Source organism: Pinus tabuliformis, chromosome 2_1, assembly GCF_031772625.1.
Source record: "Pinus tabuliformis cultivar Carrire ecotype Pingquan chromosome 2_1, CPIR1, whole genome shotgun sequence".
Classification (NCBI taxonomy): Eukaryota; Viridiplantae; Streptophyta; class Pinopsida; order Pinales; family Pinaceae; genus Pinus; species Pinus tabuliformis.
Window position 1 is genome coordinate 711,179,486 of NC_142299.1, and position 144,179 is coordinate 711,323,664.

General features: G+C 37.3%; 3 protein-coding genes across 4 annotated transcripts; 1 reads left to right on the forward strand and 2 right to left on the reverse strand.

Annotated features, from left to right (window-relative positions):
• Nucleotides 1–41,795: 41,795 nt before the first annotated feature.
• LOC149202571 (putative aldo-keto reductase 2) lies at nucleotides 41,796–115,910 on the reverse strand. Of its 2 annotated transcripts, none has more exons than XM_089403191.1 (5): nucleotides 115,648–115,910; nucleotides 115,326–115,523; nucleotides 43,013–43,185; nucleotides 42,821–42,923; nucleotides 41,796–42,527 (listed from the first exon to the last, which is right to left on the reverse strand). In XM_089403191.1, the coding sequence occupies exons 1-5, from the start codon at nucleotides 115,864–115,866 to the stop codon at nucleotides 42,186–42,188; spliced, it is 1,035 nt and encodes a 344-aa protein (XP_089259317.1). In that variant the 5' UTR covers nucleotides 115,867–115,910; the 3' UTR covers nucleotides 41,796–42,185. The 2 variants fall into 2 exon arrangements, with proteins under 2 accessions (XP_089259317.1, XP_089259316.1); XM_089403190.1 differs by lacking the exons at nucleotides 115,326–115,523; nucleotides 115,648–115,910 and adding exons at nucleotides 84,723–84,920; nucleotides 85,038–85,308.
• On the forward strand, nucleotides 85,730–86,998 carry LOC149202572 (uncharacterized). Its single transcript, XM_089403671.1, has 3 exons — nucleotides 85,730–85,912; nucleotides 86,000–86,116; nucleotides 86,189–86,998. Exons 1-3 carry the CDS (start codon nucleotides 85,817–85,819, stop codon nucleotides 86,996–86,998), a joined length of 1,023 nt encoding a protein of 340 aa, XP_089259797.1. The 5' UTR covers nucleotides 85,730–85,816.
• Nucleotides 115,911–118,805: 2,895 nt separating the features above from the next.
• LOC149202573 (putative aldo-keto reductase 2) lies at nucleotides 118,806–119,529 on the reverse strand. The gene is made up of 2 exons (XM_089403192.1): nucleotides 119,114–119,529; nucleotides 118,806–118,989 (listed from the first exon to the last, which is right to left on the reverse strand). Exons 1-2 carry the CDS (start codon nucleotides 119,345–119,347, stop codon nucleotides 118,864–118,866), a joined length of 360 nt encoding a protein of 119 aa, XP_089259318.1. The 5' UTR covers nucleotides 119,348–119,529; the 3' UTR covers nucleotides 118,806–118,863.
• Nucleotides 119,530–144,179: the final 24,650 nt, after the last annotated feature.

The following is a 144,179-nucleotide window of genomic DNA, read 5'->3' on the forward strand; positions in this document are numbered from 1 at the left end:
GATGAATACAAGTCTTAGGGTCGATTCCTTTCATGTCAGTATATTCCCATGCAAAGGCAGTGGAATGTTTTTGCAACAGTTTAGTTAATTCCTCTTGTTGTAGTCTTTCCAAGTTCTTGTTGATGTTTAATGTTTTTCCTGGAAAGATTTCAACTGTAGAACTACCAAACTCTTCCATTGAGAAGAGAGACATCTGTCTAGAGGAGAGATATTCAATATCTGCATCTAACTGGAATTGTGAAGAGTCATATTCTAAAGGTGCCTCAAAATTTTCTAATGTATTTAGAATTTGACTGTCCTCACTGATTTCAGAGATGGTTAGAACAGGTTGAAGAGTATCCTCATCATCAATCCACTCATCTTCTCCTATTTCTGTTATTGCCTTTGCGGGAGGATACAAGTTGGATTTCTTGGTAGAATTACCATCTGATATATACATGTCTCCCGACCTACAACTTATGAAAGCATCAGCTGTGGCCAGCCAAGGTCTTCCTAGAATAAGAGGATGTCCTCCTAGATTGTTCTTGGGAGTTAAAATCATAAAATCAACTGGATATTCCCAAGATTCTAGTGAGACTGGAATGTCTTCCAATACACCATCAGGTTTAATGATTGATCTGTCTGCAAGTTGCAGCAAAGTAGGTGTAAAGAGAAGGTTAGGAAGTTTTAACTGATCCATGGTCTGTCTACTCATAATGTTGATAGCGGCTCCTAAGTCAATCAAGGTATTTGGGATTTCAACCCCATTAATATGAGTTTTAACAATAGGGCTACCGGGATCTACATATTTTTGCATGGTAATTTTACCCATCATAATGTCTGCAATTTTTCCAACTAGATGTATCCTTTTGGTGTCTCTGGTTCTTTTTATTGTTTTTTTCAAACTCATCTCCTTTATTGTCTTTGCTAGAATGGGAATCTCCTTAATGGCTGTTAACAAGGGAATCTTGATACAGACATTTTTCAATTCATCTAGAAAGCTATAGTCAGGCAACCAAATCTGCTTCTCCACTCCTTTATCAATTTGCAATCTTTCAGGAAAAGGAGGAATAGTTGAAGATGTGGGTTGCTCTACTAAGGGAGTTGATTCTTTTTCTTTTTCTTTAATGCTTGGGTTTTGAAGGGATACTTCAGAACCCTTATTGGCTTTGAGAGATTCTTCCTCAGAAATGCTTGGTTGTTGAGCACTTGTAGAAGGTTGGTCTAAGATTCTACCTGATCTGAGTTGGACCTCATTGAGAGGGACAACCATATAGGTAGGGAATGGTTGACCTTCCATAAGTGGTTGACCTTCCATCACATAAGCACTTTGAGGATTCCTATTATTGGGGTTTGGTTGAGGTTGAGAGGGAAGTTGATTTGGCCTCTGCTGAGATTGTAACAAGAGTTGAGAATTTTGATTTTGTGGAGGAGTTTGTTGTTGTTGAGGGAATGGTAATGACAATTGTTGACCTTGATTTGGAAGTTGGGGAGCTTGCTGATTCTGAAAGGATTGAGGATATTGATAGAATTGGGCAAATCTCCCATAAGGATTTTGCATTTGCATGCTTTGCAACCATGCTTGGAAAGGATTTTGTGGTTGTGACCAAGGTTGTTGCCAAGGATTCCAATTTGGTGGGGGCTGGAAATTCATAGAGTTGGTAAACCCTTGATTTTGCTGCCCCTGCCAAGGTCTTCTTGCAACAAAACAAAGAGATTCAAGCGTACTTGGATCTTCTTGAAAGACTGCTTTGAGGCCAGGGATTGAAGGACATTCCTTGGTCTCATGAGTTTCTGAGCAAATTACACAGGTTTCCACAACTTGTGCTTCCAAGGGACATTCCCTTAAAGCATGCTTCTTTCTACACTTCGGGCAAAAGATGGTCATAGCCTCGGCTTCTGCTTTTTGTTTATTCTGAATCTTAAGGGTATCAATTTGTTCACTAAGACTCCCTAAGATGTCAGTTTTAAATTCATCTAGCATATTACCGATTTCAGCCCTACTCACTGATCCTGTTGCAGATTTATTTGCCCTAAGGAGAGAAGGATCTCTAGGCCCTTTTTGAGTTTTTGATTTGCCCCTTGAGAGATGGGTACAAAGTTCTGCTATATCACTGAGAGGAAGTTGAGAAATATCCCCTTTCCCCATCATGTTTAAGATATCTATCCATTCATCCCTAATGGCTTTTAATAAGAGGGCTTTTAAGGTCTCTTCATCCAAGGTGCTCATTTTTGCTCTTTTTAAATTATATTGAAATCTCTCAAGTAAATCTTCTAAGCTCTCATCTTCTTTTTGCATCATTTTAAAAACCTCATCCTTATGATTAGTAGGCATACAATAGTCCAAATACCTATCCAAAAAGGTTTGTTTCATTTCATCCCAGGTCCTAATGGACTGAGTAAGTAACCCCATGAACCATTTCAAAGCTTGATCTTTTAACGTTGATGGGAACAGTTTGAGTTTCTGAGTATCATCCAGATAGTCATAAGTTCGACACACAACTTCAAATTCAAACAAGAATGTTTCAGGGTCCTCAGTTCTTAATCCATGAAAATTTGGGAGGACGGATGGTGATATGTTTTTCATGGTGGCTCGGGAGTCCTCATCAACAATGGGAAACCCAAATGTGTTATCCCCATCTCTATTTCCTCCAATGGGACCTCTACCTCCTCCATTGTTATTGTTATTTCCTCCTCCTCCTCTACCTCTACCTCCTCCTTCTTCTTCTGCCATGATGATTCTCCTAGGGATTTCAAAATCTTCTGGTTCTTCTACAAAGGGTGAATGAGAAGAGATTTATCCTTCCTCTTCAGGTGAGTCTATTTCTTCAATTACAATTGGTTTTCTGATAGGAGAAAGAGAAGAGTCTCTTCCTAGTTCAAACTCAATAGAAGGTATAGGAGAGTCAACTCTTGGCTCTTGAATTTCAGGACTAGGAGTTTCGGTTGGAGATAAGGGAGGTGTCTCTTGTCTATTTCTTGAAGCAGATGGACTTGTAAAAATTGAACTTCGAGCTCTAGCTAAAAACCTTCCCCTAGAATCTCTAGCTCTATGCATGTCATTTTTATTTTATCTTCAAGTCAAGTTAAATAGTTCTTTTTCTGATCTTCCAGTTCACTCTAGGTGCAAGAAGAGAGCATACTCAAGGAACTATTAAATCAATAACTTTCTCCTTTCTGATCCTCCAGATCACTTCAAAGTGCAAGAGGAGAGCATACTTAGATAGGTTATTAACTTCTTTTCTTGAAGTTTTTTTTTTTATATTTTTTTTCTTCTAAGAATATGGCTACTTAATTTCACTTCCCCGGCAACGGCGCCAAAATGTTTAGTCAATTTAGTGTTATCTAAATTGCTAGTATTTATTGTCAACCCGGGGCTCGTAAGCTGATGAAGTGAGGGTGTACTATATGTACTTAAGTAACCTCTTGGAGTTTTTCTTATCGTTGGGGGTGTTGTTGTGGTTAATTATGTTCCTAAGATGGAGTGAGAATTTATAAACAAGTGAGTGATGGTGTGTGTGTAGAGTGAATTCTAAATGAGTGGAAGTGTGTCTTGAGTGATCTCTAACTATTTGCTTGAAAGGAAATGCTTGAAAAGAATAAGTGAACTGAAATGACTTTGAAATAAACTTGAAAGCAAATGACCACTACCAATGGCACTAGACACCGTTCAAGTTGCTGCTAATAAAAGAAAAGAGAGTCACTTTTAAAACCCAAGAATAAAGATTATCTCTTTCTAACTCGATGCTTCAAAGCACATGTACTGTGTAAAGCACGGAAAGAAAGTAGCTTAAGTGGAATTAGAAAAGTGAGAAAAATATGCTTGAAAGACTAATGATAATGATTTGCTATTTCTAATTCTCTACTTCAGCCATATGTACTATGGAAAGCATGATTAGAAAGTAGTGAGGAAATAGTCTAGGAAGCACTTTTAAAATCAAAACTTCTACTTTAAAGACTAGTGGTAATGATTTACTCTTTCTAACTCAATGCCTCAAAGCACATGTACTGTGTAAAGCACGGAAAGAAAGTAGTGAAAGAACAGTCCAAAAAGCACCCAAACTAGCTGCAAATTAGTGATATTTTGATCTTAAAAGATAATAGTTTATGATGAAGATCATTCATATATGTTAACAGCTCTTTGAGAAATAAGATTAAAAATCAACTATAAAGACAAAGGCAGCACTTGAATTGTCAACTTCAAATACCATTAGCTGTAAAGCAAACACACACATATAAAAATAAATCCCGGGCTAAAAGAAACCTGCAAAGAAATAACACTGATCAGCTGAAAAGAAAAGAAAACAAGTAAATGAAACTATACATGCTTAAGGAAATAAATAAGAAAATAATGAAATGCTGCACATGAAATACTTTACAAAGGCTGAGATGAGCAGGGGCCCTCTGTTCATTCAGCCACAAGAGAACTCAAAGATCTGGAAACTTCAAAATGGTGCTATATCTATTCCTCCATTTGCAAAAAGTATACAAAACAGAGTGTTGGAATAGCACTAGAAAACAGAGTTCACAAAGCTTCTAAATTCAACACAAGTGCAGAAAATTACAACTAATCAAAAGTTCCTTGAGCGTACGCAGACGCAGCAATTTATAGGAGTTTCTAAGATAGCCTACTCGTACAGCTAGTTAACAGAAAAACAATAAACAGTCATGCGTATTAATGATCCCTTGACACATCACGGCTGCGTGGACGAGTTTAGTGGTTCTGTCGTTATGGATAATAAATCCCATGTTGGATTGCGTCCCCTGCCACCTGTAGATCATGGACAAATCACCGTTTAAGATGACGTGACCAAGCAGCTCTCAATCACCGTTTAAACCACCTTGAGTTGACCGTAGCTTAACCAGCTTTGACCATGGGTGAAGATGACGTGGATGGCTGGAACAATGGGACAGGAACCTCGAGCACATTGATACCTGAGTACCCATGTGGCTCGTCTAGCAAACCGACACGTGGATCATAGTGTTTAACAAAAAGGCTGCAGGATCTTCAGATAGCTGCGGGATCATCAGATAGCTGCGGGATTCCTGCAAGTGAGTCAAAAACTAAACAAATAGTCATCCATTAGCAAAACTTGCTTGATCATGCTTATTGACACTGAATGTAATGATCTGAGAGGTTTTATGGTGAAAATGAGGCAAAAGTGAAGGAAAGATAAGGAAAAGTTGAGGAAAATGGTAGACAAATAGGTGTAGAATAGAGGTTCTACACCATTCTACTGGTAAGCACTCCATGATGTGAGCTATATATCCTCATCTACCCAAATAGCCCTAAGTGGCCTAACTCCTCACGTTCTAACATGAATAACACTATTGAGTCTATCCTCAGTAGCTCTAGTGTCCAATATCCCAGTGAGAGAGCACCGTCTCCATACAATACCATGTCTAGGTCTGACCAAAGCCACCTCCTCCTACCAACTCCTACCAGAGTAGGCTAACCATCCTAAAATCCCATGTACACCCAACATGCCATGACAACTCATGAAATCTGTCTACCCCTGTAAGCCCAACCTGTCACTGGTGTTATCCACAACTCTGATGGGAATATGAAAATGGGGGTGAATACAATCATCGGATCCACCATCATGTTAACACCATTACTAACCCAACCCATGGAGTGATGGGGAGTCCCACCTGGATCCCAACGATGATCCAACCCTCGAGCCCCTCTTGAAAACCACAACCCATGTTGAATTATGCCCCCGACCATGGATGTATCCAAAAACCTAGTTAGCTCTATCAGGTACCAACTCAATATTGCTTGCCACCCAACCCCATGAGAGGGATCAAATGCAAGAGTCCCCGAGTACGTAGCAAATCCATCATGCAAGTGTTTCTCCCTACGCAACTCATTCCGCCTCCTCGCACTAGTTCAGACAACATATACAATATGTCTAGGTAACTTAGGCACTCTCCCTCCAATGTGCATAGGTAACCTAACAATACTGCAGGCCCCATCTACGTAAGCCTGAAGAAAGCTACTGAATGTAAGTATTGCGTCCCTGCTAGATGTTTGTGCATCTATCTACTCCCCATTGATGGCAAACCCAAAAGATGATTTCCCATCCTCCTCCATCATGGGCTCAACCAGAGTCTCGAGTTGCCCCACCACATGTACCTCCTCAAGCATAACATCCTGATCTAGCTCACGCTTCTCATGGTGCTCTCCATGTTGTTGGATGTAGCTATCATCTAGAAACTCTGTTACAGCTCTCTGTACCTTTGTGCCTATTGGCACCTCATTAATGGATGGTCCTATGGATGTGTGCCCAACTATCTCCACCAATGTGTCAATCAAGTCTACCAAAGGAAACTCCCACAAGGGTGGCTCCTGTGTCACGATATGTGCATCTGTGTGCTCCTCAAAACCCTGTGTGCCCTCAACCTCATGTTCAGCCTGCTCATATGTCTCATGATGTCTAAAACTAGGTCTCCACCAGCAAAATTGCCTTCAGGTCTCATCCTCTAACTTCCCACCTCTACATGATGGTCCAACCCTTGAACTGTACTTCTCCTTCTCCTGTTCATCCAAGGAATGAGGCATGGTAGGATGGTCAGACTGACCATACGTGTGGGTGTTGTACTGCTAGGATGTGCATGTATGTACTTGGCTTCTGTGTTGGTTACGTATCAGTCATTGCATCCCCTCTAAAATCTGTTGGTTATGCCTCACCAATTGTTGGCTCTGCATCAACAACTCCTCCATGATCTTGCTAGCCTCCCCACAGTTGGCCAAGATCAAGCTTTGACACCATTGTAATATTCCTAATGGAATATTTGCAATGATAAGAAAGGCAAGTAATAACATTCACAATAAAATTTTATTTCAGTAGGGAACATATGAAAAGAAATTTCTCATCAACACCCAAATCGACTCATTTTTCATTAATAAATAAACTGGAGTACAATAAAAGTTGAATGAGGTGCATCTGGGCTTACACAAGGCAGGCTACAAGCCTCAGATGATCAATACAAAGTGCCCAGTGGTTGTGAATTTGCTGCTCCTAGGAAACTGTGTTATGATTCCCCTCAAACTACATTGTTGGCTGACTTCAAGCTCTGATTTACCCCCTCAAAACAATCTAGAAATTTCTGCAACTTTGGGGATGTGCCCCTCTCCAAAATTCCAGAAAAACCCAGAAAGGGTTTTCCCTTGTTTTGACTTTCCATATTCGACCCCTTGGGGATTGGCCTAGTTTTTCTACACTGCTCGCTGACTTGGCCCCTTGATTTGGCCCCTCAAAACTGCCCAAAAAATTCTATAAATTTAGGGTTGTGATCCTTATCAAAAACCCAGAAAGAGTTTGCTCTGGTTTTGACCCTCCAAATTCGACCCCTTGGGGATTGGCCCTCCTCCAATACTCTAACTCACTACCTGTAACTGGAATTGTTGTAACTTGCTGCCACAAAATCAATAAACCTCCCCAAATCGGACCCCCAACAATTTCCCCACAACCCAGCTCCCCAATCCTCCTAGTAAGCCTCCTTCCAAGTGACCCCCATTAGTGACTGCGTAGTCCTGAGTGGGGATGACGCAGGCCCTTTGACCAGCAGCTCGACCTAGGTATTTGAATGGACTTCCTACTGTAATCTCTCCTCTCCTACGTGGCAAGCCAATGTGAATACCTCCAGCAACCTTCCCAACTGAATTCCCTGACTCCCCTGCTCCACCAAACACACAGTCTCTCCCACTGCGTACCCAGTTGCTCCCAAACTACATCCTTATTGGCCAAAGCAGTGTACTCCACTGCTGAGTGATATTCTCTTTGTCTCCAACGGGAAATAAATCCCTCTTAGGGTGGCACTTGAAGTCCACCAAAGAGAGGGATGAGCTTCACTCCTTGGGAATCTCCAGTGTTGAATAACACTTGTACCTTAGCTAAATAGCGAAAGCAACAATGAAATTCTGAAATCATCAAAAGGCCCCAAATTCTACTCACTTTCTTCTATTTATTCTTGCTCCCTTGGGCCCCATGTGGGTGTCATCAAATATTTCGATTCCCCACTTAGGAAAATCAAGTTGCCTCTAAGGTGTGCGTATTCTGGGTGGGTGACTGGCCCCCATAATCGACTAAAAGGCACATCGACCCCCTTTCTCCTAAGTTCTTCCATCAAAATTGCATTAAGCCAAAAATAACAAAATTGCCAAAAATGGTTTCTCCTCTACCTTGGGAAAACAATTAGGAAGGGACATTACAGATGGAGGCTACTATGGCTTATCAACTACCCCCTCGAATGACCTCAGAATATCATCCATGTAGTTGGGTTGTGTGTACATATTATCATGAACTTATTCATATAAATGCAATCTAATACGAACTAAATTATTATATTAATGTATAATTTGATGATAAGAGTCAAAATTTTTGTATATATGTATCTAGTTTGTGTCACGCAGGTTGTGCACCCTCCAAGTGTCATGGATGGCATCATAACACATACATGCATATGAAAAAAGTTGGTCAACGGGTAGACTCGCGAGATATGAATCATCATATAATGGAATCAGCGAGTCACGAGGCAATGATGGTGGCTTTCTCATCTCTCCACACAATGTGACATGTGCACTAGCTAATGTCATTTGCATGATATCTGCAATTGTATTCCTGGTCTCAGCGTCGAGCTGTGATGACTCCTCTAGCTCTGTCGACAATACCACACTCCGAGATGGTAGTGACAACAATCTCGGAGGTGGTGGTACATGCCCAGGGTCTCTACGAGCCACATTATGATCATAGGTGTGTCCTAAGTCAGTTCCATAAAAATCAGATCCAGTGTTGGTGTAATCCAACCTCATATCTAGCTTGAACTTTGCATATATATGCTTTGCAAAGTAAAGGGGGGCCTAGTCATGGTGGGGGAATTGGCCCCAAGCTCCAATGAATCAATCATAAACAAAAGGGGCCACATCAAAATTCCTAAAATATCTTAGTGGAATCAGACCTCGATGTCTAGCACGACGCTCTAGAGGAATGTTGAGCAAATCCCCACAAACATCAATGTCCTTGGTGGCATCTTTCACCACCTCCCAAGTATGTGGGATTCTAACCTCCTACCTCTTAATCCTTTGTATGGAATGTAGGAGACGGCTCTGTGGGCCCGCCCTTTGGTATGTCTCGATCAACCTATCGATGTTATCTAGTGTCAAAGACAAACTACACCTAGTAGGTGAGCTAACAGATATTGTACCCAACTCTCATGTGATCCATGTATGTTGGCCGCTAACATATTTGAGTGTGATATTGGTTGTAGCATTGTCCCACGATAGGATCGACATTGCACTATGATCCTCAGCTTTGCCCTGCTGAGGGTCTGCAAATCATAAACATAATTTAACACATATATAACAAACTAGAAGTGTAATAACATATACATTAAATTCAAACACATCAATTGAAGACGATTTAAAGATTAAAGATAATTTCAAGGCATAAACATATAAATTTTAAAGGGGATTTAAAAATCCATGAGGTGTACCTATAACTGGTGAAGAAGGTCCACTATCTATAATATGGTCATCCACAAAGACAAAAACACTACCTCTGACACTTTGATTGGTGTTAAAGTGAGGATCTTTGAGTGGAACATGCACTCTGGTTGGGCTATGTGATCTATCACGAGCCGAACCATGTATATCAGATCCCCCCACACTCCAACGACCTGCAGTTGGGGGGCATATAAGAGATGCCTCTGCATTTTACATATAATACATATAAAGTAATCCAAGAAATAAATGTTGACTAAACTATTACATATATAATACATATTAACTAATCCATGAAAAAAATGTTGACTTAAAAAAAATGTGACAGGAAAATCATTTCTAAACTCAAGTAGAATAATCTAGCATGAACTTTCCGTGCAACGATTCAATTGTTGAATTGAGGCTTCTGTGATCCATATCAGGTTTACGAGAAATTCTTTGGCGTAAATCACAAGATAAATCATTTGTCAACGCGTTTCGAACCAACAAGTGTGGTTCATCATCAGGACAAGTTGAAGAAACAGATCCAACTTAGCATGTTAAAAAGTTTGAGCAGAGACTCCAATGGTTATCTTGACTAACGGCTAATTTTGACTTTAGGTCCAGAGTCAAGATTTAATGGAAATTAGTTAAATTATGTGAATAAATAAAAATATAAAATAATTCAAAAATTGTTAAAGGTTAGTTAGAAAGTTATTAAAAAATTATAATTTGTTTTTAAATGGGACTTAAAGTATAAATAATATGTATATATATACAAAGGTTAGTTAGAAACTTATTGGAATAATATACATAAAAATAATAATGAATAAAGTTTAATTACGAAAGTTATAAAAGGTAAAAAGATTTTATTTCATTTTAAATAAATAAATAAATTCAATATATATATATATATATATAATATAAAAATAAAAATAAATAAATAAAAATAAAAATAAATATGTATATATAATAAAATAATAAAAAAATTAATAATAATAATAATAAAATGAAAATTAAATAAAACAAGAGAGCGACATAAAAAAAAGAAAACAAAACAAAACAAAAACATATATATAAACAGAGTCGAAATGAGAAACCCTGGGAGGAAGGAAAAAAAACAAGGCGCCCAGGAAAAACAACGAAATAAAGGGGAACCAATGAAAGCAAGAAAGGGCAAGACTAGGAATAAAGGGCCGGGATCCAGCAGCTACTGATCTTCTAGCCGTCATTTCTATTGAGATTGCTCGGCCTTCTTTCAATTTCAATAGCTCCTCTGAATTTACGGTGATGGAACAGAGCAACCCTGGCAATAACCTTGGCCTCCTCAATACACACTTGATGCTTGGTCTTTTCTGCATGCTCTACTAACGCTGAAGACTTGGTTCTTCCATGTCTTAGGTCCGCTGCATGTTCGCTAATCCTTTGATGGATGGAGCGTCCTGTTTCCCCAATATAGGGGGTCCCACAAGAACAGGGGATCAAGTAGACACCCTTCATATCTTTAGGATCAATGGGATCTTTCACTGATCTGAGGGATTTGCGAATAGTGTTGAGGGGCCTGAAGGTTGAGGGAATATCATACTTCTTAAGAATCTGAGCAATCTTGTCAGTGGTTCCTTGGACATAGGGAAGATGGACCCCTAGCCGACGCTCTTTAGGTTCTTTTTTGATTAACGAGCTTTTAGAGGCTTTTAAGAACGCCTTCTGACCTAGGCGCCTACTATAGCCATTCTCCATAAAGACATGAAGGAGATGGGATTTCTCTTTATCGAAGCTCTCCCTATCAGAAATCCTCAGGGCTCGAGTAGCGAGTGTGTTAAGAACACCCAACTTTTGAGCAGGGAAATGATGGGAATCGGCATGAAGACACTGCTCAGTATGTGTTTTTTTCCGGAATACTGAGTGTGAGAGAGAACCATCATTATTCTTCGATACAAGGATATCCAAGAAAGCAAGGCAACCATTGACCTCTTTTTCCATAGTGAACTTAATGGCAGAGGACTGACAGTTGAGGTGGTTGAAGAAGAGATCTAACTCCTTCGAGCCATGGGACCAGATGACATTAGTGTCATCTACATACCTTTTCCACAGCTTGGGAAGGAGACGAGCTGAGGCTAAAGCTCTGGCTTCGAAATCTTCCATAAAAATATTCGCAACAATAGGGGATAGGGGTGAGCCCATGGCAACACCACAGGTTTGTTCATAGAACTCACCTTCAAAACAGAAGAAAGTGGAAGTGAGACAGATCTCAACAAGATGCGCTGTATCAGGATCTGTTAGGCGATAGATCACTGCCATGGCTTCCTTTATAGGGATACAAGTATAAAGGGAGACCACATCAAAGCTCACGAGAATGTCTTCTGGGTCAAGCTTTATGTCCTTAAGCTCTTTAACGAAGGAAGCAGAGTCTTTTACGAAGGACTCTGTACGACCAACCAGGGGTTTGAGCTTAAGGGCAAGGAACTTGGCTAGAAGGTAGGTCGAGCCACCAATGGTGTTGACAATAGGCCTCAGGGGGGTCCCTTCTTTATGAATCTTAGGCAGCCCATAAATCCTAGGGGTAATTGGACTGCTTTCAATGAGATTATGGTAGCTCTACGAGTTCTCTTTACCATAAGCTCATTGAAAGCAGTCCAATTACCCCTAGGATTTATGGGCTGCCTAAGATCTGTCTCACTTCCACTTTCTTCTGTTTTGAAGGTGAGTTCTATGAACAAACTTGTGGTGCTGCCATGGGCTCACCCCTATTCCCTATTGTTGCGAATCTTTTTATGGAGGTCGAAGCCAGAGCTTTAGCCTCAGCTCGTCTCCTTCCCAAGCTGTGGAAAAGGTATGTAGATGACACTAATGTCATCTGGTCCCATGGCCTGAAGGAGTTAGATCTCTTCTTCAACCACCTCAACTGTCAGTCCTCTGCCATTAAGTTCACTATGGAAAAAGAGGTCAATGGTGCCTCCCTTTCTTGGATATCCTTATATCGAAGAATAATGATGGTTCTCTCTCACACTCAGTATTCCGGAAAAAAAAAGCATATTGAGCAGTTTCTTCATGCCGATTCCCATCATTTCCCTACTCAAAAGTTGGGTGTTCTTAACACACTCACTACTCGAGCCCTGAGGATTTCTGATAGGGAGAGCTTCGATAAAGAGAAATCCCATCGCCTTCATGTCTTTATGGAGAATGGCTATAGTAGGCGCCTAGGTCAGAAGGCATTCTTAAAAGCCTCTAAAAGCTCGTTAATCAAAAAAGAACCTAAAGAGCGCCCGTTAGGGGTCCATCTTCCCTATGTCAAAGGAACCACTAACAAGATTGCTCGGATTCTTAAGAAGTATGATATTCCCTCAACCTTCAGGCCCCTCAACACTATTCACAAATCCCTCAGATCAGTGAAAGATCCCATTGATCCTAAAGATATGAAGGGTGTCTACTTGATCCCTTGTTCTTGTGGGACCCCCTATATTGGGGAAACAGGACGCTCCATCCATCAAAGGATTAGCGAACATGCAGCTGACCTAAGACATGGAAGAACCAAGTCTTCAGCATTAGCAGAGCATGCGGAAAAGACCAAGCATCAAGTGTGTATTGAGGAGGCCAAGGTTATTGCCAGGGTTGCTCTGTTCCATCACCGTAAATTCAGAGAAGCTATTGAAATTGAAAGAAGGCCGAGCAATCTCAATAGAGATGACGGCTGGAAGATCATTAGCTGCTGGATCTTGGCCCTTTCTTCCTAGCCTTTCCCTTTCTTGCTTTCGTTGGTTCCCCTTTATTTCGCTGTTTTTCCTGGGCGCCTTGTTTTTTTCCTTCCTCCTAGGGTTTCTCATTTCGACTTTATATATATATATATATATATATATATATATATATATATATATATATATATATATATATATATATATTATGTCGCTCACTTGTTTTATTTAATTTTCATTTATTATTATTATTATTATTATTTTTAATTTTTTTATGTCGCTCGCTTGTTTTATTCATTTTAATTAATTTATTCATTTATTTTATTTTTCGCTCACTTGATTTATTTACTTTAATTAATTTATTTAATTTCCATTCTTTATTATTATTATTACGTTTTTTTTTTTTAATAGTTATATTGATTTATTGAGTCATTTATTGATTTAGTGTTTTTTTTTTTGGTTTAACTATTTATTTATCTATCTATTTTTTATTATTATTATTATTTATTTATTTATTTTTATTTTTATTTATTTTTTTATTTTTATTTTTTTATTATTATTTTATTTATTTATTTTTTATTTATTATTATTTTTATTTTATATATATCTATATATATATATATATATATATATATATATATATATATATATATTTGAATTTATTTATTTATTTAAAATGAAATAAAATCTTTTTACCTTGTATAACTTTCGTAATTAAACTTTATTCATTATTATTTTTATGTATATTATTCCAATAAGTTTCTAACTAACCTTTGTATATATATACATATTATTTATACTTTAAGTCGCATTTAAACAAATTATAATTTTTTAATAAGTTTCTAACTAACCTTTAACAATTTTTAAATTATTTTATATTTTTATGTATTCACATAATTTAACTAATTTCCATTAAATCTTTACTCTGGACCTAAAGTCATAATTAGCCGTTAGTCAAGATAGTCGTTGGAGTCTCTGCTCAAACTTTTTAACATGCTAAGCTGGATCTGTTTCTTCAACTTGTCCTGACGATGAACCACACTTGTTGGTTCGAAACGCGTCGACAAATGATTTATCTTGTGATTTATGCCGAAGAATTTCTCGTAAATCTAGCATGAAGTTCTAAACTTTAGAGTCCATTTTTTGATCATTTATCAACCAAGGTATTGAGTTCCATGTAAACACAATTGAAATAGGAGATCAAATTTAACTTCACACTTTTTCTCATTTCTAAATAATGCATTTGATTCATAGAGCATAAATATGTAAATATATGTTAAAAATTAAAATAAACCTATTCGCAAAACTAATAAAATTTCATACCAACCAAATACTCCATAAGACAAGTTCTTATAATGTTTAACTTTGACACAAGACATGTACTAGGTGCAAGCATATGAAGACAATGTTTCTGGTACAACATACTACATAATAAAACAATATGGTACAAATTAAAAAAGAATCAAATTGTTTTTATTCACTTTAAATGCACTTTTCATCAGGGATTTAATATGTATCAATGATGCATTGTTGAAACTTATAGTTATATAATTTTGAAAACACACACACACACACATATATATGGTTATTTAGTTATATAATTTTATACATGTTATAAAGATATGTTATTAGTTATATCTAGTTAACATAACTAAATATAGCTTTATATTACAATTAGTTAGTTATAACTATAACATAATTATGTAAAATTGTAGTTAACATAACATAACCTAACTAGTCACCCAGATGCGGGTGTCAATAAAGTTAATTAAGCTGATAAGACGGACCGCCAGCAGACAGAAGAGCCATATGGCTACCTGCATCGTCCCGCGCGCTTACCTCAGACGAATTCATAACACATTTCAGAAGATAATAAATGACCTCGAAAGCTATGACACATTCACCTCCCTCATAACCATGGCCCCTACAGATCGATTTGCTAATCCTCCTCTTCTCCATGGCATTTGCTCTCCGCAAGCCGCTGAGCCGTGTATTCGCACTGCAACAGGCAGTCGTTGCCTGATTCTCCCTTGCTTGGATCTTGGTAATGGTTTCCATTTCTCACATTCCAGCCTTTGTACTTTAGCCCAAGCCCTGACCTCCCCTGTTCACTCTCCGCGTCGCTATACCTTGAACTCCTCTGCTGTCAACATAACTTACAATTCTGTTATGGCTCACCTCAGGCATCGCATGCACAATAGGCACGGAGGAACCCGTGGAGGAGTCATCCGCTCACAAGCTTTGACCAGCTCCGCCTCTGATTCCCCAAACTCATCCACTGAGATACCCAATCGGCTCCACTACCCCTCTCATCGCTACCCGAACACCCAAAGTGGCAGAGGTAGGAGAGAAGGTGTTGTTCGCTCTGCGGATTTCCCTCTTCCTCCTTATCCCGCCCCTCACAGCACTCAATTTTGATTCTGTAGTACCTTGAATAGGCCTACAATCACTGCCACGGTCACAATTTCCTTCGCGGAAGAGCCTGAATCGCAAGCTCCCCTGTCTAGCCTCCAGGACAAGCAGAGTGGGGAGGCTCCAGGTTGCCGAGGAATCAACATCCCTGGCAACAAGCAACAAAGTGAAAGCAAAACGACTCTGCATGGCAAGGCCAAAGCTGGAGGTTCATCAGCTGAGGACGACAAGCATAATGGCACGAAAGCTTCAGGCAGCAGGCAGAACGACACTTGGGAGAGGCAAATGGGCACAGGAGGCGATGAGGAGACTCCACCAACACAGGGACGTGCCGTGTCTGAAGCGGATGATGACTGGTATCAATTTGCATGCAGGATTGAGGAGGAACCAGCCCCGGAGGAGCCACCAGCTTAACACATGGCCTACTGCGAATGAGTCCTACTGCCAGGTGGACGTGTCTCACTGTTTTTGTGGTTTTGGCTGTGTCTCTGTCTTCTAGCTGAGTATCTACCAGGTGGATATGTCTCACTATCTTTTGGATATGTCTCAGTCTTTTGGATGTGTCTCTGTCTTTTTGGTTCTGGAAATGCATTTTCTCTTTGTTTTTTCTGGAAAAACAAGGTTTACTCGACTATGGTTTTTTTCTGGTTCAATGGGTTGGTTTCCCCCATAATGGGGGCAGTCTTTTTGGCTTCTTGGACTGGTTTCCCCTGTGTAGGTGCAGTCCAAAACAAACAATTTCAATTTTTGATGATGGTAGATGATCAACAACTCTGAGGCCATGCCTCTCTGTAACCTTTTTGTACCATATCAAAAGAACAATATTACTTAGAAAAAAAAAACATAACCTAACTAGTATATTATTATATATATCTAGTATAATTTAACATATATAGTTATGTTATATAATAATTTAACATATATTGTTAAATGTTAACTTATATATATATATATATATATATATATATATATATATGAATATGAAAGTAATGCTAATTTTAGTTAATATAACTAGATATAGCTTTAGATTACAATTTTTACTTTGGAATTGTTACTCCATGTGTTTTATTAGTGTCTGCTATAATTACTTGTAGTTCATGATTAGTGTAGGAATTTACAGGGTAAGTTCCTCAAATAGAGCACCAAATGACATCGCTCATAAACAGATCATATATCAATACATCAGCATTCTTGACGTGGTTAAAACCCTCAAAGAGGGAAACAATCCATGGCTTGAGCCAACACAACCACTTCAGGAAATTTATTAATAAAAGAAAGAAAATTTACATAAGCTTCTCTCATGAACGGTCACCCTACAAATGACCCCCCATGCTCTTTAAATAGAGATCATGGACCAATCGAGTGTTAAGCCACGGATCAAGTGTCGGTAATACCAAGGAGAGAGTGAACCGTCGGATCACTTCATGTCTAGAACATATCGTGACCGTCAGATTGTAAGTTACAAAATTACATAGTAAAGAAACACACTTTACCTATCTCTACACTAGACCAAGTTATACTTAACTATTTCCTATGTGTCGAAATATCCTAACAATTAGTTATTCTACCATAAGCCATGGTTATTTTGATTTAGGGTTGAATTAAATAAAATCGATTGTTAATATAGGAAGTGTAAGTTACAAAATCGTTACTTAATTAATAAATTTGATAAGGGTGAGAACTGAGAGATATAGTTGCCATATCATTAAATTAAAATAATTTTATAAAGATGAGTAGTAGAAATTTTAAAGAAAAATATAGTTTACAAACTTGAGTCTTAAAAAGTTGTTAAGCATCACCTATCTTATGTTTTTATGAAGAGCATATATATATATATATATATATATATATAGAGAGAGAGAGAGAGAGATAATTTTTGTTATATAATTATGTTACATATTAGATTTTTTTTTTCTAAGTTATGCTAAATTCTATTACTGAAACATAATGTTACACTAAGGCTTTGGCCTTTGCATGTCCATGCCATGGTTTAGGGCAGAAACCAGCAAAACAAGGTCTGAACTGCCCATAACGGGAAACCAGTCCAATTAAAAAATAAAATTGCAGGTGTTATCTTGCTGCCCACGCAAGGGAAACTAGCAATTACACATAGTATTTAACCAATTTTTCAAAAAAAAAAAAAAAAAAAAAAAGTCATCAAAGTAACCATATGATAGCAAGTTTTCCTAAAAACCCCGAAAAAACCAGATATCATAATTCTCAGAACCTAAGACTCGAAGACACGTGGAAAGTTTTGTGGCCGGTCCGGTTTCATGCTGGCAAGTCAGGTGTTATGCGGCAGCGATGGGTGTTCCTCAACGACAAAACACCTGTATTCATCCATGGCGTCTTCTGCCTGCTGCGTTGCTCCTGTGTCATCTTCCCGCTGCTCCGGGTGTTCCTCCATGACAAAACATCTGTAAGGATCCATGTCGTCTTCTGCTTGATGGTCATGGTCCTTCCCCTCCTTAGTTTGCTTGTTCAGAGGAGTGTCCTGCTTCGCCCTTGTGCAGTGTGTGCCTCCCTCGACCTTGGCTGGCTCAGCGTTGGTATGATGACCATCTTCTGTGGCTGGCTCCTCCTCGTGGAAGGTGATGGAGATGGTGGCGGTGATGATGGGCTGGTTTAGGGAACAACGATAGATTAATTGGGCTGAGCGGAGGGGCGGCTATGGACTTGAGGGAATTTCATTGGGTGGCGAGTCAGAATGCGTCGATTGGAGGCGGAGAGATCATGAGCGGCCTCTGCTGCTGCGAGTATTTGGGTAACGGTCTAAAGGCAGTTGAGCTGAAGGGGAGGAGGTGTCAAAGGCCGGAGACGGAGAAGAGCGGAACAATCTGCCTCTGCCGCCCCCTCTTCGACTAATCATTCTATGGCGAATTCTGGGCATATTGACACTAGGGGTAGGAGGATGTCTACAGGGAGACGGCTCAGAGTGATGAGAAGGCGTCGCAGGTTCAGGGGTCAGCTCAGAGGAAGGATTAGCTGCAGACGCAGGGTGGAAGATGAAATTGCAAACCAAGCTTTGAGTAAAATGAATGCCCAGGCTGAGATTAATGCAGCTAAGGATGCTGCAGCGCCTACCTATAGCAGTGCAAGAGCTTGGTTCCACTGCTGCCAAAGGACATTGGCATTGCAGAGGCAGGGGATTAGAGACTGGGGCGGTGGAGTTAATATTACCAAAAGTCATCATAGAGCCGAGCCGAGGCGGGTAGATGCAGGTGGTTTGAAGACAGTGCCAGCTTAATTGCCATTTATGGCCACTGTTAATACATTTTATGGATTGGTGTGCAGGATTACGGAGGGCCATGTGGAAAGGCCACTTGCCGTCCCGTTCCGCTGCCAACCTATTAACTGTGATGTGCAACCACATCCGGGAGTTACATATTAGATGTTATATATAGTTATATTATATAAAAATATATATAGTTATGTTATATTATAGTTAATCAAGAGCTATCTATTGAATATTGTTAATAAAATTTAATTAAATAATAATAATAATAAATTGGACTTTTAATTTAGTTAATGTTTTATTTAAGTATAATTAAATTTTTTCAACAAATTATTATATTTATTATTGAAAAAACATTTAAAATATAAATAATTCAAATTGAAAATTGAAGAAATGAAATAAAACTTCTTATTTAATAAATAGAGGTTCAATATGAACAACCATATTCATCTAGTCAATCTCAGACTCCTAATTTATTTATTTATTGCTTATAGTTTGGTTGTTTTATCAAATTTGTTTGAAATTTAAAATGTATTTTAAATAACAAAAAAATCATTTTTTTTTTTAATTTTATTTCACTAAATTCTAAGAAACAACTCTAAAACCTAAAATAATTAGAAAATATAGTTTTTACCATTCAAAATGTTGCCATTACAATTATTGAACAACTTATACAATGAAATGAAAAAAATAAAACCTAAATTATAGTTTTTTTGTTTGCAAGGGTTTTCTTAATGGTTTTTTGTGGTTTTCTAGGTTGTTTTTCGTGGTTTTCAAAGATTTTCTTGGTGATTTTTTTGTGGTTTTCATGGTGGTTTTAGTAGTTGTTTTTTGTGGTTTTTGTATGGTGGGATTTCATATCAAATTAATTTATTTTATTTTGCAAAAAAATTAAATGAAAGAGGCAAAAAATATGGAGAACCTACATTGGTTGTTTTCGTAGAGGGCAAAAATTATGAATACAATATGGACAAGCATTTTAGAGAGAGATCCAAGGCCTACGCAAAGGGTGACGCAAGGAAATTCGTAGAGGGGTTTCTAAGGTCAGTTTTAGTGTTGGATTGCTCGTGGGGAGAGGAAAATTTCCTCACAATATATTTTGCCAGTATTTTCACTGTAGGATTTTGCCAGTTTTTAGCATACATATTATATTCATAATTTCTGCTGCATATAATAAAATACAAACCCTCAGTTGTTGCACTAGTTTTCCCACATTGGGATTTTCCGAGGACTTTTTTCCAAAAATAATGATGTCAAAATTTTTGTGTGTGCTAGTATTTATAAGCTCCTATTTTTTTGCTTCCGCGGTGTTTTATTTAGTGAAGAAACTGCAATGTAAATATTTTGTTATAAACAAAATAAACTGCATAATTAATTTAGTTAGAGAAATATTTCTAGTTACTGCATTTCAAGGAATTTTCACATGGTATCAGAGAATATTTGATGGACAAAAAGATCATAGTCGGAAGAGGAAAGTTTCATTTTTCAAAGGGAGTAGCAGGCCGAGATTTTCAGGGGTTGCATAGTGCCTAGCCAGGCAGTGCGAATTGTTGGGCAAGGGTTCGATTTTCTAGTTGCAGTTGCAGTAAAAATCGATTTGTCTAGAAAAGCGATTCCAACAGGAAAAGGGAGCAACATCTCAATATTTTCACAAAGCAAATTTTCTTGTCTGGGCACAGAGGGTTTGCAACAGTTTCTTAGAGTAGATTCAGTGTTGGGTGGAAGAAAAACTGCAAACACAGAGGGATATTTCTCTCATAGGGTTTCTAGTTAAGAAATCCACTATTTCCAGTTGCAGCAGGCAGTTCCAGCAGGCATATTTTCTCACTCCAAAAGGAAGTGTGAATAACAGAGCTAGCAGTCGAGTAGGAGAGAGGGAGATTTCCATTACAATTCAATTTTTTGAAGAGATGGCTACATTTGGGCTTAGAGATCGGGACAGTTTGATGGGAGCTTCCAACTATATCATATGGAAGTCCAGGATGTCCTTCCTATTAGATGACCACACCCTGAAAACCTATGCACAAAATTTTGTGGCAGAACCTACCGATGCAGATCAACTGAAAGAATTCAGGAAATAAATGGCCAAGGCAAAGTAGATGATCTTGGATGGAGTATGAGACCATATAGTCTCACATATATCTGGGAAGAACACAGCCAAAGAGATGTGGGATGCTCTCTCAAGTCTATATCAGAATCCTTCTGAGTAGTAGAAGATGTTCTTGAAATAAAAGATAAGGAATATTCAAATGCAGAAGGGTGAAGGCATTGATCCCATTCTCACCAAACATCAGGATAACTAGGATGAGCTTGCAGCAGTAGGAGAGGCAGAGTCGAAATACAAAACTTGTGTGTTTGGCCCCGAACAATGTCTTCGAGGAATGGGAAATATTCGTCCAAGGCATTTTGGGACAGGATACATTACCAGGATGGGATAGGATGTGGTCAAACCTGCAGCAGGAAGAGATGAGGCAATCTCTAGTAAAGAGCTCCATCAGTGCAAATAGCAGCAAGGGGTCAAAGCATGTGAAGGAGGAAGACAATGTGGCCCTTTCATCAAAGAGGAAAGCAAAAGGTCCCAGTTAGGGACAAGGGTTGCAGGGAGAGAAGAAGAAGAAAATGGATTTATCTAAGATCAAGTGCTTCAAGTGTGGTGAGTTTGGCCACTACAGTACTCAGTGTCCTCAAAGGAAAAGCATGAGAAGTAGGATCAAGTGGCAACATCCGCAAAGATAGACAAATTGTCCTTAAGGTTGGAGGAATATTTTTCCATGTATGCAGTCTACCTCCAGGAGTGAGGTGGGTCAATATGGAGCTTTAGTCCCAGAGTTGCGCAGAGATTTGGGCAGGTTCCATTGAGGTGAGCATCGGATAGTGTTTCCCCATGGATCATTACCCTTGATATAGGGGCCCACAGTATTCAGTAACAGATGGATCAGTTCCAATTGATGTAGTCATATTCCAGAGTGAAAATTTCAGACTAGTGGTAGTCAGATGCTGAGGAGCGTGGAGCAGTGTTGATAGCAGAGCATGAGGCTCAATATCAAAGTCAACTACAACGCAAATTTTTCAATAGATAATGCATAGGTTAGTAGCATTAAAAGACTCAGGAGACAGTTACAGTACAAAGAAAAAATTGATTCAGTATTTTTGGATGCTTCTTTGTTGTAGTAGTTGCAATAGCAACAAAAACAATTGAGAGGGAGTGTTAGTTGGGTTACAGTGCAGATGTAGAGTTGGGAGCAGTACAGGTTGTACAGTGCAGTGTTAGTAGCAACACAGATGCAACATGGTTAAGCTTTAGTCAGTAGCAGATGAATCAGAGCTAGTGTAATGATTGATGGATAGTGGAAAGCAGCTACAATAGCCAAACATCAACATCGTGTATGGGAGGATGATGCAAAGATAGGGTGTTGTGGCAGTTATACAACACTAGAGAGAAGACCTTCCTCGCTAATAGGGAGTGTTAGTTTTTGTAGCATCGGATGGTGGTCTAGTTTCGAAACTTTATGGAGAGACTAAAACATAAGAGTTCTCCAAAACCCAGAAATGTTTCTAGAAATTCCACCTAGAGATGGCTCAATAAAATTAATTGATTAATAATTAAAAAAATCCTAAGTCTAACTTAGAGAAATCAATTAATTAATAGTAATTAATTGAGAAAGGTGATAATTCTCTAGAAACTCACACGGATCGACTTAGATATGTTCTCATCCATCGATTAAGTTATAATCTTGGTCGTTTGAGTCCAACTGGAGATTATAAAAAGAGGTCGATGGGTAGATAGAGAACACACATATGCAGATACTCAGTTGCCCTAAGCAGTTCGAATTCCCAGAAGCATGAGTGATTAAGTAGTGGAGACCAAGTGACTCGGTGAGTTGCGGGTGGAAGAAGAGGTCAAAAGTTTTCGAAGGAATGGTTCCAAGTTTCAGGGAGTCTTTTCGAAGGAGGTATAGATAGCGACAAAGAGGTTGCACAGGGGTTGTATAGTAGTCCTTAGAAGGCAGTTCGATTTGCAAATTCAGGAGGTTGTTTCAGAAATTCTGAGGGAGGAAAAGTTCACAAAGACCCGGAAAGACACTTCCATAGTGGTAGGTTGGAGAGGCATTTCAAAGAGAGATCCAGGTAGTGTGAAATTGTTCCTACACAGAGGGTGACACGGGGCAATTTGTAGAGGGGTTTCTGAGGCCAATTTCAGTGTCATATTTCTCATGGGGTGAGGAAAATTTCCTCACAATAATTTTGTGAGTATCTTCTCTATAGGATTGTTAGTTTTTGGAATCTAGATTATACTCAATTTGTTTGTTGCATATAATAAAATACAAACCCTCAGTTGTTGCACTGGTTTTCCCACATTGGGTTTTTCTGAGGACTTTTGTCCAAAAATAATGGTGTCAAAATTGTGTGTGTGTGTTAGTATTTTATTTGGTGAAGAAATTGTTGTGTGAATATTTCGTTATTTTGTTGTAAACCAAATAACTTGCATAATAAATTTATCAGTTAGAAGAAATATTTCCATTTGTTGCATTTCAAGGAATTTTAACAAGGTACTAGAGAATATTTGACAGACAGGAAGATCATAATCGGAAGAGGAAAATTTCGCTATTCAGAGGGAGCAACAAGCCGAAATTTTCAGGGGTTTCACAGTGCCTTGCCAGGTACTGTGAATTGTTGGACAAGGGTTTGATTTTCCAGTTGCAGCTGCAGGAAAATTTGATTTGTCCAAAAAAGTGATTCCAACAGGCATAGCGAGAAACAACTCAATATTTTCACAGAGCAGATTTTCTTGTCCGAGCATAGAGGGTTTGCAACAGTTTGCTAGAGAAGATCTAGTGCCAGGTGGAAGAGAAAGTGTACACACAGAGGGAGATTTCTCTTAGAGGGTTTCTAGATTAGAAATCCAATATTTCTAGTTGCACCGAGCAGATTTTCTCACTCTAGAAGGGAGTGTGAATAACATATCTAGCAGTCGAGCAGGAGAAAGAGAGAGATTTCCATTACAAGTTGAGTTTTTATTGTAGGAAGTTACAGGGTAAGTTATTTATATAGAACACCAAAGTACACTGCTCACAAATAGATCACAGATTGGTACACCAGTATCCTTGACGTGGTTAAAACCCTCAAAGAGGGAAACAGTCCACAGCCTAAGCAAACGCGGCCACTTCAGACAATTTATTAATGTAAAAGAAAGAAAATTTACATAAGCTTCTCTCATGAACGGTCACCTTACAAATGACCCTCCATGCTCTTTAAATAGAGATCATGGACCAATCGGGTGTTAAGCCACAGATCAAGTGTCGGTAATACCAAGGAGAGAATGAACCGTCAGATCACTTCATGTCTAGAACATATCGTGACCGTCAGATTGTAAGTTACAAAACGTACATAGTAAAGAAACACATTTACCTAACTATACACTAGACCAAGTTATACTTAACTATTTCCTATGTGTCGGAATATCCTAACATCCCCCCTTAAGAACAACTTGGGATAGGATTGAAGGATGTACAAAGATGACACAATAGGAGAAGGAAGGAGGCATTAGAGCCTATCCCCCCTTAATGACAACTTCCTGAACTCCAACCATAAATCGAATTTTAGTAAACTTTGCCTCTGTGAGAGCCTTTGTAAAGATGTCTGCAACTTCATCATCGGTTGAACAATATTGCACTTCAAGAACATGGTCATGAATGATCTTTCTAATGAAGTGCATGTGTATTTCAATGTGTTTGTTGCGTTGTTGTTAGAATGGATCTTTGCATAGTTGAATGGCACTTTGATTATCACACCAAAGTGTAGTCGAATGCTACTAGTGAAAACCAAACTCTGACAAGATATGACGAAGCCACAGGGCTTCCTTACTAGCTTCTACGACGCCACGATACTCTTCTTTTGCTGAAGAAAGAGAAATGGCACTTTGTTTCTTGAAAACCCATGTAATAGGTGCAGAACCAAGAGTGAAGACATAACCTGCAGTAGGCTTCCGATCATCAGGGTCACTAGCCCAATTGGAATCAGTGAACCAACCAATAGAGGAGATTATTTTACACTGTAATGAATTCCAAACCGAACTATACCTCAAACATAACGAAGTATTCTTTTACCTACTTTCCAATGACTTTCATGTGGGTTTTGAATAAATTGAGAAATAAGGCCAACAACAAAGGAAAGTTCAAGACGTGTATGGGTCAGATACAAAATTTTTCCAACAAGCTAATGGTATAAGGTAGCATCAACTTCAGGGGAAGTACAAGTGACTGAAAGTTTGGCTCCAACCTGAAAGGGAGAAGGGGTTGGCTTACAGTCTTCCATGTGAAAGTGGCGTAGAATATCACAGGCATACCTGGACTGGGAAAGAAAAATACCTTCTTTGGATTGCAAGACTTGAAGACCAAGAAAATAATACATGTGTCCTAAGTCTATCATTTCGAACTTCTTTTTAAGGCTAGACTTCACATGGTTTATAAGGTTGGGATCACTACCAGTAAGGATAAGATCATCAACATAAAGAACAAGAATGATAAGAGACTTACCCACTTTCTTGGTGTAGACAGTATTGTCAGAATGACACCTAGAAAAGCCAGTATCTAAAAGAATGCTATCCATTTTGGCATACCAAGCCCGAGGGGCTTGCTTGAGACCATAAAGGGATTTCTTAAGCCGACATACAAGGCTAGAGTTTGTTTGTATAAATCCAGGAGCTTGTTCCATATATATTTCTTCATGCAAGTCCTCACGTGGATTTAACATCCATATGATGGACTTCTCATTTGAAAGAGGCTGCAAGGGAAAGAAAAAGGTGGGTAGGGTTCATTTTGGAAACAGGGAGAAGGTTTCAGTATATTCAATGCCTTCAACTTGTGAAAAACCCTTAACAAAAAGACGAGTTTTATGTTTATCAACTTTTCCATCTAGTCTAAACTTGGTTCTATAAACCCATTTGCATCTAACAAGTTTTCGTCCCTTTGGAAGAGGAATAAGGTCCCATGTATAATTTTCCAATAGTGAACGATATTCTTCATTCATAGTTGTGTCCCAATCTGGATGCCCTGAAGCTTCTGCAAAGGTGTCAGGATCATAATTCGTTGAAGCTTGAGCCAGTAAAGAAGAGGCTCTATCGAACTAAGAACGTGTATGATGATGATCTGTGGGATCACCTGCAAGAGCACCTGCTACATCCCGAGTAACACAGACTCATTTTGGAAGTTGAGGAAATGAAAGAGGATCCTGAGAAGGTGGGGGAGGATTGTCATCCTCGCTGTCATCACCTGAAGAAGAAATATTTTCACAAGTAGAAGGGATAGAGAGAGGTGGCACATCTGTCGAACTAGGCTCGTAGGCCGATATATTTTCAGCAAATTTTACATCTCTTCTAATGATAACATTTTTGGATTTAGGTTGAAGAAGTCTATATCCTTTGACATCTTCAGAATATACAATAAAAATACATTTTTCACTCTTAGGTTTTAAGGCTTTATGTTTCTCATCTAGAATATGGGTCTATGCTTCACTTATAAAAACACGAAAGTGACTTACATCTGGTTTCATTGAGCTCCATGCTTCTTCTCGAATGATAATCTTTAAAAACTTAGTAGGAGTGCGATTCACTATGTAATTTGCACAGTTAATTGCTTCTGCCCAAAATTTAAGACTAGGTCCTTTAAATTGAAGCATACAATTAGTCATTTCTTTTAAAGTGTGATTCTTCCTTTTAGCTACACCATTTTGTTGTGGAGTATATGGAACAGTATGTTGCAATTGAATTCCATGCTCAGTGCAAAAGTTGATTAATTTGTTGTTAACATATTCTCCACCATTATCAGATCTTAGGTTAAGAATTTGATGTCCAGATTGTTTCTCAACAAAGGCCTTAATAGCCAAGAACATGTTAAAGAATTCACTCTTGAGTTTTAAGAAGTATACCCAAGTGTGTTTGCAAAAATCATCAATGAAAGTTAAGAAATACTTGTAGCCAGAGAATGAAACAACTAGAAGTGGACCACATAAATCACTATGCACAAGTTGTAAAGGGGTTGAAGCGTGCCCAGAGGCACGTTTTTCAAAACTATCCCGATGATGTTTTCTGAGTACACATCAGGAACAAACACCATCTCTGCAAGATACCATAGGAAGACCTGTCACCATATTTTATTTACATATATTTTGAAGGGAGCGATAGTTTAAGTGACCAAATCGCTCATGCCAAAATTTTCTCACTTCATCATTATGAGCAACAAATACTGAGGCAAGAGTTGATGACCCAAAGTTGTTAAACTTATACAACCTTGTAGAATCATCAGTAATGCTACTAGCTAAAATCTGTCTAGGATCTCTTAGGCCCTTAATTACAACATCATGAGGTGAAAATTCAACAATTTTACCTTCACCTGAATGAGTTATTTGATATACAGATAGAAGGTTGCAGGATAAGGTAGGAACACATAATACATCATTAAATTGACCATTGTCTAGATGAATAGTTCTAGTCCCTACAACACTAAGAGATCTATCATCACCAACATATATATTTTTAGTGTTACAATCATTTAAAGAAGAAAACGTGGCTTTGTTTTCAGCCATTTGATAAGAAGCTCCAGAATCAATGAGCCACTCATGAGAATGAGAAGAAGAAGATACATTTAGTGCATAACCAGACCAAGATGCTTGACAACCACATGCAGAAAGTGTTATTCTTGAAGATGAAGTTGAAGTTTTCTCCAAATGGATGTTATGCTTCTTCATTGCTGCTTCTAAGGCTTCCATCTTCTTAAAGCAATTGGATTCTAAGTTTCCATCACGATTACAAAAGTTGCAATGTCTATCAATCTTCTTCCCTTTGTTTTTATTTGCCTTATCATTTCGTTGAATTGATTTTTCATTTTGAGACTGAAATTGCTTAGGACCCTTGTTTGGTTTAGGACCATTGTTTTTAGGATATTTATTCTTAGGATTCTTTGAATTTGGTTGTTGCTCGGCTGCTACGACTTTCTTAGAAGAGTTTTCAGTATTAAGAAGACTAAGACGTAAGATCTTTCTTTTTCTCTTATTAAAGAATCATAAAAGGCATCAAAAGAGGGGGACTTGTAGGCTTGTCCTTGAGAGATAAAGGCTTCTCTAGTAGAATGGAAGGTGAAAAAAACAAAAGTAGGTTGGTCCTAACTTAGTAAGAATGGAATAGATAAGGATACCATATTTTTTCTTAACCTTAACACCTTTCAAGAGAAGTCTAAGGGTCTTGAACTTGAACAAAAAATATTCAATGGAAGAAAAATTATTGGGGTCCAATATAAGCAACTCATTTTCGAGTTGATGGGCTCTAATTTCATTTTTTATTCCAAAAACTTTATTGAGTTGTTTCAGTGCTTCATCAGGGGTATCAAGTTCTGCAATATGGAATCTAAGGTCTGGAGAAATAGACATCGCTATCAACCCACGTGTTTGATCTTTCTTATTTTCTCATTTGGCTACCTTATCTTCATCTTTAGGTTTAGATTCTTGCCCTGAGGCTATTCTATAAAGAACTTTACTTCTAAGTAAATCCACAATGTAGGATAACCATTTAAAGTAGTTGGTGTTGTCAAGAATAACTAGGCATGGAATTTCCATTTTGAAAGAAACTAAAGCTGAAGATGCGGAAACTAAGTGTTCCAATGGAAAGATCTCGAAAAATTAGACCGATTAAAAAAACTAGCTTTGAAAATGGCTTCCGGATGAAGAAGTAATGACTTTTTGAAAAAAAAAATTGAAGATGCCAACGAACTACGTGAATGTTGGGAAGTGAATGATATTGTTATATTTAAAAAAAAAATCCCTCATTTCAAAACTTAACCTAATTAGCTCACTTTTAAAAAAAGATTACTTTATATGATCCACTTTTATAAATAAGTGAAAGTCACTTTTACAATGGTACTTTATGAACTACCCACAAAATTGTAACTTAAATAAAAGATAAAGTGACTTCGGAATTATAAGTGACTCACTTTTTATAATGGGTGGAACACTTTTACATAAAGTAACTTTAAAACATAAGTTACATGTGCTTTTTGAAAAAGTAACTCAACAAAAACAAAGGCTTGAACCCAAGAGTAACTTTGGACCAAGTGAGCTAGTTTGAAAGGTTAGTAATTTTTGGAAAGGAGAATTTTTTTATTTTTTATTTTTGGTTGGTCACTGAAGCTTTGGAGTGCGTGCTTCCTTGAAAAACATATTTTTGTCAACAAAACAAAAAAAACCGCACAACCCAAAACGAACATGCAAAAAAAATCCAAGCCTTACAACTTAAAGTTAGATTTGGCCGGAAACTAAATATTTTCCTTAATGTTTCTGGTTTTTCGAGATCGCACTAAGGCACAGTGAAAAAGAGCATATGCATGAGAAAAATCATTTCTTTCTGTTTCTAGTTTGCCCAAATCGCAAAGAGTCGTAGGGCAAAGAGCATACACAGAAATGAAAGGTATAGATCCGGTAATAAAAAATGTTATAGATGATTATAAACCGAAATAAACAGAGAGATAAATAACTATAACTGCAAATAAAGATTGTATACCTCCAGATCTTAAAAATGACGTAGCTAGGGCTACCGGAAACCTTTTCGCGTGAAACGAAAGGGGTTCCTCGCTGAAACAGATGCTCCTAATACAATAGAGTAGTCCTCTCAACCCGAAAGTGGTCATAAACAATAGATATAGGAAACGACAGTCGGATGCAGTTGTACCGGCTTCGGATTTGGATCACCAACGGATGCGACCCTCGAATAACTCTGATACCATGTAGGAATTTATAGGTTAAGTTCTTTATATAGAACACCAAAAGACACCACTCATAAATAGATCACATTCGATACACCAGTATTATTGACATGGTTAAAACCCTCAAAGAGGCAAACAGTCCACGGCCTGAGCCAACGTGACTACTTTAGGAAATTTATTAATGTAAAAGAAAGAAAAGTTACATAAGCTTCTCTCATGAACAGTCACCTTACAAATGACCCTCCATGCTCTTTAAATAGAGATCATGGACCAATCAGGTGTTAATCCATAGATCAAGTGTCGGTAATACCGAGGAGAGAATGAACTGTCGAATCACTTCATGTCTAGAACATATCGTGATTGTCGGATTGTAAGTTACAAAAAATACATAGTAAGGAAACACACTTTACCTAACTATACACTAGGCCAAGTTATATTTAACTATTTCCTGTGTGTCGGAATATCCTAACATTTGTAGATATGGCCACGGCTAGGCTTAGAGGTCAAGATAGGTTGGAGGGAGTTTCCAATTATATCATCTGAAAGGCCAGGATTTCCTTCATGTTATATGAGAACGGCCTGAAAACCTATGCAGAAAACATTGTGGCAGAACCTAACGATGCAGATCAACTGAAAGAATTCAAGAAAAAAATGGCCAAGGCGAAGTGGATGATTCTGGATGGAGTTTGAGAGCATATAGTCTCACATATATCTAGCAAGAACACATCCATAGATATGTGGGATGGTCTCGCAGGGCTATATCAGAATCCTTCCAAGTAGAGGAAGACGTTCTTGAAAGAAAAGATGAGGAATATTCAAATGCAGAAGGGTGAAGGTATTGATCTGTTTCTTACCAGACTTCACGATATCCAGGATGAGCTTGTAGTCATAGGAGAGGCACCTCCAGATACAGAGCTTGTGTGTTTGGCCCTGAACAATGTCTCCGAGGAATGGGAAATCTTCGTCCAAGGAATTTTGGGATGAGATACATTAACAAGGTGGGACAGGATGTGGTCATACCTACAGCAGGAAGAGATGAGGCGATCTCTAGTAAAGATATCCATCGGTGGAAATAGCAGCAAGGGATCGAAAGGTGTGAAGGAGGAAGACAAATTTTCCCTTGCATCAAAGGGGAATGCAAAAAGGTCACAGGCATAGACAAGGGTCACAGGGAAAGAAGAAGAAGAAAAAGGATATATCTAAGACTAAGTGCTTCAGGTGTGGCGGGTTTGGCCATTGCAATACTTAGTGTCCTCAGAGGAAGAAGAACAAGCAAGAAAAGCAGGATTAAGCAACAACATTCGTAGAGAGCGATAAATTATCCTCCAAGTTGGAGGAATATTTCTCCATGTACGTAGTCTACCTCCACGAGTGAGGTGGGACGATATGGAGCTTTAGTCCCATAGTTGTGTAGAGATTTGGGCAAGGTCCATTGAGGTGAGCATCAAATAGTGTCTCCTCATGGATCATTACCCTTACTACAGGGCCCCACAATATTTAGTAGCATGTGGATGAGTGTCAGTTCATGCAGTCAGATTCCAGAGTGACAGTTGCAAACTAGTGGCAATCAGATGTTGAGGAGATCAATGCAGTGTTGATAGCAGAGCAGGAAACTCAGTAACAGAGTCAGCAGCAGCGTAAATTTCTCAGTAGACAATGCAAATTTTAGTAGCAGTCAACGACTCAGGAGGAAGTTGCACCACAGAGACAAAGTTGATTTAGTGTTTTGGATGCTTCTTAGTTGCAGTAGTAGCAACAACAATTGAGAGGGAGTGTTAGTTAGGTTGCAGTGCAGATGTAGAGTTGGCAGCAGTACAGGTTGTACAATGTAGTGTCAGCAACAACACAAATGAAGCACGGTTCAGCGACAGCCAATTACATATGAATCAAAGTTAGTGCAATGATTGATAGACAATGGAAGGCAGCTACAGTTGTCAGACATCAACAGCGTGTATGGGAGGATGATGCAGAGACATGGTGTTGTGGTAGTTGTGTAGCACTAGAGAGAACACCTTCCTCCCTAAGAGGGAGTATTAGTTTTTGTAGCATAGGATGTTGTTCGAGACTCGAAACTTTGTAGAGAGGCTAAAACACAGGAGTTCTCTAAAACCCAGAAATCATTTCTGGAAATTCCACCTAGAGATTACTTAATTAAATTAATTGATCGTTAATTAAAAAATGCCTAAGTCTAACTTACAGAGATCTATTAATTAAATTAATTGATCGTTAATTAAAAAATGCCTAATTCTAACTTACAGAGATCGATTAATTAATAATAATTAATTGAGAAATGTGAGAATTCTCTAGAAACTCACATGGATCGACTTGGAGATAATTTCAGCCATCGATTAAGTTTTAATCTTCGTCATTGGAGTTTCAATTGGATATTATAAAAAGAGGTCGATGGGTAGATGGAAAACACACCAGTGCAGATATTCAATTACCCTATGCAATTTGAATTCTCAATAGCTAGAGTGATTCAGCAGTGGAAATAGAGCAAGTGGGTGGGTTGCAGGTGGCAGGGGAGGTCAGTAGTATCCAAAGGAAGGATTTCCAGTTTCAAGGAATCTTTTGCAGGGAGGTAGAGATAGCCACAGAGAATTTGCGCAGTAGCCTCTAGGAGGCAATTTGATTTGCAAATTCAGGTGGTCGTTTCAGAGATCCGAAGGAAGGAAAAAATCGCAGAGACCAAGACAGACACTTCTAGAGTTAGTGGCAAGTTGGACACGCATTTCAGAGAGAGATCTAAGCAATGTGAAATTGTACCTACGTAGAGCCTAAACAGAGTGTGATGTAGGGAAATTAGTAGAGGGGTTTCTGAGGTTAGTTTCAGTGTCAGATTTCTCGTGGGGTGAGGAAAATTTCCTCACAATTATTTTTCCAGTATTTCTTCTGTAGGATTGCCTGTTTTTGGCATCCATATTGTACTCAAATTTTCTGTTGCATATAATAAAATACAAACCCTTAGTTGTTGCACCAGTTTTCCCACATTGGGTTTTTCTGAGGCCTTTCGTCCAAAAATAACGGTGTCAATTTTTTTTGTGTTTGTTAGTATTTCTAAGTTCCTATTTTTTTGCTTCAGCAGTTTTTTATTTGGTGAAGAAATTGCGGTGTGAATATTTCGTCATTTTGTCGTGAACAAAATAAACTGCATAATTAATTTATCATTTAGAGGAAATATTTCCAGTTGCTGCATTTCAAGGAAATTTCACATGGTATCATATAATATTTGACAAACAGGAAGCTCAGAGTTGGAAGAGGAAACTTTCACTATCCAAACGAAGCAGCAAGTCGAAATTTTCAGGGGTTGTGTAGTGCCTAGCCAGACAATGCGAATTTTTGGGCAAGGATTCGATTTTCTAGTTGTTATTGCAGGAAAATCCGATTTTTCCAAAAAAGTGATTCCGTCGGGAAGAGGGAGAAGAAGCTCAATATTTTTGCAAAGCAAATTTTCTTCCCTGGGCACAGAGTTTGTAGCAGTTTATTAGAGAAGATTCAGTGCCAAGTGGAAGAGAAAGTGCACACACAGAGCCCAGAGATTTCTCTCAGAGGGTTTCTAGTTCAGAAATCAAATATTTACATTTCAAATGAGCAGTTTCAACAGGCAGATTTTCTCACTCCATAAGGGAGTGTGAATAACAGAGCTAGCAGCCAAGCAGGAGAAAGAGGGAGTTTTCCATTACAAGTCGAGTTTTTGCAGAGATGGCCATAGTTGGGCTTAGAGATCAAGACAGGTTGGAGGGAGATTCCAACTATATCATCAAGAAGGCTAGGACGTTCTTCCTATTAGATGAGCACGACCTCAAAACCTATGTTGAAAATGTTATGGCAGAACCTACCGATGTAGATCAACTGAAAGAATTCAAGAAAGAAATGGCCAAGGCGAAGTGGATTATCCTAGATGGAGTCTAGGACCATATAGTCTCACATATATCTGGCAAGAATACAACCAAAGAGATGTTGGATGCTCTCTCATGGCTATATCAGAATCCTTCTGAGCAGCGGAAGATGTTATTGAAATAAAATCTAAGGAATATTCGAATGTAGAAGCGTGAAGGAATTGATCCATTTCTCACTATATTGCAGGATATCTGGGATGAGCTTGCATCCATAGGAGAGGCGCCTCTAGTTACAAAACTTGTGCTTTTGGCCCTAAACAGTGTCTCCGGGGAATGGGAAATATTCGTCTAAGGCATTTTGGGACGAGATACATTACGAGGGTGGGATAGGATGTGGTCAGACTTATAGCAGGAAGAAATGAGGTGATCTCTAGTAAAGAGCTCCATTAAAAGCAATAACAGCAAGGGAGCTAAAGGTGTGAAGGAGGAAGACCATGTGGCCCTTGCATCAAAGGGGAAAGCAAAAGGTCCTAGTCAAGGACAAGGGTCGCAAGGAGAGAAAAAGAAAAAATATCTATCTAAGATCAAGTGCTTCAGAGGTTGTGAGTATGACCACTACAGTACTTAGTGTCCTTAGAGGAAGAAGTACAAGCAATAGAAGCAAGATCAAGCGGCAACATCCGCAAAGATAGACAAATTGTCCTCCAAGTTGGAGGAATATTTCGCCATGTACGTAGTCTACCTCCAAGAGTGAGGTGGGGTGATATGGAGCTTTAGTCCCAGAGTTGCGCATAGATTTGGGTAGGGTCCATTGAGGTGAGCATTGGATAATGTTTCCTCATAGATCATTAGCCTTGCTACAGAGGCACACAATATTTAGTATAAGGTGGATCAACATCATTTGATGCAGTCAGATTCCAAAGTGATAATTGTAGATTAGTGGAAGTTAGATGCTGAGGAGTGCAAAGCAATGTTGATAGCAGAGTAAGAGGCTCAGTAGCAGAGTCAACAACAGCGCAAATTTCTCATTAGACAATGCAGAGGTTAGTAGTAGTCAGAGACTCAAGAGACAGTTGTAGCACAAAGACACAGTTGATTCAATATTTTTAGATGCTTCTCAGTTGCAGTTATTGTAATAGTTGTAGCAACAGTTGAGAGGGAGTGTTAGTTGGGTTGCAGTGCAGATGCAGAGTTGGGAGTTGTACAGGTTGTACAGTGCAGTGTCAACAGCAGCACAGATGCAACATGGTTCATCTACAATCAGTAGCAGATGAATCATATTTAGTGCAGTGTTTGATGGATAGTGGCAAGCAGCTACAGTTGTCAGACATTAGCAACATGTATGGGAGGATGATGCAGAGACATGGTGTTGTGGCAGTTGTGCAACACTAGAGAGAACACCTTCCTCGCTAAGATGTAGTGTTATTTTTTGTAGCATCGAATGGTGTTATAGACTTGAAAGTTTTTGGAGAGGCTAAAATGCAAGATTTCTCCAAAACCCAGAAATCGTTTCTGGAAATTCCACCTAGAGATGGTTCAATTAAATTAATTGATCGATAATTAACAAATGGCTAAGTTTAACTTAGGGAAACTGATTAATTAAAAGTAATAATTGAGAAAGGTGGGAATTCTCTAGAACTCACACAAATTGACTTGGAGATGATCTCATTTGTCAATTAAGTTTTAATCTTGGTCATTGGAGTCCCAACTGGAGATTATAAAAGGAGGTCGATGGGTAGATGGAAAACGCACTAGTGTAGATACTCAGCTGCCCTAGGCACTTCGAATTCTCAGTAGATGGAGTGAATTAGTAGTGGAGATCGAGCGATTGGGTGAGTTACAGGTGGAAAAAGAGGTTAGCAATATTCAGAGGAAGGATTTCCAGTTCCACGGATTCTTTTGCAGGGAGGCAGAGATAGTCACGGAGAGGTTGCACGGTAGCCTCTAGGAGGCAATTCGATTTGCATATTCAAGGGGTCGTTTCAAAGATCCGGAGGCAGGAAAAATTCGCAAAGTCCGGGAAAGACACTTCCATATTCAATGGCAGGCTAGACAAGCATTTCAGAGAGATCCAGGCATTGTGAAATTGTGCCTGCGTAGAGGGCTATGCGGGGAAATTCGCGAAGGGGTTTCCGAGCCCAGTTTTAGTGTCAGATTGATTGTGGGGTGAGGAAAATTTCGTCACAATATTTTTGCCAGTGTTCTCTCTGTAAGATTTTCATTTTTTGATATCCAGATTGTACTCATATTTTTTGTTGCATATAATAAAATACAAACCCTCAGTTGCTGCACTGGTTTCCCACATTGGGTTTTTCTGAGGACTTTCGTCCAAAAATAACGGTGTTGAAACTTTTGTGTGTGTCCTAGTATTTCTCAGTTCCTATTTTTTTGCTTTAGCAATATTTTATTTGGTGAAGAAATTACAGTGTGAAAATTTCATTATTTTTTTGTAAACAAAATAAACTACATAATTAATTTATCAGTTAGAAGAAATATTTCCAGCCGTTGCATTTCAAGGAATTTTCACATGGTATCAGAGAATATTTGATTGACAGGAAGTTTAGAGTTGGAAAAGGAAAATTTCATTGTTCAGAGGGAGCAGCAGGCCGAAATTTTCAGGGGTTGCAGTGCCTAGCCAGGTAGTGCAAATTGTTGGGCAATGGTTCGATTTTCAAGTTGCAGTTCCAGGAAAATTCGATTTGTCCAGAAAAGCGATTCTAGTAGGCAGAGGGAGCAACAACTCAATATTTTCGCAAAGCAGATTTTCTTGTCTGGACGTAGAGGGTTTGCAGCAATTTGCTAGAGCAGATTCAATGTCGATGGAAGAGAAAGTGCACACACAGAGGGAGATTTCTCTCACCGAGTTTCTAGTTCAGAAATCCAATATTTCAAGTTGCAGTAGGCAATTCTAGTAGGCAGATTTTCTCATTCTAGAAGGGAGTGCGAATAGTAAAGCTAGCAGTCGAGCAGGAGAAAGAGGGAGATTTCCATTACAACTTGAGGTTTTGTAGAGATGGCCACAACTGGGCTCGGAGATCAGGACAGATTGGAGGGAGCTTCCAACTATATCATCGGGAAGGCCAGGATGTCCTTCCTGTTAGATGAGCATGACCTAAAAACCTATGCGGAAAACATTGTGGCAGAACCTACCGATGCAAATCAATTGAAATAATTCAAGAAAGAAATAGCCAAGGCGAAGTGGATGATCCTGGATAGAGTCCGAGACCATATAGTCTCACATATATCTGGCAAGAACACAACCAAAGAGATGTGGGATGCTCTCTCGGGGCTATATTAGAATCCTTCCGCGCAACGGAAGATGTTCTTGAAAGAAAAGTTGAGGAATATTCGAATGCAAAAGGGTGAAGGCATTGATCCCTTTCTAACTCGACTTCGAGATATCTGGGATGAGCTTGCATCTATAGGAGAGGTGCCCCCAAATACAGAGCTTGTGCATTTGGCCCTAAACAGTGTCTCTGAGGAATGGGAAATATTGTCCAAGGCATTCTGGGACGAGATACATTACAAGGGTATGACAGGATGTGGTTAGACCTGTAACAGAAAGAGATGAGGCGATCTCTAGTAAAGAGCTCCATCAATAGCAATAGTAGCAAGGGATCGAAATGTGTGAAGGAGGAAGGTAATGTGCCCCTTTTATCAGAGGGGAAAGCAAAAGGTCCCAGTGAGGGATGAGGGTCGTAGGGAGAGAAGAAAAAAAAGGACCTATTTAAGATCAAGTGCTTCGGGTGTGGCGAGTTTGGCCACTACAGTACTTAGTGTCCTCAAAAGAAGAAGGACAAGCCTAAGAAGCAGGATCAAGCGGCACCATCCATAGAGATAGATAAATTATCCTCTACGTTGGAGGAATACTTCACCATGTATGTAGACTACCTCCAGGAGTGAGGTGGGGCGATATGGATCTTTAGTCCCAGAGTTGCGCAGAGATTTGGGCAAGGTCCATTGAGGTGAGCATCAGATAGTGTTTCCTCATGGATCATTAAACTTGCTACAGGGGCCCACACTATTTAGTAACAGGTGGATCATTGTCAATTGATGCAGTTAGATTCTAGAGTGACAGTTGCAGACTAGTGACAATTAGATACTGAGGAGCACAGAGTAGTGTTGATAGCAAAGAAAGAGGCTCAGTTGTATAGTCAAAAGCAACACAAATTTCTTGAGAGACATTGTAGAGGCTAGTAGCAGTCAGAGACTCAGGAGATAGTTGTAGAACAGAGACATAGTTGATTTAGTGTTTTTGGATGCTTCTCAATTGCAGTAATAGCAGCAACAATTGAGAGAGAGTGTTAGTTGGTTTACAGTGCAAATGCGGAGTTGGCAGCAGTACAGGATGTATAGTGCAGTGTCAACAGCAACATAGATGTAGCATGGTTCAACTACAGTCAGTAGCAGATGAATCAGAGTTAGCGCAGTGATTGATGGACAGTGGCAAGCAGCTACAGTTGTCAGACATCAGCAGCGTGCATGGGAGGATGATGCAGAGACAAGGTGTTGTGGCAGTGATGCAGCACTAGAGAGAACACCTTCCTTGCTAAGAGAGAGTGTTATATTTTGTAGCATAGTATGGTATTCTAGTCTCGAAACTTTGTGGAGAGGCTAAACATAGGAGTCCTCCAAAACCCAGAAATTGTTTATGGAAATTCCACTTAGAGATGGATCAATTAAATTAATTGATCGATAATTAAAAAATGCCTAGGTCTAACTTAAGGAAATCGATTAATTAATAGTAATTAATTGAGAAAGGTGAGAATTCTCTAAAAACTCACACGGATCGACTTGGAGATGATCTCAGCCATCGATTAAGTTTTAATCTTGTTCGTTGGAGTCTCAACTAAAGATTATAAAAAGAGGTCGATGGGTAGATGGAAAACACTCCAGTGTAGATAACTGGTTTCCTTATGGTGTTCAAATTCCCAATAGCAGGAGTGATTCAACAGTGTAGATCGAGCCAGTGGGTGAGTTCCAGGTGGAAGGAGAGATCAGCAGTATCCATAGGAAGGATTTCAGTTCCGGGGATTGTCATCTTATGATTACATTAAGCCATGTGGGTGGAGATAATTATTATCCTATTTTTCCAGTTCCGGGGATTCTTTTGTAGGAAGGCAGAGATAGCCACAGAAAGGTTGCGCAAGGGCTGTGCAGTGACCTCTAGGAGGAAATTCAATTTGCAAATTCAGGAGGTCGTTTCAGAGATTCAAAGGCAAGAAAAAACTGCAGAGACTAAGAAAGACACTTCTAGAGTCAGTGGCAGGTTGGACAAGCACTTCAAAGAGAGATCCAGGCAGTGTGAAATTGTGCCTGTGCAGAGGGTGACGCAAGGAAATTCGTAGGGCAGTTTCTAAGGCCAGTTTCAATGTTGGATTGCTCATGGGGCGAAGAAAATTTCTTCACAATATTTTCGCCAATATTTTCTCTGTAGGATTGTCAGTTTTTGACATCCACATTGTACAAACCCTCCACTATTGCATCGGTTTTCCCACATTTGTTTTTTTCCAGGGACTTTTGTCCAAAAATAACATTGTCAAAATTTGTGTGCACTTGTATTTCTCAGTTCCTATTTTTTTGCTTCTGCGGTATTTTATTTGGTGAAGAAATTGTAGTGAATCTTTCATTATTTTTCTGTAAACAAAATAAATTGCATAATTAATTTATCAGTTAGAAGAAATATTTCCAATTGTTGCATTTCAAGGAATTTTCACATTTTCTGCTATTCAAGTCTTACTATATTCATTTTTCCTCCATCTTTCTAGGCCCCCTTCTTGATCGAATTTCCCATGCATAGTTTTTCCCACAAGAAGTCCCACCCACTACTTCCTCTTGTTCCCCAGATGTAGGGGATACACATTCCTAGTATAGGAGAGATGGATTAACTTTAGGAAATGGTTTTCTCCATTACTCATGGCTTAAATAAGGTGAAGATGATACATAGGATAAGATTTTTGACAAAAAATAAAATTCAATGGACCCCTCACTTTTCCCCACTTGGTCTCTTGGTCTTGGTCTTGGTATGCGCTCATGGTCTCTTGGTCTTGGTCATCATCATTTTATTAACTACAAAATTAAAAATAAAAATATTACAATGTTTACAATACCATGGTATGTCTACCTCACGGAAAATTATTCAATATTCAATAGATTCATGTCAAAGTCACTAACTTTTTAAATAACTTAATTGAACAAAATAATTGTTGAATTGTACAAATTAATGGATAAGCCATTAGATTTGAGTCATTGAATTTTACAAAGGATGGAGTTGCAACCATTTAAAAGTAAAAAATCAGTGGGTGACTAGTCAAGGAGGAAGGCATCTGTAAAAACACTAATCAGTAAGTCAAACAACCATAAGACTCCTTACATGATTTGGATAATTGGATGGTTGATCTTGACAATAAAATTTATTCGAAGGATAAACTTATCAAATTATCAAAATTAATTGAAAATTATCAAGAAATACTAACAATGCAAATTGAGAACATGATTGATGCAACTTGTGATACAAATGCCCTAATGCAAATGATTGATGTTACTTGTGATTCAAATGATTTAATGAAATGGATTATATAGATACAGCAAGAGATCTTATTGATAATTTCTTGATAGGTTATGAGATGAAATTATTCATTAACAATAAATTCATGAAGGCAACTTTTGTTGAAGAAAAGTCACAAAGCACAAAATGATACCAAAGTGATATAAATGAATGTGAACTTTTTTTTTTAAGTTACAAAAGAAAACATTCATGAATGTATAGAAGAAGATCAACATGTACATAATGGTTTTTTGCAAAATCATTGTCAAATCTTAGGATGAATTGCATTTCAACAAAGATCAACATGGATTGGGATATGAAAAAGGCATCAATGTTCATATTCCTAACTATTCCAATCAAGTTCAGTTTGAGAATTTCTAATGTCAAAAAATCGACATGATATGACTCAAATGTTCAAAAAGTTGATGCAGAAGTTAATAATGTTGATGAGACATTTGATGATAAACATATGGAGAAAATTTTTGTCAACATTGTCATCAAGTTGGCTATATGAATATAGAGTGTTTTGTTCTCCATCATTATTTTTATCATGGGAAAACAATACATATTTTAAAAAAATGTCAAAAGAAAAGGAAAATTAAACAATAAATAGTTCATTGCAGTTGGATCAAATATCTGTAATAACTTTTAGAATTCAAGATTTGGCATATGTCTTACCATTGAGTTCAGAGACATTAAAGACATAGTTGCAGGGGAAAATCACAAAAGAAATTGGCTTTCAACCAATTGTTAAAAATAATTGTTTTGGACATGATTGGGAACCAATTTTTAAAAATTGAAAATTGGATCCATGACTTCAAAATAGTGCTCCCTTGCACTTTAAAAGGGGAGTACATTGATCAAGTCAAAAGGCCTAGTGGTCAACCAAAACCATAGGATGTTTGATATTAAATAAAAATGTTTAGTGGTCAACGAAAACTAATAGATACAATGTTGAAAGAGCTATTGAAATCTCAAGCTTGGATCCCTTTGAAATACTTCTCACCTTTAACTAAAAGGGGGAAATAAAGTTTCAACAACTACCATAGAGTTGCAAAGATTCCATAGCTTCTGATAAATTGATGATTGAGATGTTGATTGACATCATTTGTGTGTCATTTTTTTAAGAAAATATTGTGGATAGTTTCACATGGATGGTCATTAGACATTATTATTACTTGGCAATTGATTGGGTTGTCGAATGATTTCAAGGGTTAGACCTACAGTTGATTCATCTCTCAAAATTCACTCTAATCACTCTCATTAGATATTAGAGTTCACATCAATGAAGAACTTATATATATATATTAAAACCCACATGTTCAAGCAGTGGGATTTTCTAAATTATATGATTTCCTAGCATCAAGATTTCATGATTTTTGAAGCAAATTTCGTTGAAAGGAGACAACTACAACTAATTAACTCAACGTTGTTTCAGGCAACAATTTTGCTATTCTATTACCAGTTGAAAGGAGAGAGGTGCAACTAATTAACTATATGTTCGTTCTGCTGGCAGACGACAGCCCTATCAAATATCTGTCCCGCGTACAGAGGCATGGCATCTCTATAATGCATTCAAGAGAAAAAACAAAAACAGAAAGGGAAAAAGTATCAAGTCCCTGCTTAATGTAAAAAGACATTTTTAAAGAGTAAAAACAGAGTGTCCCTTGTAGGAAATACAGCTTCCCTACTAGACATATTTCACGGATTTCATTGGCATGCGTTAAAAAACATTATACTGCAGCTTTCCATGTATGATTTCCTAGCATCAAGATTTCATGATTTTTTAAGCAAATTTCGTTGAAAGGAGACAACTACAACTAATTAACTCGAGACAACTACAACTAATTAACTCAACGTTGTTTCAGGCAACAATTTTGCTATTCTATTACCAGTTGAAAGAAGAAACGAGACAGCTGCAACTAATTAACTGTATGTTCGTTCTGCTGGCAGGCGACAGCCTATCAAATATCTGTCCCGACGTATTTCATATAGTTAATTGAAATGCGACACACATTTCCAAATCAAAACATGGATCCGACATACAACATATAAATAGAAATACAAAGGCATGGCATCTCTATAATGCCTTCAAGAGAAAAAACAAAAACAGAAAGGGGAAAAGTATTAAGTCCCTGTTTAATGTAAAAAGACATTTTTAAAGAGTAAAAACAGAGTGTCCCTTATAGGAAATACAGCTTCCCTACTAGACATATTTCACGGATTTCATTCGCATGTGTTAAAAAACATTATACTGCAGCTTTCCATGAAGACAGAGGGGGTGTTTCTGAGTTCATCCATGTGGTGTTCATGTCACCATATCGATCTCCAAATACACCAGCTGAGGACACCAAATCTTCTACTTCCTTCATCTCCAAGGGTGTGAGCTCAACAGAAAGAGCACCTATGTTTTCTTCTAAGTTCTTCACTTTAGTTGTCCCAGGTATGGGTGCAACATCATTTCCCTGATGTTGCACCCAAGCAAGTGCCAGTTGGGAGGGGGAGCACCCTTTCTTTGAAGATATTTCACGTATTCCCTCGAATATAACCTTATTCTTTTCAAGATTCTCTTTACTAAACCTTGGCATAAACTGCACCAAAACAAAAACAAAAAAAGTAGGTTAAAAATATGCCATAAAATCAAAGATATGTATTCAAGTTGATCCACACCTAGTCATCAGGAAATAGAAGAAAGAAAATGAAGATATGGAAAGGCTAAGCGAGCATGTATGATGCATTTTCAAACAATATCTCTAGTTCATATGGCATGAACAAGAGTAAAAATGTAGAAAGCTTATGTGAATAAAATCAGCCATCTATCAAAGAACTAAAACTGTTCATAAAGCTAAAATGTACGAAGTAAGAATAAATGGATCCAAAATACCTTTCTGAAATCACCATCTTCTAAATTGTCAATTAACTTTGCTCCAGCAGACAGGAAACCCCGCCCTAGAGGGCTATATGGCACAATTCCAATACCAAGCTCCCTGCAATGAAATGTTTAATTTTCAGTTTGTAACTTATAATAGTAGGTAAATGGCCACATGGAAAATCTGAACTCCAAAACATCCTGTACCTGCAAGTTGGAATAATCTCTTCCTCTACATCCCTACTCCACAAGGACCACTCTAATTGAACTGCTGTTATAGGATGAACAGCATGAGCTCTTCGAATTGTTGATGCAGAAGCCTCAGAAAGTCCAATGTATTTTATTTTCCCTTCTTCAACTAATTTTTTCAGTTCTCCAATCTGCAATAGATAGATAAAACATGTCAGCAAACAATAGTTAAGCATATAAATTTGGAAATTAAAAAGGCAAAACCAAGAAACACATAAATGAAGAGTTGATATGCAAGGGACCATTAAAGTGACAAACTTGCTCCTGTTGAAATGAATACACATCCAGATCTGATCATGGTTTATGTTTTGATTTTAATAGTTTGTGTATGGGCAAGCAGAAAAGAGTTGCCAACACCTTCCATAAAATAAGTTCAACTTTGACTAGGTCCTAAAAGATTACGGCTGATGTGCAGATTGAGTATACCACTTAAAAATGAACTTCCGAGACAATTAACAGTTTTCTGCATCAATTAAATATATTTCCAATTGTAAATGAAAACAGATAGTTTTCTCAGTTTTGAGCTCAGCATTTTACTAGAAGGAAATGCAGGAACGCCTTATACTTGCCATAAGCTAAGCGAACAAGTTTAACAAGGCATAAGACCTAAGCATTCAACTACTGAAATGGAAGGAGAAAAGGAAGCTCAGTGATCTGTAAACGTTTCAAAATCATAACCACAAAAGAAGCATCAACCTGTATAATGCATTTCTGCTCCAACCACTGCCCATCCCAAATCAAAAATGTGAGATGCCATCTATTACTTTTATCATAATTTTGTCAAACCACATCAAAAGAGTAGGCCAACAGATCAGAGGATAACATTGTATTTGTCTTGTAATCAAGAAACTTAATAAGTCAGCTCACTTTACTCCCCGACAATAAGACCACACAGTATGTAGTATGTCCGGTTGTAAGATTAATAATCTCAATATGTTACAAATGCATGATATCAGTAGTTATCCATAACAATAGGTCATGCTGCAGACTCATGTTGCTGGGAAAAGGGATATATATAGAGAGAGAGATGTGGGGCCATTTCTCACTGTTCATTGATTCTGTGAATTGAATGATTCTCAACCAAGATTCCAAGAAAAAATATGAAAGAATTTTTTTCATGACGACCTCCTAATTCTGTATGGATCAAACTAGAAAGTTAAAGCAGAATGTCCAATAGATGAAGCCAAAAAGTCTTAATGAATGTATACACTTCTAGGAGTTGAAACTAGCATACTATATAAAGGCTATAGCTTGTCAACCAATTCCATTCATTCTACCAAACTGGGTATATGCTCTAAAATAAACTTACCGTATCAAACTAAAACGTTGATATTTGTGTCCTCCACAAAGTTAATATCAGGGATCACTGTATCAGTAAATGGAACATCAGTCAGGAGTTGATCTCATAAGAGAAATAAGAGAAAAAAAATATTTTGGAAGTTGCTTTGAGAAACATGCAATGAAGTCAAAGGCTGGACCTAATGACCTAGACATTCTTCAGATCCAATGGTAGGTCTAAAGGGTATCTATTTGGCAAAATCACCCAAGACTTGCACCCATCTCATCCCTTTTTCACCATCACATTCAGGTGAGGCAAACCGTAGGGAGAATGGAACCCTGGTGGATGGCATAATTTTCTGTCGACCTCGCTACTGAACCAAGGCCCCAATGGTGAGTTAGTGAGAAACTAGAGTATATAGGAGATTATTGTAGTTTTCATACAAATAAGTGAGAGTTATTGGGAGATATTTTCCTATTTCATAGAGTGCAACTCTTCATCACGCTTATCTATAGTACAAGTTAGGTTCTAATATAGTTTTAAAGGATGGTAAAAAATAGTAATTTTATGTTGAGTTTGTAACTTGGCAGGTACTTTTAGTCTTGTGTCTTGATTAGAAAGACCTTGATTTGCCTCTTGAGGAGCTTGCATGCGACATGCAGAGGGTGCAAGTGAGTTGCACACATGCAAATGCGTTACATATGACATGCATGAAATGAGCATGTAAAGCAAGCTAAATTTATGACTTGTACTTTAGTTGTAGTAGAGAAAGCGAAAGATAGGATACTTAACCAAAGTAATGTCACTTATCTTCAATTAACTTGACAAGCTAATTTTGGTTGTCAATCTTAGCTTAGGAAAGTTATAAATTGAGCCTAAAGTGAAGAGCTAAGACACAACAGCAACACAAGATTGAGAAAGGCTTCTTAGTGAGTGTGCGCTGAGTCTGAGAGAGTGCAGAAAGGTTGGTGATCAGTTTTGTATTTTCTCAGTTGGGCCATTATCCCAAGACGGGAGCCGAAATAAGTTTCGTGATTAATTTATTAATGGAGAACTGTTGATTGAGCAAAAATCTGTTTATGTGTATGTGATTAAGATTGAGTAATTTTGCTTCTGCAAAATATTTTTGTGTTAGGAACTTAGCTATGTATTCATTCAGTTGATAAATGCTAGGAACCGAATATTGGGTGCTGGGTTCGGGAAATTCTAACACAGTATCAGAGCACCAACTTTGAATCAATCTTGGAATTATAGGTGTTGTTGACCACATATTGTCAATAGTCCAAGGAAGTAGAATGCAAGGATACGAAAAAAAAAATCGAAGTTCAAAGTTATCAGCGAGCGCATTGTATCATTGTAAACCCAATTTCTGCAAGTTATATTATAAATGATGATAGTATGATCGTTTAATTATGTAACAACACCTAGGTAAGCCTTTGATTTTGGCGATGGATTTCATCCTAGGAAGATTTTTAACCTCACCAAATTATGTGTGTTTCTAAACACAAATAATCAGCAGAGTTTTTCTTCCAACTTTAACCCCAAAGCTAGGGTGGAATTCATTGACAAGGTCTTAGGTAAGTCCTAGTATTATATCGAGTCTTTGTAAAAGTGTGTTTGGGAATAATTTAAGTACATTTGGCTAAATTATTTTATTACAAACCACTTGGTCTATACTAGATCATATTGAGTCGTAGATTTGGGTAAAGTCGTGAGGGTCTATATGTGAAGGTGTATTCCCCCTTTGAGGGTTGAATTAATTGTAATTTGTAATATCTTGATGTAAAAAATATTTTTGTGCATGGTCCCTCAAGGCTCATACTTAGACACCATGGCTAAAATATTCGAGGGTGGAAAAAATATTAGTCCCCTCTAGTGTCAATTAATTAATTTTTCTAGCTAATTAAATTAAAATCCTAGGGCAGAAAATTAATTAATTTTGAGTCAAAAATAATTATAGAGAAATTTATTTCTCCCCAAGTGGAACATTCGTAGGTCAAGGGAAAGTCAATTTTTGGAGGTCCCCCACCAATGGAAAAAATGGATATTTTAAGAAAATTTGAACCCTTGGACCTTGGTGGTTAAGTCAAAGTCAATTTTTTGAGGAAATTAATCCAAAATATTAATTTTTGGGTTAATTAAAAGTGGATTTTAAGAAAAATTCGAATTTTCCTCAAAATTAAAAATTCGATGGTGGAGATTAAAAGATGATCAAGTTATTTTCAATGTTCGAGATTATTTTGATGAGGATCAAGCCAATTAGTCGTTATTTTCCACTTGGAGGGATTTTTCTATTGGATATCTTTGGACGAGGTGATTTTTTTTGTACTGGGCTACATCTCTGTTGGGAAAAAAAAATTCATAATAGAAAGACTTTGGGGTTCAATTCATGGTGCTCTTCTTCCGTTGATCTGTGGTATGTGTTAGCTATGTGTGATCCTATATTGTGTTGAATAGTTTTAATAAATTATTATTTCATTTATTAGTGATAAGAACATTCTATTGGTACACGCTATCTTAAGGGATTTGATTCACCATATGATCTAACAATTTTATTTTGAGAAAAATACAGAGATTTACAGGTACGCTGGCCTTTGGGCCCCAATTTCACAGACTGTGGGGAAGAGTCGACTATGTTTGGGCTCTAAGATTTTATTTTGGTAAATTATTTTGTAGGAGGGTTTTGGCCTGGTTATCTTATGAAATTATTCATCCATAAATTTTATCTCAAAATTTCTAGAAAAAAAATTATTTGATCTTGGGCTATCAAAGAATTAATTTGCTAATGAGAGCTAATAATATGTTTTGTAAATATTGTAGATATTTGTAAATAATTTTTTATAACACTTGTATTTAAAAATTTAAATTTTGTAGCACTTGGGGTTGGGGGTTTGGAAAATTTTCTCTTCATTTGTGCAGGTGAAATCTTTCGAGGATCACAAAAGAAATTGGCGTTCGAGACCTCAGAAAACCTATACGTCTAGGGTTTGAGGCTGAATTTCCTGAAGGATGTTAGCCATTTCTGGCTCATTTCTAGAGGGTTGTATTTGTCTGAAGGCTAGATCTGGCCTAATTGGACAGCTGCAGCCCTAAAGAGGCTAGATTAGCATAGCCGCTTCCCTCTTTTGCCCTGTTATGCTTAGCCGCAAAGATTTTTAGGAGGTTATCATTGCTATAATTGTTTTACTTTGATCCAACTTTGTTTTTGCAGGCCTAAACGAAATTTCTCTAACGGTTTTTGGCAACATTTTCTAGTGAAAAGGAAGAGGTTTGAAATATTTAGGCCAAACGTTGCAATAGGGCCTTGAGGGTTTGGTTCTCTTCCATAATCATCCATTGCTAATTGATTTCTCCTTTCTTGCAGCTAAAACAACTCACTGTATGACTGTCATAATCCTAGATGAGATCTGAAGTTGATCATATAGTGGTATAATTACATCATAATCATTCTAAAGAGATCCTAAATAACACCAAGACTTATCATAAATGTTTGGTTGTCACCTTACGTAATTTTGATGACTGATTGAGTCTATTGAAAGACTAACATTATCATTGCAGAAGTCCGAAACAAGCTTGCAGCAGTCTGATCTTTCCTTGCAGTGATTGTGCAGTGGCATCTTTACATGGTTTCTAGCGCATATGCTTGGATGTTATGATTGGTTGTATTCCTAGCATCTTGGTGATGCCTTTTGTGCCTTGATTTTCTAACTTGCTTGTGATTCTGGGAGGTCTGATATACTGCTTCTAGGATCTGATATAAGTTTGCAGAGGTTTGATTTCACTCTACAGTGGTGTTCTTAAAATCATAATTCGCAATAATCTCTCCCTTTGCCTTGAGGATAGCCTAGCTTTATCATTTGCATTATTGGGCTTGCATTGCTCGGCTTTCCTTTCAATTTTTGAAGGACTGTTATGTTAAAGTAGAAGTCTGATATATGCATCATTAAATCTGATCATTGATATAGCAGTGGTAAAAATTGGCTTCTAGAGTCTCTAAAATTCATAAAGAAATAAATCTAATTTACAGGGACTCTTTTTTGAAGGATTGCAATGAATTTTGGAGGATTGTTTAGGTCTGATATATCACCTACAGCAGTGATATAAACACCTAACAGGGACATAATAAGAATCTACAGTCATACCTTCTCATTGGCATATATCTTGCATTGTTGGGTTACTTCACTAATAGGGATTGTATGACATCTCTTGTGATTTGTGGAAGGACTGCCCCCATAGCTTGTTGTAGGGAGACAACTAGAACAGAGAGGGCGGGGATCAGAGTGACAACCCATTAATTTTAGGCAACAATGGAATGTTCTATGCTTTAAAGCAATTTTACTTCAATTTTTGTATTAACCCAGTGTCAATATTCAGATTATCAATCACATCAACATGATAGTAAAATGCAAATAGAACATAAACATAAATAGTAGAAGACAAGCCAAGACAAGAGGACACAAGATGTGGCACCAGCCAGGGACAAACCCCAATGTGGGGAAACCCTTGATCAAATCTTCTTTTAGTCTTCAATAGTTCAGCAGAGAGAGATAGTACAATTTATAAATCTGATCATTTATAACAGCAGCAAAAGAGCCCTAACTAGAAAAGTCAACGTTGGTCAACAGGGCAGATTTGACCCTCAGCAAATCGGTCAACTTTAGTCAACTTTGGCCTCCAAACAACAAGATAAAACAACCTTCAAAACGGTCAAATTCAGCCCAGTCAAAGTCTGGTCAAACAACCCACCTGCGGTCAGCCCTAGCTGCAGTCAACGTTGATTCAAACTACCTGGAAATTTGGTCTCCTGAAATTTCGGCCCCCTGAAATTTCGCTCTCTTGAAATTTTGAACATGTGGAGACAGAGATGCCTAGAAATCCATACCCAATCAATGAGGACAGAGAGAGAGGTGTGAAGATGAGTGTGTCCAAATGAGGCTAAGTCACCTTCTATTTATATGCAACGTTGAGGATGAATAGATTTGACTTTTGGGCTTCTGAGCCTACATAAGTTTGTTGCCTGACCTTGACAATTTGACCATAATCAAAATAAATTCATAACTTCATTTGTACATGTCAGAATTGGATGATCTTTAGATCAATCCTACACCTCTTGGAGAGAGGAATCCAAGAAAAATATCAACTATCATAAATAAGATGGCCCATGTGGAGTTTGGACCTAGTTGTCAATTTTAACACTCCCTCTCAACTAGGGAGAACTCCATTTGCTAATCCATCTGCCAATCTGTACTATCTCTGCCATCAATGCATTGCTCTGCTCCGCTGAACTATGAAGAAGAAGAAGTGATCGAGAATGGATCATACCATTCTATACTGACCCAAAGTCAGTCCCAATCAAAGGAGAGTGTGTCATACCACTCTTACTGACCCGAAGTTAGTTCCAATCAAAAGAGAGTGTCTCATACCACTCTTATTGACCTGAAGTCAGTTCCAATTGATCCTAGATCAATATCAGTCATCCTAGCATAGGGAGTACGGTAGTACACAATGCATCCATCGGAAGTACTATGGTCCCTATCCTTATTTCCCTACTCATTGGCCAGATGAGAGGTACTTTCCATGAGTCCCAAAATGCATGGGTAGGATGTCTTAGCAGGAGAAATATGAACCACTCATCCTGCCCACATGTCGCCAAGGGGTATCGCAGGGGAAGGCTGAACCACTCACCCTGTACACAACAAACCACTAGGGGAAGGTTGAACCACTCACCCTATGGTTGCTCATCGCTCCAAGAAGTACCCCAAGCCCCCCGGAGCTACCAGAGCTCAATGCCCATCTCATACAGGACCCTCATAAGAGCGTCTCTCCTCGACTCCAAGTCATTCTCGGAAGGCCAAGAACTTGACCTTCCCCAGGAGCTTTGTCAGAATATCGATGACCTGCTCATCAGTCCCAATGTGATGGAGCCTTATTGCTCCTCGTTGTACCATATCCCGGATAAAGTGGTACCTAATATCTATATGCTTGGGGTGATCATAAAACACGGGATTCTCTGATAATCGAATCTCACTCTAGTTGTCGCAGAGGATCACGGTGGTATCCAACATGTCCAAACAACTCACTGAAGAGCTTCCTCAATTAGACAACTTCACAGGAGGTCATACTAGTAGCTATGTATTCGGCCTCAGCGGTGCTCAAGGCAACCATTTTCTGCTTCCTACTCATCCAAGATATCGAAGCAAAACCCAAAGAAAAACAACATCCATAAGTGCTCTCGCGATCCACCACACTGCCAGCCCAATCAGCATCAAAATAACCATGAAGCCTCACATCTCTGGCAGTGTATCTCAGTCCATGAATGATTGTGCCCCGAAGATATCTCAGAAGATTCTTGGCACCAATCCAATGTATATGATGAGGCTCAACCATATATTGGCTCAACCTCTATCGTGTATGTTGAGACTGTCTGTGGAGGGTAAGAATGCATGCCCCGAAGAACAACTAAGTTTCCATCCGACCCTGTAAACTCCATCTCCAACTTCCTCCAATCAGTAGTGACTCGACCAAGAGAATAGAGCCACTAGACACCCATCACCACATTGGTGTCTGGTACATCCACCACAAAGAAATGATCGTGACTGAATAGTTCCCCATGGTCACTGTCAAAGCGGGAACATATCGCGTACACTTCATGGTCTTGTCCCCGGCACAAGGACTGAGATTCCCTCAAACTCCTCAGTCGTGATCCCTCTCTTTTGGACCATCTATGCATCGATGAAGACGTGGGTGGCCCCACTATCCACCAAAACTTAGACATGTTGTCCCTGCACGGTGCCCCTGATCCTCAACGCCAAAAACTTGGGTACCCCACGTAACGACGCAAGGACCCCTCCTGCTGGAGCGAAAGGAGCTCCCCCTGGTGGTGATGGTCCACTCTCCACACGTGCCCGTTGTCATCTCCGCCTACCTCCAACTCTACATAGTCCTCCTGGTCACTGTTAGAGAAGACCTCAATGTAATGGCCCTTGTGTGTTGTGCATCTATAGCCTGGTGCCCAAGGTTCCTGACAAGTGAAGCATAGCTTCCTCCTCTGAAGGTCTCTCCAAGTCTCCTCATCCAATTGTTGGAACCCCTGTCTAGGTGGTATCTATGCTCTGGCCTTGGGTAGAGCACCCTGCAAGTCCTGAGCTCTCCCAACTGCGTCCTGCAAGGTGGTGGGCCTATTGGACCTCACCAATCCCCTCAGTGGCTCTGCTAGCTCCTCTATGAACATGAAAACCCTCCTGGCCTCTGATAGATCGGGCACCATCACTGACAATCTCAGAAACTCGGAGATGTAGACCTCAGCACTCCCTGTCTGCTTGAGCCGTGTCAACTCCCCAAAGTGCTCCTCCAGGTCTCTCCTCTCAAAATGCTCCAACACCCTCCTAGTGAAATCCTCATAGGTTGTAACTCCTGCATGCCCCATCGTGGTTAGCCCATGGAACCACCAGTCATGGGCTTCCCCCTCTAAATGCAATGTGGCAATTTTAATTGCCTCCACCTCTGTCATCTGATTGAGTTGGAAGTAGACATCTAACTTCTCAACCCATGCCCTAGCTGAGCTCTTGGATGAGCCATCAAAAGTTGGGAGGAACAATCTCCCCATGGTGCGCTGCAAATCAGTACCATGTGCATAGCCTCCTCCACCCTATCCCTTGCTCCTATTGTTACCCTTCAGCTGGCAGAAGTCCTTAAAGGTAATAGCCTCTCTAAAGTCGGGCCCATAGGACTGATAACCCACAAAATAGTCCCCCATGGGCATCTCCTCCTACCCTTGCGTCCCTCTAGCACCGGATGCTAAAACATGGGGATAGTGGATCTAGGTGGTGTACTAGGAACAAGTGGTACGTTGGGAGCATTAGTTGCGTGGTGCTGCGAAGTCCCAGAGCATTCACCCAATTGAAATTCCCCCTGAATTCCTTTGCCCTTGTTGTTGCTGCAAATCTACTGCCTCATCTCATCAATACCCTTAGACAAATCATGAATGGCCTTGAGAAGGTGTTGGGCAAACTCCTCTTTACTTCTTCTGTCTCCCTCATTATCCCCCGTGTTTGGCCTCCCAACCTCCGGTTCAACTGTCACTGGATCAGGGGTAATTTGCAACTACCTTTCTCTACTCTTGTACCTCTGCCTCTGGTAAGTCAGGTTTTGTTGATCTTTTGGTGTCATAGACTGGTAGCTACTTCCACAAGCTGAGCTAAGACTATGAGCTCTGATACCACTGTAATATTCCTAAGGGAAATTTACAATGATAAACAAAGCAAACATAGCAAAAAAACACACACAAATTTTACACCACATTAAACACCTATACAATGCCAAAATTTGCGCTGAGCTGAGCCATTTTATTAAGATAAATGATGGGGGTACAATATAAGATCAAAATGCATGCACCTAGGCTTGCCCAAGGCAAGTAAACAATTCCTAGGTGATGAAATCCGCTGCTCGAACACAAGTGTGGTTGTCCCCAACAAAACTCTGCGTTGGCCCTCAGAAAACTGCACTGCTAGCTGCAAGAAATGGTTGTTAGGACCTCCTCAGGTGCTCAGAAAATTCTGGGAAATTAACCCCGACCTCTCCACCAATAACCCACAAAAACCCAACAAAGGTTTCGCCAAATGTTGACCTTGGAATTTCGGCTCAACTTCTCCTAGCTCCACTAGCTGCTGGGTATTTCGCCCCACCTGTAAATGTCACTGTCGTAGGCCCCCAAAATGGTTGAGATGTTCAGCAAAGCACCTTCCGAAACTCCCCCACAAGTTTCAACCCCAAATTCCTCTTCCTTCCAATGCCCCATGTGCATCCCAAAGAGGTACTGCGCAGGCCCACACAATCCCTGTTGATGAGTGCTTGGCCCAATCGAATCCTCCCTGAAAGAGGCCCTGAAACTCCCCTAAATCTTCAGCAAGTATTGTCCTTTGATTGTCCCGATGACCCAGCAAATCAATTGTCCAACAACAACTCCTCCTATGACTGTGTGTTTCCTCTTCTTGCGTCCCACTGCTGAACCAAATCCACACATACGCTAAAATGGTTCTCGGATCAGATTTAAGGTTGATGAAGACTCTCCCCTAGCACTGGCACTTGAGGTCCACCGAACCAAGGGTGAGATTCTCACCTAAAGGATCTTATGCTCAACAGCACATGCAAACTTGGCATCCATCTCAAGCGTGCTAGTCAAGGTGAATATTCAAATAATCAAGATGCCCAAAAATGAGTGCCTCCTCCTATTTTGTCATTGTGCCTCCAATTTGCCCATGTGGGGCCCACCCATCAGTTTCCTCCACCTTTCCCCTCCAAGAGTGCGTATTTCCAAGAGGGTAGTGTATTCCCTCCTTGGTGTGGTCCCCACCATCCACTAACCATTCAATTTTCCCCTTTCTCCTATGTTGGGCCCTTGCCTTAGCTCCAAAACTTCAAGTGGGGTCCTACAACCCACTTTTCCTCAGTGAAAGTCCAAAACATGACAAAATTGGCAAAAATGGATATTTACCCTTAGGAATATTGCTAAGTGGGAATATGACAGGAAGTACGGCAGTACACGATGCGTCCATATGTAGTGCAGTGGTCCCTATCCCCTTTTCCCAACTCGTTGGCTAGATAAGAGGTACTTTCCATGAGTCCCAGACTACATGGGTAGGATGTATGTTGGGGCATCTGCAGGAGAAGGTGAACCACTCATCCTATGCATATATCATCAATCGTAGGGGAAGTCATCAATCGTAGGGGAAGGTCAACCACTCACCCTATACACAGTGCACCTATAGGGAAAGGTCAACCACTCACCCTATGGTTGCTCATAGCTCCAAGAAGTACCCCACAATGTTGCGAAAATCGTAATCGGGATAATATCGGCGAGGGGAAAAAATCGGAAAATACAAAAATAATAACCGTTGCAGCTCCAGGTATATATTTCTTGGGCCAATACCATTCAATGCTGATGAAGCCACCTTTTTACAATATCCCTCAAACACACATAACTGTATTCTCAATGCAAAGGTTTGTATCCAACTTTCAGTGCCCTAATGCTACAACGCTTGCTGGGTGCATTATCTGGGTGTTTCACTAATAGACAAGAGCCAACACTGTTGGGTATTCTCATTCCTTCCATAATTAACAGGAATCAAACAAGCTCCACGCAGGTTCAATTTGACACATTAAAACTGATTTCTGGGCGTACAAACAATCAACGCAGAGATTGAATTGCAGACAATGCAGAGAATACAAAAATGGCAGTCTAGCATTGATACATTCGTTCCACAAGTTCTGGTTGTCACATCATGCCATCGATTTTCAAAAGACACACTAGACTCTTCAAACCAAGTAATGGATCTCAGATTTGTTTGTAACAGTCCACAATTCCTTCCGCGATTTTTTCCCATCGAATTGCAATTTTTTCAGCGATTTTTTGGGAAAAAAAACTTTCGTAAAAATCACGCGATATTATCGGTTAAGTGAAAAAACCGCGATTTTTTTATTTTATCGTACTACCCCAAGCCCCAGGAGCTCCCAAAGCGCAGTTTCCAACTCAAGAAAGACCCTCATGAGAGGGTCCTTCCACGACTCGAAATCTCTCTTGGAAGGCTAAGAATTTGACCTACCCCAAGGGCTTCGTGACAATGTCGGCAATCTGCTCATCAATCCTGATGTGTTGGAGCCTTATTACTCCCCGTTGTACCATATCCTGGATAAAGAGGTATCTAATATCAATGTGCTTGGAGTGGTCGTGGAACATGGGATTCTCTGAAAGGTGAATCCCACTCTAGTTATCGCAATAGATCACAATGGTATCTAGCACGTGCCCAAATAGTTCACTGAAGAGCTTCCTCAACCATAAAGCTTCACAACAAGCCATACTTGTTGATGTATTCAGCCTCGACGGTGCTTAGAGCAACTCATTTTTGCTTCCTTCTCATCCAAGAAATCGAAGCAGACCCCAATGAGAGGCAACATTCAAACGTGCTCTTTCGATCCACCACACTGCCTGCCTAGTCAACATCAAAATATCCATGAAGCCTCAAATTCCCGACAGTGAATCTCAGCACATAGTTGATTGTGCCACAAAGATATCTCAAGAGATTCTTAGCAGCAATCCAATGTATGTGATGAGGCTCAACCATAAACTGACTCAGAGTATTCACAATGTTGCATATGTCTGGTCGGGAGTTTACCAAGAACATCAGAGCCCCCACAAGTTGTCGATACTCAAAAGGGTTTGCCAATTCGGTTCCAGCAACACTTCCACATAGCTTCCTGAAGTTGAGTTCCATCAAAGTAGACACATACTTGCAATACACCATCCCACATCTCTCGAGCAACTTCACAATGTATTTTCCTTGAGAAAGGAAAATCTCACCTAGATTTTGCCAAACCTCCAGGCCTAGGAAGTAATGCATCAGTCCTAGGTCCTTCATCTCGAACTCGGAAGTCAACTCCCTCTTGCATTGATAAATGAGAGGGTCAACATCTATCAAAAAGAGGTCATCAACATAAAGGACCAAAATGACAAACATGTCCTTTTCAACCTTGAAGTATAGGTTTGGATCAGCATAACTCCTCGTAAATCCCAACTTCATAAGATAACTGTCAATCCTCTCATACCGGGCCCTAGGGGCGTGCTTCAACCCATAAATGGCTTTCTTCAACTTGCATACAAGTGTCCTTCGATCTTGTACTTCGAACCCCTGAGGTTTTTCCAAGTAGACTTCCTCCTTCAGCGAGCCATGCAAGAAAGCAGTCTTGATGTCCATTTGATGTAGGCTCCGTCCTTTATTGGCAGCGAGAGAAATAATAGATCTAATAGTGGTGTATCGGGCAATCGGTGAAAATATCTCGTCATAGTCCACTCCTTCCTTTTGAGAGAAGCCTCGAGCAATGAATCTAGCCTTATATTTTTCAACACTCCCGTCAGCTCCATGTTTAATTTTGTAAAGCCATTTAGATGTGACCACAGACTTGTCCTTAGGTCTAGGCACCGCGTCCTAGACATCATTCTTCATGATCGATTCATATTCTTCATTCAACGCATCTTTCCATACTTGGTGCTTTACGGCTTCTTCGAACGAGCATGGTTCAGCTTGAACAATAGTACTCATAGCAGCCTAGTACCCTTTATACCTGTTCAACTTCTTACTTTCGCGAAATGTCCCTCTTAGAACGGTATGTCTTTCAGTGTCTTCGAGAGTATCTTTGAGCCATAGTGGTCGTTTCCTTAGGGTAGAGGGATCACCAAGAGGTGGATCAATAGGATCCATCGGGCATAGGCTCATACGTCAGAGGTTCATCTTTTTTTTTGGCAGCGTCATCATCGTCCTTCCTTGGGATAGGGATATCTCTGGCTTTCCCGAGGGCAGTGTCTTCATCAAAGGTAACATCACGACTTACTTCCACATCTCTTTGACTAGGCACATAGATTCTATATGCCTTTGAATTTTCACTATAGCCAACGAATACGCCTTTCTTCCCAAAACTTATTCCTTTTCTCTTTAGGCACATGAAAATACACAGGCCAACCAAATATTCTAAATTGAGAAACATCAGGTTTCTTACCAATGAAGACCTCCTCGGGTGTCTTAAAATCCAAAGCTTGATGCGGGCTCCTATTTTGAACATACATGGCAGTGTAGGCAACTCCTCCCCATACGAATGTCGGTAGAAATTGATCATGGAGCATGGCACAGGTGGCTTCCATGATTGTTCGATTCTTCATTTCAGTAACTCCATTTTGCTCAGGAGTGTATGGAACAATTGTCTCCCTCTTAATGCTAGCCTCTCTACAAAAGTCATTAAATTCATTTGATTTATATTTGGTTCCATTGTCGGTCCTCAATATCTTGATCTTCTTCCTTGATTGATTTCCCACCAATGCTTTGAAAGAACATAACCATTTGAACACTTCATCCTTATTCTTCAAGAAATAAATCCATGTTTTGTGTGAAAAGTCATCCAAAAAGATTGCATAATATAAGTATCCTCCCAGTGACGTTACAGGTAACATACCAAATAGGTCAGAATGGACCAATTGAAGAAAATCAGTTGTGTTGCTCTCACTAGAAGAGAATGGTCCCTTTATATGTTTCCCAGTTGCACAACCCTGACAAACACCTTCATGGTTCATGTTAAACTCGGGCATACGTGTGACCATCTTCCTTACCCCAGGTAAGGCTAGGTAATGTAAGTGGGCAAATCTCTAGTGCCATAGCTCAGATTGAAGAGAAGTATCGCTTGCCAAAGCTCCTAAAGGACTTCCTCCAACTTGATAGAGACCATCAACCTTAAATCCAAGAGTAAATGCATCTTTATGGTTTCTTTGCCAAATACGTACCTTTCCATTAACGAATGCTACCTTGAAGCCTTTATCTTCCATCGTAGAAATAGACACCAGGTTCTTCTTCAAATTGGGCACATACAATACTTCTTGAAGATGAATTGTTTGACCTTGATTCAAGAGAAGAGTGATAGTACCTATCCCTTTCACAAGGTAGGTGGAATTATCTCCAAGTATGATCTTCAAATTAGTCTTCTTTTCAACCAAATTTGAGAGGGCCTCCTTGTATCGAGTGAAGTGCCTTGAGGCTCCACTATCAATCAACCAATGATCCAAAGTAACTGGAGGAGAGGCAGTAGATAGAGCGGAAATAAGATAGAACTCATCTTGATTTTCTACAACATTACTTTCATCATACCTGGTATTTCTCATCCTTTTGGGAGGTCAACCATTTCCATTTCAAGCAGCGGCAGCATTTCTCTTTCCTTTGTTGTTGAACCTATTGTTCCTTTGATTTCCATTGCATTTGAAATTATTGTTGTTGTTGTTGTCATCATCCCTTGGAGTATTCCTTTTGTGAGGGCGCTCTCTAGCATAATGGTTGAACCTGTTGTAATTGTAGCACCTTCCTTTTCTTCCTTCTTTGAATCCCTTCTTGGATCTTTGACCCTGTCTTCTCGGACCAACATTATTCTTCCTCTTTGCATGTGCGGAGAAAGCAATTGGTTCATTTCCATTGGAGGGCTTATGTCTCTCCATCATTCTTGTCTCCTCTTGAGTGCATCTAGTCAATAACTCATCAAAACCAAGTATCCTGTCATTGTTGAGAATAGTGGTGACAAATACATCCCAAGGTCTTGAAAGACCTCCAACTGCAATGAGAGTGGCTCTATGTCAACAATAACTTCTCCAATAGATAGTAGGTCATTCTTGATTTGAGTTATTCTCATGAAGTAGGATTGGATAGACTCCCCTTTATCCATCTTGAAGTCCTTCAACTTGTTTTTGAGAAAGAGGATTTGATTTGCATTGTTCACTTTGAACATCCCAACCAGCTTATCATACATCTCCTTAGGTGTTTCTAAATCTGAAATATAGGCAACCAAATGCTTTTGAATGGAGTCAATGATAATTTTCTTAGCTTTGACCTCACCTTTTTTATACTTCGTCTTAGGAGCAGTCAGTGCATTTGAAGGAGGCTCCACCACTTTTCCCCACACATAGTCCATTGCATCATGCTCTTCCAAAATCAAGTCGAAAGTCATTTTCCATGCATGATAGTCAGATTTGTCATTGAGCTTGTCCTCGGTCTTGAAGTAGGATGTAGAAGCCACAGAGACTTGTTCAATAGTCTTGTCCAATATATCTCTTTTAGTGATTGCTTTTCTCTCTCTTGCTTGGGCTTTGTCTTCACCTGGGCTCTGATACCACGTTAATTTTAGTTAACAATGGTATGTTCTATGCTTAGCACAATTACTTCAATGTCCTTTTAGCAACCCAATGACAATTTCCAATTTAGTTTTACAATAATAATCACATTGACAATAACTATAGATAGAACATGAATAACAAAATGCAAAAGACAAGCCAAGACAGGAGGGCACCACATTTGGTGGATGTTAGGGAAAAACCCCAAGATGGAGAAAACCCTTTGATAAATTCTTCTTATTATTATATCAAATGTTCAATAGAGAGAGTAAAAAAGTCAAAAGTGACTTTCCAAATCAAAGTCAAAATAGCCCTGTCAAATCTGTAGTCAACAACAGTGAAATTTTACCCTAACCAATAAGTCAACGTTGGTCAACGCATCAGCAAACAGTGCTTTATGCAGCTTGGCCAAACCCAGTCAAACTCGGCCTTCTTTGCTGGTCAAAGTTAGCCCAAAATAGTCATGAAAACAGCGATCAAATTCTGCAGTCAACCCTGCAATTGGTCTGCAGTCAAAGTCAACATAATGCCTCGGTTCCTATGCCAATAAATGCAGCCTCCCAAAAACGAAATTCTGACACAAAAATCGTAGTCAAATGTGGTCAAAACACCCCTGGTCAATGTTGGTCAAATCTACAACAAACTCTGAAATTTCGACCCTATAATTCGTCCTTCCGCTGCCACATGTGTGAGAAAAAGAGATGCCGAATAAGTTGTAAAAACCAATTAGATGAAGAGAAAGAAGAATGTGTGAGATGAGATGATGCTAAATGAGGTTTGAGATCTCTTATATTTATACAAGTCGTTGAGGGTGAAGTGACATGTCTCTTGGGTTTCATGAGCCTACATGATGATGTGGCCGACCTTGACAATTTGCACATGTGAGGGCATAAATTCAAAAACACATTTCTACTTATCCAAATTTAATAATCTTTAGGTCAATTTTGGTCCTCTCGAAAAGAGGAATTCAATGCAATAATCATCTCCATTAAATGAGTTGTCCAAAGCCGAATTTGCCCCAGTTGCCAATTTTAACAAAAAGTCTCTCTTTCCTTGTATATATTCATGATTTTCCTAATAGAATGCATCATTCGTGGAGTTACCGATGTCTGGCCTAGCATGGTATCAGAGCACAGGTCCCATTTCAAGCATTCTATGCCCTGTGGCAGAAGAGGACGTGGAAAGAAGAATAACAGAGGCAGGGGTGGAAAACATTATCAAGGAGGAAGACCTGATCTTCATTGTATAAGGTGCAATAGAAATGGACATGATGCTTCCACATGCAAGCTCTCTTGCGACAAAATCAGACTAGAAAGGAAAATCACTAGATCCAAGGAAAGGTAAAGCACCTAAATCCGCTCATTATATTGTGGATCATTGCAATATTGGAGTAACTAAAGACTTGTTTAATGCTTCACATGCTTCGAGGAAAGATGCATGGTTTCTTGATTCAGGAGTAACCTGCCACATGACCTTTCGAAGAGATTTCTTTGAAGAATTCACTAACAATGTAGATGGAACAATCTACTTTGCAGAAAAATCAAAACTCAAGCCATCCGGACTTTGCACCATCAGACTCAAACTACCTGGTCTCCCTGACTTTCTTCTACATGATGTTCTCTAGCTCCCAGAGTTGTGGAGAAACTTGTTGTCCTTGGTTCACATCCGCTCGCAAGGACACTCTATTCACATGTTTGATGGAAAGGTTGAGGTGAGAAAAGCATCAGACAACTCACTTGTCATGATTGGGATAAAAGAAGAAAGACACTTGAAGTTGTAATGAACCTCTGCTCGTGCACAAAACTTTGCATACTGTTCTTAGTATGTTGAAGGTACACTACCATCCAGTCTCTTATGGCATGCGAGATTTGGACATCTGAACTATGACAATGTTTGTTTATTGAAGAGAAATGGTGTTACTGGTTTTCCCACCATATCTAGGAAACTTAAGCAATGTGATGCTTGTATCTTAAGAAAACATAGCGAACAGTCATTTCATGATTCTCATTCCAAAGTACATAGAAAGCTTGAACTGATTCATTCTGACTTATGTGGCCCTGTGCATGTTCCTTCTACAAATGAAAATAAATACATGATGACTTTTATTGATGACTACACTAGAATGTGTTGGGTATATCTGTTAAAGAACAAATCTAAATCTTTTGAAACTTTCAAAAACTTTATGCATGGAATGAAAACAATACACAATCTCATATTGGCTTTATTCGTACTAATAATAGAAAAGAATATACTTCAAATGAATTTGAAAACTATCTTCGCTAGCATGGGATCCAACATCAAACAATTGTGCCTTATAATCCTCAACATAATGGTGCAGCCAAAAGAATGAACAGGAAAATCTTAAATATGGTACGTTCAATGATGTTTTTCAAAAATGTTAAGTTGATGTTCTAGGCTGACGCTGTTTTATGTGCAATGTATATTAAAAATCAATATCGATCTCATTCTCTCAAAAACAAGACTCCCTATGAAATGTGGTATGGTCACATTCCTTCAGTGACGCATCTCAGGGTTTTTGGTTCCACCTTTTATGCCTTGATACCTAAGGAGTAGAGAAACAAACATGGTGGAAGGAGTCAAAAATGTATCTTCTTGGGATACTCAAATACCTACAAAGCATATCGTCTCTACAATGGAGTAAATAAGAAGTTTATATTGTCTAGAGACGTGATATTTCTTTAATCTTTCCAAGACTGACAATGTTGTTGAGTGGCAACTTGATCGCTTAGACAGATTCGAGCATACAAAATCATTTTAGGAATTTGACAATGAGATTCCACATCTTGAAGGGGGGTCTCTATCCTAGATCAATCTGTGGAATCTCCTTCTGAAGCACTCTCTCCCCCTCATGAAGCTCCAACCACTTATCAAGAAGACACTTTAAGTGATGTGATTGAGGGAATTGGAAAGCTAAATCTTGATTCAGCCCCATCTCAGTCAATTAAACAACTCGGGCCATCTTAGGTCCTCCAAAATGGCTCTTCAAGACGCTTGAAAGTGTTCATCCTAATGAGGTTGGCAAGACAAGAATGAGAAGTTCTACTACACAAAATAGAGTTGATGTAGATGATTCTAATTCAACTGTTGATATGGATGTTTCTTATAATTATTAATTAAATCTGTCTACAGATTTCAAACCAACTTCCTTCAAAGAAGTTGCTTCTCATGATGAATGGAAAAAAGCAATGTAGAAAAATATGATGCTCTGATAAAGAATGGAACCTAGAAGTTGGCAGACCCTCCATTGGGAACCAAATTGATTGGCTTTAAGTGGATCTTGAAGAACAAGTATAAAGCAGATGGCTCACTTGACAAGCATAAAGCTAGGCCCGTGGTGAAAGGTTTTGACATAAGGAAGGGGTCTATTATGAGGATACTTTTGCCCCCACAGCAAAATGGGCTACCATTCAGACTCTCTTTACCCTGGCAACTCAAAATGGATGGAAAGTCCATCAAATGGATGTAAAAACTCCTTTCTTGAATGGAGCTATGAAAGAGAATGTTTTTATGTCTCAACCAGAAGAATTTGTTGTGAAGGGACAGGAGCACAAAGTATGCAAGCTTATCAAATCCTTGTATGGCCTCAAGCAAGCACCGCGAGCCTGGTACGAAAAATTGACTAAGCATCTTCTGAAACTAAATTTCAAACACTATGATCTTTATGATGCAACTTTGTTTGTCAAGAAAATTGGCAAAATTGTTGTATATCTTGTGGTGTATGTAGATGATCTATTGATGACAGGGAACAATGAAAATTACATTGCATCCATAAAGAAAGAATTGAGGAAAGGTTTTGAGATGACAGATTTGGGATATGTTCACTATTATTAGGGTATTGAAATAACCCAACATCCAAAGTTTGTATTCAACTCTCAAAAGAAGTACATTGGATATTTGTTGAACAAATTTGGCATGGTTGAGTGCAATCCTTTGACCACTCCAATGGAACAAAATTTAAAGCTCACATCTAAAGAAGGAAATGAATTTGAGGATGCAACAAAGTACAAACAACTCGTAGGAAGTCTCAACTACCTGACTACTACTAGATCGGACATTTCATTTGTTGTTGGAATCCTTTCCAGGTTTATGAAAAAACCTTGTGAGGGTCATAGGTCTGTTGCAAAAATATTCTAAGGTACTTGAAGGGAACTCAAGACTTTGGACTCAAGTATACATAGGTGGATGACTTCAGCTTGATTGGATACTCTCAGATTTTGATGGAGATAAAGAAAATGGAGTATCTACTTCAGGTTATGTTATGAGTCTTGGATCAAGAGTTGTCTCCTAGAGGTCACGCAAACAGTCAGTTCCAACAAATTCCACAACAGAGGCAGAATATGTGGTAGTTGCAGAAGCAACGAAGGAAATTGTGTGGCTCAAGAAAATTCTTGAAGATTTGCAAGAGAAACAAGTGCATTCTACTCCTCTTTTGATTGAAAATACTTCTACAATAAAATTGGCCAAGAACCCAAAGTTCCATGATCGAACCAAGCATATCAATACAAAGTATCATTTGATTCGACATCATGTTGAGGCCAAGACTATTCACCTACACCATTGTTCCACAAATGAGCAAATTACAAACATCTTCACCAAAGCACTTGGAAGAGAAAAATTTGAAAGATTTAGAAAATTGCTTGGACTCACCAACACGCCTTCAGATTAAGGGGGGGAATGTTGACACCTAATCTTTAGAGATTAGAAAAATATTGTAAATAATGTAAATATGAGAATGAGAAGATGAAGAGACATTGGAATATGAATTCCAATAGTCTCCCTCTCCTTGTATATATTCATGATTTTCCTAATAGAATGCATCATTCGTGGAGTTACCAATATCTAGCCTGACACAAGTGAGGTCATGTTAATTTTAGTATTCGTCCATGCATTAATAAAAACTCTCAAGCTATGCAGAAAAAGATTGCATGGCATGGTGATCTCCAGCCTACGCACCAAGTTATCAATTGGATGTAGGCTATGTGACAAGGTTCGTCGAACTTTAACCTTGAGGTTCGAATTTTGGCGAACTTCAAAAAAAATTTGAGGTTCGAACCTCATAGCCAATGACCAAGTCCATAGATCAAAACTCATGACTTCATGTCACAACTCAAGCTTGTATTTTATCCTTGCAGTTTCCAAGTTTGTGATAGCATATTTTATGTTTATTGATGTTGATTTCTTACTATTTTATCCTATAATTCATTTTAAATTAATATATGTTTATATATATAGACGAACCTAATAGCGAACCTCATAAAAAATTCGAACTCAAACCGAACCCAATCATTGTCGAACCCGAACCATGTGACATTGGATGTAGGAAGGAAGACCAATTATTTTTCATGCAACTTCTTAATAATTCAGACCAAAAATTAGTTTGGCAATTTAGTTTCTCTGGATAAACGAAACTTGACTTGCTGTGCAAGCAATACAAAATATGCTCTTAGAACTTTGACCCTGAATTTAGCAACAAGCTCATGGGAAAAAAACAATGCTATGTCAAATCAATAATCTCTAAGCTAGGTTGGCTAACTAGTTTATTTAGACATGTAAACATGGCCATTATAAAACAAGCCTACACCATCCACTAATGTTCCCATCCTAACTCTTTAAGAGAATCAAAGCATTTTGTAGCCCTGGTCTAATGTGATCCGTGAGAATAGATGTACACCTTTAATAAGGATATTCTTAGCCATAATACTTTTGGCAATCTGAATATGCATAAGCTTACCCTAAAGACTTTTGGCAATATGTTGATCTATATAAAATTCTATGAGGGTTTAAGGGGCAACACCCTTGTCTGGGTCCATGGCCACTACCCATAGTTGTGTGTAAGCACATGCACATGAAATGGTAAGATGTCTATATGAAAAAGAGCTTTAGAATCTGCAAAACATCTCATTCTTTGGTAGTAAAGTCCATCCAAATAACATTTGATATTCCACTAATGGAAACCCTTTGTAACTGGAAAAAAAGGTCTCAATAGATTCTATAAAATTTTGTAGTTGAGATAGCAGGAGTAGACTAGAAAGGCAAGTTAATGGAAGGAAACTTGTAACTAACCTCTTTCAAACAAGTTAGTAGAGGTAAGTAGCTTCAGGATTTCTTCATATTATGATATTTGTTGTATCAAAGATGCATTGCAATTTGGAAGACCATAGTAAATACGAATAAGCAATAATGTTATTATCCTTCATTGTAAGGTATCTACTATCCCATAATAAAGTCCTCATATATTAAATGTTCCTTCACTTATTTTCTAGATAACCCGAGTGTTTTTACTTTCTCAGAATTTCTGCAAGAGTTTGTATTTAATGAGTGGATTATACGCTCTCAGAATCAAAGACAGCCAACAAGACTTTTGCAACAATGGCTCTTTTTTGTTCAAGGCCACCATACCATCTCAAAATGTCACCACATCACCTCTATGATTCAATGTAGGTTTTGAAATAGTATACAATTTAAGCAGTCATGACTCAAGCCCACTCAACCACACAAGTCTATCTTATACAAGTGATAAACAAATAGTTTATACTTTTGCAACAATAACAACACTCCAATAGGCCTCTTCCACAACTAGACGACCTCAAAAAACACCTTCCAAACGATAACGAGTACAATCAATGGCTGTGTTGTTCAAAAACACAACACCAAAATTACAAATTGAGAAAGCCTAATAAGTTAAGTTTTTTTCAACTGAAGAAATCATGCCGGGAACAGCTATCAAGCATACATAGTCCTGCCAGGGATTGGACCACAAGACCTGTGGGGACCAAACCTCCCCACCTAACCGTTGGACCACATCCACAGAACTCAATAATAAGTTAAGTTACTAGCCCCAAGAGCAAGTTCTGTTATTTTGGCAGCTCATGGACAAATTCTCTCCTTTGGAAAGCCTTCCTCATCCAAAGAAGACCCTCTTTGCCCTTGGAAGAATTTATTTTGGTCAAGAAAAAATTTATATTTTAATGGAAAACCCACAAGGACACAAAAGTACAGGTCGGCCTAAAGTCATAATTGGGTCTCCAAAGAAGCGTATATATAGTAAATACATATCAAGGCAACCTCATTTGGACATCACATCAACACATCTTCTCTCTCCTCTTGTGATTTGTTCGTACAGATCTGCAATTTGGGAGTCTGAGCTCATATGTGAGAAGGGAAAGAGACTAATTCTGTTTATTGCGTTGACTTTTCTGCTGGGACAGTTTGACTAGCCGTTTACCAAGTTTGACTTCATGTTTTTACTTGCTTTGACTTGCAAAAATTTGATTTTTGGAGGCCAGATTTTTCTGTGAAGGAACCGAACTTTTCTGGGCAGTTTGACTGGGGTTGACCACAGGTCTGTTGACTGAAGTTTGACCACAGAGATCTGAAGTTTTCTCTCTTTTGACTGCCTTTTGGAGCTGTTTTGACTGAGGTTTGACCAACAAGGAAGGCCGAATATTTTGACTGTTGACCGAGCTCTTTTGGAGTTGTTTGACTATTGACTTGAGGACTGGTTAGGGCATCTTTGACTGTTGTTGACTACTGTTGACTTTGACAGAAATTGCAGATTTAACTTGTTGACCAGATTTGACTTTTGGGCTCATCTCTTAGATATTGGTTAGTGGATTGTTGGATAAGTCAACGAATTGACTTTGACTCTTTCTTGTTGAATTGGAACATTGTAATCTCTCTGTTGAACATTTGATGACAATCTAATAGAAGAAGAATTTGGAAAGGGTTTTCCCCCTTCTAAGGTTTTTCCCTGGTCTTTGACCAAATCTTGTCTCTTATTATTTGCTCTTGGTTGTCTTCCATTCAATATTGAATTTACTGTTCTATCTACAATTGCTCATTGTTAATGGAAGATTAAATTTAATTGAAACTCATTGCTAATTGAAGAAAGAATTGGGCTAAGTGATTGTTCTAGCATAGAACAGTGGTAAATTAACAAGTTCCTCGTTCAATTATGCCTTCGATAGGGGATTGTAGACCCCTAAATGCCTGAGACACGTGCTTCAAATCACAAATCTCTTTAGAAATGGGTAGAATGTGTAAAAATTGCACACCAACAATTTTTTAAAAAGTAATTAAAGGAAGACAATTGACCCTAGAAGCTAGTGCCTTGATAAATAACTAGTGTTCCACGACAATGCTCCCCCAGGATGGGGGGGTGCTCCCCACGTTTCCCATGCTCCAGGGATAGGGGGACACCTGGGGAAATGATTCCCCACGTTCCCCTTTTGGGGAAACTTAGGGAAATGCAGAGGAAAACATTTCCCAATGTGGGGGACGTGTTTCCCCAAAAGGGGTGTTTGTGGGCATTCCACCTCAAAGAGGGATGGGTGTCCAACTTGAATTTTTCCTCAAAACAATAATTTATGAGTGGGGAAGCCAGATATTCAACCTTAGGGCTCTACTAATGTTGTGTAATTAAGGATAATGTTAAATTCTTAAAGTAAAAGGATGAAAATTTTCATCATTTTATTTAAATTTTTAACATTAACATTAATTGTTTTAGGATGTTTGAGAGTGGTTCTAACCTCATTGGATTTCATATGGAGAAAGTAGAATTTTAGATCCCACTCAAAATCCAATAGACTTAACAATTTTCGAGATTTCAAGATCGGATGGGATTGCAATGTTTCCATTGGATTCTATCATGTATGAGGGTATGAAACTAGCATTTAATCAAGAGCACCAAGCCCTCTATGTACCTCGATGTTGGTGTCATTGATTGTTGAACTCCTTTGTCATAACCCTAATAAAAATGTACCCATCACTCAAATAAAATCTCGATTTAACATGTTAAGCTTTTCTATCTTATTTTAATGCTCAGAGGGTGATAATGATAATGAGGATCCCAAAATAGATTGTGATTTTGATAATATGTAGGTATTTGTTGTAGCATGATTTTTTTTTACTATAGAGGCCATATAGAGCTTCTTTGTTGATTTATTTTTGGTTCAAAGATGGATTGCACTCATCATAACCCTAGTAAAATGTACCCATCACTCAAATAAAATCTCGATTTAACATGTTAAGCTTTTTCTATCTTATTTTAATGCTCAGAGAGTGATAATGATAATGAGGATCCCAATATAGGTAATGATTTTGATGATACGTAGGTATTTGTTGTAGCATGATTTTTTTTGTTTACTATAGAGGCCATCGAGACCTTCTTTGTTGATGTATTTTTTGTTCAAAGATGGATTGTGAGAAATTTTGCATATTTGTGTATAATGGTTTGAATTCATATGGATGCACATGAATATTTATGTATTTTTTGGCCGACCAGACTTTTGGCCCAGTGCTTTTCTAGTCCCTGGTTTTGGGGTTGATTAGTTTGATGACCAGTCCAATTCTGATAACGTTGGTTCATTGTCCATTGTTCATTTTCAGCTTTAACTTTTGAGTCTTGACTCTAGATACCGATGAACTTAGACTGAGTCTTTGACTCGTCACTCTTTACCATTTTTGAGATTGCATAATTTCAATTTGCTATTCTAGCCTTCAGACTTTAGTATCTACTATTTTTTTTTTATTATTAATCAAATTCTAGAATAATGAATGATGAATTTATATCAAAGTAGATTCTAGAATGATGAATAATGAATTTAAATCAATGTATGATGAATTTGAATCAATGTAGATTCCAGAAAAATGAATGATGAATTTGAATCAATGTATACAATATTTTACTATTTCTATTTCATTGAATCATTTATGATGTATGAACCAATGTATTTCATTATTGAATTTGAATTTGAATCATGTTTATAATACACACACACGTCGATGTCCCCCTTGAATTTCCCAAAAATTTGGAGGTGCTCCCACACGTCCCCCTTGTGTGTCTCCCTGTTCCCGCATCCCCCCATCCCAAAAACTTGGTGGAACATTGTAAATGTCAAAATAAAATAAGCAATGATTTACCTAAAGACACTTAAAAAGCTAGGTCAACCTAGACTATATCTAAAAATATGAGCCCAATTGCACTTACATTAGGCCTAAGGGTAACACTCTTCATAAAAGAATTTGTTGCACCTGGGGAAAAGCTACAGAATCAAAATTATATATGCATAATGGCTAGGAAATTACTTTTGCATGAGATTATTTAACTGGAAAAAATTTGGTGCCCTTAACTTAGGTTAAGTAACTAACATGTTCATTGCTTAAACATGGCAAAAGCAATAGGAAAATGAAACCAAACTAGAACATTAACCACAATAAACATTGGAGGAAATTAAGATGTTTTTCCCAACAACAACTCCAAGGTTTCCTAGGTGTTAAGCAATGGATTCCTTTGTTGATTTAGTTCAAGGAACATAGCCCATCTAATTGACCTAGCAATTCTACCACAAGCAATATAACCTCTCTCAATCCCTTTGTAATTCTACAATCTACCTCAAGAAAGAAAAGAAGGAATTATGGAAGATGCCTTTGTATATTTTGGATCAAAAGTGGGAAGCCACCGATAAAAGTACAAATGGAGAACCAATCATTTAGTAATGAACAAGGATGGTAGCCTTTTCACTCCTTAAATGGTGCTTAATAAGTTACCAATCAAGAAGACATTTCCATTTTTTATAATGATATTTGTTAGATGAACTTGGCAATGCTACATACTTCTTAATCCTAGATTATCACTTTGAATTTCATAAAAACACAATTCAATAAGACAAGCGTAACATGATGTCTATGTACATAGGACATTATAAGTTCGGAGTAGATGTTGTTTGTCCTTACCAACAAACATACAACATTCTACCTTCTAATGACTAAGTTATGACTGCATCTCCTTGGGAATTCTATGGTCATGCTTTGATAATATTTTGATATAATCTACCTTACGGGAGAAACATGTAACTCGATAACTCTCTACTTTGTGGAGAGCATATTACTACATTCAGAGTAGTATTTAAATGGTGTAAGAAAGGAGATTGGAATCTAAGAGAATTTTCTATATTTCAATTCCAAGGTAGCTCTATTTATAATGGCACATTAATTAGGGGTAATGATAGTTCTATTTACAATGGCACATTAATTGGAAGAAATGTTCTCCAAGGTCAAGCTGCCTTTACCATCAAACCCGCTCTAGAACATCAATGAGGGACCCATAAAGCACTAGCACTAGCACTATCAAGATTATATGTTGGCCTATCATCCCAAACAACAGTTCTATTCATTTGTATTTAAGTTGGTCCATTCCAACATTAACTGCGATTACTATTCTAGTGTCAACTCGTTTATTCGTTCTTGAAGGGCATGCCATTCTCATATCAATAATTCTTTTTAAGTATTTATGTTGTCTTAATCATTTGAAGTAGACAAGATTCTTATTCCTTGTTTAATAGGGTTTCTTTACTAAATATTGTAGTACACTGATTACGATAGATGCCTTGACCAAGAATTTCTTATAACCCGAAGAAAAACCAAGTTCTCACCAGATTTTTATATGAATGGCTCAAACAAACTCAAATCATGTATAGCTTAGAAAGGAAAAATAGATGGAATGTAGAGAAGAAATCTGTTTTTTTACAAACTAAGAAGTAAACTTAGCATGATTATCATGGCACAGGAGTTAAAAGATAAGATTTTCCAAGAAGCTAGAGGAACACTATGTTATTGATAAAATATTCCTTAATTTCATCACTAAAATTGTTGTTATTATTGATGACATCCAAGCTAAGTTGCACGAAACGCCGAAACGTTTCGGTTTTTTGAAACGGGTACGTTTAGAAACGTCATCTCCCAAAAATGGAAACGTCAGCCAAAACATCAGCCGAAACGTCATATATGTATATATAAATAAATAAGTGAATAACACATTATCTTGCAAGAAAAAAGGGAATAAGACCCATAGATGACAATTTAAAAGGAAAAACAAGTCTATATTAACTCTAATAGATGATTACATGATGGTCGATTTTCAACCAAGTTTCGGAGTTTCGTGTACGGGTACGGCCCGAAACGTCGGGTTCTTTGAAGTTTCGTGCAACATAGCATCCAAGACTATGTGGCCAAGATGAAGACAAAAGCTTCAATCGTCCAAAGAAATTAAAGATTAATTGGCCCATTGCATCATTGAACGCAACAACATGAGGAATCATGTCTTATAGAATTTACTTGACTCAACACAAGCATATGTAGCCCTACAACCTTGGATGGGTGAAGAAGGACAACAATCCATCATGTATCAACAAAGTTTGCAATGCCATCTTTTTAAAAACCTTCCTCGACATGGTACAAATTACAATACAACATAATGCCCATGCATTGTTGTGACCTTCTCCATGGTTGGTCATATTTGCATTAAAGACATGCCATTTATGATGTCCACCATAACACCTATAAACAATGAAAGGATAGTAAGACCTATCAATCTAAGTCTTCATCACCAAGTATCCTCATTTCAAGTAAAACTACAATGAAGTTTGCCAACACTAACACAAAATTTGACTTTCGTATAGTCTAACAAGATAAAAATTATAATTGTTAAAATCTTCCAGGAAAAGCAATGAAAGGACTTTTAGTTGCTTGCTTAAATGTCTCTGAGGACCCTAAGGAGCTTCTTCCCATGAAAGCCATCAAGATTCTATCGAGTCTATTATAGGATCACAATTGCGTAATAAACTTAACTATAGAACCACATTTATGAAAAGTGATCAATTAAAAAACAACGAACCCGGTAATCAATGAAGGCAAGATTAAGCCCAATAGATCTCCTTGTGGATGCCCAACTTTATTAGTGCCAAAGAAAGAGAATCAGTAGTGTTAACATTGGATTTTCTTATGCAAATTCAAGTGTTAAGTTTCAACACATGTTCATGAGTACATTCAGGATCAAGTTGGATTTCTCCACAATTCTCGACCAATTTGGCATCAAAGGTTCATGGACACATTTGTAGAAGATCCAATATTGATGGTTCGTGAGTACCTTGGCCATATGGTATACTTGTTGCAGATCTTTATACTAGCCAAACCATGTTCCAAAGTTGTGTGTATGGGTTTGGGGGTTTAGGTACAAAGCTAAGCATTTTCCAAGGGACATTAGGTTGACTTGCTATTTTTAGCAAGCTTCTCTCTTTAGAAACCTTCCATTTCTAACAACGAAAGTTTTAGGGACCCAATTGAGAGATGTGCACATGGTTCAGTTTTGGTGGTGATCAAAGAAAGGGTGCATTCATGGTTTTTCCCCTTTTTCACTTCTTCAAATGGATTATACCTTTTCTAGATACCCATTTTGGTTGATTGCATGGGCATCAAGCTTGATGATGAAAGGAGAAGATGTATTTTTTTCTCTTTTATTCTTTTTTTTTCTCTTCGGGATAGTCACATCATTTTTGATCTAGTATGGTTGGAAGCTTGAGTGCCAATTTTGGTGGTAGTCAATGAACAAGTACGCTTGTGCTTTTTGCTTTTTTCTAAAAATAGCAACTACCCTAGGCCACTCTTCCAGGAGAGGGTGTAGCTTGGGATAATAGGCCAACATTTCCTACAAAGCATTCACAAATCACAATTGAAAATTAATATCATCTTCCTTGCAATGGTAAACTCATTGATCACTCCATTGGACCAATTACTTTCTACAAATTGGTTTAGTCTCTAGCTACCATCAAGTACACATGGAAATTATAGATGTTTAGAAAACAAACTTCAAACCAAGTTTGGGCTCTTTTTTGTAGCCTGGTATGTTGAATGCTCTCACTAATTCTCTTGCAATCTTTACGAGAACAATCAGCAATATCTTGCAGACCTTCCCTTGGGAAGTTTGTTATTGCATAACTTAATGACATATTTATTACAACCCAACATAGTAGGATCATTTGTAATATCTCAAGAATGTGTTGTGTCTTGTAAGAGAAAAGCAGCTAGAGGCAAATCTCAGAAAATGTTTCTTTAAAAAAGAGTACATCCAGTGCCATGAATTTGTATTCCAATTTCAAGGATTCATGTCGCTTCTAAGAAACAATGCTCAAAGAATGGCCAACAACCACTAATGTAAAATGGAAAAAAGTTTCTTGAAAGGCATAACTTCCATAGGAAACTCATTTGCCACTATTCTTCAATTGCTCCCTCTAAATCTTTAATCAACTTATAAGAAGTACCAAGTAATTCCACTAGGAAATCAAAGCAAAAAGCTTTCCAGCAACTAGAAGGCACAGGTTGCTCAACACTTGTACTTTCACTCCTTAACATTCTATAACCTTTTGAAGTAGTGATAGATGCCTCCAAATTCAATAGTCATTTTTCTCAAGTAGGGAGGGCAACCAATGGCTTGTCTCTCTAAAGTTCTATCCCATGCCAAGTTGAAAGGTAGCATTTATGATGAGGAATCTATAACCTAGTTCAAGTACTTAACACTATCCCATGCCAAATTGAAATGTGTCATTTATGATGAGGAATCGATACCCTAGTTCAAGTAACTAACACTAGCAACACTTCCTTCTTCGCAAACAAACAACCAAACATTGGAATTACTCAATTCCTTTATATTAAAATTCAAAAAACATTTCTACTTAGATAGGCATCTTATTTGCAAGAATTCCACCTCATGATAAAATATAATAAAGAAGCCACAAAGAAAGTGGCAAGCCTTCTCAACCACTCCCTCACAGGTACACTTGTTAGTGTAATAGGCACCCCATGCAATTAAAGTCTCCTAGATAGTGAATGTCTTCCTTCTCAACCTTTTGGCTCATCTTAAGATTCATTATGTAGTTAACATTAACAATCTAAAATTATATCAGTAGATGCATATAGAGGAGTAGGAAAAAGTTATGCAGCCCCAAGATCTTGTTACAAATGTCTAACATGTTTTCCGAAAAGGCACATAGATAGATACTACGACAAGGTCAACAAGAATCAAAATCAACCTCAATAAACATAAAAAAATGCTATCATGGACTTGGAAACTGCAAGGATTGATTGCAAGCTTGTGTTGTGACATGAGGTTATGAACTTGAGCTATGGACTTGGTCAATGGCCATGAGGTTCAATGAGGTTCAGCACAACTCGAAAAAAAATTAGGTTCGCCAAGTTTTGAACCTCAAGGTTGCAGTTCAACAAACCTTGTGACATAGGTTGCGTATGTCATAAAGATTTTTTCTTAATTTTGTGCTTGGCAAAATTTGACATCTTGCATCTTTGAACTCCTACATCTAGGTGACACGTATAGCTTGTAACACTTAAAGATTCTGTATAGATTAATGGCAAGTGTCATTCATCTAGGGGTAGCCTACTCCTATAAAGATCTTCCATTTTGCCAAGCAATTGCACATATCTTTTCCAGTATAATACAAGCCCGGGGTCAATGAAAATATTGCCTTATGTTTTCATGAGCAAGTTCTTTGTGTGCTTTGGCTTGGCACTTTAGGACATGTGCTTCAGATTTCTTCATTATGCTACATATTTGGCCCATAAAACCAATCAATTTCCAACCAAAAACTATTTCCTTGATATTTTACCCTCTAATTCATATATCAAATCCTACAAAAGACTTTGAATTCCCCCTGATAACAGAATGTAGACTGTAGTTGTGGAAAATCAGCTCTGTGTGTGTGTGTGAGCGAGAGAGAGAGAGAGAATGTTAAAGAATAATTACTTTTCCATTAGGTGTTCACTGAAGCTTTTAGATCATACTCAATATTGTTTTCCTATACTTACATAGTCATGGCAAGTTTGATTGAGTTTGACAAGGCAGGTATATTCTTCTTGTTTTTGTTGTGCCACATTTCACTCAGCAACTCCTGGTCCTACTACAATGGCATTTTACCAAAAATAAATATGTCAAATGACATGTCTTAGTAATTGAACAGATTGGTCTTGTTACCCACCATTTTGTGGGAAATATCCCTAGGAGAAATTTTTCTCCAAGATGGTCCTCACCCAACAGCCAACAGCCACCAAATAGCTCATTGTAGCATTTTCTCCGCCACCTAAGCCATCCATGTGGTCCCTCGCCCATCTGCCATGATCGTATGTTTGAAGGTGGGCCTCCTGAATCTAAAGGTATGCCTTGTCATTTGGAAATTGAGTATTGTAGTTTGTTTATCATGGACACTTCTGGGCATGGATTAATGGGGGGATTCGGCGGAAAGAATGGGCTAGGTTTGTGCTTCTGTCCCCTAGACCCCTTTTAGGAATTAACCTTGGATTCTAGTCCTATGGGATCTCTTTTACTATTTGGTTCCCAAACCCCGATTTTGGTTGCGTGATCCCGCTCCCTTATCCGCTTATATTACCTTATTTCCATTCATTATTACCCAGTCCATCAGTTTTCCCACTTGGGTCCACATTCTTCCATTGGGTCCACATAGGGTTAGCTTGCCCCTTCCCCTTGCCCACACCGTGGGTCATGGCCTGAAATGAAGCCCGGAGATTGATGTAGCTAAAAAGAGAGTTAAAAGCATATATGGCCACATTCAACAAGGAAATGTACCACAAAATGCAAAAGATGGTTGGGACAAAAACATTTAGTACATGGGCAAAAGCCAATACATGAGCTCTACCCCATCATCATGGCCATCACCCTAGTTCCTATAGGTTCTATGAGCCTTCTTCATCATACCCGTGATTGTCCCAACCCTGGTGGGCGATGAATCACCCCACCTTAAAAGGGGGATTTCACTGCTATATCTTATACATCATGCTCTAACCCCTTGAGCCCCAAGCAGTCAATCAAAGAAAATCATAAAAAGGCAAAAGGCATAAAAGAAGGGTGGAAAAATCAAGGTCGAGACACCTCATATACCACAATTGCTCCCTCCTATACATTATAAACCCAAGTGTGGGCTTCCCTCTTATTAGCTACCCTTGTACCCCAACATGTGACCCAGGGCTTCCCCTTCTCATCCCCTACTTCATTCACCATATCTATCACATGCCACCACCTTTTGAAGGATGTACCTTGAATATTATCCCCTTTATAAGTAGAAACCACCTAGTAGGGTACTTGGTTAACCCCATTCAGAGTTTAGGAAACATTGGCACATCTCGAAGCACATTATGGAAGGGCAGGCCATTGTCAAGTCCACCTATAGTCCATGATTAGGTAAGCTCATTTACTCGATTTTTCTAATGACTTGTTGTACTGGAAGGCTAGGGGATGCATTAGATCTTATGTAGGATTGCAGGTAGTTTCCATTTGGGGTTTGGTCTCCCAATATGGGGTCATAATCCTCCAGAGGGTTACATTGGCACATGTAGGGTGAGCATTGAAAGCCATGGGCCTCCACAGCAACAGATTGCACTCCATGGTTCCCCACAGCCATTCAGAGGTTGCTCGTGGTTCACTTATTAGACGAGGAGGATGCACCTGATCCATCATGCCCAGCCAACCCCAGATCTACACCATACACTTGGCAGATAATCCAGGACTTGCACGATGATGTAGCATCACCTACACCATCATCCTAGCCCTTGTAAGCGATTTACAGGCATCTTCGATTTGTTTGGAGACCCATGAGGACACTTGTGTGCCCCCACGTGTCATTTGGAGCACCACAGATTATTACAAGGGGCCAACCCCTTGTCCACTGCTTTTGAGGGTCATATTCTTCATTGTGGCACCCATGGACCTCATTAGGCCTCTTAGAGGGCCCTACAACATTCATAGATTATTATTTGACCTCTTTAGAGGCTTACTTTTTCATTTATGAGCAAGTTTGGTGGGCTTGTGTTAAAATTGGAAACTAGGGCCAAACTCCATGTGGGTCATCTTATTTATGGAAACTGATATTTTTCTTGGACTCCTCTCATCGAGAGGTGTAGTATTGATCTAAAGATCATCCAATTCCGATAAGTATTCATGGAGATATGAATTTATTTGTGTTATGGGACAATTCATCAAGGTCGGCCAGCAACCAAATAACCCCCTCATGTGCTCAACGTTTTAGTATAAAAGGAGGTGACTTGACAGTAATTTCTACACACACTTCACTCTTGATTTCTCTCCACTTGTTTTTGGTTTTAGCAGCAAGAGAAATATAAGAGGAGGAAGCCCTAGCCGTAGTCATGATGCCCTAGCCGCAATCCTAAGGAGGATGCCCTAGTCGCAATTCAAGGGAGAAGACACCTACTTCTATACGCTGCCCAACCTGCCCTCTACACTGCCTAAAGGAGAGATATAGTAGGCCCATTCATGCTGCCCAAATATGCAGGTGCCCTAGCCACAGTTAGGAAGACAGGCCAACGAGTTTGAAGGGACGTTTTCAGGTAACCGAGTGCTGGAAGGAGGGCCGAAGTACCATGCTGGAAGGCCGAAATAGTAAGGGACTAATATGGACTAGTAGACACAGGGATTCCTCCTGAAACAGACCGAGTAAGGGATTGTTCCGTTGTGATTAGGATGCAGGCATGTAGGTGCTGTTTTGAGGGTCAAACATAGAGCTATAGGTGCCTCCTCAAGCAATAAGGTCACATAACTTGAAGAGGAAAGGAGGCCGCATAATTTAAGGTGTGTTTTGGGCATGACTGTTGGGTTGTTGTAGGTTACAGTGGGAGCCCTAACCAGTGACCAAAACACTGCCTATAAACTTATGTGCAGAAGTATGGTTCATAGTGCAGCAAGATACATGGAACAACAAGGTTTCATGGTGCAGCAAGATACATGGGACAACAAGGTTTCAGAGTGCAGCAAGATACAATGGGACAACAGCAATGACATGTGGCAGCAATGGCACAATGGGACAGCAGCAATGACATGTGCAACAATGGCACAATGGGACAGCAACAACAGCAAGGTGCAGCAAGTACATGGTGGCAAGCATGGTGCTGCAAGCAAATTGGGACAACAGTATGGTAATCAAGGTGCAACAAGCACATGGTGACAAGCATGGTGTAGCAAGCACATGGGACAGCATGGCAACATGGTGCAGCGTCCCGCATGGGACAGTAGTGTGGCAACATGGTGCAACAATGGCACATGATGCAGTGCAGTGATGGGTACAATCATGATTGGTGAAGCATGATGAGATGCAGCATGGTGCAGCACAATGAAGTGCAGCATGATGATGAGCAGCAGCACAATGATAGGTGCAGCATGGTGATGGAGTCACCTGGGATTATCAGTTGAAGCAGCATGTCTTCAACTGAGTTTAGCTGCCTCATGTATCATCTACTTAGAGATGATCCATGCTCTTATTTAGATAAGTCAAAGTGTTGACTTCTATTGTAAATGTACTATCTCTCTCTATCTCTATCTCTCTGTTGAACTATTGAAGAACATATAAGAAGAATTGATCAAGGGTTTCCCCACATATGGGTTTGTCCCTGGCTAGCGCCACATCTTGTGTCCTCTTGTCTTGGTTTGTCTTCTGTGATTTATGTTTATGTTCTATCTGTAGTTTACTTTAATGTTGATGTGATTGCTAATCTAGAAAAGGTATTGAGCTAACTGTGAAAATTAAATTAAATTTCTCTAAGCATAGAACATGCCTAAAATTAACATGGTATCAGAGCTGAGGTGAAGACAAAGCCCAAGCAAGAGTGAAAGAGCAATCACCAAAGACAGTTGGAAAGGACAAAAGACTCAATGGGTTCCTCATCCCTCTTCAAATTCACCAAGGGTGAAGTCGAAGCAGAGAATATTATCAGAATGGCGCAGCGAAAGATCACTTCAATGGGAAGTCTGGATCTAAGGGTGGAAGGAAAGGCAGATGCCTTGTTTGTAATAAGTTCAACCATTATGCTGAGGAGTGTCTGAATGGCAGGGACACATCACTTGATGATGACAACAATCATTCCAAGGACATCTTCAATGATCAGAGGAATGATAGGTAATGCAGGTCATCAAGGAAATAGCCGACTCTTCAAAGAAATCAAGGAACCCCAGACTCTGGGAATCTGGCTTATTGATTGTAGTGCTTCAAGGCACTTCATTGGATAGAAGGGTGCACTCTCTAATTTTGTAGAGATGGAAACAATCATGGGACTATACTTGGAGTCAATGCCACCTGTCCTAGAAAGGGTGTAGGAAACTTTACCCCTCAATTGAATGAGGGTAACTTGATTCATTTATGAGAATCTCTTTATGTACCTGATCGCAAGAAGAACCTGGTGTCCATTTCGGCAATGGAAGTCAAAAGTTTCAGAGTGGCATTCATTGATGGAAAGGTACGTGTTTGAAAATAGAATTTTCAAAGATGCTTTTATCTTTGAGTTCAGGGTTGGAAATTTGTATTAAGTTGCAGGATGATCCATTGGGGACCATGTCAGTTGACAGATCTCATCTATAGCACCGGAGGTCTACTTATGGGGCTCTACTCGATGTGAGTCAGATGGTGACTCGGATGCCTGAATTCAAGAAAAGCATGAAAGTACATGTCTAAGATGTACCAAAGGAAAATCTTACAAGGGGACCATTCCCCTCATGTAATAGGTCCACAGGTTTGGAACAACACGAGGGGTTTGAGATTCATGATCAGGAATCTCATGTGTGCAGGTGGAAGAAAGCCCTCTATGGCTTGAAGTAAAACACCCCGGGTTTGATATGAGAGGATTGCTGTCAGATGAAGATGAGATTCACTAAGACTGAATCCAATCCAAACCTTTGTTTGAAGGTTGTGGATGATAGACCTCTCATGCCAACACCTTCTAAGGACGACCTATTTCTGAAAGGTGCAAACCCTCTCATTTATGGAAGTAAGAGGGAGTTGGATTCCGAATGTGGAATGATAAACTACAAGCCCGTGACTACCTCAAGGATCTTAACTTTCAGAAGTTATATGGTAGTGATGCCGGACTTGATTTGGGAAATGCCTCTGAGTTTCATAAACTCATTCGCATTGATGTTCTTGGTGAACTTCCATCCGGACATATGTTTTGCAGTTAGCATGATGAGCTCATATATGGTTGAGCCTCACTGGATTGGTGCCAAGAATCTTCTGAGATATCTTTGGGGCACAATCTCTCATGGATTGAAATACACTGCCAGAAATATGAAGCTGCATGATTATTCGAATGTTGACTGGGCAGGCAGTGTGGAGGATCACTAGAGCACTTCTCAATGTTGGTTCTCTTTGGGTTCTACTTCGATATCATGGATGAGCACGAAGCAGAAGTCGGTTGCTATATGCACCGTTGAGACCAAACACATAGCTACGAGTATGAACTCGTGTGAAGCTACCTGTTTGTGGAAGCTCTTCAGTGAGTTGTTTGTACACATGATGGATACCACCATGATCTACTGTGTCAACCAAAGGGGGATTCAATTGTTGAGGAATCTCGTATTCTATGATTGCTCCAGCATATAGACATCAAATACTACCTTATCTGGGATATGGTACATCGATGAGCGAGAAAGCTCCATCACATTGGGACTGATGTGCAAGTCGCAAACATTCTGTTGAAGCCCCGAGGAAAGGTCAAATTTGTGACTTTCCAGAACGACTTGGAGTCGTTGAGAGACCTTCTTATAAGGGTCCTACATGTTGCATGCATTGAGATCTAGGAGCTCTGAGGGGCTTGGGGTACTTACTGGAGAAACACACGACCATAGGGCAACTCACCCTCCCCTAATGGTGAGCTGTGTACACGGTGAATGGCTCAGCCTTCCCCTGTGATACCCCGAGGCAATTTTGGGACAGGATGATTAGTTCTCCTGTCGAGGCATCCTACCCATGCAGTTTAGGACTCATGGGAAGTACCTCTCATCTGATCAATGAGCAGGGAAATGGGGTTACGAATCATAGTAGTACTATCGATGGACGCATCGTTGTATCTATCGTGCTCGCTATGCTAAGATGACCTCCATTGATCTGGGATCAATGAAACTGATCTAGGATCAGTATGAGTGGTTTGAGACACTCTCTTTTGATATTGATCTGGAATCAATGAAAATGATCTGGGATCAGTATGAGTGGTTTGAGACACTCTCTCTTGATATTGATCTAGGATCAATGTAACTGACTTTGGGTCAGTAAGAGTGACATAACTCACTCTCTTTTGGAATTGATATGGGATCAGTAAGAGTGGTATGACACACTCTCTTCATATGGAACTGACTTCGGGTTAGTAGAGAATGGTATGAGACATTCTCGATCAATTCTTCTTCTTCATGGTTCAGTAGAGCAGTGCAGGGCATTGATGGCAGAGATAGTGCAGTCTGGCAGATGGATCAGTGGATGGAGTTCTCCCTAGTTGAGAGGGAGTGTTAACATTGGCAACTAGGACCAAACTCCATGTGGGTCATCTTATTTATGGAAGCTGATATTTTTCTTCGACTCCTCTCATCGAGAGGTGCAGGATTGATCTAAAGATCATCCAATTCCGATAAGTATTCATGGAGATATGAATTTATTTGTGTTATGGGACAATTCATCAAGGTCGGCCAACAACCAAAAAACCCCCTCATGTGCTCAACGTTTTAGTATAAAAGGAGGTGACTTGATAGTCATTTCTACACACACTTCACTCTTGATTTCTCTCCACTTGTTTTGGGTTTTAGTGGCAAGAGGAATCTAAGAGGAGGAAACCCTAGCTGCAGTCCTAAGGAGGATGCCCTAGCCGCAGTCCTTAGGAGGATGCCCTAGCCGCAATTCAAGGGAGGAGACCCCTACTTCTATACGCTGCCCAACCTGCCCTCTACACTGCCTAAAGAAGAGATATAGCAGGCCTATTCATGCTGCCCAAATACGCAGGTGCCCTAGCCGCAGTTAGGAAGACAAGCCAACGAGTTTGAAGGGACATTTTCAGGTAACCGAGTGCTGGAAGGAGGGCCGAAGTACCATGCTGGAGGGCCGAAATAGTAAGGGACTAATCTGGGCTAGTAGACGCAGGGATTCCTCCTGAAACAGGCTGAGTAAGGGATTGTTCTGTTGTGATTAGGACACAGGCCTGTAGGTGTTGTTTTGAGGGTCAAACATATAGCTGTAGGTGCCTCCTCAAGCAGTAAGGTCACATAACTTGAAGAGGAAAGGAGGCCGCATAATTTAAGGTGTGTTTTGGGCATGACTATTGGGTTGTTGTAGGTTACAGTGGGAGCCCTAACCAGTGACCAAAACACTGCCTATAAACTTATGTGCAGAAGTATGGTTCATAGTGCAGCAAGATACATGGGACAACAAAGTTTCATATTGCAGTAAGATACAATGGGACAACAGCAAGGAAATGTGGCAGCAATGGCACAATGGGACAGCAACAATGACATGTGCAACAATGGCACAATGGGACAGTAGCAACAGCAAGGTGCAACAAGTACATGGTGGCAAGCATGGTGCTGCAAGCACACTGGGACAACAGTATGGTAAGCAAGGTGCAGCAAGCACATGGGACAGTATGGCAACATGGTGCAGCATGCCACATGGGACAGCAGTGTGGCAACATGGTGCAGCAATGGCACATGATGTAGTACAATGATGGGTACAATCATGATTGGTGAAGCATGATGAGATGCAACATGGTGCAGAACAATGAGGTGCAGCATGATGATGAGCAGCAACACAATGATAGGTGCAGAATGGTGATGGAGTCACCTGGGAGAATTAGTTGAAGCAGCATGTCTTCAATTGAATTCCGTTGCCTCATGTATCATCTACTTAGAGATGATCTATGCTCTTATTTAGATAAGTCAAAGTGTTGACTTTTGTTGTAAATGTACAATCTCTCTCTCTATCTCCCCGCTGAACTATTGAAGAACATAAAAGAAGAATTGATCAAGGGTTTCCCCACATTGGGGTTTGTCCCTGGCTAGCGCCACATCTTGTGTCCTTTTGTCTTGGCTTGTCTTCTGCAATTTATATTTATGTTCTATCTGCAGTTTACTTTAATGCTAATGTGATTGCTAATATGGAAAAGATATTGAGCTAACTGTGAAAATTGAATTAAATTGCTCTAAGCATAGAACATACCTAAACTTAACAACTTGTCACCAAAACTTGTATTATTAGAACATTATTTTATTTTTGGGGCTCATGTAGGCCAAGGAGGCTAATTCGAATTCCTAAGTTGTGTATAAATACAAGTGAGATGAGCTCATTTGTTCATCATCACTTTGGTTGGGATCTCTTATCTCTCTTGAGATTTTCGCACTTTTTCTAGAGGGTGAATTGGAGCTTTATGGATGAGCTTTGATGTGTGGATATTGGTCGTTGGAGATCCAACAAAAGATTATAAGAAGAATTCGATGGGTAGATGGAGAACACACACACTTGAGATCGATTTCCTTAGAGAGTTCGATTTTCCAGAGAGTAGCAACCGTTTCTAGAAGAGATTGAGTTTCAGAAGGGAAGTAGAGACAGAGAGGGGTAGGGACAGTGAGGCCGGAGGAAGATTTTCTAGATCCGGTGAGTACTTTCTAGAGAGGCCGAAATTTTCTCCAGGAAGATGCACAAAGGCAGCACAGAAGCTTCAAAAGGGCAGTTCAATTTTGTTGGAATGAAACATTTTCAGTTCCAGAGGCCGGAAAGTGTTTCCTGAGGGCCGAAGAAGTGTTTTCCCAATCAACAGCAGGCAAGACGACTAGATTGGCAGTGGATTCAGGCAACACGTGTGGCAAGCAGCTCTAGAGTGACGCAAATCCTGCGCAGGACCAGTTGGACAACTAGCTTTTTCAGGGGCAATCAAGTGTCAGGATTGCTCGGAGAGAGAGTAATTTCTCTCAAATAATTTTTTGCTAGTACTTCCTCTGCAGGATTGCCATCTTTTGAAATCCACATTGTACTCAGATTATTTCAATGTTGCTTAATAATATAAAACCCTCAGTTGTTACACCGGTTTCCCAAGTTTGGTTTTTCGGAGACATTTGTCCGAAAATAATATTGTCAATTTTTATGTGTGTCCTAGTATATTTCTCAGTTTCCAACGATATTATTTTCCGCAATATTTTTCTGAAGATTGCAGTGTGTTTATTTCGTTGTTGTCGTAGCAATAAACTGCTAATTTAATTAACAGTTAGAAGAAATAATTCCAATTGTTGCAATAGGATTTCAGTAGTGAAATTTTCACATAAAAAGTGTCAGCTTAGAATAGAAGAATGTAGTCAGAGAATTAATACTTCAGGTATTTTTTGGACATTTTTGAACTTGGATGATGAAGATCTAGAACTATAATGAATCAATAACAACACACCTACCCATTATGTTTAAAAAGAAAAAAAAGATTATGGGGCATTGTTTTTATGGTTAAAGTGCTTGGTATTATACGGTAGTTTTCTTTCCCTGCGTTAAGAGAGTCTTTAAGGGGATTTCCTCCGGGCTTGAACATTCAGCAGATGATAAGGCAAGAAAATGGGATGATCATTATAATTGCTAGGGATATTGCAGCATTGCAATCCCAAGGTTTTGCATGGCTAAAAGGTCGCCATCCCCATAAATGATAAAATGGACCCAGACGGCACCCAAGACATAAACTTTGGGTAAGCATTATACACCCTGTAGTGAGGTACAACGTAATGTGGTGTGGTATGCACATCAGTAGGTATGCCATTTGACACCATAGAGACAAATATATATATTGCAGTGTACATCACTGCAAATGCTATTGCTCACCCAATACTTGTAATATTGGTAAAGAGCATCAACGATTCCTACCGTTCAAGATGACAGCAAGTTCAAGATTAGAGCCAAAGAAAACCCACAAACCATGACACCAAAGCAATGGAGAGGATGTTTTCACATCGAGCCAGGTAACGAAAAAAAAGGACACATAAATTTTTAGAGGAGTCAATAGATGATATGCATACATACCGTGACTTCAATGGGGACTGTAATGTCTATCCTATGTTGGTAATAAAGATCAATGCAGTCGATATCAAGTCTCTTCAAGCTTGCCTCGCAGGCGCCGCGAACATATGCAGGATCTCCTCGAATCTCCCGTTTTCCATCTGCATATTTGATTCCATACTTTGTGGCTAATTGGACTTTGTCTCTTACCCCTTTAATGGCCTGCAATTGCAAAATAAGTTAAGATCCATAGAAATTCTATCACTTGGCCAAGCTATATAGCACTCATTGGTAATTCTAAGGAAAATAGAAAACCCATGAGAAGGCATGCCGTCCCACCTTTCCAACGAGGACTTCGTTGGTAAAGGGGCCATAAATGTCCGAAGTATCGAGAAAAGTAATGCCTCTGGAGACGGCATGGCGGATGAGAGATATCATTTCTTGGTCGGGCTTTGGAGGGCCATAGAAGGCAGACATGCCCATGCAACCCAACCCCTGCGCTGATACTTCTAATCCTTGCGACCCCAAACGCAATCTACGAACTGTTGATGCTGCTGCTAATTGTGCCATTGCTGTTGTTCTGCAGTCACTCTATCCCCTTTTCCAAATCAAATCACAGCAAATGTTGATCCTTCGACTGTGGAGTGTGTCTATTTATAGATTGAACGCAATGAATAGTTAACCATATTCTTGAGGACTATTCACCTAATTCACCGATGCTGACCAGCTTCATGTACACCACGATGATTGTGATCAGGGGTTAAATTTGACGCCCGTATGCCCGTATTTCTCTTTTTTACCCGTAAAATACGTTTGAGTTTTAAATTTCCACGCCATGGGAAACTTGCCATTAATTTCCAAAAACGTCATGGGCAACTTGCCATTAATTTCCAAAAACGTCATATTGACGGGCAGGTTTAAAAATTAAAAGTTTAAATTTTTTTTTTTATAAATTTCTTATATATATTTAACCTTATGTCATACGGTATACCTGTAGGCTGTAAGTTATAAGGAGACCCAGCTAGAGAGCGCGGCACGTGTATGTCTGTTTTTCGCTTTGAATTTTACCCGTCTCTGCATAGAGGTTGAGAAAGCTAACATATTTGAGCTGGGAAAAAATGGGGAACGAGAAATTCGTGAGAGCTCTGAAGGCCATGAAGCCTCTAGGCCTTACGAGTAATGATGTATCTCCAGTCCTGAAGCGTTTGCTGAAGGTATACTTGCATTTTCAGCTGTATAATTCCATGTATGATAGTTATTGCATTTTGATTTTTTTTTTGATTTTGGGCGTTCTGGTACAGGTATATGACAATGAGTGGCCTCTCATAGAGGCCGAAAGCTACAGAGTTTTGGCAGATGCTGTGTTCGAATCGCGGGAAGAACAGTTCGAGTCGCGGGAAGAAGAGCTGGAGGTAGAAGTATGTGCTGTCTTTATGTATATATAGATAGTTTCTTTACTTGCATGTAAGTAATTGGGCTTTTTGTTTCAGCACAAGAGAAAAGAAGGAAAGAGGCGGGGTAAACGGACAGTTGAAGAATTTGATGATGATTACGGTGATACTGAGAGTGAGCATGAATGTGAATATGAATTTGTGCCTCCCTTGACTCGAGCTCGCAGTGCTTTGGTTAATAAACCCAAAAATGAGGAAATCGTAGACGTAGAGGAGGGTTTCCATGGTGGAAATGGTGTGTCCATTGAGGAGGAAGCAGCAGAGGCTCCCTCTTCCCCTCCCCGTAGAAGTTCCAGGCACAGAATTGGCTCTTTCGCTTCCTCTGTGTCTGCCTCTGCCTCTGCCAGCGGCCAACGAGTTAGTTCACGGCTTCAAAACGAAAATGAGATTGAAGGGAGAGGGAAGCGAATTGCCTGCGAAAACGAGATTGAGATTGAAGGGAGAGGGAAGAGAATTACCTGCGAAAATGAGATTGAAGGGAGAGGGAAGAGAGTTGCCTGCGAGCCACCACCTTTCGTCCTGCCTCCGGCCACCAGTGTTTTGAAAAAGCCGAAAATTGAGGTCACTGAAGATTTGGAAAAATATAATTATGGTGGTTGTTTCGGTACTCCCATTGTTGAAGAGATCGATGAGAGTAGTAAGGGGCTTGATGATTGCCAGACAAGCGGTGAGCTGAAAAAGCCCGAAATTGAGCGGGATGGATGCACATTTCCCTTTCCGGTGATGAATGTGGTTCCAATTACTGCTGTCAACGTCTGCCCAGAACCTAGTTCGGACCAAAATGGTACTGTAAATTACCTTGTTTCTGTTAACGTGCATTACTATTTTCTTGAATTGAATTTTGGCTAGTAGTGTATGCATAAATATAATTATGAATATATATTTTTTCATTTCATAATATTATTTTTTGTTGTTTCTATATATATATTTCTCATCAGTATTTCTATTTTAAACAAAAAAAACTCAGAACATTTGAACAATCTGGAAAATTTGCAGAAAAATTTGATCCGAATTGTACAACAAAAAATGAAAAATTTGAACAATTATGAGTACAATTTGAAATTAGATGAAACTTGTACAAATAAATTTTAAAAGTCATTTGATGGGCAGTTTAAAAATAAAAACGTCACAAAAAAATTCCTTGACGGGTAGGGTCACCCGTCAAATTTAACCCCTGATTGTGATTCACTTTCAACGGACCGGTCAATGAAGGCGATCCAATTTTGGACTAGTCAATGAAGGCGATCCAATTTTGGAGCTGTCTTTTAGTGTGATTTTTTTGACTTTCCGATCATATGAAAAATTGAAGTGAAATATTGATTTTCTTTATTTTTAAACTTGTTTTTTAATTGTATATATGGATTTACTTGTTTTTTTATTGTATATATGGAGTTAGCAAATTTTTAGATTTCCATTGTGGAAGGTTAGTTATCAAAATTGTGATTTCAATAAATTCTAGTCAAAAAATAAGACCAGAAAACTTCAAAAAAAAAAAAAAAAAAAACTCATCAAATTTTTGTAAAAAATAGAAATAAATTGTAATTATGTTCAATCTTTCGAAAAAAAATGAAGAGTCCACCAACTTTCCCTAGTAAGCAATTGGCAACCATTTTGGACAATTTACATCAAAAAATAATTCTGAAAATCCCAAACTATATACATTGACTAGGCCTTAGTCTAAAAAGTCACAATTTCCCTTTAAAATAATTGGGTATGATTTCTAAAATTTGCAGTTTTTGAAAATCTAAGTTAATAGTGAAAATAATAGAAATTTGGATATGATTTCCAAACAATTTGGAGCTTTTGAAAATCTAGGTTGACAGGAAATCTAGGTTACTTCTGTCAAGCTTTAGGATTTTGGATGCCCCAGGGATTCTTGATGGATACTTAACCCATCACCGCCTTAAAAATGATTTAAACACTCTCACAGTGAAATTTTTTGAAAAAAAAATTGTAGAATTCCCTAGAAATCGTTGGTCCTGACAATGCTCATTTGGCCATGCTAATATATATATATATTCAATGGTTGAATGGAAATATAGCAATTATAGATATATATAAAAGAAAGAAAGAAAGAAATTATTTTAACGTCCACGAGGCTAAAGATAGATTATGGGACAAGTATTCAACCCTTTTCTGTGAAGTTTCAAAATAAATGCTCTCAGCTTCTCGACAAACTCCTCGCTAAATAGATATCCCAAGAGCTAGCTGCTAGCATATCTGCATAATTTTCCCTATTGTCTTTGAAGGCCTCACATTCTAAAATGAAATGTTTTTCTGTTTCCACTTTTCCGAAAGAACAAAAATAAATACTCTTTCCTCCCACACTTCTTTTGGCATTTTCTAGCGCCTTGTTTCATAACGGAGTTTATGAGAATTAGTCCTTAACTGAGCAATAAGAATTTTGGCTCTCCAAGAGATATTGGTCTCTATGTATGCTTTTGGTTGATGACTATGAGTGGGATTAAACACTTCAATATAGTACTTTTTCTTTCTTCCTAGCTCCTTATCCCAAGTACGTTTGTGGAACTTTTCCATAACAAAATCTTTTATCTCTTTGTTGTTTATGGGACACGCGTTCAAGCAAATACCCCATTTACTAAACCATTTGTTATTTTGATGCATCCAATTCTTTTTTCTCTTGCAAAATCTGTCATTAAAGACAACCTTAGGCCATCTACCCTCTTCCATTTGCTCAATTTTTTTAAATACCTTATGACTTGCACCATAGCAATTGCTTCAATAGGAGCAGTCCCTGTTTCACTTAACAATATAGCATAAGGAACGACACTTTTAATCTTGAATTTGTTTGTAATCAAACACTTCTGAATTTTCTCAATTTGTCTCCACTGCATGTCGGACGTACCGCTGGCGCATAGTTCACAACCATACAGAATCATCAGAATCACTAGAAGCCCAAAAAGAGTTTGAGTGGGTTTCTAGTCCCATAATTCTGCCTCTCTACACCTATTTTGAAAAGCATAAAATGCTTTCCAACCCCCAAAAGTTCTTTTCTTTCTACAACCATTCCAGCTTAGATTTTTGTTGAAGTCAATTCCGAGATATTTGTAATCCGCAACTTCTTCCAGAGTGTTGCCTTCAAAGTAGAACTTATGTTGGTTATGTTTTCTTTTCTTAGAGAAAACCACTACTTTCGTTTTGTTGATATTGACTTGCATCCCCACACTTTTACAAAAATGCTCAAGGGATAGTAAGTGCTCTTGCAAACCAATGGTTGATATATATTCAATGGTTGATTGGAAATTATCAATTTCTCCATATATGCAATCGCTGATAAGCCATATATATCGAAAATTCATAATTTAACCTAAGACCAAAAAATCACTAGAAACTAGAATTTGAATCCCAACCCCAACAAAAGGAGCCTATCCTTCCTATGTTATTTTCCTTTGGCTCACCCGTGCGAAGAAAAGAAGTTGTCTACCAACAAAGTACATTAACCTCGAGACTAGAATCAAGCGATTTTTTTCCTGACAATAAAAATGTTTGAATCTTATTTTTATAGTGTTTTTTATTGTGGAAATGAATTCATCCCCATAAAAACAGTTAAAATCTTGAAACTTAACAGATTTCCAAAAAAATTACTAAATTTTTACCAAAATCTCACTTGAAAATCAATTATTTTCAAGGCCAATTTACTCCTTTTTAATACCACGCTAAAAGAAAATGGTCGTTTCAACAAAGCACGCATCACTGAAAACGTCATAAACAAAGGTTGCATCAGTGAAAACGTCATAAACAACGCTGACATTATTGCAAACGTCATATTTCAATATAATATTTATTCTGTTGTCAGAGAAGCTTTAAAATATAATATGTACGGACGGATGAACAAGATTGTTGGCACTTTTTGTGCATATTAATATTAAATTATTCAGGGGTGGTCAATTTTTTAGTGGAAAATTTTAAATGAGATTTTTCTTTTCTAAGTTTGGGTGTTTATTATTTATTAAAATTGAGTGAAATAAATTTTAAATGAGATTGTAATTTTTAATTATTTAAAATATGATTTTATTATTTAAATAAATTTTTAATTTAAAAAATAGATATATAATGATTTTAATAAATATGTATTTTATTAAAATAATTGAATTAATTTTTTTTATTTTGTAATTTTAGTGGATAATTTTAAATGCGATTGTAATTTTAATTATTTAAAATATGAATTTATTATTTAAATAAATTTTTAATTTTTAAAAAATTATATAATGATTTTAATAAATATTTATTTTATTAAAATAATTGAATTAAATTTTTTTGTTTTATTATAAATTTATAGTTATATTACAGTAATTTTATTTTAAATATATCGATAATGATGATGATTAACGTTCACTGAGATCAAATTTTGGTCTAACGAATTATTTAGTTTGATTTAAGATTTTATTCTTATGTTTAAAAAGTTTGGAGAAAAATCTCACGAGCTCACTATAATTTTGACATCGTAAAAGGCTACGAAGTTCAGTATTGCAACAAAGATTATGAAAGTGAGATTTAATTTGGTTGTACGTGGGGCACTCTAAGAGGAAGTGATTTTCATCCTCGATGTTCATATCCTCACAAAGATAGCAGATCATTTCCATCCATGGTGTTTTAGGAACTGCCCAACGACCCCTTTCACTATGGAGCTCATGAGAGTTCATTCTAATCTTGGCTATATTAATTTTCTTCTTTTAGCTAGTTAAAACAGAGTGATAATTTTGATCTTCTAGGGTGGGATTGATGACCTCCTTATAATATCTTAATTTTCTTTTAGCCGCTAAATCTTTCTCACACCACATTTTTTCTTTGAACTTAGAAGTAACAATATTTTTAATGTTATTAATGTTTTGCAATGCAACATTCTCGTCGATCTCCTAATGGTTTAACCAAGCCCTGGTGTCTTTATACCAACCTCATTTAAGCCTTAGGTGGTTTTGGCTGGAATTTAAAGCTAGCTTAGGAAGCCTATGGCCTCCTATGTTATTGAGTTTGTGCTTGTACAACAGAAGCCTAGTCACAGCTAGGCTCTCGATAGGGGAAAGACCCACTTCTATAAGCAAAATAGGATAGGGTGTATTGCTTTTAATTTTGAGGTTATACGTTATAAAACACTTCTGGATTTGCTCAATCTTTCTCCAGGATTCTCTAGAGATGTTGCAACCCCAAACCTCACATCCATATAAGATAACAGGAGTGACTAAAGTTTCAAAGAGGAACTTCTTTCTATCCCACATTACGAGGTTTGTCGTTCTACAATTATTTTCAAGACCAAAATAAGCTTTCCACCCCCCATTAATCATTTTCTCAATGCTATAGTTCCAGTTGAGCTTGTGATGAATATCAATTCCTAGGTACTTGTAAGAAGACACTTCCTCCAAGTTACTATTGTCATACATAAAATTAGCGTAAGTGTCCTTCTTGGATTTGATAATCATAACTTTTGTTTTGTCAGTGTTAACAGTGATACCCATGGTAGAGCAAAAATCCTTAAGAATTCTAAGTTGCTTATCAAGATCAAATGGGCACCTTGCAAGAAGAACAATATCGTCAGCATAGAGAAGAAGGATGATGACTATCCCAGCTAAGATCGTGCCAACACAGCCTGCTTCCTCTAAACAACCTTCTAGCTTGTCGATGTAAATTTCAAATAGGGTAGGGGAGAGGGGGAAACCTTGTTTAACTTTGATATTACACTTAATATCTTTCAACCACCCCTCATTGCTCTTTAACTTGGCAATTACATTCTTGTATAACTTTATAGCGGCAGCTCTCAACTCGAAAGGAACCTTTAGCTCTTCTAATCTATTCCATAGGTTGTTTCTAGGAACCGTATCGAAAGCTTTTCTAAAGTCCACAAAGCAACAAAAGAGATTGGATTTATCATTGCGGCATTCCTCCACAATGATCCTAAGCATAATGAGGTGGTCCGTTGTTGAGTACTGCCTTCTAAAACCCGCTTGGCCTTTAGCCCACTTACCTTCACTTTCAAGCCATATGCTCAACTTATTTTCCAAAATAATACCATATAATTTGGCTGAGAGAGGGTTGATCATAATTGTCTGATAATTAGAGGGGTTATTTGTATCCCCACTTTTAAAAATAGGGATAATGAGGCTCCAAGTCCATGGTTTAGGGAACCCTTGCTTGACTGCTTGATTGAAAAGCTTGTGGATGTGGGGGATGAGGACAGGACCTCCAATTTTTAAGATTTCTGCCTAGTAACCTTCAATGTCCTTAACTTTCCCATTTTCTAGGCATTTAACCCCAAAATCAATGTCTTCTAATGAGAAAACTTCTTTCATTGTGTGTAGGGTTTCAAAGTTGTCCATAACATTTGGAGATTCATAAATCTTTTTAAGATAGGAATTCCAGTCGTGTAAAGCAATTTTATTATTATCTTTAGTTTTCCTAGTTAGAATCTGCCTCCAGAATTTCTTAGGAGCTACCTTAGAGAGGTGTAAGAGATTCTCTTGTCTTCTACGAATATACTGCATTTTTTCTTTTTAGTTAAGGCTTTGTATATTTTTATCTTGCCAATTTTAAGAGATTCATCAACAGCTCCCTTAATTGCTCTCCTCACACTTTTATAATCTTTGTCATACCATGGGTTGGTTTTGCTATTTCTTTTATTACTTGAAACTTCAATTGAGAACTTGTTAATAGAATATGAGAGGGTTGTAGTAAAATTATGATAGAGGTTTTTTATGTTGTCTATACTAGATAAAGGAAGCAAATTAGTTTTTAATTCATTTAGAGAGAGAGTTTTTATTTCTATCAAAGATTAAATAGTTATTAAAAATGTATTTTGAAATAATTACATTTTGATTTTTGATTCAATGTTTTGAATTATTTATTGTGGTTCATCCTCAGGACAAAGATGAATCACAATAAATAGTTCAAAACATTGACTCAAAAACCAAGATGTGATTATTCCGAAATACATTATAACGATATAAATCACAAAACTTTGAAATTATATATTAAATTGATTTTGAAATTTTAAAAGATATCATTATTATCAATTATTTTTATATTAATAGTGAGAGCCACATTATTATTCTAAATTATATAATTAATTTTAAAATATTAAAAGATATTATTATTATCCATTATTGGGAGCCATATTATTATTCCAAATTATATTCCACGCTTAATGAATTCAACAATGTTGATTTAATAAAAATGTTACCTATGTTTTTTATTAAAAATAAGTTTTTATTTATATGACAAATAAGAATGGGATTTTTATGTTGATTTAATAAAAATGTTACCTATGTTTTTTATTAAAAATAAGTTTTTATTTATATGACAAATAAGAATAGGATTTTTTTTTGTGTGTTTAGTGATATTAAATTTATTTAATGTAATTGTAACTTGATTTATGGAATTTGAAATGAAAATAATTAAATTAAATTTAGAATTTATTATGAATTTAAATTCACATCAAAATTAGTAATTTTCAAATTTTTTATTTTTCAATTTACTAAATTCATAGAGTTTTGGATTGACGGTGAATGATTGTTATGTTAAGGCACTCTACTTGAAAAGGTTAATGGTTCAAATCCCTTGTGGGTGAGGTGCTCTACAACCTAGTGTGGGGAAGATGTTTTATGGAAGACATAGAGTTTGGGGTTAAACAACGCACATAAAGGGAAATCTAGGGACATCGAAGGTTACAAAGCTAAAATGTTAAAGATTAAAACGCCTATCCCTTTCATACACAACCTCTTCAACCTAGAAGTCAAGCAAGGTTTTCTTAAACCTAGACTCAAAGCCTCATCAAATCTATCTTTAAAAGTGGTGAAAAAGCAATCCCCCTAATTATAGGACCATTATGATTAGCCATGTTTTAGTGAAGTTATATGGGATTATTTTGGAAAGAGATCAATGTATGGCTAGAATGCCATGGAAGAAGAGTTAAAGGTCACCCCAAATTTCAGAGTTATCCTTCAATTGTGGGTCACCTTGTTACCCTTAATGTCATTGCAAAGGAGTGTTGAATAATAAAATCAATATTCTATGTTGTTTTATTGAATTTAGAAAATCTTTTGACACATTGTACAATATTAAGTTTTGGAACAAGTTAGAAGAACTAAAAGTTCCTTTCAAGTTGAGAGTTGTCAAAGTAAGGTTATACCATAACATTATTCCAAAGTTTAGGAACACGAATGACTGGTCAAAAGAAATTGATCACGAATGATTGGTCAAAAGAAATTGATTGTAATATAGGAGTCCAACAAGGTTATCCCGTATGTCCTATCCCTTTTAGCATCTATATTCACAAGTTACGAGATTGTTTGGAACAAGCAGGTTGTGTTAGATCGAGTCTGGCTGGTATATTCATCATCCTTCTTCTTTATCTTGATGATATAGCTCATGCCTTGAGTAGTCTTTTTTGAGCAAGCAACTAGGAATCCTCAAGTAGTTCTAATCTAATACAAGTATGCTTGTTAACACTAACAAAATGAAGGTTATGATAATTAAATCCAAACATGTCACTTACAATAATTCTATGTATAATCCCAATAAATTAGAGGAAGTTCCTTCATGCAAATATCTTGAAAACAATATTCATTAAAAGCTAACTAAAACTATAATTCACAACCTTAAACATTGATTCTCCCTAGTGGCTATTTCATTTTAGTGTGATTTTTTTTCTTTTTTATCAATTCCTCCTCCCCAACTTCTCCTCTTTTATTAATCAATATCATTTTTAATAATCATTATCCATTAATTTAATTTTCTTCATTACATTTTCTTTATCTTTTTAATCATCCCCTTTCATTTTTTTAATTTTCTCTCTTATTATTTCTTTATTCATTGAGTTAGTTAATAAAAAATTATTGTTTTAAAATCATTAACTTACTATTATTTATTTAATGATTGAATTACTTGATAATAAAAAATATTGCTTTAAGATTATAAACTTATGATTATTAGTCAATATTTTAAAATTTAAAATTATATTTTTCAATTTATATGAATTGATCATAATTTTTTTTTCCTTTTCATTTTCTTAATTCTATATAGTCACTTTTTTCCAATCATTTTTTGTTAGGGAGTTGTCTTTAGTGTAACTTTTTGGACTTAGTGCCAGAATTTAGAGGAAATCTTGATTTGTGTTATTTAAACTGGTTTTTTTGACTATATATAAAGATTCAGCGCCCTGAAAAATCTTAGGGCACTTCGATTGTACAGGGGTTACCCATTAAACTTGTAATTTCAATAAATCCCTATTAGATTTTAGAGAAATTAGACAAAAAACCACAACAAAAAACTTCTAAAAAAACCGCATTTTATTTTCCAAACAGACAAAATATCCACCCTTAAGACACTATACTCAATTTACCTGCACAGTAACGATATCCAAGAAAAGTAATGCCCCTGGAAACGGCATGGCGAATGAGAGATATTATTTCTTCATCATCGGGCTTTGGAGGGCCATAGAACGCAGGCATGCTCATGCAACCCAACCCAACCCCTGTGCTGATACTTCTAATCCTTGCGACCCCAAGCGCAATCTGCGCACTGTTGATTGTGCTGCTAATTGTGCCATTGCTGTTGTCACTGCACCCCCTGTTCCAAACCACAACAAATGTTGTACGTTCGACGGTGGAGTGTGTATTGATGGATTGAACGCAATGAATAGTTAACCACGGTCCTTAACCACAGTCTTAACGACATTTCACCCCATTCGCCGACCCTGACTAAATTCATATAACACGATCACTGTGATCCCCTTTCTACCGACTGCTCAATTAAAGGCGATCAAATATGTAGGATATATAATAAATTAATTAAAATTATGGTCAACAAACACGAGGGTCAGCATTTCTAGAAAATGGAAAAATTTACGATAAATGAACGACTCCAGTGAGAGGGCGGGCCTACTTTCTCAGCGCACGCAGTAAGCAATCGGCAGTTCAGCATTATAAAAGTCCATGCGTGAGGAGATATGTACTCTTATCGGATATGAAGGCCCCAAAGCTCAAACTATGTACACCGAACCAAGCTTTTATATATATATATATATATTACTTATCATTTGCTGATATTTCGAGATATACTATATATATATATATTTTACTTATCATTTGTTGGCCCCTCCAAAAGAAATAGTCGTTTCAACAACTCAGGCGTCAGTGAAAACGTCTCTAATTTTTTGAAAATGGGAGGGGCTAGTTCCCTACAAAAGCATTATGGGCCTTTTTTTTTTACATATATTGGTAAAAATGCGTGTCAGAACATGCTGATAGCGGTCACATCGAAGCAAATTTCAAATGCCGTTATCGAGGTCTTTATGGAACAGAATACGCTACGGGCACAACACCGCAGGACTCGAACGCGGCCGGGGCCATGCAAACAAACCGCCTCACTAATGTCAAATTTCAATGTAAGAAGGTTTAAAATATAATATTTATGATGAAGGTTTAAAATATAATATTTATGGATGGATGAATAAGATTGCTAGTGGTTGTTTTAAGCATATTAATATAAGAGTAGTTTTTAGTTTTTAATTATTATTTTTGGGGTGAATTTTTTATAATTAAAGTGTTTAATGAGTTTTTGAGAGTGTTGAATTTATATAGTTAAAAAATTAGTTTAAACTACACAAATTAATATTAAATAATTTGTTTTTTTCTTTTTCTTTTTGTAAGTCAATGATCATAAAGAATTTGAATTGGTGTAATATACCAAGGAATAAAAGATTTGAACTGGTGTCATATGCCAAGAAATGCTTTGTTTTTTTCTTTTTCTTTTCTAAGTCAATGATCATAAAGAATTTGAATTGGTGTAATATACCAAGGAATAAAGGATTTGAATTGGTGTCATATGCCAAGGAATGCTTTGACAATCCATTCAAAACTTTGTGGGCATATTAAATAGTCCAGTTTATATAATTAGTTTTTAATTTTATGGTTCAACTTAAGTGATATAATTTTAGATAAGTTTGTAATATTTAATTATTTAAAATATGTTATTAATATATAAATAAAATTTTAGCTTTATAAAAATAATACAATTTAAATATGTGATTTTAATAATGTTTATCTAATCAAATAATTGATTAATTTTTTAATTTTATTATATATTTATATTTATATAAAAAATAGATTTATTTATTTATGATGATGATAATGGTGGTTAGACCAAACTTTGGTCTCAGTGATTAGTAATTTTGTAATGAAACTTAAGTGATGTAATTTGAGAGAGATAATTTTAAATGAGATGGTAATTTTTAATTATTTAAAATATGTTTTTACTATATAAATATATTTTTAATTTTACAAAAAATAATATAAATTGATTTTAATAAATATTTAGCACATGCTATATATATATATATATATATATATATATATATATATATTATAAATTTATTTTAAATATATTAAATTTATCGCATTGGTCTTAATGATATTAATTATCATTATCATTATTAATTATCTTTGAATTGATAGTGGAGCTATATCAATTAATTATCTTTGTATTTGTAAGATGTCAAAAATGTATTGGATCTTTTAAGAGAAAATCAGAGTGAGGCAAAACTCAAAAAATGTTTGTTTAAGAAAGAGTACATCCAATGCCATGAATTTTTATTCCAATTTCAAGGATTCATGTAGTTCCTACGAAACAATGCTCAAAGAATGGGCAATGACCACTAATGTAAAATAAAATAAAATAAATCTTGAAAGGCATAAATTCCATAGGAAACTCATATGTCTCTATTCTTCAATTGCTCTTTCCAAATCAACTTATAAAAAGTACCAAGTAATTCCACTAATCAAAGAAAAAAAAATTCCAACTGTTGATGTTTGTAGCTTGGGCAGATACTTATGCACAGGCCTAAGTGTCTAGGCATGCAAAAGTCACCCAAGATCTCCTTAGAACACTTGATCTAGTGTGGGCAAGTTGCTATTGCAACTTAGGCTAAGTTAGACTTAGGAAAAGCATATAATTATTTTGTTGGCTTATTGAGCTAAAATAAACTTAGGAAAAGTATATTATTTACTTTAGTGATTATGGTTTAATCTCAACCCTACATCTCAAGTGAGGCGAGATCTAATCTCAATCGTCAATCACTTTGGAGATTAGGGTTAGGGATTTAGCTTAATGTAAAGTTATGCTAGGGAGGAGAACACATAATATACAACAACGCAAGATTGAGAGAGGATTCTCAGTGAGTCTGTTGGATCCAAGGAAGGAGCATCAGGAGACCTAGATCAGCCAAGGAGGGTTGATCAGCTCGATCAGATCCATTGTTGTATTTAATTCCTCAACTGGGCCATTTTACCATGAAGGGAACCTATGTAAGTTCAAAGCTTAATGAAGAATTTGGATTAGGCAAGATCTATGTGTCATTTTGTGATTAAGAATCGAGATTGGTAGATTTGCTTTCACTGAATTTTTTGCATTAGTAACCTAGCGATGCATTTAAATTAGTAGATCATTTTTTTGATAGGAATTTAAGTGTCAGGTGCTAGGCTTGCAAAAATCTAACATCAACATCTAGAAGACACAATTTTCTCAACACTTGTAATTTCACTCCTTGACATTCTATAACCTTTTGAAGCAGTGATAGATGCCTCCCAATTCACTAGCCAATTTTCTTAAGTAGGGATGGAAACCAATGGCATGTCTCTATAAATCTCCCATGCCAAGTTGAAATGTAGCATTTATTATGAGGAATCCATACCCTAGTTCAAGTACTTACCACTATCCCATGCCAAGCAGAGACGTAGCATTTATGATGAGGGATCCATACCCTAGTTCAAGTACACAAAGAAACTATTTTGCATACAAACAACCAAACATTGGAGTTGCTCAACTCCTTTAGGTTAAAATCCAAAAAACATTTCCACTTGAGATAGGCATCTTATTTGCAAGAATTCCACCTCATGATATAACAAGAAAGAAGCCACAAAAAAAGTGGCAAGCCTTCTCAACCACTCCCTCACATGTACACTTGTTAGTGTATTAGGCACCCCATGTAATCAAAGTTTGTTAGATATGATTTGTATAGCATATTGTGAGCCATTGGAGTGAATGTCATCCTTCTCAACATTTTGGCTGATCTTAAGATTCATTATGTGCTTAACATTAACAACCTAAAATTATGTTAGTGGATGAATAAAAAGAAGAAGGAAAAATTTATACACCCCCAAGATATTGTTACAAATGCCTAACATATTTTCCGAAAAGACACATCGCTAGATACTACGACAAGGGAAACAAGAATCAAATAGAATAAAACATACTTAAGTGATAGAAAACAAATCCTACCTTTGCAAGCTAAGTGGATCTATTAGGACACACCAAAGAGTAGTTTCCCCCTATACAAAAATATTGAGAACAAATTCGAAAGGAAAGATTCAGAAATAATGAGCACCTTGAGTGCAATGCATTGTATTGTAAATCTTAAGATCATCTTTGGTTGCATACTACATCACATGGTTTAGGTTCAACAATGATTAGGTTTGGTTCAAGTTTGAATTTTTTGATGAAGTTCACCATTATGTTATACACACACACACACTTGGAAAGCTTTGACTTTGGCATGGGGCAATGATTGTTAGTTAAAGGAAGAAACGACAAGGGAGATAATAGGGAGCAAATATGTATATATAGGTCCTTTCTCCTTGGCCGACTGGCACTCTTGATAATTTCTAGTGGTATTCCTTCCTTGCAAAAGCACATCTGAAACATCTCCTTAATCCAATTCAATCTCGAGCTCGTTTTCTCCTCAAGTTGGTTGCCCGCTCAGAGATGTGTCGATCTTCCATCACTAAGTGATTTGCAAGTTGTCACTCCAAAAGCCTTGTTGGATGAACAAATAAGAGTCAAGACAGAGTTACCCCAGATTGCATTCTATGATAAACCTAAGGGCCAACCAAGAGACCAGGTTCGTCGGCTCTTGGATGGGTGCTTTCACCCCTCTTGGCTTCTTTTTCTTGGTTTCCCAACCCACCATGGCCCTATCTATCAATGATTCTTCATATGATGGCATCATTCTCACACTCCAATACTGAGATATACCAACTTCTACCCTCACTCAACTCCCACCTCTCACTAACTTGTTGAGCATGATCTTGATATAGCTTCTAGTTTTTTTTAAAGTCTTATAGTGGAGTTTCCATTTCATATGTATATATAGAATTTTAAAATGAAATATAGTATAAAATAGCAAGAAATCAACATCAATAAACATAAAAAAATGCTATCATGGACTTGGAAACTACAAGGATAGATTGCAAGCTTGAGTTGTGACATGAGGATATGAGCTTGAGCTATGGACTTGGTCAAATGGCCATGAGGTTCGATGAGGTTTGCCAAACCTCAAAAAAAAAATTAGGTTCGCCGAATTTCGAATCTCAAGGTTGAAGTTCAACAAACCTTGTGACATAGGTTGCATATGTCATAAAGAGTTTTCATTGCTAAATTTTGTGATTAGCAGAATTTGACAATCTCAACACCTTTGAACTCCTACATCTAGGTAACTTATAGTTTGTAACACTTGAGATTTCGTATAGGTTAATGAAAGGTGTCACTCATCTATGGGTAACCTACTTCTACAAACATATTCCATTTTTCCAAGCAATTTCACATATCTTTTCCAGTATAATACAAGCCCGAGGTGAATGAAAACACTGCCTTATCTTTTCATGAGCAAGTTCTTCATTTGATTTGGCTTGGCACTTTAGGATTCGTGCTTCAGATTTCTTCATTATGCTCCATATCTGGCCCATAAAACCAATCAATTCTAACCGAAAACTATTTCCTTAACATTTTACCCTATAATACATGTATCAAATCCTACAAAAGACTTTGAATTCCCCCTGCAAATAGATTGTAGACTGTAGTTGTGGAAAAATCACCTCTAAATGTGTGTGTGTGTGAGAGAGAATGTTAGAGAATGATTACTTTACCATTATGGGTTCACTGAGCTTTCAGATCATATTCAATAAAGGTTTCCTATACTTACATATTCATGGCAAGTTTGACTGAGTTTGAGAGGGCGGGTATATTTTGCTTGATTCTGTTGTGCGCCATTTGACTCAGTGACTACTAGTCATATTATAATGGCATTTTACCAAAAATGATTCAGTCAAATGATCTGTCTTAGTATTTGAGAAAATTGGTTTAAGAGATTATGGGCACATTGTTTTTGTGGTTTAAGTGTTTGGTATTTCACGGTGGTTTTCTTTACCTTCTTTAAGAAAGCCCTTAAGAGATCCCTTTAAGCTTGAACATTGAGCAAATGATAAAGCAAGAAAATGGGGTGCTCATTACAATTGATAGGGATATTGCAGCATTGCAATCCCAAGGTTTTGCATGGCTAAAAATCCCCCATTCCCATAAATGATAAAATGGACCTTGACGGCACCCAAGACCTAAACCTTGGGTAAGCATTATGCACTCTGTAGTGAGGTACAATGTGGTGTGGTATGCACATCAGTAGGTATGCCATTGGACATCACAGAGACAAATACATATACTAAAGTGTGCATCACTGCAAAAAGGTATTGCTCACCCAATACTTGTAATATTGGTCAAGAGCATCAACAATTCCGACCATTTAAGATGACAACAACTTCAAGATGAGCTTAAAAAAACCCACAAATGATGACACCAAAGCAACAAAGAGGATGCTTTCACATCGACCCCTGACTGAAAAGAAAGGACATAAAGAAACTTTTAGAAGAGTCATGTCTATCTGATGTTGGTAATAAATATATCAAATCTCTTTAAGCTTGTCTCGCAGGCGGCACAAACATATGCAGGATCACCTCGAATCTCCTGTTTTCCATCTGCATATTTAATTCCAAACTTTGAGGCTAATTGGACTTTTTCTCTTATCCCATTAATGGCCTGCAATTGCAAAAGAAGTTAAGATCCATAGAACTTCTATCATTTTACCAAGTTATATAGCACTCATTGGTGAATGAATGAATGAAGGAATTTTAATGAAGTCCAAGAGACCCCGCGATCTAAGGGACCTAGACTCTAAACCAAACAAGACATCATAATCTCAGGTTTCCCTCTAAAACAACCTTTTTGCCATGAATCTTGATCAAGAAATTCGCAGTTTTATGAAGCCTTGCTTCCTCAAACAGTTTTCTCAAATTGTTCACCTTTAAATTACTTTCAAATTGATTACGAATGTCCTCATAAGCCGCACATTCCACGATGAAGTTCCATTCGGTTTCTATCGCTCCTACCCTGCAAAAGATACAAGTTCTTTCTTCCCACTCTCCTTGGGGGTTGCCCATCTACCTATTTCGCACCTAAGATGGTGAGATCTAATCCTCAATTGTGCTAGCAAAATTTTAGCCTTTCCCTTGATAGCGGCACTAAAATAAGTATTTTCATCATGTGAGTGAGATGGGTTAAATTTTTTGACATATAGCGCTAACTTTTCTGCCAACCTGTTTTTCCCACATGGCAGTTCTAAATTTTCAAGCACCCATTTTTTCCTCTTTGGAATTAGGACAATCTTGCCAATTAATTCCCCATTTGCTCATCCACTTGTCATTTTACTTCCTCCAAGTTTTCTTCTTACGCTTTAGCTCCTCTACAACAATCAACTTGGGCCAATAATGTGCATCCATGCTTTCCACCTTTTTTAAATAACTTAACAAATGAATGATTGTTGAAGCCTCCATCGGGAACATTCCAGCCTCAACTAGTAGGATCTCATATGGGACCATTGATTTGACTTTGAGGTTACTAATGATTAAGTGCTTTTGAACTCTTTTTAGTTGTCTCCACTTGTGAATTGACATGTTTCTCCCCCAAACTTCACATCCATAGAGGACAATCAGGGTAACCAACACTCCAAAAAGAGATTTATTGCTTTTTCAGTCCCATAATTATGCTTTCCTACATCTGTTCTGAAGAAGGTAAGAAGCTCTCTAACCCCCTTTGATCCTTTTAGTTATGCACGTCTCCCAGTTGAGCTTGTTGTGAAAAATAATTCCTAGGTACTTGTACTCTTCCACTATCTCCAAGGATTTTTCCTCAAATATAAAGCTAAACTGCTGCTTTTTCTGCTTCAAAGAGAAGATCATGACTTTGGTTTTTCTATTGTTTGCTTGCATCCTGACCTCTTGACAAAAGAGCTCTAAGGCCTTCAAATTCTCTCTCAAACCATGAGAATATTTTGTAATTAGGATAAGATCATCAGCATACAAAAGTAGCTTCACCACATAACCTGCCAGTGGAATACCCTCTCCACTGGTGTTGTTTAGCCATTCTTCTAACTTATTAATATATAGACCAAATAGAGTGGGGGAAAGGGGGCACCCCTGCTTGACCCCAATGTCACTACCAAAGCATTCCAAAAAGCCATCTTTAGTTCTGATTTTTGCACTAACTTTCTCAAAAACTTTATGGACAACAACTCTATATTCATTTGAGATTCCAAGCTCTTCCATTCTTCTCCACATATTATCCCCAGGAATAGTGTCAAAAGCTTTTTTGAAGTCAACAAAGCAACAAAAGGCTTCCCCATCCTGAATGTCCCATATTTGTTCGATGAAGTGCCTAAGAGTGATGCAATGATCAATTGTAGAGTGCTTTGGCCTAAAACTAGCCTTTCCTTTTGCTCTTTTACCCTCCTTTTCTGCCCAACTATTGATTCTATGCTCCATCATGCCCCCAAACAATTTTCCAAGAAGAGGATTGACCATAATAGTGTGATAATTAGAGGGATTATTGATGTCTCCACTTTTGTAAGGAGGGATAGCATCACTTGTTGTCCATTCATTTGGAAAATTATCTTGTGTAATCTTGTTGAAGATCCTTTTGATGATTTGGGCCAAGATCTCAACACCCCATTTTAAAAATTCTTCCTGTAACCCATTAAAGTCTTGGGCTTTACCACTTTCTAAATTATTTATATCACGCTTGTCATCGTGTACTGAAAATAACATGGTTGTAGTGCTGATTATGGGGGTGATATTTTTCTATTGTTTTCTCTCATAGAGGAGCTTTTCATATTCCAACCAATGTGTATCTAATAAATTATTATCTATTTGCTTTCTCTTTTGTTGTAGTTCCTGCCAAAATCCTTTGGGGTTGTGCTTTCCCAAAGAGATTAATTCATTCCTTCTTGAAGTCACATAAATTTATTTTTTTGTTTTTATCAGATTTTTATACTTTTTCTTACTTTCTATGTTTGTCTCCTTCTCCTCAAGGGAACTTTTAGCAGCCTTGCACTCTTCATCATACCAAGGATTAGTTGGAAAAGTGTTTGATACCCTCTTCTTAGGTCGAGATCTTTTGCACACCTTTAAGGCTTTGTAGATCAGAGGGATCAACATATTGTTGCCAATGCATTCTATTTTTGCATTGTCTCCCTTGTTTTTTGTGTTGTTTTTTCCCACTGAAAGTGTTGTTCTAGGGTAGCAACAAAGAGGTCTTGGTTTTCTTGATTTATGAGGATTATTCCATTTGCATGCCCTTTCTTATGACATTGTTGGGCCTGCCCTTCTTGTACCCCACATGTGCGTATGCCCAACTTAATATAGAGAGGCATATGGTCAGAATTCATCTCAATAGGACAAGCCTCAATATTGAACTCTAAAAAATTGCAAATAGAGCTATGAGAGCATATTACATAGTCCACCACACTTTGACCATTGTATGTTTTACACGTGATGCCACCGGATGTTGGCCAAGCTTTCATGCCATTGCAAATTACCATGTCATAGAGGCTACATAAGCCTAACAACTTAGCGCCAAAGTGTGACACACTCCCATTCCCATCTTGAGAAGTCCTTTTCCACATGTGCTCTTCATTCTCCTCTAACCAAAGAGGATTGCTATCCAATTTCCCATCACTTCCAAACTGAATACACTGATTGTTTCTTGTCCCAGAATTAAAGTCACTGATTAGAACTATATCTCCTAAACTCCTGAAGGCAACAATATCTCTTTTTAAAGTAGCATAAGGGTCTTCTTTATCTAAATTTGTCTTCTTGTAGAAATTTGAGTTTTTTGGGGCAAAGTAACATACAGCGAGCCTGAATGTTACTTTGTTGTATATTATATTTAGCCATATAAATTGCTTATTTGGATCCTCTTTTTCCACTTTCACTATTCCACTCCACATTTCTCTTATTAGAACAGTGATCCCTCCATGACCTTTCCCTGTACTAGTCTCTTCATTCCACACTAAAATTTTACTATATCCTTCGAATTATGGAACCCTACAACCATCATGCTCATGGGTTTCCGTAAGGATAATGGTGTCTTTCCCTTTTGCTATGGGCCCCAATCCCAGTCCTCTCCTCCATGAGTAACCTCTACAATTCCAACTCACCATGTTTAGATATCCTCGGGGAGCCCCGAATCCCTACTTTTTATTTGTTAATCGCTCACTGACTTGGGCTTTCCCATTTTTCAGCAATGCCCATTTTCCTGCATCTCTTGTTGATTTCACTTTCTCCCATTCCTTCTTTCGCTTGTCTTGTTGTTCTAGTCTCAAGTATGTCTATCTCTTCCATTTTCTGCCTTCCAACCAATCCTATTTGCTTGTTGAATATAACATGTCCAATTCAACATGTCCTTGAGAAAATCCCTTGATAACATATATGTTCTTTCTTTTTCTCCATAGTCTTTCAAGCCCTTGATGATGACATTTGTGGCCTTGTCTTGCCTAGCTTTCTCTTCTCTTATTTGCCTCTTTATTTGTCTCTCATGGTTTATTTTTGCTCCACCAATGCTTCCTTTACCACTTGAACCCAAGATTTAGCTTCTTCTATTTGTTGCTTTAGTTTTTTTCCCTCATTTCCATGTTTGCAATTTTTGATTGAAAATATCTTCCATCTGATTTTCTCTACTATTTTTCCTTATCCCTCTGTCTTTTTTTCTACTGACTTCGTTTGCTCTAACTCTTGTTTCAGCATGATCAACTCTTGTTGCCCTCTTTCCATATTGTTTTGTAATCTTATTACCTGCTCTTTGAGAACCTTGTTTTCCCTTTCAAATTTCTCACTAGCCTCCAAAATTTATTTTAATTTGAGATCTTCATGAAGGAAACTAACACACATAACATAAACTCAATTAAATAAACACTTAGAAATATAGAAGCCAGACATGGCGGAAAAGGCCTCAGCCTTACAACATTCCTCACATTCTCATTATTAATCAATCTAATATACAAATAAATACATGAGGAAGTTGGTCTCAAGATAGTACGTCTATCTTGGACAAACTTGGTTGAGATATTTTCTCAACAAAACACTAATCTAGGAGAACTAGTTGGAGAGAATCTCTCATCCTAACTAAACTCCCTAGTTTGAGGAACTAACTCTTAATTCTCAAGATTTGATTTATTTAATTATGATTTTTGGATTTATAATTGTTTTATTATGAGAGTGAGGCTAACACTTAATGTTTCCCTTTTAACTCAATATACTCAATTCTTTTTTTCATGCTCACGATTTCGCTTACATAGAGCTCTGACGACCACAACAATAGAGTGGTTGTGGGGTTGTATGTGTCCTTACTGCTCTCTTCTCTATTTGTTGGAGTAGCTTCACTTTCATTTTGCTTTGGCCTAGGTTTCCTCTTGTTTTGATAAGGTCTTTTTATTTTTGTTAATATCCCCATCTTGCTCTGCCTGCTCTTCTACTAACATATGCATTTTGGCATTAACAATTGTGTTGTTTTTAATTGTTTTTGGTAAGATCCAGGTGAGTTTTTTTCTCTGTGACTATCTTAGCTTTTTGGCTTGTATGTGTCGTAAAATCCCCTTGTACTGCTTTGCATTCACAAAGATCAATCTCTCATTTATGCCAAATACATTGGCTTGAGAAAACTCTGGGAGAAAGGGATTCCAGTTCCCACTTGTATTCTCTGCAATAATGTTGGGATAGGGCTCCATATATCCTCCTGAGATTTGGAGATTGGGATTCCAAGATGGGCACCAGCCTTCCTCCAAAAGCATCCTTAGTACTGAACTCAATATTTGCATTTGATAATCTCCTGCTACATCCCGCTTGTTTGAGGTATTTTTTCTTAACTCTATGTTTCGTGGGTATTTAGTTTCCACCAAAACAAGCTTTTCTTCTGCATTGGGCCCCCCTGTCCCCATGCTAGGTTATCTTACCACTTTACTTGTCAATCACAAGAGGCTTAACCGAGTTTAAGGGGACCCAAGTTTGAACTGTTCTGGTTTTTGTTTGCCCATTTGAACTGTTCTGGTTTTTTATGCCAGTATGAAACACAAGCAATGAGCAAAAGCAAATAGTCTAAAAAGGAGAGAGGTGGGCCCGACCTGTGTTTCCTGCTAGGAACCAAACCTCGACCTGAGCGTTGTGTCTGACTGCTGCCTGGAACTTCGAGAACGTTGTCTACAACACCGCTTGACCGTTGCCTGAAACTATCGCTGCCTCCTTAGAGCTGTTGTTGTCTCCCCTAACTACTATCATAAACTATCGTTGTCTCCCCTGCACCAATTGCTATTCTCAAGACCGCCTATCGCTGGTCTCACTGGTCCAAAGGAAAATAGAAAACCCATAAGGAGGCCTATCGTCCCACCTTTCCAACGAGGACTTCGTTGGTAAAGGGGCCATAAATGTACGAAGTATCAAGAAAAGTAATGCCTTTAGGTACATCATGGCGAATGAGGGATATCATTTCTTTGTCGGGCTTTGGAGTGCCATAGAAGGCAAACATGCCCATGCAACCCAATCCTTCTGCTGATACTTCTAATCCTTGCGACCCCAAATGTAATCTACAAATTTTTGTTGTTGCTGCTAATTGTGCCATTGTTGTTGTTATATAGTCACTTTATCCCCTTTTTCCAAATCACGACAAATGTTGTTCCTTTGATTGTGGAGTGTGTGTATTTATAAATTGAACGCACATAACAGTTAACCACATTCTAAATGACAATTCACCTAATTCGCCGATCCTGGCCAAATTCATGTAACACGATCACTTTGATTCCCTATCCACCGAATGGTCAATGAATGCGATCAAATATTTATAGGAGATAGAAATAAATTATAATTATGAATGAATGACGTCCATGAGACTAAAAATAGTCTATGAGACCACCAACGTCCTGTTTTCACCTTTTGCAATTCAATCCTTTTCTTATTCAAACTAATGATGAGCTGGCCCAAACTTCTAACAGTCCCCTTGCTGAAAAGACAATGCCAAGGAACCGATGCTAACATATTGTCATAACTATCCCTAATTTTTCTAAAAGCATCACATTCCAAAATGATTTTTTTTCCAATTCCACTACCCCAGAAATGCAAAAAGTACACACCCAATCTTCCCAAGCTTCTTTAGGTCTTTTCCACCGCATTGTTTCACACCGAAGTTGATGCGAGTTAGCTCTTAATTGAGCAATAAGAAGCTTTGCTCTCCACGAAATTCTAGCTCCAATGTACTATTTTTGTTGGATATCACAAGTGGGGTTGAATTCCTCAACATAGTACTTCTTCTTTCTACCCAAATATTTTCCCCATATACGCTTACAGAACTTCTCCATAACAAAATTCTTTAACTCATTGCTATTTGAGGGACGGGCATTGAGGTAGATATCCCATTTTTGCATCCATTCGTTGTTTTGTCTCCTCCATGTTTTCTTTCTTTCACTCATGCCTTCATTGAATATAACTTTAGGCCATCTACCTACTCCCATTTGCTCAGTTCTTTTTAGATATTGTATAAGACGCACCATATCAATTGCTTTGATGGGAGTTGCTCCTGTTTCACTCAACATTATCTCATAAGGAACTGAACTTTTTATTTTGTACTAGCTCATGATCAAGCGTTTTTGGATTTTCTCAATTTGTTTCCATTTTGAGATAGGGGTACTCCTAGCCCATAATTCCCACCCATATAGTATCACTGAAAAAACTAGGAGTCCAAAAAGCAATTTAATCATTTTCCATTCCCATAACTCTGCCTCTCTACATTTGTTTTGAAGAGCATATAATTCTTTCCACCCTCCTAAAATTCTCTTCTTTTTGTAGTCCTCCCAATTAAGCTTGTTGTTGAAATTAATCCCAAGGTACTTGTACTCATTTACTTCTTCAAGAATGTTACCCTCAAGGAAGAACATATGTTGGCTCTGCTTCCTTTTATTAGAGAAAATCATTATTTTGGTCTTGCTGGTATTGACTTGCATCCCCGTTTCTCTGCAAAAATGCTCAAGGGCATATAGGTGCAATTGCAATCCATGTGTCGATTTTGCAATCAACACAAAGTCATCAACATACAAAAGAAGCTTTATCACAAACTCCCCCAATCAAACACCATCTCCACCTTGCAGATTTAGCCACTCTTCCAATTTATTAATATATAAATAAAAAAGAGTAGGGAATAAAAGGCGGCCTTGCTTGAATGCAATGTCACTTCTAAAGCTTTTCGAAATTCCTACTGAAGTTCTAATTTTGACTTTCACCTCTTCATAGAGCCTATGAACAACAACTCTATAATGCAAAGGAATTTCAAGTTCTTCCATTCTACGTCACAACTGATCTCTAGGGACCGTGTCAAATGCCTTTCTGAAGTCAACAAAGCAGCAAAATACTTCTTCTTTGCCCCCCCAAGCCTTTTCAATAATGTGTCTCAATGTGATACCATGATCCACTGTAGAATGCTTTGGCCTAAATCCTACTTGCCCTTTTGCCCTCTTTCCTTTTACCTCTGCCCACTTAGTGATTCTATTTTCTACGGCGTTGTCGAAGAGCTTTGCAAACAAAGGATTGATCATAATGGTTCTATAGTTGGAAGGATTATTAATGTCTCCACTTTTAAAAAAAGGATATTGCTAGACTACTTGTCCAGTCCCTTGGGAATCCTTACCGAATGACATTGTTGAATATTCCCATGATGTGTGGTGCAAGAATGTTCATTCCCCACTTATGGTCAACCAACAAGCGGGCCAACATTTCTAGAAAAAGGAAAAAATTACATTAAACGACACCAACGAGAGGGCGGGCCTACTTTCCCAGTGCGAGCAGTAAGCAATTGGCAGCTTAGCTTTATAAGAGTCAATGCGTGAAGAGATATATACTTATCGGATGTGAAAGCACCCCAAACTATGCACATTTGACCATGTTGACTTTTCCATATATATATATATATATATATATATATTTCAATGGTTGATGGGAACTAGTAACCTACACAGATATATGGAATAGAGTAGACACAATTTTGTCAAGAAAATAGTGGAAATTCTAACAAGATTTTGACAAAATTCGGCAGAAATGCATAAATTTTTGGAAATCTAGGTTACATATGTCAAGCTTCAGGATTTTGGGTGCTACAGGGGTTTTTTATGGTGTTGAATCCATTTCCACCATAAAAAAAAAAAAAAAAAAAAAAAAAAAAAAAAAAAAAAAAAAAAAAAAAAAAAAAATCACTCCAATAGTCATATTTTTTGAAAAATTTATCACCGGATTTCAGCAAAAAAAATTGTGGTTAAGGCGCAATTGTCGCCTCAGTAGACAATGCCTATGCAACAACTAGTAAGCCACATATATCAGAAACTCATAGTTCAGCTTAAGATCGAGAGATCACCATAAACTAGAACTAGAGCTCAAATCTTGGACTCCAACAAGACGCATATCCTTCCAACATTATTTATCATTTGTTCACCCCACAAAGTAAATGGCCCTTTCAACAACACTATCATCAATGAAAACATCATAAACAAATCTTGCATCAATGAAAACGTCATAAACAAATCTTGCATCAGTGAAAACATCATAAACAAAGCTCACATTATTGAAAATGTCATATTTCAATATAATATTTATTATGGTGTCGAAGAAGGTTTCAAATATAATATCTATTGATGGATGAACAAGATTAGGAATTTTGTGCATATTAATGATGATGATGATTACTATCCACAAAGACCAATTTGGTCAAATTTTTCTAAATTTGTTTTCATTATTTTATCGAAATTTCTTGAAATAAGTTTAAATAAGATTGTAATTTTTAATTATTTAAAATATTTTTTACTATATAAATAAAATTTAATTTAAAAAAAAATATACAATTTAAATATATGATTTTAACATATATTTATTTAATTATAATAATTAAATTAATTTTTAATTTTATTATAATTTTATATTTATATAAAAATAAATTTATTTTAATTATATTAAATTGGTTTTAAGATAGTAAAAGATATCATTATTATCAATTATGTTTATATTGATAGGGAGTTGTCTTTGGTGCGACTTTTTGGAAGCTTTTCCGGTGGGGTTTTTTGGTCTAATTTCTCTAAAATCCGGCAAGAATATATTGAAATCACAAGTTTGATGGGTAACCCTGCACAATCGAAGTGCCCTAGGGTTTTTTAGGGTGTTGAATCCATATATATAGTAAAAAAACTAGTTTAAATAACAAAAATCAAGATTTCACCTCAAATTTTTCCGTCGGATTCCAACACCAGAAAATCCAAAAAGTCACACTAAAGACAACTCCTATTAATAGTAGGAGCCATATCAATGTTCTCGATTATATTCAACATTCAATGAATTTAACCATGATTGATTTTAATAAAACTGATATGTATGTTTTTTTATTAAAAATAGTTTTTTATTTGTAATGATTACATTCAACATTCAATGAATTCAACCATGTATGACTTTAATAAAAATGCTAGGTATGTTTTTTATAAAAAATAGTTTTTTATTTATATGACAAATAAGAATGGGAAGTTGGTTTTTGTTTAGTGGTTAGTAATGTTAAATTTATTTAATCTAATTAGTTCATGAAATTTGAAATGAAGATAATTAAATTAAATTTAGAATTTATTATGAATTAAAATTCATATTAAAATTAGTAATTTTTAAGTTTTTATTTTTTCAATTTTATTAAGTTTATAGGTTTTTGATTCATATGAATGGATGTTTTATTAAGGTACTTTGTGTGAAAAAGTCACTTGTATGAACTTCACCCTATTTTATATATATGTTTTTGTTATCATTAATATTTATTAATAATGGTTTTATAATGATGATATGTACTAGTTCACTTTATTTTTAACATTAACAAATACATTTTATTTAAGAGTATTAAAGAAGCAATTTTTTTCTAATAAAACTAGAGAAAATAATATGATTCCTTTTAGGGTTTGGAATTCTTACCTTGAAATTCTTTAAGAATGTGGGTGGACAACATTTCAAACATCTCTATAAAGTAAAAACTTATTTGCACCTAGAGTAGCTAGGTGCTCTACAACCCAGTATGGGAAGATGTTTTATAAAAGACATAAGGTTTGGGGTTAAACAACACAAATAAAGGAAAAGCTATGGGCATCGAAAGCTACCAAGCTAAAATCATAAAGATCAAATGGCCTATCCTTTGCATACACAAGCTCTTCAAGCTGGAAGTCAAGCAAGGTTTCCTTAAACCCTAGACTGAGAGCCTCATCAAACCTATATTTAAAAGTGGCGAAAAAGCAATCCCCCTAAATATAGGACCAATATGATTAGCCCTATTTTAGTGGAGTTATATGGAATTATTTTGGAAAGAGATCATTGTCTGGCTAGAATGCCATGGAAAAAGAGTTAAAGGCCACGTCAAATTTAGGATCTATCATTCAATTGTGGGTCATCTTGTTACGCTTAATATCCTTGCAAATGAGTGTTGAATAATAAAATCAATCTCCTATGTTGTTTTATTGAATTTAGAAGAGCTTTTGACACATTGCACAAGACTAAGCTTAGGAACGAGTTAGAAATGCTAAGAGTTCCTTTCAAGTTGAGAGTTGTCAAAGTAAGGTTATACCATAACATTATTGCAAATTTTAGGAACATCAAGGACTGGTCAAAAGAAATTGATTGTAATTAGAAGTCAAGCAAGGTTATCTACAATGTCTTATCCCTTTTAGTATTGATATTCACAAGTTACAAGATTGTTTGGAACAAGCGGGTTGTGTTAGCTCGACTATTGTTGGTATAGTCATCATCCTTCTTCTTTATGTTGATGATATTGCTCGTGTAGTGAGGAGTCTTTGTAATCTCGACAAGCAACTAAGAATCCTCAAGTAGTTCTATTCTAATATGAGTATGCTTGTTAACACTAACAAAATGAAAGTTATGATAATCAAATTCAAACATATCACTTACAATAATTCTATGTATGACACCAATAGAATAGAGGAAGTTCCTTCATACAAATAGCTTGAAATCAGTATTCATTAAAAACTTAACTAGAACTATAATTCACAACCTTTTCCCCTTTAGTCTTTATTTAATTTTTGTGTGGTCTCCTTTTTCTTTCTTTTATCAATTCCTTCTCTCACTTCCCCCTTTTATTAATTAATATTATTTTTAATAATTATTGGCGCTATTTTTTTTGTAAGCTTGGTAGGACTACATCTTCATCATGTCCAACTTCTCACCCCTAATCGGGGGATAGCACAAGATTTTAACCCAAGACTTCCGGTTTAGTGAGACTTCATTTCCACGACCTTTACCAATTGAGCACCCAAAGCGGACAATTATTGACGTTATTTTTAAAAATGATTATTGTTAGTTTAATTTCCTTCATTTCCTTTTATTTATCTTTTTAACCTCCTCTTTTTATTAATGTTCCCCTTTTTATTTTTAATTTTTCCCTCTCATTATTTCTTTATTCAGTGAGTTAATTAATAAAAATTTCTTGTTTTAAAATCATTAACTTTTTATATTTATTAACTTATTATTATTTCTTTAGTTATTGAGTTAGTTAATAAAAAATATAATCGAATAAATTATTATTAGTCAATATTTTAAAATTTCAAATTATATTTTTCAATTTATATAAATTTATATACGGTTCTCTTTCTCGACATCTTTATAATCTTATATGCTCACTCTTTTCTAATCACTTTTTCATTAGTCCTTCAATATGGGTGGAGTGTCCACCCAAAATGTTGGGCATTATCTGGGTATTGTCCTCAATCTACATACACAGTAACAATACCCAAAAATAATACCATTACTATTATTATGGAGTGTGGAAGCATGCATTCTCTTATTAGAACTATAGTGTTAAGAAAAGGATAATTGAGTCAAGGGTAGGTCGAGTGGTTAAAACGGGATGTTAACTCCCTTGCCACCTGAGGGATGTTAACTCCCTCACCGAGTTCAATTCCTCGAAAATGACATGTTAATCTTGTTGTGATGAGACTAGAGGAATATACAACCTCAAGGAGCATCTCAGTTCTTACTAAGTGATATATTCCTGGTATATTTGTCTTATAGGCAAATCAGGCAGATCAGATATGTGATTGGTGTCTCCGTTCTTACTAAGTGATATATTCTTGGTATATTTGTCTTATAGGAAGATCAGATATACTCTTGGTGGTATAGTAGCAGCTAGAAGGTTTGATCTTGGGCCTAGCCCAGATCACTCCAACAAGTTACCCATCCACCATGGTAAAAAAAGAAAAGAAAAAGATAAATGGAAGGTAGAAAGCTTATAATGGACAAAAACTATTGTAAATCAATGAACCTTTGGTTTGGGGATAAGAAAAAAATTCTCCTTGAGACTCTTGTCTCTCCATCTTATATGGTTGTGAAGTTTAAGAATGCATGTAATAGAGCCAATCCCTAAGGCCACTTATGGAGGTGGGGTACAATTATTATTTTGTTTGTGGATCATTTCAAATTTTCTTTCTAAGGTCACTATTAAGCTTTTCAGCAATATAAAATTTACTTGTAGATACAAAATTATTGTGCTCAAAAAATTTACCACTTTATGCCATATCAACATTTGTAAAATTGATGTATCGCTGACATATGACAATACTATAAGCAACTACCAACCATAAAATAAAAAAATACCAAAAAATGTAAGAAACTGCAATTACTCCCACAGGCCAGAGTTGGCTAAATTTAGGAGAGTCAATTAAGTTATATTTTGGGAAAAGTCAAATTTAGAGTGTGCTAAGTCAAAAATCGTAAATACCCCTCAGCGTATTCATTGTAAGAATCAAATTTTGTGTAATGAATTGAAAAACAACAACTAATGTGTTTTACCTCATTTATCTTTCCAAAAATCCCAAAAAAACATGACACCCAAAATCCCAAAAAAAAAAACATGACACCAAGACAACGGAGAGGATACTTTGACATCGACCCAAGGACTGAAAAAGACAAAATATTTTTTTATATCAATGGATGATATGCATACATACCGTGGCTTCAATGGCGACTTTAGTGTCTACCCGATGTTGGTAATAAAGATCAATGCAGTCGATATCAAGTCTCTTCAAGCTCGCCTCACAGGCCGCACGAACATATTCAGGATCTCCTCGGACATCCCATTTTCCATCTGCATACACCCCTCCAAACTTTGTGGCTAATTGGACTTTGTCTCTTATCCCTTTAATGGCCTGCAAGTGCAACCAAAAGCTTAAGTTAAGTTCCAGAAGAACAGGGCTAAGCTATATGGCATTCACTGTTAATGGTAATTGTAAGGAAGACAGAAAAGAAAAGACAGGAGGGGGGCCATCCAACCTTTCCAATGAGGATTTCGTTGGTTAAAGGGCCGTAAATGTCTGAAGTGTCCAGAAAAGTGATGCCCCTGGAGACAGCATGGCGGATGAGAGATATCATTTCGTCGTCGGGTTTTGCAGCGCCATAGAAAGCAGACATGCCCATGCAACCCAACCCCTGTGCTGATACTTCTAGTCCTTGCGACCCCAAACTCAAACTACGCACTGCTAATTGTGCCATTGCTGTGTTGTTATGCACTCACTGTACCCCCTTTTCCAAATCACCTTCGACTGTGGAGTGTACGTATTTATGGATTGGACGCAATGAATAGTTAACCACAGTCTTAACGAGATTTCACCCAATTCGCCGATCAGTAAGAGAGCGGGCCTACTTTCTCAGCGCGAGCAGTAAGCAATCGGCAGTTCAGCATTATAAAAGTCCGTGCGTGAGGAGATTGATATGTACTATGAAGGAGACCAAAACTCAAACTATGTAGACCAAACTTCAAACTATGTACACCTAACCATGCTGATATTTTGAGATATACATGAAATATATATTATATATTTCTTTTGGAGGGGCGAGCAAATGATATTACTTGTCATTTGCTCGCCACTCTTCAACAAGGCAGGCAAAAACGTCATTAACTTACATCTCACGTAACCATGCTCATATTTCGAGATATACATAAAATATATGTTACTTATCATTTGCTACCTCCTCCAAAAGAAATGGTCGTTTCAACAACGCAGGCGTCAGTGAAACTTATTGCTAACGTCAAATTTCTCCATTAACTTGTATCTCACGTAACATGCTAGCGTCAAATTTCTCCATTAACTTATTGCTAACATCAAATTTCTCCATTAACTTATTGCAAACTTCAAATTTTGAGATATACATAAAATATATATATATTACTTATCATTTGCTCGTTCCTCCCCAAGAAATGGTCGTTTCAAGAAAACGCAGGCAGGAGTGAAAACGTCATTAACTTATCTCTTTATTCATTGAATTAGTTAATAAAAAAAATATATTTTAAAATTATTAATTATTTAATTATAAATTGATAATAAAAAATATTGTTTTAAAATTATTATATTATTATTAGTCAATATTTTAAAATTTTAAATTATATATTTTAATTTATATAAATTTGTTTATTAGAAAGTTATTTTTAGTATGATTTTTTAGATTTTTCCAAATGTGACGACTAATTATACCATTATTGTTGCTGTCATCATTTAGTCACTACACCCCTTGTTCCAAATCACAATAAATGTTGCACATTTGACGGTGGAGTGTGTGTATTTATAGATTGAACACAATGAATAGTTAACCATAGTCTTCACCTAAATCGCAGATCTGACCAAATTTATGTAATACGATCACTGTGATTCCCTTTCCACCGACTGCTCAATTAAATAAATCAAAACTATGGTCAACCAACACGCCGGTCAACAAGCAATCGCGAGCTCAACGTTATAAAAGTCCATGTGTGAAGAGATATGTACTCTATGAGGGACCCAAAGCTCAAATTATGTACACCAACCATGCTGATATTTGATATATATAATAATAATAATAATATATATATTGAAGTTTTATAGTGTATTATATTAGATATTACTTTATGAGGATCATCCAATGTAATGAGTGCTAAGTGTATTATTCAAAAATCATGAAAAATTATTCAGTTATGATTATCTTTCATGGAAATGGTTATAGATAAATGACTTATTTCACACACTTGAATCCAAAAATTATCTATCTATATATATATTAATTACTTATCATTTATTTGTCCCTCCAAAAGAAACGGTCGTTTCAACAACATAAGCATCAGTGAAAACGTCATAACAAAGCTTGCATCAGCGAAAACGTCATAAACAATGCTGGCATTATTGCTAATGCCATATTTCAAATAAATATTTATTAAATTAACAAGGTTATAAATATTTATTTTCGTTATTTATTTGAAAGTTTAAATTAGCAATTCCCCAAAGGTGTAAAGAGACACCGATACAATTTTTAAATTGAAAAAGTTACTTTAATTTTTATAATTAAGCAAATAGTAATTTAATTTTTATAATTAAGCAAATAGTAATTGGTAAATTAAATTTAAGTTTTTTTTGTGTATTTTTTTTAAGTTTATAATATGTAAGTATATTAGAGTTGGTTAACAAAAGCATCCTCAAATGTCAATATAACCGAACATTGAATACTTGACACTCAAAATGCCTTCTAAAAATCAACTAGAGTAAATTAATTGTCATATTTTAAGGTAGTTTAACATATGAGATGGTCTTTTTTTGGCATTTTGTTCTTGTTAATTTTGCTCAAAATTATGTATAGATTTTTAAAAATCATAAGTTTATGTTGTGAAAATGGAGTGTGTGGGGGATCCATTTATGCATGCAAAAACATATTTTAAATAACAAAAAATTATAATGTTGTAAGAAAATTGTATTACTAGATTACATCCAAAAACAACTATTTTGTCTATTAGTTAGATTACATCTATTTTAAATACAAATTGAGTGGTTTTAATCATTCTGAACACACACATTTTTATAAAAGGGTACAATTATTATTTTGTTTGTGGATCATTTCAAATTTTCTTTCTAAGGTCACTATCAAGCTTTTTAGCAATATAAAATTTACTTGTAGATACAAAATTATTGTGCTCAAAAAATTTACCACTTTATGCCATATCAACATCTGTAAAATTGATGTATCGCTAACATGACAATACTATAAACAACTACCAACCATAAAATACAAAAATACAAAAAAATGTAAGAAATTGCAATTACTCTCACAAGCGAGAGTTGGCTAAATTTAGGAGAGTCAATTAACTTATATTTTGGGAAAAGTCCAATTTAGAGTGTCTCTGCATGTTGAGTTATTTTGGACGGGTCCAATAACTAAACCAAAAAGCGTAAGAATCAAGTTTCATGTGATCAATTGAAAAGCAACCGCTGGTGTGTTTTACCTCTACCTTTCCAAAATCCCACAAAAACATGAGACCAAGACAACCTAAAAATCCCCCGCCCCCAACACACACACACACACAAAAAAAAAAAAAAAAAACAAAAAAAACCATGACACCAAGACAACGGAGAGGATGCTTTGACATCGACCGAGGGACTGAAAAGGATGATATGCATACATACCGTGGCTTCAATGGGGACTTTAGTGTCTACCCGATGTTGGTAATAAAGATCAATGCAGTCGATATCAAGTCTCTTCAAGCTCGGCGGCACGAACATATTCGGGATCTCCTCGGACCCCCCATTTTCCATTTGCAAACAACCCTCCAAACTTTGTGGCTAATTGGACTTTGTCTCTTATCCCTTTAATGGCCTGCAAGTGCAACCAAAAGATTAAGTTAAGTTCCAGAAGAACAGGGCTAAGCTATATGACATTCACTGTTAATGGTAATTGTAAGGAAAACAGAAAAGAAAAGACAGGAGGGGGGCCGTCCCACCTTTCCAATGAGGATTTCGTTGGTAAAAGGGCCATAAATGTCTGAAGTGTCCAGAAAAGTGATGCCCCTGGAGAGAGCATGGCGGATGAGAGATATCATTTCGTCGTCGGGTTTTGGAGCGCCATAGAAAGCAGACATGCCCATGCAACCCAACCCCTGCGCTGATACTTCAAGTCCTTGAGACCCCAAACGCAATCTACGCACTGTGGATGCTACTGCTGCTAATTGCGCCATTTCTCTGTTACGCGATCACTCTAATCCCGGTCTCCCAGTCACAGCAAATGTTGTTATTTGGGGTATATTCATTCCAAGGCTGTGGACTGTGTCTAGAGATTACTCTGCTCCATCTGCCTCTACAGGGCATGCGTACACACCAGACACTGTGATTTCTTACTTTACCTTCAAGCTTAGCTCATGGGTGGTATCGGATAAACCTTCGTCTCGAAGGAATGCTCCGATTTGACTCCATTAGTTGAGAGGCCACGTCATTGCCAACAACTTTATTATGTAACGTTCACATGCATTACATTTCGTATTGAACTTGATTTTACCGTAATGGCATTGGTATCTCCTCAACCTGTATTACTAGTAATTTCACCGAGAAGTGGAAGTAACGCTGACAAGAGGGATGGGAATGTGGAAGGCAACAATGACATGTATTTAAATACTAGATATCTATCATATCTATAAATCTATTGAAAAGAGGGCAATCAACTTTCTCCACATTACAAACACAATAATAAATATGAATACATTCAAGAACTTGATACTCTTCCATATAATATCTATAAATCTATTGAAGAGAGGGCAATCAACTTTCTTCACATTACAAACACAATAATAAATATGAATACATTCAAGAACTTGATACTCTTCCATATAATTGCAAAGACGGATGGAGTTATGAAAGGTGATAATATATGTATTTTGGAAATTTTTACAAATGATAGTAATAAATATTGCTAATATTGGCTTGACAGAATCAACTCTTTTTACAAATCAATATAAGTTCAATGCCAAGACCTTACACCGCAATGTCCCTCACTTAGGGGTTGGCAAATATAGGTGGTGGATCGGGTCATTTGCCCCAACAAAATTGCATACCATGTAAACTCTTGAAATACAAACACAAATGGTAATGAAGTAAGTTGACCACAATTTTTTTATGTGGAGGACTACACTTGGTAGCCTAGGCACTGCAACTGATCGTTTTATAGAAGCAGTCACAATGAGATTTTTGTAATTTTCCTTTATGATCCGTAAACTACTGTGGGTATTCCACTGGACAGTTTGTCACAACAGATCTGATAATAAAATATTAAGATGCACAATTTCTACATTATTACAGTTTTGTTAAACTTCTAGATCTGTAAATTTAACTGTAATTAATGCATGCATGTGAATGAAAATTATGCAAAAAAGTAGAAAACGACAAAATAAGCTCACACACACACATATAAGACACAAGATATGCTTTGGGAAACCCTTTCGGGAGAAAACCTAGCTGGAAGGTGAGGCTACTTCACTCTCTTTCTCTGTCTAGAAAATAAGGTTGCAGGTACAAATAAGTAATGTCTATGGTATGTGGGCTGCTACAGTAGACATATCCTTTCTGTGTGCTTTGCTTCCTATCTCCCCTAGCTATCTTTGATCAACTATGGAACAAAATGTTCTCAAAAGAATGGAATGCCTCTTCCTCCTAGTGGTCCGGTTATAACACAACCCGGTAGGCTACTAGTGGTTAAGTTTAACTGCATCAACTCTTAACTAGAGTTACGATATAGACACTTCTAGAGTCTTTTACATCAAAAACACATGGCTAGCCCATTTTCCATGAATAATGGGGGATGACGCAACATCACCCTGAACTATAGGTGTGAAAACAAGAAAGTCAACAGAGACATCGCTAGTGTTAAGCACATGCCACAAAACACACGGGAGCGTTGGATCAACACCACCATTAACGGGGAGCGCAACAGGATGAGAGATATAATTTCGTCATCAGGTTTTGCAGTGCCATAGAAAGCAGACATGCCCATGCAACCCAACCCCTGTGCTGATACTTCTAGTCCTTGCGACCCCAAACTCAATCTACACACTGCTAATTGTGCCATTGTTGTGTTGTACTGTACCCCCTTTTCCAAATCACAGCAAATGTTGTACCTTCGACTGTGGAGTGTACGTATTTATGGATTAGACGCAATGAATAGTTAACCACGACCCTTAACCACAACCTTAACGAGATTTCACCCAATTCGCCGATCAGTAAGAGAGCGGGCCTACTTTCTCAGTGCGAGCAGTAAGCAATCGGAAACTCAGCATTATAAAAGCTCGTGCATGAGGAGATATGTACTCTATTGATATGTACTATTGATATGTACTATGAAGGACACCAAAGCTCAAACTATGTACACCTAACCATGCTGATATTTTGAGATATATATAAAATATATGTTATATATATAGATTTATTTTGGAGGGGCGAGCAAATGATATATTACTTATCATTTGCTCGCCCCTGCAAAAGAAATGGTCTTCTTTTGGTCGTTTCAACAAGGCAGGCAAAAACGTCATTAACTTATATCTCACGTAACCATGCTGATATTTCGAGATATACATAAAATATATGTTACTTATCATTTGCTAGCTCCTCCAAAAGAAATGGTCGTTTCAACAACGCAGGCGTCAGTGAAAACGTCATTAACTTATTGCTAACGTCAAATTTCTCCATTAACTTATTGCTAACGTCAAATTTCAACAAGGGAGGCAAAAACATCATTAACTTGTATCTCACGTAACCATGTTGATATTTCAAGATATACATAAAATATATATTACTTATCATTTGCTAGCTCCTCCAAAAGAAATGGTCGTTTCAACAACACAGGCATTAGTTTTGCTCAAAATTATGTATAGATTTTTAAAAATCATAAGTTTATGTTGTGAAAATGGAGTGTGTGGGGGATCCATTTATGCATGCAAAAGCATATTTTAAATAACAAAAAATTATAATGTTGTTAGAAATTGTATTACTATATTACATCCAAAAATAACTATTTTGTCTATTAGTTAGATTACACCTATTTTAAATACAAATTGAGTGGTTCTAATCGTTTTGAACACACGCAGTTTCATAAAAGGGTACAATTATTATTTTGTTTGTGGATCATTTCAAATTTTCTTTCTAAGGTCACTATTAAGTTTTTCAGCAATATAAAATTTACTTGTAGATACAAAATTATTGTGCTAAAAATTTTTACCACTTTATGCCATATCAACATCTCTAAAATTGATGTATCGCTAACATATGACAATACTATAAACAACTACCAACCATAAAATAAAAAAAAATACCAAAAAAGGTAAGAAATTGCAATTACTCTCATAGGCCAGAGTTGGCTAAATTTAGGAGAGTCAATTAAGTTATATGTTGGGAAAAGTCAAATTTAGAGTGTCTCTGCATGTTGAGTTATTTTAGGCGGGTCCAATAGCTAGGCCAAAAAGCCTAAGAATCAAGTTTTATGTGATCAATTGAAAAGCAACAGCGACTGTGTTTTACCTCCTCTACCTTTCCAAAAATCCCACAAAAACATGAGACCAAAACAACCTAAAAATCCCAAAAAAACATGACACCAAGACAATGGAGAGGATGCTTTGACATCGACTGAGAGATAATCCCCCACACACATATATATTCATATTTTATTATTTTTATCTATTTTAAACTTTAAAAATAAATATTAAAAATAATAAATATCCTTACTACAAATACATCTATAAAAAATAATCGTAAAATTATAATACTATTTTAACCCATATAAAACTCTACTATTTTCTCCCACTATGCTCATATCTATGCTCATATAACCACCTGGTCGAACACCAACTCCGAGTCACCATAAACCAATTGTTAAAGATATCACTCAACTAAAACACTAACCAACATTCAACTCAATCGGTCCCATACAGGTCAAATAATGAGTTTCACTCACCAAACTCTCACTCCGGAGGAAGCTGCTCTATCCCATTGTCAGGGTTCGCATTTAATTTTTAACTGGTCAAGTCTCATAACGCATTTTCACACATCACATTCAATTAAAGAAGTATTATAGAAATTTAATCACCGTGAAACTAGAGCTAACCCATTTTAATACATCCCGTTTAATTAAAGAGTATAGAAATTTAATAGTGCCTTTAAATGGATTCACCTTTATTTAAAAAATTATCATGCACCGTTTTTTAATTAAAGAGTATAGTGCCTTTAAATGGATTCACCTTTATTTTAAAAATATCATGCACCGTTTTTCGCAATGCTTTTGCATCGTACCATCTGCACACTATAAAAGGTTGTAGTGTAGTTTTGATAGGGTGTATTGGAAAATGATGATGGATAAAGGACCGTAAAAATTGCACTTTTGAGTATTTGTATAAAATCGAAGTCCAGAAATTAGTTTGAACTAACAGTTTACATTGTGCTGAAATTAGTATGGTTTTATATTAAATTAAAATTTTTGACAAAACTTTTTAAGTAAATACGAAGAGAAAACCTTGAAATATAATGAATGCATGGTGTAATGAAGTAATATCATGATGGCTTTTGATAAATGTTTTTTAGGTCAATTTTGTGAAATTGTTAAATTTATTAGGTAGTATTTTAAAAAAATTTAAAAATTTGTGTAGAAATTTTTGATATCACATCAGAATTGCAGGTAGAATGGCAAAAAAACTGCCTGGTTACACTACACCTATGATGAAACCTTAAGTTGTGGGAAGACATGTCTTTTGATTGCATGATTTCAGATAATGCAACTGATTCTACTATGAAACTTTTTGTAAATGTGTTAGAAAACCTGCATAGATGAATCTAGCTAGTAAAGGTTGAACACACAGCTTTGCAGAGCAAAAATACTAAAAGAAAATCGAAAGAAAAAAATAATGATTCATTAGAAAATAGGCTACAATGCTCATGATATAGCATTACTAGGTGAAGATCCCAAGGTAATGCACCATAGTGGTGATCAATGAAAAGACTCAACACCTACAACAAGTTCCAGAGAGAACTAGCCAGTTGCAGAGTGAAAGAAGGATCAAATCAGGGAGTAAATCATGCAGAAGAACTAACCAATTGTGGAGTTAAAGAAGGAGCAAATCAAAGAGTAAATCATGCATAAGGAATCTTGCATGTAGTCCCATGCTCTAACTAAGAGTCCGCATGTAGGTGTGTAGTACTTCCAACACCCCCCCTGAACACCACTATGGGGAAAATAGAAAATGGGCCCTAGCAACTAAGGCCAAAGGTCACTGAAAATACAATGCAACTTGTACTAAAATTGAGGAAAGAGGGAAAACCTCATGGGAAAAACCCCCCCTCAAAATACAATGTAATCAAAAGAAAAGAGGAAGAAAAGACAATTGTTAAGCAACTGTGTCCTTCACTCCAAGACGATCGCACAGAGAGCGAAACTTCTGCGAAGTGAATGTCTTGGTGAAGATGTATGCAGTTTGTTCTACTGAAGGACAGAATTGCAAGTCAATGACCCGATCATGTACTAAGTCTCTGATGTAGTGCATATGGATCTCTATGTGCTTCGTCCGCTGCCGCTGTACTGGATCCCTACAAAATTTGAGAGTGCTCTAGTTGTCACACCAAATGACAATGGGCTAGTGGAACTGGACGCCTAACTCAGTGAGGAAGTGTTGTAGCCACAGAGCCTGAATGGTGATGTTGACTACTCCTCTGTACTCGGCCTCGGCTGAAGAGAGAGAAATAGCAACCTGCTTCTTGCTCGACCAACGGATAAGGCCAGACCCTAGACTGAGTGAATATCCGGAGGTGGACATACGATCAACACTGTTGCCTGCCTAATCAGAATCAGTGAAACCAAGGAGATTCAATGCAACGCCTGCTGCATAGTGAATCCCGAAGGTGATGGTGCCTTGCACATATCGGAGGATGCGCTTGGCAACATTCCACTGTAGCTCATGCGGCTCCTGCATGTATCTGGAAACAACCCCTACTGCATATGAGAGAGCTAGTCTAGAGTGGGTGAGGTACAATAAGCTCCCACAAGCTGTCGATAGAGAGTGCTGTCAACTAATGGAGTGTCACCTCCATCCTCAAGGCAGACCCCAGACAGAAAAGGAGTTGGTGCTGGCTTACAGTCAGTCATGTGAAATCTCTCGAGGAGATCCTGTGCATACTTAGCCTGAGAGAGTTTGATGCCTGTGGCATCCTGGCTGATCTCAAGACCAAGAAAGAAGTGTAATGGACCCATGTCCGTCATCAAGAACCTATCATGCAACGCCCTCTTGACTACTGCAATGGCTGAAACCGAGCTGTCGGTGATCAGGAGATCATCCACATACAAAACTAAGATAAGAAGAGAATCATGTGTCCTGAGTATGTAAACATTCGGATCAGACTTGCATCTTTCGAAGTTTTGTAATAAGAGAAAAGAATCCATCTTCGCATACCAAGCTCTCGGGGCCTGCTTAAGGCCGTAGAGAGATTTCTTCAATCTACAGACGAAAGATGAATCTTGAATGAAACCATGTGGCTACTCCATGAAAATCTCCTCTGATAGGTCTCCATGAAGAAAGGCATTCTTCACATCCATCTAATGTACTTCCCATCCTTGGCCAGCCGCAATGGCAAGTGTAAGGCGTATGGAATCCATCTTTGCTACTGGAGCAAAGGTCTCGCCATAATCAACGCCATGCACTTGTTGGAAGCCTTTAGCTACTAGCCTTGCTTTCCGTCTGGTGATTTGCCCATTTGCAGCACTCTTGGTCCTGTAGACCCATTTGCATCGGACAAGTTTCCTTCCTAAAGGAAGGGGGATCAGATCCCAAGTCTGGTTCTCGAGGAGGGAGTTATACTCCTCCTCCATGGCGGATTCCCAAGATGGATGCCCAACAGCCTCAGCATAAGACTGTGGATCAGAAGACTGAACCAAATGACAATGGTAGGATGGCGATGGTTCAGTGGCAGCGAGGACAAGAGGAGGCTCAATAAACTCTGAGCTAGTCCTCTGCAGATCAAAATTATCCCCCACAAGACCATTTCTAGCAGCTAGGTGGTCTTGTGCATATATCTCACATAAAATCCTTGTTCTCTGATTTATGATAGGGGAATTTGATTCACTGCTGGAAGCCCAATCTGGGCTTGGATGTGGATCATCATATGCATGCACTAGATTTGTATCTGAAGACTCTATCTCTGCATCTGCATGCTCTATATCTGCATCTGAGTGTACTGAGTCATCATCTCAGACATGAGGTAGATAAAAGGTGTCTGCATGCGGCAATTGAGGTGCATGCGAGAGACTTTCCTCAAATTTGACACTTCGCTCAATGATGAGCTTGTCCGTAGAGGAAATCAGGAGTCGGTATCCCTTCACACCATCAGGGTATCCAACAAAGATGCACTCAATGCTCTGTGGATAAAGATCTTTCCTCTTTTCAGAGGGGATCCTGGCCCATGCTTGGGAGCCGAAAACACAGAAGTGGGTGACCTCTAGTTTAGTGCTGCTCCAAGCCTCAAAGGGGGTCTGATCCTTGACAGACCTATGAGGAGATCTATTCTGGATGTAGTTAGCACAATTAAGTGCTTCATCCCATAACTTATGAGGCAGTGACTTAGCATGCAACATGCAGGAATCTATCTCTTTGAGAGATCGGTTCTTTCTCTCAGTAACTTCGTTCTACTCTGGAGTGTATGGAACTGTGTACTGCAACTGTATGCCGGACTGAAGGCAAAGGTTCTTAAGTGTTGTGTTAACATATTCCCCCCCATTATCTGTACGGAGGGCTTTGATCTTTCTCTCTGACTGTGTCTCAACTAGTGCTTTGAAAGTGCACAAAAACTTCAAATTTGTTCCTAAGAAGATACACCCAAGTATACCGTGAGAAATCATCAATAAATGTAAGCACATAACTTGCTTTGTTGATGGAAGGATGAGGAAAAGGCCCCATGAGATCACTATGGATCATATCTAGAGGAGAGGATGCTCTGTGAATCTTGCCAGTGTCAAACTTTTCTCTATGATGTTTGCCAAGGACACACCCTTCACAAACTTCTTTCGAGAAACTGATATTTGGTAGGCCTTCCACCATCTCATGCTTGCTTAGCTGCTGCATATACCTGTAATTTAAGAGACCAAACCTCTCGTGCCAAAGCCTAGTACTATCATCAGCATGTGTAAGCAATAAGGAGGATTCAGATTCAATAAATTCAGAAAATGTATACAATTTGGCTCCATTGTTTACCTCACTGGTTGCAATTCTGGAGCTGCTATGTAGGTCATATATGTTCACTGCATTTGGAGTGAATTCCACTCTCTTTCCGGTGCCGGAATGAGTGATTTGATAAACTGAAAGCAGGTTTACCGAAAGTTTTGGAACATGAAGCACATCTTCAAAGCTTCCGTGTAAAAGTTCCACTCTACCTTTTCCGGTGACCTAAATAGGTGAGTCATCTCCCATGAGGATGGGAGGTCCTTTGCATGCATCGAAAGAGGAATAGACTTCCTTTGCAGTAGCCATATGATGTGATGCACCAGAATCTATAATCCATGCATCAGGGGAAGAATTAATTGCAACTAAAGCATGAAAATTGTTACCTTTCACGTGTGGCGGATCCTCAGTTTTCTTCTTGGCGCCCTAAGGGATGTGGTCCCCAAGGTTGTGCTTCTAAAGAATTTCTGCCATTTGGTCAATTTGTTTCTTCATGCAAGAGGATTCTGGATGGAATCCTCTTTGATAGTAGGTGCATCTGTTTCCTTTCTTCCCTTTCTCATTTCTCGAGCCGGAGAAGTCATTGAAGGGCTTGGTGTACCCTTCCTTCTTTGGATGGGAATGCGCTTTTCCCTTGTCTTTTTGCTATTGATTTTTCTGATTTGAATCAGATCTGTGATTTTTATTGTGGCTGCCATCATGCACAGCAAGTGCATGCGCTTTTGGAGGTTTGATTTTCCCCATGCCAATGATTTGCTCTTGTTCAAAAGTAAGGGACTCCATGAACTCTTTGAGAGAAGGCATAATGTAGGATTTACCTGTTGCGAGCCTTACTGAATGAAATTTAGACACAAAGACGAAGTATTCCGATCCGAGCTTTGACATAATAGAAAGAATTTGACGACTCTCTGCCTTGGATTTGTCAATTCCACAACCCTTGAGTTGCAGCAATAGATCATTATATTTGGTGAAGAAGTCTTGAATTCTGTCATAGTTTCGTGGATCTGATGACAACAGCTCCACTTCGAGCAGATGTCCTTTCATATCATCCTGTTTCCCATAGAGTTCTTCAACCTTTTTCCAAATATCATTGGGAGTATTGCAGGCAGATAGATGAAATTGCAACTCTGGAGAGATGCACATGCATATGGATCCGTGGGCCTCATCCATACGGTTGAGGTACTTGGATTTCTCTATGGCTGAAGTGGGTTCCACTTCTGCAGCCATGGTAATCATGTACAACCCTTTTTGGTGAAGGTATCGAGCCATTTGGTCCTTCCATTCGTGATAGTTGTACGGTGTTAAGATCGATGCTTTGGGAAACTCCATTTTTCTGTCGATCTTTGATCTCCAAGCTATAATACTTGCAAAATAAAGCACTGGTGCGCCTTTTATCTAGAAATATGTGGGCTTTGATACCATGTAAATGTGTTAGAAAACCTGCACATATGAATCTAGCTAGTAAAGGTTGAACACACAGCTTTGAAGATAAAAAATACTAAAAGAAAATCGAAAGAACAAAAGAATGATTCATTAGAAAATATGCTACAATGCTCATGATATAGCGTTAATGGGTGAAGATCCCAAGGTAATGCACCATAATGGTGATCAATGAGAAGACTCAACACCTACAACAAGTTCCGGAGAGAACTAGCTAGTTGCAGAGTGAAAGAATGAGCAAATCAGGGAGTAAATCATGCAGAAGAACTAACCAGTTGCGGAGTTAAAGAAGGAGCAAATCAAAGAGTAAATCATGCAGAAGGAATCTTGCATGTAGTCCCATGCTCTAACTAAGAGTCCGCATGTAGGTGTGTAGTACCTCCAACACTTTTTGCTATTATTTAATTTCGTAGTGGCAGACAAGCGAACCATAACTTATTGTAGAGTAGCACCTAACATTTTGTGGAGCGGGGCAAGGTGCCTGCCGGAATATTGTAAAAATGGTGTACATGAATTCTATCCAAATCTCAATCTGTAACTTCAACAATTTTGTGACTAGGATGTGGTCTAATGGTTGGTTAGTCTCACATACTTTGGGTTAGATCTAAAACAAGACTAGCTCAGAAAACAAAAAAAATCAACAATCTTGACATTACCAAATTCCACGAAAGATGGCAAAAATTGAACGTACATGCCCTTGTCCGCCATGAATGATAGGCAGTGGAGTAGTTGTTCTTTTCCGGTCATTGATCACTGAATCCATGACGATGTCAGGGGCAGACGAGACAAACGATTATTATAAAAGAAGATTATAGATTTGTGCATTCCACACATCCATTCCTACAATGCTCGTTGAAATTATGGGTTGTTGTCGCATTCGCGGTGATTCTATTTATGAGCATTGCAGGTACTGCCTCCAGCGATCCTGCATTAAAGAATGGTGAGAGCAGGAAGCGATCATTGTTGCAGCTTCCCGGCAGTGGTGGGATGTCCCCACAATTCCACCTTTTCATTTTCTTCCATTGCGTGGTTTGACTCCGCCGTCTCTGGGTGGCTCAACCCCTTCTCTACCATTCACACCCCTCACGACTACCCCGCATTGACTCTCCGTCTTCCACTTCCTTCCCCTCATTCCATCCCTTCCATTCCCTTAATTCCCCTCCACGATTAGCCACTCCTGTCCCCTCCGCTAATTCTCCTCCACCATTAGCTACTCATGTTCACAACTAGCAGTATTTCGACTACTGTTGCACTTTGTTTGTTGTTAGGGATAAATTCATCCATTTCTGATAGTGTCAAAGAAATGGATATTAAATAACAAGTGGTTTCAATGGATCATGATGATTTAGTGATAATTCAGTATTTAATCAAAGATCGGTATCATGTGTGTCCTATTCTGTGATAAAATATTAATTATAATGTTTCTTTAATATGTCTTTTATTTTGAAAAATTGCAAATTAAAAGAGACAACAAGTCCAATTTCAATTGTTATTAAAAATATTATGCAAATTGCAAATTAATATTCGATTCTATTGCCATTTCATCTTCTTGTCGCATGGCTATTATTATTATATTATTAGTCTAATGAGTTGATGCACATACTTTTTTCGCAAACCTTTTGATGAAGCAAAAATGATAAATGTGCAAAAAACAATGTAAACTTTGAAACGGGAACTGATACTGTTACCCGTTTCGTAGAGATAGCAAAAAAATGACCCGATTTTCAAAAGTGGTGATGCAGAATACACATGTTTTTTTTAGAACATGGTTTTTGGAACTTTAATTTTTTTCATGTGCATTAAGTTTTAGAATGGTAGTGATTTTCATGCTGATTTTAAAAAGTGAGTATTCTGCATCACACCCTTTTTTTAAAAGACCTATTTTTTGACTTTAAATTTTCTAGTGTGTGAAATGTAAAAAATTATTTTCTAAATTTGATAGTTTTTGAAGTGGTCATTTTATTCATATTTTCTTGTTCTCTATCTTAATTTTTTTTTTTAGTGGGGTTTTTATTGTTTTGCGTTTTTTAATTAGAAAGTCGATAGTTTGAATTTTAGATAATTTACATATTTATACATCCTTAATTAATTTTTCAAGCCACATGAAATAATTGTTTGTAAAAAACAACATTTTTTTAACAATGGACATAAAAATAACCATTTTTAACATAAATATAACAAAAAAACTAAACGTTTTGATAATTTTTTGCTAGAATTAACATGTCAAAATCACAATTTTTATACAAAAATATTAACTAAAAATGGTCAAATAATAATTTTTTTTATGAATTTCATGTCAAAAAAATAATAATAACAATTTTTTTTTCAAAAAATAATATTTAACGTAAAAATCAATGCGAAAATCACAAATTACAAATATTGAACACATAACAACTTTAATTCATTGATTATTCTTTTCATGAAATGTCAGAGTCAAAACATTGCAAAGCTTGATTTCCAGGTATAACTTAAATTTAATCAACAATGTCACGTAATCCAAACTCATCATCCTTTAGAGTTTCATCATTGTCATCTTCCACAATATTTTCTTCTTCCTTTTGCGCAATTTCCTCTTCTAATGGGTCTTTGATGTCTGCAAATCTCCCAATATATGTCTTTCCAAACATTCCATGTAATGGTGGTTGGGGTTCCTTTGCCTTTTTTGCCACATGTGATTAATTAAAGTCCCCTTTCTTCAACCCGATTTCTTGCATTGCATCTGGAAGAAATTGAAGAGCATTAATTCTTTGCTGAATGAAATTGCATTGTAATGGATCTTTCTCAATTGCAATGCAATTTCTTCATTTTTGAAGGCAGCATGCTAGTGTTGTACCTAATTATCAAGCACAAAAAAATAATGAAGTAAATTAGTACAATGACATATTAATTAAAAAAAAGAACATATTGAAATTCAATTCCATGTGGCAAAACCTACCTGAGCCAGAAAATAAATCCAGAACCCAATCTCCTTCATTTGAACATATGTCTATAAGATAGTTAATCAATAATTGTGGTTTCTGATAAATGTTAACTATCTCTCATTTCGTTTCTTTGTCTTCATATGTTAGTTTTCTCACAACAGCATCATAAGTCAGTATTTGGCTATGAATCTTTCTGTCCACCCGATTAAAAATCATAGACATATGGCTATCATCTTTTGCCCAACTATCAATATGAATGAACTCACAGTCATTTATAAATTGTTGATCTTCATTGTTAAGAAGATTTGTCTTTTGCCTGTAACATAAAATAGTAAAAGTTCAATTAACTTGTACATAAATGAATTTTTCAACATTAATCAAATATACCTTTAAACATCTTACCATGTAAGCTGCATCCTTGAATTTGTTTTCCCCTTGAAGCTTGACAATATCATTGCCAATTGTGTGTCTGAATGAAATGTCACAAATCTCCATAATGGTGATGACGTCACTTCCATAAATCCCGCCACCACTTTATTAAAAGCTTGATAAGTATAAGGGTCACTATCATAGTAAATGTTTGGAATATTGAAACCATGGGGAATATCTGCAATAACCAGGGCATAATCCCTTTTTGGTACGAGTTTAGCAATGTCTTCACAGTTGCCTTGTATTACTTGATATTGAATAGTGTCTAGCCCATTCCAAATGAAATGATTAAGAGTTGGATCAAGTTCAACATTCTTAATACGTTGCTTTCTCAGTCTTTCAATCTTTATTTTTTCAATAAAAGTCTTGAAACTGTCTGGTGCTCCATTATCTTCTTTCCTCATCTTTTACCAAACAAACAAATGTATGTGTAAGTTTTAAATTAAAAATAGTACACAGATGATTAAAACTGAATGTATAAATCAAGTTACCTTTTTAAATGCAAGATAAAAAGCTTTTAATGTTGATGTAGAACTTGAATCTGGATAGTTGTGTACAACATCATCCCAACTATCTTCATTCAACAGTTTAACCATTTGTTCCTGAATTTTCATGTAAACTTTGTGACTGCATAGATAAAGTAAGAAAAAGTTAATATAATGATATGTATAACAAATACTACCAATAACAACATGTTTTATTTAAAAGATAACTATAATCCTGGAAATAAGTAAAAATAATTCAGCAAACTTACTTTTGAAATTCTTCAGACATTTCTTCCAATGATAATTCCCCTGACTTCACACGAGATAAAATTGTTTTGACAATTTTTTCATCTTTCACTCCTTGCATCGCCCTCGAAGGCGTGATGGTCATATCGTCTGGAAGTTGCTTCAATTCAGGAGCTGATTTATTGTTGCTATATATCAATGGCTTAGACTTTTTGATCATCTGGTTTTTAATGCCAATGTCTTCCCACATGCTAAAAATTTCATCAAATCAAATTTCAAATATCTCCAGTTCTAAATGCCAATTGGAAAATGTTATCAACACCTCTGAATAAATCGCTATATCTGCTGTCTTTTCCACCTTTTGAATTGGTTTTCTCTTCAATTTGATAGCCTATTTCCATACAACATTCCTTTCGGAAATCTGCAGTAATATTTATCCTATCCCCACCACATTTTTCTAGGAATTCACTATGAATAAATCTAACCTTTTGGATCAAAGTCATAGACATCCTATATTCATTATCTGAATTATGATCCAATGCCACTAACTTTGCTTCTGTTTCATTTAAACCAGCATAAATGATACATTTCATTGTTTCAAAACGAGGGTTATTAGGATATTCCTCCATCAATTGTCTTTGAGCTTCAACAGAATGGTTCCCCCCAAGCACATAATAATTGTATTCAAAACATTTTGACTTATCAAATGCTTCTTTGTTGGGAACTTGAAGTGGATCAACAAGAAGCACATAACTAACCACATGAGCATATGGATTGTACCTCATCAATGTCTTCAAGTTGTGAACATGCAGATGATGTGGCTTTCTGATTTGATATTGGCATTGTCCTTCACTTGCCTTATAGGTTTGTCTGACATTTAACTGAAATGTACGACCACCATCAATCAAGTTTCTCTTTGTCAAATTCTGTCGAATGGCATTTTGTTTTGTTTTGATTATGCCATCATCTAAATCATCTCCTGGTGTAATGATTTCTCTGCTTTCTTTTGAAGTTTCACTAGGTTCTTGACTGCTGGTAATGACTACTTCAAGATCTTCAACTCTACTTTTTTTCGTCATAACATTCTCAAGAGATCTATTCTTGGGCATTGTTACTTTTGGTCTTTTACGACCTTCTTCAGTTCCAATGTCATCTTCAGTAATGGCAACATATGCTTCATTGTCAATTTCAACTTCATCGTCCTCAAAAGTAACTTGTTTACCCTTGCTAGGTTTATCCACCAGAGACCTTTTTTTCTGATTCTTTGGATGTAGTTTTGTAGCATCATCAATTACTACATTTTCCATGTTTTCCATATCTTCTTCTGACACTGAGTAAAAATGGCTGACAACTTTCATGATATCATGCTCTATGAAATGAATGCCTCCCAACCTAATTGAACAGCTTTCAACAAAATTCTGCCAAACAAAATATCATATGTTAATATAAACAAAGTTAAAAAAATATAGCGAGACACTTTCAAAACGCAAAATAAAAATACAAATAACAATACTTACGATGTTTTGTGTCATCTCATTTACGATTTGTTTACACAACTTTGTAGATACCTCTCTCGTGTCATATAATGAATATGATAGTCGGTATTTAATCCTTTCATGTGACTTGGGAGCTTTTGTAAGTACGTAAACAACTTCAGTGTTTGGTACCGAACACATATCTATGACTCTTCCATCATCTCCAAATTTTCATTATTATGGGGTATATCAATGTATAGATATATATTCACAGTTGTGCTCTCTCTTTCTTTCACATACCAGAGTCTTGATGGAAATTTCACCTCTTTTGAACTTTTCCAATCTGAGATTAGCTTCTTATCACTTGAAGCACTTGAAATATTTGTAGGCATGAGCTCAGGTGGAGTTCGTTCACCAATGTTTTTTGAAGATACACCTTTAAGACTCTTTGGTCCAGAAAGATTCACAAAAATTTTCCTTGATGCCATTTTCCTAAAAAAAACACATAAATTAGTAAATAAAAAAACATATTAACTTAAATTAATAACAAAAATATACGATAAATTTTTTATTTGTATAATCAGAATTTCCCAGCCACCTCTAACGGGCAGGCGGGTCAATGGGCAAGCGGGAGGTCAGGTGAGAGATAATGAGGCTAAGTATACATTTAGGCAAGTATGGGCGAGCCCCTACCCACGCGCCCCCCACAACCCCCTAAGCTTCCCCTCCTCCCCGGCCCCCATCCCCTTCCCTCACCTTACCCCCTACCGTCCCCCCACACTCCCGCCTCATCCCCCGCCCCCAAACCCCCTACACCCTCCAACACCTCCCCGCAGCCGCCCCTCCCCACTGTGCCCACCACTCCCCACACTGCGTGCCCCCCCCTACCCCCGCGCCCTACCCCCTCCGTCCCCCATTCCCGCGCCCTACCCTCTCCCCCATCCCCCCCACCTTCTGCCCCTACCCCTTACCCCCCCCTCCGCCCCCCTCCCCGCCGACCCCCAAACCCTTATTCCCCCCCCCCCTACACCCTACCCGCGCCCTACCCTTACCCCCCTACCCCATCCCCCCCTATTCCCTCCCCGCCCCCTACTCCTACCCTCCCTCCCCCATGAAGCGCGGGATGATGATTTTCAAAAGATTGGAGTATCACAATGTCCTCTTAGTCCTGATTCTAAGGACTATGAGAGCAACAGTGAGGAAGCGCGGGATGATGATTTTCAAAAGATTGGAGTATCACAATCTCCTCTTAGTCCTGATTCTAAGGACTATGAGAGCAGCAGTGATGAAGAACAGGATGAGAGCAGCAGTGATGATCCAATGATGGAGATGTTGCTAAGAAATATTGTATCGAGGAGTAGGAGTAGACCTTTTCGTATCAATGCAAACTATTCTAGTTATACAAGGGGTAGAGCAGAATATCTGATGAGAAGAAGTTCTATCAACGCTCTCATTTCAAGTGAATGTTGCCAAAAAAATTGCTTGAAACGTATGGATTTCACATTTGCATTAGAAAGCAGGAAGAGATATTTGTCAATGAATAAAAGCATGCAAAACTCATATTTAGTTGGCTGCATGCAATCTACATTGTCAGGTTATGATTATCATATTAGGAATTTATTATTGTGTAGAAAAGCTTTCAAAATGTTTCATTCAATTGGGAATTTTCGTCTCTCGAGAATTCAAGAAAATTTGGAAAAGGATCCCACATTTTATTCAGAAATACGTTATAAAAGACAGTTTGGGCCATTATCAAATACTGCAATGTCATGGATGAAAGATTTCTTTTCAAAGCATGGAGAGTGTATGCCAAATAGAGAGACAATACATATTCCAGATAATTTTTCAAGACGAGAAATCTACAACTTATACAAAGAATATGCAGAAAGTGCTGAGGGACAGGGCCAATTTATTACATATCAATATTTTGTGAAGATATGGAAGAAAGAATTCAATAATGTTCGTATTCCTAAGAAGACAAGGATGGGGATTTGCAGTACATGTGCTTCTCTTAAATCAAAAAGGGACAAATGTGAAGGCTCAGAAAGAGGTAAGTGTTCATAACTTTTACTTTCAAAATTGTATAGTCATCAACTATGAAAACATATTTCTTAATGAATTTCTTTTATGTTGTGTAGATTTAATTGTCAAAGAACTTCAGGAGCATCGCGAACAACAAACAAATGAAAGGAAGAAGTTGTACAAGCATCGAAAGAAGTGTTATGATAATCCAAATAAATATTTGGGTTTAATAATTGATGGTATGGACGAGAAGAAACACTTTTACCACATTTTGTTCGCACACCCAAAAATCTACAAGAGGAAAATTTTATTCAGTTTCACTTGGTCGGTTGTATGGTCTTCAATGAGAAAATGTTGCCAAGGGTGTACTTCACAGCTCCAAATATTCATAATGATGCAAATCTGACCATAACCATAATTCATGATGTGATTTCTCATTGGTCTGGTAATCTTCCTGAAGTTTTGTATCTACAATTGGACAACACTTGCCGTGAAAACAAAAATCAGGCTGTTTTTGGGTATCTGAACATGCTTGTAGAATTGAGAATTTTTCAAAAGGTAAATGTTGGTTTCCTTCTTGTTGGGCACACTCATGACCATATTGATCAGATGTTCAGTCGTTTTTCAGTCACATTGAGGAGGAAGGAAGTTGGGAGCTTGCCATCACTAATTGAATGTATTAAGAAACCATACATGCCAGAGCCTGCTTTTGAAGTGTTGGAAGAAACTGTTGACATGCGAAGGTTTATTCTAGGATCATATGGTGAGGGGAAATGCATTGAACAACTTAATGATATTAGCTTCCAACATCAATTTCATATAAAAAAAAATTGATGGGAAAACACTAATATGGGGCAAGAAGTTTTCAACTACTACAGAATGGGCACCGTCATCAGGTTTGCAATTTTTGAAGTTCATTCCAGATCGTCCAATATTTGCATCAAAAATATTGTTATTACAATCAGTTGGTGAAGTTCAGAATGCACGCAGACAGAATAGACATATAAATTATTCTGATTGCCTAGAAGAAATTAAAAAAAGTATTAGATATACATATGAGTACTTTGACATTGCTGATTCAGTTTGGTGGGAGTCATTTTTCAATAATCAAAGTGATATCATTTCAACAAAAACCAATGAAGATATACCTTTGAAAAATCCATTTATTTGGCCACAAAATGTGTCGAATGAACAAGAGGAAGTAAACATTGTTGAACAACAACAAACTCAAGGTATTATTAATTCTTCACAGGCAATGGAAAGAGAGATGTATATTGGTTCCAGAAGATCTCGTGCACAACGTGAAGCCATGGAAGACCTTTATAGGGGTTCAGTACATGATATTAAGGAGGGTTGCATGATTGCAGTGCTAGCAGATGGAGATCCCAAAGGCTATCCATTTTGGGTTACTAAAGTTATAAAGGTCTTTACAGAAAATGAGGATGTTACAAGTGTTGAAGTACATTGGTATGCCACAAATACACACCCATTCAATGGTGTGTATAAGCCAGAGATGGTAGTTGACAAAAAAATGGTGGAAAAAGAAAAAGAAAGGGTACAAATATAAATCGCCGCCGCACAGACATATTACAATTGGAGGATGTTGACATACTTGTTTATGACTACAATTTAACAAAGAGATGAACTCTTCGCTTCAAGACGATAGAGATTCTGAAAAGGTTGTTACCAGAAGGAATAGTGTTGACATGGGAGTCTGCTGAAACCAGTCGTAGATCTAGAAGACTTTTGAAACCTGGAATGTTGGGCATGCATGTGGACTCAGATGGGGCACTAGTTGATGAAAGAGAAGAATATGGAACATCTTCGTCAGCATCCAGTCACTCATCTGAAGATGTGAATTGTGATGGTGTGCAAGAAAATATGAGTGATTTTGAATAATTGTTTAAGACAGATTATATAACTGATGTAGGCATCATATCTTCAAATAAAATTAATGTTTTCCATATGTTGTTAAATGAGAAGTTATGAAGCATTTTTATGTTGTTGGATTATGTCTTAAGTATGATAAATTTTATTGTTTAAATATCTACAATGTAATATCAAATTAGAGATATAATGTCTGTTTTATTCAGTATACAAATAAAGACTTTTGATTTCATTCAGTGATATAATTTGTTCATAATGTCATGGTTTTTTAATTTTATAGTTGAAAAAATTTCAATTTCTTTTGTATCTAGCATGGTGTGGTTGAAAACATGTTAAATTTATACTTAGGAAAGAAAAATGATATTCTACTAGAAACATTAATGTGTTTTTTCTTTAAAAATTAACTTTGTTTGAGACATAAAAAATTGGTTTTATTAGCATTTTTTAAAAAGTTTGAAAATTGACCCTAAAAAAAAAACGTTATTCCAGTAGCATCACTTTCGTTTTGAAGCTATATTTTGCACGAAAATTTCGTAGTAAATTTCGTAGTCACCGCCATTTTTAAAACATGTTCAAAATTGACACCTAAAAAAAAACATCGTTCCAGTATACACACTTTTCGTTTTTAGCACTATTTTTGATGTTTTTTTGGGGTTTTTGGGCCAGAGTTCCCGTTTTGAGTTTATAGTTCCCGTTTCAAAGTTTACATTGTTAAAATATTTCCATGAAACAAATTGGAAACAAACACACATATATGATTTTCTGTTGAGCGGTCGGTTGAATTCCCGGACGACCGGCAATGACTAGTCACTGGGACAAGTTCGGAGCTGCTAGTCACTTGGACAAGTTCGGAGCTACCAGTTCCAGAGCCCAATGAATAGAACCAATATGGTTTTGAAGATGTTTTTTTATATAAATTTAACATTGATTTTGTGTGTATATGCTAGAAGGAATCGAGATGAAACAAAAAAATATGAAGAAGAATTAAAGTTCCTTGAAGTATGGCTTGAAACAGCGTGTATTGATGATGTATGCATAGAAGTTGCAGCGATGAATGTCGAGGACAACATGGACGATGTAGAAAATGAAAATGAAAATGTCAATGAAATTTTCATGTGTTGGAGCTCTGAAGAGATACAATTCTATTATGAATTTATGTCGTAGAAAATTGATGATGTAAAGAAAACTATAGAAGATGACATGTTTTAGCAGTCCACGTACAAGAAAACTTTTGAAGATGTAGAAGACATCCATGGACAGCCTGAAATGATTTTCCATGTTTTTATCATAAACAAATATTTAACGATGGAAGAGCTGCAACATCAAATAAAGAAACTGAAATTTGGAACCTACTCCAAAGAGACAAAGATAAAGCAGTTCAAAGGATACAAAACGGAAAAACAAATCTAGTGTAAGAGTTGATGTTAAAATTTTGAGTCATTGTAAGCCTTCACTTAAACTAGCAAGCATGTTTAAGTTATGTTAAGTCATGATTAAGTTACCATAATTAAAAAGAGTATTGGAAATCATTACCGTCTGTCAACTCAATGAAACCAAACACCCCCTCACCATCACCGTCACCGCTATGACCTACTCAGGGTCGAAAGGGCGCCACCTCCATGACCTTTCAACTCTGAATGGGCATCACCGCCATAACCGTTTCGAATTGAAGGGGAAATAACCGACTCAATTTTGTATACATGTAGGTGAGGCATATGAGTGAAATGTATAGTCCAAACGCATGATTAGAGTAGTAGTATGCAGTTGCAGTTGTTGCTCTGATGTTTCAATGTTTTGAGTAGCTTTTTCTTAGCAGTCGAAGCTGCATGTTTGAGTTATGTACTCCGTCTTTTGATCTTACATTCATGTATGGTGTTTCTTAGCAACATAGTTGCATGTTTTTTTTCTCCGTTCTATACTCTGTCGAGTCTTCCAAAAATTAGGAATTATTTGAACCTGGGTAATTAGTGAAGGTAGCTAAAGATTAAAGTTGGGGAAAGATATTACCTGGGAACATACTCCCTCTTCACAAGCGCCCAACACTAACTTGTTAAACATAAAGAGCACCGTAAGTTGCCCAGATAACATGGTCACAAGAAGTCAGAACATGGTCATGTTGATATCTGTTCACACAGAACTACGCAAAATACAAGGATGCGTTGTAAGAGAGGTAATTAGTTCCGGTGGATACTCACATGTATAACAATGTTTAAATTTATTTATTTTCGAAGGATGAACCATATGGAATTGACGGATCATACATGTAAATAATTCTTTTAAATAAAACTTAGATTGGGAGTAATTAGTAATGCTAAATAATTAGTGTTCATAGTAATTTGGAATAAAAAAAAGTATTGTTGAAGCCTAGAAGATGTGTTGAGAATCTAATTTCAATCACATGTTAGGTGTCACAACGGTCCCTTTAAGTGTCCCAGTTCAGCTTGAGTTAAGTTTAAGTCGAGTTTCACTCCAATCATTTATTACTAATATTTCTAATGTTTAGTAATATTGAGAAGAGCAGTTCTCTGGTACATCGTTTTGTCCTCTTAAATTTTTTTCATGGTGTGTGTGAGACTCATTGAGAGCATCAGAAGAGAAGGTCAAAATAGTTTGTATAAGACTTCCTGAGAGAGCAGCGACCTTAGCAAAGTGAGAGCAGTAAAAAGAAGAGTGAGCCTGCATAAGACTCTTTGAGAAAATACCATAGAAATTTGAAAAAGCCTCCTGCCAAGAAGCAACAAAGAGAGAAAACCAGTTCTAAAAAAAATCAATTTTTATTATTATATTTAATTCAAACTACATCTACAATAACGCATCACAGAAATTAATCCACTTGCGTTATTAACGCAACCCAGAAATTCAGTGGAAACATTCAACGTTATTAACACAATTGAGAAGTTTGAAGAGTCGCGTTAGTTTCAATGCCTCACACGTTTTTGCCCACACGCGTCTCCTCTTAGCCAAACTAGCATTAGCACAATTCTGCTGAAAAGATACAAGGAAGCCTTTTCGAAATGTCAAAAAGTCATGTTCGTTTTGGACCCTTACTTGGATATTGGAAAGGCAAGTTTATTTGAAAAAATTGCAAGTACCTTTAAAAAAAAGGCACATTCTTATTTGTTTTAACAGGAAACTTTGTTTTATGTTAATAAAAGTTTTATTTAAGAAGTCTTTTCTTCGAGATTTAAAAAAGGAATTTTAAGGAGTCATGAAAAGATTAAAAAAAAAAAAACAGAAGGGAGCATATTTTATTAAAAAAATAAGAGTTTTTATTTTTGAAAGGAAATTAAAAAAAATGGGTATTACGATATTTTGTAAAAGATAAAAGTGTTGTTTTTGTGAAAATTTGTAGATTTGTTTGTGGGGAAGCTAAAAAGCAGAGGTGTTTTTATTGCAGTTAGATGTGATGTCTACAATTTGTTTTGCTTGTTGAGTCATAGTGAGCCAATGCTCAACAAATGGGAAAATCCAAGAGGTTAAGAAAGTCAAAACAACAACAAGAGATGTTTGAGATCTTTTTAGATTTGGAAGTGAAGAGGCAAAATGATGCTTTTGCATTGACATGCATAACAAAGTTTGTGGATGATAGCATTCTTCCCTTGATTTTAGATGCCAAGACAACCAAAGAGGCTTGGGATACCCTTGAGAGGAGTTTTGGTGTAAGGGGGAGCATTGAAGTTGAAGATGAAGGTGGATCTATAGCATCAGATCTACATCGAGTTGTAAAGTTTGTTGAATCCCACTGTGCTCAGCTACAAGTGGATGATTTTTGTGAAGTCATAGAAGCAAGAGAGAAGGAGCACATAGATGCTCGTGAACTCCACTATGCATAACCAATAGGGGACGGAAATTTGGTGATTCCAACAAAAGAGCTTGCTGATGAAAGTTTGGTGAATCCAACAACAATGATTTCTAAGGACAATGAAGCTTCAATTGAAGCAATCAATGCTATGATGAATCCAACAATTAATATTATTGATGTAAATTTTGATGAAGAACTATTGGCTAATGATAAATGGTTGTGGGTGATCCAACAAAAACATCATATAGACATGATGTTATTCAGTGAGAAAAGCCCACTTGAGTCAGTTGAAGACAACCTGTCTACAATAGCACAGGTTAGTACAGAAGTGGAAGAGACAAAGATAGAGATAGAGATAAAGGAAGAGGTAAACGAGGAAGCCCACAAAGAGAAAACAGAGACAGAAGAAGAGGCAGAGAAGGAAGCACAACATGAGAAAGCTCTTATTATAGAACAGAAGGAACATAACCAATGCGGTTCTACAAACATTTTTAATTCTAACATTGATTTCCAGTGTGCAGGTACACATAATGATTTTGAAGAACAATTACATTTCCTTGAAGCATGGCTTGCAACACTATGTCTAGATGAGGTATGCATAGAAGTTGCAAAAATAAAGGTTGAAGACAACATGCATGATGAAAAAAACTAAAGAAATTTGCAGGTATTGGAGTCCTGAAGAGATGAAATTGTATTATGGTCCTATGTTGTAGCAAATTGATGATGAAAAGAACACAACAAAAGATGACATGTGGCAACAATCCACATAAAGACCTACTTTTATACAAGTAGAGGACATACATGGACAACCTAGAAAATGGAAGGCTTGCACCAGCAAATGAAGAAACTGAGGTTTGAAGAATACAACAAAGAGAAAAAGCTAAAACAATTCAGAGGCTATAGGATCTAAAAGAAGAGAAGAAGAAAAATAAATGTAGTTGAACTCATTTTTTTAAATTGTAAGCCTAGTTGAGACATAGACCAACATGTATCTTAGTTAAATTTTATGTGGCTGAAATTAAGAGAGAGTCTTGGAGAATCTAATTCCAACGACCTATTAGGTGTCAAAATTGTCCCTCCAAGTGTCCCAGTTCAATTTAAGTTAGTCCAGTTTAAGTTGCATTTCGCTCCTGTCATTTATTATGATGTTTCCAATGTAATCTTATTTAACTTATTCATAATACTAAGAAAAGCAGTCCTCTGGTGCATCGTTTTGTTTTCTTCAATTTTTTTCAAGATGTGACAATAGTCTCCACTCTAGCCCAACGTGGATAGCCTTTCGACTTCAAATATATTAAAAAAAAAGCAAAAAGAGATAGATAAAATCTCAAATTAGAGGCCAACGTAAAGAGACAATGAAAGATTTTCATTTAAAGATTTACATTATAAAGCTAAAATTATATTGAGTTGTTTCTAAATTGGTTAAAGATTAATATTGTTATAATATTATGGAATGAAGAAAAGATTAATATTAAAAACATGAAACTATTAAGATTATTAATATGGTTATAAATATTAAATTTATTATAAATATTATTTTTATTTATAACATTGGGTTAAAGGTTTTGTTTTTAGATCACTGTCAAAAGAGTAGCAATTATGATAGTTTTCAAAATGATAACACATGGAAATTCACCCACTTAAATGATTAAAAAAATTCTAATAGTGTCAAATGCACATGGAAAGTTGTTTCACTCTTAGAAATTTATTCGTTTATTAATGAAGTTTTTGGTACAAATATTATTCATTAAAGATTCATGTAGGTTGAGGTTACAAATTTTCATGTTGTTGATGATGATTTTGAACTTCAAATTTATTTTGTTTATTAACCGAAATTTAAATATAGTCATCTTTTGTTCAATTTGACCAACTCTTTTTTTCCACCATTGTATATTTTGCAAATTTATTTATGAATTTCACTGTTAAAGATATTCTTTCATGGTTTACATCAATAAGCATAAAATTAATTCAAATTTCCCTTCTTCCCAAGATTTAGATTCTTGCAAAAGTTGTAATATTTTCCATTTTCATGTCTTAGTATTTAGATTCTATTCTCTGTATCCTACCAACTTTTCCTTTTCATTGGAATTTATATCATGTGAATTTTACAATATTATATTATAT

What these genes read in the sequence shown, in the direction of transcription:
- LOC149202573 (XM_089403192.1), bottom strand. Translation starts at nt 119,347, where the DNA reads ATGGCGCAATTAGCAGCAGTAGCATCCACAGTGCGTAGATTGCGTTTG. An exon ending in ACGAAATCCTCATTGGAAAG is followed by an intron (nt 118,990 to 119,113) that starts GTGGGACGGCCC and finishes TTGCACTTGCAG; the next exon opens with GCCATTAAAGGGATAAGAGA.
- LOC149202571 (XM_089403190.1), bottom strand. Translation starts at nt 85,268, where the DNA reads ATGGCACAATTAGCAGCAGCATCAACAGTTCGTAGATTGCGTTTGGGG. An exon ending in CAGTCCCCATTGAAGTCACG is followed by an intron (nt 43,186 to 84,722) that starts GTATGTATGCAT and finishes TATCTATTGCAG; the next exon opens with ATTGGAGAACTGAAAAAATT. An exon ending in GAGATTATTCCAACTTGCAG is followed by an intron (nt 42,924 to 43,012) that starts GTACAGGATGTT and finishes ATTTCATTGCAG; the next exon opens with GGAGCTTGGTATTGGAATTG.
- LOC149202572 (XM_089403671.1), top strand. Translation starts at nt 85,817, where the DNA reads ATGGGGAACGAGAAATTCGTGAGAGCTCTGAAGGCCATGAAGCCTCTA. An exon ending in TCCTGAAGCGTTTGCTGAAG is followed by an intron (nt 85,913 to 85,999) that starts GTATACTTGCAT and finishes GTTCTGGTACAG; the next exon opens with GTATATGACAATGAGTGGCC. An exon ending in AAGAAGAGCTGGAGGTAGAA is followed by an intron (nt 86,117 to 86,188) that starts GTATGTGCTGTC and finishes TTTTTGTTTCAG; the next exon opens with CACAAGAGAAAAGAAGGAAA.